We start from the raw sequence: 124170 nt of genomic DNA, 5'->3' as shown, positions 1-124170 counted from the left end.
GGGTTCTGGGATTAAGCCCCATAGGGCTCTCTCCTCAGCAGGGAGCCTGCTTCCCCTTCTCTCTCTCTACCTGCTGCTCTGCCTACTTGTGCTCTCTCTCTCTGTGTCAAATAAATAAATAAAATCTTTTTTTTTTTTAAAGAAAGATATTTGCAATAGAGGGAAATCATGATAAAAGAGTCATTCAAAAAAAAAAAAAAAAGTAACAAAACGGATCCATATTTACCATGCTCGGAATAAGTCTCAAATCATTGAATCTGAATTAATGAAATCTCTAGATATACATAAAATTACACGGGTCTCCTATTTCCTTTTGTTCCCAGTTATATCTTTAAGATTTGTGGTACACAAAAGGCTTACAGCGCTTCCAGCTTTCTTTATGACACCTCTTGCAAGCCTCTCACACATAACTCAAATTAGAGCTGAAGCCCATGGAAGAACTTTGGGAAGAGGAGGAATTCAGGATAATAATAACCAAACATTAACAAAAAGGAAAAGTTATCTTTTAAGATAAAATAGGTTTTTTTTTTTTAATCGAGGAAACAAATTCCATCACAATGTTTTCAAAACCTTAAAAACTGATCTCGAATGGGGGGAGGAATAAGAGAATTACAAGATCTAGGAGAAAACATGACACATCACGTTAAAAAGCGATTTTACATTGAACAAATAACCTCTTATCACCTCTAAGTCTAGGATCTCGAATTGGCCCTTTATCTGACGTAGTAAACACTACAGAGTTGATTTGGGGTTAATTGTTTCTATGGCTGTTGCTGACGGACTGAAGATCCCAAGGTAAAGACTTGGGGGGCTGTCTTTCCAAGGTTGCTTGAAACTCTAGGAAATTGAGGGTTTATCTTTCCATTGTTATTTATGGTTCGATTTGGGGAAGAACTCGAAGAATCCAGCCTGTTAGAACTCTGGGCCTTAACTTCCCCATCTGTAAAATGGAGCAGGCGATCGCAACTTGGAGGAAGAATTACAGGATCACAAGCTGTGGCTCTGCCAACGTGAAGGCAGCCACCCAGTCGGGGCAGGGAGTAGGCGGCGCGCGGAGGAGAGCGAGACCCGGGCAGTTCGCAGGAAGTGCTTCAGGGTTGGGAGGGGAAATAGAGGGCGGAGGCGGGAATGTGAAAGCCGAGCGCTCGCTGCGGAGTTTGTACCGGAGCTCAGGGGAGGCGGGGCGAAGCTGAGGTGAAGGGGTTAGTCAGTGGATAGGCAAGACGGGCCACCTCCCCCGAAAAGACAGGGCTGGGTGCGGGGGAAGCTCTGAGGTGGCGGCAGAGGAACGTGGGGGGAGGGGGAAAGCGAACGCTCTCAGGAAAGGGGCGGGAAGCGCGCGCCACCGTGCGCATGCGCGCGCTCAGCTCCTCCGGCTCACAGGCCTGGGCTTCTGACCGCGCGCGGTGCGCCGACGGTGCGGACGTTAGAGAAGGAGGAGTCATGCGGCACCTCCTCGCCCTGGCGGGACCTAAGCGTCCTGTCGCGCGTACCCGTTGGCGGGTCGTCACTTTTTTCTTCAGTGGGGGTTTAGGTAGCAGGGAAAGGAAACACGTTTCTCTCCCTTGCTCTTTTCGTCCCCCTCCCCCACGAAAAATGGGACGGGAGGTCCTGGGCGTGTCAGGGACAGTCCGCTCCGGGTTTTCCCGCCCACTTTAACTCCGTGAGCGCTTCGACCGCGCCGCGCTTCACTCCACCGGGCGCGCCCGAGCTCTCCGCCGGAACTCGTTCCGCCTCCCCCACACATCTTTCTCTGGCAATGCACAGTGGAAGCTCGGACCTCTTTCTCTGAGCTCCTCAGGCCAGGCTGTCACCCGCTATCATTCCGGGGTTGCGACTCTGACAGCCCCTGGCAGCTAGAATTCCCTAATAATGTTGGTCTGAGGGACTACTTGATGTCTCCGTGCGCTCGGTGGTGCGGCCGCGCTCTGAGCTCTTCCTGGAAACTCCCGCCTCGGGGAGCCAGGAGAGCCCGGCCGGGGGGAGGGGAGCGGAGGGGACGCGCACGCCCCCTGTCCCGGGAGAGGGCTCCGCACCCCCCGCCCTCCTCCCCGCGGGGAGGGGAGGGAAGGCGTGAGAGGGGGAGGGGAGGGAGCGGGGCGCGGAAACGGGGGGGGGGCGCGGCTTCCCGCCCCACCCCCCGCCTCGAGAACAACGGGTTCCCGCTGCTGCCCCCTGCCGCCCACAGCGCCCCGCACCCCGCGCCCCTCCCCGGCCCAGAGAGGGGCGTCGGGGGCGCCTCCGCCGCCGGGGCCGTGGGAACCGGAGCCGAGACTTACAAGAACTGACCGGTTTCCTGTCAGAAAACTTCCAGTTACTTTAGAGAAGTCGGTTGGGCCAACTTGGTCCCAGCCGGAGTTGGCCGCATTTCACTAAAGCCTGGTGACCTCCCTTCTACTTTAAAACAACGGAGAATAATCTTGGGGGAAGCAGTCGGTTGATAAAACCAAGAGCACCACCACGTTGCACCGCTCCGACTCAAAGGAAATTAAACAAAATACTGATTGTGAGGAATTTTTAAAGGGCTACCAAACAGAAGGAACTCGGGTTTTTCAAGTTAAAGCCCCCACCCTTCCCCCGCAACTGTGTGTACACAAAGATTTAAGTCGTGAGCGTTTACTACAGCAGTACATCTGCTTGTAAGCTTACTTGAGTCTGTAGTCTAAAAAACCTTCGTGAACTTTTAAAAAGGCGTTTGTTTCTGAATCCAACAGGAAAAAAACCAATTCGAAAGAGCCTGAAGAAGTTCAATTAGAATAGCAGCCACATTTCAACATTTCCCAGATTTTGCAATATTAAACTGTGAGGGTTTGTGCCAAATTTTAAGGCAAGAATTCTTACTGCCAAATTACAAATTTCTCAAAATGAGGGGTGTTCAACCAAATTGCTGCCAGACCCCATAAACAGGCACTAACAGCACTGCTATAATTACACCTTATTATCTCCCTCTCAGTCTTCCTTGATTCACTGCCGGATAAAATCCTCATCCCGGGCGTCACTAGCTGGCCTTTTTCTGGGGCTGAACAATCGCACACCTCCCATTCCTCGGTTAACCCAATGCCTCTTTAGTTGTATAGTTAGTTGATCTCTATTCCATTCTTCGCAGTCCCATCTCTTCCTAAAATTTAACCCAATGGGATAGGTTATTCTCACCCCAGCTTCCCTAGGGACTGAAAAATGAAGAAGATGAAAACAAATTTATCGGAATTACCAGAAAAATGTATTCTTTGAAGAAAAGGATTTAGGCAAAAAAAACCCAAGTTTGTTGTTTAACTCAAGCCCCCTACAGGGATTTAGCATAGTGGGTTGAATGCAGTTAAACCAGCTTAATCACTTTCTTTGTTCTGGGCTCTTTGCATTTATTTAATGTTGTATTTTAACACGATTTGACACAACCTATACTAATTTCTTCTGTTAGTGTAGAGTGTACATTGTAGACTATACATTAGCAAACTTAAGTTTCTGTGAAACCTTTGGCATTTTGTAGAATTCCTTAGGAAACTGCTATAGGACCAAGACTTAAAAAGAGGGGTGGTTTTGAGAGGGGGTAGGGGGATAGGAAGTCATGTTTTCATTTTTTAAATCCAGAGATTTTTAAAGCACAAAAGATTGGCCATTGTAGACCACTTACTTAATTCTTTTGGTAAGGTCTGTAGTTCCACAGCCCTCACTAAGGAGTCATATTTACTCATTTTTGTCTGAAAGTTTTGTTGTTGCTGTTGTTGTTGTTTCAATAGGAAGAAAAGAAAGATAATGCTGGATCTCATCCCCGATAGATTTTAATTCTTCTAGCCTTTCTCCCTCTTCAATAACAATTCTACCCTGCTTCTCACCAGCCCCAGATTGAGGGGCATTCATTCACAAATGACTCTTGAGCCTCCTTCTGAAAGTCTGCTTCCTTATAAAGCCAAAACCTCAATACTAAGGCTCAGTGAATTAAGGCTTGTAAAGATGCAGGCGGAAAACTTAAATGCCTAGGAGAAATAATCTCCTTTCTGTTTTGGTGTTATCCAACATGAAGGAATATCTGTCCTTCACTATGTGTGAGCCGGACACTGTTCTAAGCTCTTTATACAAATTAACTCCTCACAACAGGCCTAAGAAGTGGGTACAATTGTTGCCACTATTTTACAGATGAGGAAATTGAGACACAGAGAAGTTAAGTAACTAGCACAAGATCGCCCAGGCTGCAATCTGCAGAGTCAAGTTTTGAACCCAGGCTGCATCCATTATGCTTCTCATCATCCGACCTGGTTAGTTATCAGTTTAGCTGTCCATGGAATGAAGAGTAAGCATGCATTCACCACCTTTTGCATTCAGATGACCAAGCTCTGGGTCGTGTTTTTTCCTCTGGAACTCCTGTAAAGCGAAACTCGTTGAGATCTGCTTAGGAAAAGCATTTTCAAATCAAACTACTCTCTTGGCAGCCAGCCTCAGGCTGTTAGCATATGTATTGTAAATGCTAACCAGGATAGACACATCCAAATACACCAGATTCAGAACATGCCTACCTCACATTTGAAAGAAACAAGATGATTAGAAAGCAATTTGGATTCTCTGATTTTGAACTAGGTAGGATCCAGGAGGTGAAGCGGGAAGAGATGAGGTGATAGAAACCAAGAGAAAATAAATGTAACCTACGTGCCCATGCAGAGATCAGTACTATGCTACAAGGAATTGAGGATCAAGGTCATGCAGAAGAAAAGTACGTGCTCGTATTATGACGGAACCAGAAAAGGAACATAAACATCCAAACCAAGCACAAGGCAAGGGAAGGCGATGGGGAGCAGGCTGCGTTTTCCCCCATATGCAGTTCAGATCAATTAAGTGGAATTTTAGACTAGATTGATGGAAATATAGCATCGGGAACAAGGAGGAAGGGAAACTGCCTTATTCTGTTTAGACCACATCTAAGTAATATGATCATTTTTAGAGGAATATAATAAAGACCAGCCACCCGAGATGGTAAGGAGTCTTGAAACCCTGGTTTATGAGGAAGAGTTGAAGAATTCATGAGAGATAGAAGAAATATCTTGAAATAACCAAAGGGATACTACATGAAAAAAGAATTAAACTTGTCCTGGGCCAAGGCGGTGAGGTGGGGCAAGACTAGAACTGATGATTAGGAGCTTTAGAAACACACATTTTAGCTCAGAATATGGAAGAAGTCCTGTAGATATAAAATAGTCTCAAAATGTAACAAGCTCCACATCCTTCACTAGAAGCATACAAATGCACACGGCGGCTGGACTATATAATATTCAAGGTGCCTATCATCTTGCTCTGCCATTCACTTAGACACTGTAAAAAGAGGGAAAATAATCTAACCCACCTCATTATTTTGTTGACAAGCACTTAGCGCAATGGTTAAGTGATAGCACTCACTAAAAGTCAGCTGATTAAAACATCCCTAAAGCTTTAAGATTTACTATTTCTAAATTTATCAGTGGGCAATTATTTAATGCTTGTGTTTATAGATCACTTTTTGGCATTATCAATATTATCCTGAATGGTGGCTTGGGTATCACTTAGCAACTTTAGAATATCCTGATGCAACTAAAACTTATTTAGTAGCACCTAGGGAGCAATATTTTGAATTCTACACCATCAGGATCTTAAAAGTTGAATAGTAGCACTACACTGCATTTCCAGAGGCAAAAAAACATGATAAGATAATGTGGGAAGGGTGGAGAAAATAAACTTAATAAAATCTGGCAGACTGAGAGAATTTAAGCAGCACAGCGTTTTATTTACTGTTGAAAAGCAACAGCCGCTGAGGTCAGTCTTACATTTCACATTCAAGATACAAGTGAAATGGCTCATCTTGAGCAAAAGATGTCACAAAGTCCAACTGGAAAAGCTGTGTACAGAGACGAAGACAGACAAGCTAGCCAGTGATCTGGTTATCTGCTTACCCTGGGCAACAAGTTCTGTAAAGACTTTGCTGTTTCACAGAGAATAAGGTTGATCTCAGCAGCATCTTCAACAAAAAGTAAATGTGTGTGACTGCTAAAAGGGCCAATGAAATCGTCTTAGCAATCAGACTTACTTAAGTTCTTGGTTCCTCCAACCCAGAAGGGAAAATGAAGAGGAGACAGTACAGTTTTGGAGTAGCACAAAGCTGGGACTAGAATCCAGGCTCTGCAGAAGCTAGATGAATGACTATGGAAAATAATTTACCTCTCCAGGCCTCAGTTTTCTCATCTGTGGAATGGAAATAATAGCATACGTAGCATTATTGTGAGGATTATAGCACTTTTGTGAGGATTATAGGATATATTATATGTAAAATATACTTAGGGGGCACCTGCGTGGCTCAGTTAGTTAAGTGATTGACTCTTGATTTCAGCTCAGATTATGATCTCAGGGCTCTGGGATAGAGCCCTGGGTTGGGCTCTATGCTCAGTATGGAGTCTGCTTGCCTCTCCCTCTGCTCCCCCCCCTCAAATTAATAAAATTTTAAGAATATACATATATTTAGGGCAGTATGTGACACATAGTAACTAACACATTATCAGAATAGAGTTTTACTGGAGAAGGGGGAAGAAATTGTGGCCATGTTAGTGTTTGCGATATAGATTCTGCCATCTAGATATCTCTAGATTATACAAGGGGAATGGAGAGCCATGATCACCACCACAACCCTCTCAGGTGGTCACTAAAAGGCCTAACGCTTAGAACTTACATAATTTATAGAAGGCCGGATGAAATAGAATTGCAACTGTCCTTGCTCCAGATGCAAGGTAAATAATTTCCCTTCTCTCTCCTTTGGTTCTGTTTTTCTCTTCATGCTTTAATCATTTTGACACCAAGCTGTACAAAAGTAATTTAAAATTAACATGTCTGACACTTGGTAGCTAGCAGAACCTGATTCTGAACCCTGCCCCCTCTCCAGGGCAGCCAAAAGTCTTCTTTGATTGGCTACCCGTCCTGCAGCAGCTGATGAAGGGCCCAGGAAAACACATCCAACAATTAATTTGCTAATTTAGTTTTCTGTCTAATTCGAAACCAGAAAATCCTCAATCACTCAGGAGCTTGGCTTTCTGGCTCAGGCACTGACTTCTGAAATTTCTTGCTCGGTAGTGGCCAAAGAAACAGAAGGAGAGAAAGCTTACCTCCATAGGGTACATACCACAGCCTCAGTGCCCTTCTCTTTTCAAATGGTTCACAGTTCATAAGACCTTTTACAAGAAGAATTGGGAGCAATGCATTCATATTCAGTGTAAGTAAACTGCTTCCTCAGCTATGGGGAATTTCCAGACCAGTATGTTTTCAGGATAGGTAGAAAAACTACTTTAGGATTATAGACAGACTAGAAGGGTTTCTACAATTAGAAGTAAGCATTGCCTTAAACGGTGAAGCAGCTTTCAGGTCCCCTGGAAACTTTTCTGTTGATTTTAAAAGGAAGAGGTAAAGGCAATTTGTATCAGAGATTGAAAAAAAAATTGTATAAGAGAGTTTAGTGAGAAGACACACACAGGCCCCTCTTGTAGTTTTCCCTTTCTGCGTAGAGTCTCAGAATTAAGAAGAGACAGTAGGACTAGTCATCAAGAGTGCACCAGCATCAGGGCGCCTGGGTGGCTCAGTGGGTTAGAGCCTCTGCCTTCGGCTCAGGTCATGATCCCAGGGTCCTGGGATCAAGTCCTGCATCGGGCTCTCTGCTCAGTGGGGAGCCTGCTTCCCTCTCTCTCCCTCTGCCTGCCTCTCTGCCTACTTGCGATCTCTGTCTTTCAAATAAATAAATAAAATCTTTTAAATTAAAAAAAAAAAAAAAAAAAAAAGAGTGCACCAGCATCCATACCCTTTCTGTCACTTAGAGTGGATTTTGTTCAGTGGGTGGTTTAATTTTACTCCTTATTTTCCCACCTCAGTCAAGTTAAACTCTTCTGACTGACTTCTAAGACCTCCTATAACCTGGCCTAACCTACCTATCAATCCCTATTTCTAACACTTCATCAAAGTATAGATTCTAATTTGGTCAGACTCCCTTTCTAAGAACATGCTGTTGTGTTGCTGCCTCTGAACCGCTCTTCATTTCCCTACTGATTTCCCGCACATGCTCCTCTTTCCTTTACTCAAATCCTATCCAAAACTCAAAATCTTATTTCCTCTACTCAGTCTTCCCACTGACTTCTCTCCTTCTGGTCTTCATATTGGTAACATTTATATAATGTGCCACATGTTCACCACTGTGATGAAACCATGCTCATTTATTTATTTAAAGATTTAATTGATTTATTTGACAGAGAGATATAGAACAAGACAGGGAATACAAACAGGGGAAGTGAGAGAGGGAGAAGCAGGCCCCCCACCAAACATGGAGCCCGACTCAGGGCTCAACCCCAGGACCCTAGAATCATGACCTGAACCAAGGCAAACACTCTGACTGAGCCACCCAGGCACCCCTGCTCAGTTATTTCTTAATTCATTTCTAACTTTCCAGATAAACAACAAAGTTCCTAAATTTGGGGCCCATGTCATATCCTTGGTGTCCCTCACAGGGGTTCTCCAACCTAGCTATCCATGATAATCATCAGATACTTGTTTTAAAACACAGATTGTTGGCTTGTATTCTCCCTGAGATTCTGTTTTGTTAGGTCTAACAGGAATTTGTATTTTTTGCATGCGTTCCAGGTGTAGTCAGTCCCCTGATAGGAGTCGGAGAATCTTTGCTCATAGCACATAGCAGAAGAGTCACTCAGCTTGAGTATGAACATTTGGGTATAAACTACAAAATATGTACTTATTTTTAATCACATGGTGATCTAATCAGTGGGCATTCACCCTGCCAAACTTACACCTCAGGGCCCAAAATGAAAGGCAGATAACTTGTCTTACCTTCTGTGGCACCAGTCTGGTATGCTTGAAATCCAAATCTCCTTTTCCCTTATGATCTCTTTGTAATTGCAATTGCAGAGATCAGGTTGATAGAATTGATACAATTGTAGCTGGTTAGAAATAGGGACTCATTTCCCATCCTTTCCCATTAGTTGCCATCTATACTATTGGTGGAGTGATATTTAGGGGCAAAAGGACTTCGGCGTGTGAAAAAAGCTAGTCAGAGTCTGCTCCTAGGCACAACTGCAAAATTGGTAAAATATTCCTGCCCAGGTCTCACCCTTAAATCCAACTCAAGTGTTAAATGATGAAGGATTAAGCTGTGATCCCCTCCTGGGGTACTATTGTTTCAGAAGGAATCCTCTGGAAGTGATAGGAAAGGATTATCTTAATGACTTCCAACCTTATTTGATAGGCAGAGTGCCAGAGCCCAAGATTTGGGAGAGCATTTTCTTAGAAGATGACCCCCAAACACCTCTCTGCTACTTCCTATGCTCTACCATCTTCAATAAAGTGAACAGTGACCAAAAAAGTTTCTTTTTTTTAAAAAATTTTATTTATTTATTTAACAGACAGAGATCACAAGTAGGCAGAGAAGCAGGCAGAAAGAGAGGAGGAAGCAGGCTCCCTGCTGAGCAGAGAGCCGGATGCGGGGCTCGATTCCACGATTCCAGGACCCTGGGATCATGACCTGAGCCGAAGGCAGAGGCTTTAACCCACTGAGCCACCCAGGTGCCACTGACCAAAAAAGTTTCTAATCATTGTTCTCAGAGCTGAGCAAACAGGACCCTTTCTGTTTAAACGTGAACCTGTAGGGAGGCCTGGTGGCTCAGTAAGTTAAGCATCTGCCCTTGGCTCAGGTCATGATCCCAGGGTCTTGGGATCGAGTCCCGCATTAGTCTTCTTGCTTGGTGGGAAGTCTGCTTCTCTCTCTGCCTGCCACTCTCCTCCTGCTTGTGTGTGTTCTTTCTCTCTCTCTGACAAATAAATAAAACAAATCTTAAAAAAAAAAAAAAAGTGGACATGTTGGTCTGCTGTGGCTAGTGTTAGAAGAAGTAGCTGGCTCACAGAGTCCCATCACTGCTTTGTTGAAATGCTATATTCCAGATTTTCCATATTTTTACACTACCAAATTCAAAGAGGGAACCCATGAAGTGTTTTTTTTTTTTTAATTCATTCAACAGATACTTATCAAGTGCCTATTATGAACTAAGTACTATCCTATATTCTAGAAATACAACAATGAACAGATAAAATTCATGGAGGCTACATTATAGGGGGGGCAGGGTGAGGAAAGGGCAAGATATAAACAAAATAATTATATAATGTGTTAAATGATATGATGTGGGGAGAAAAAGAAGCGTAGAATGGAAATGAGAAGTGTTGGGTAGAAGTTTTAAATTTTAAACTGAATGATCATGGAAGCTCTCACTGAGAAGGTATCATTGAACTGAAGGCCTCTGAAGGAGGTAAAGAAGTAAGCAAGCCATATGGATATCTGGCAGAAGAGAATTCCTGATAACTGGCTTAATACCTCTCAGAGCATAGGTTAAGATTTAGGACTTGCAAATTCTAACCTAACTTGAGAGTCTTTGCTAAATGCACAATAATTTCTCCTTTGAAAGTTACTGAGCCCTGGGGTGACTGGGTGACTCAGTGGGTTAAAGCCTCTGCCTTCAGCTCAGGTCATGATCCCAGGGTCCTGGGATCGAGCCCCGCCTCAGGCTCTCTGCTCAGCGGGGAGCCTGCTTCCCCCTCTCTCTTTGCCTGCCTCTCTGCCTCCTTGTGATCTCTGTCAAATAAATAAATAGAATATTAAAAAGAAAGAAAGAAAGAAAGTTACTGAGCCCTTAGAGCTAAGTATAAAGTCTTCTAAGAGTTAGTTGAAATTTTCACATCAAAAAAGTAAATTTTACTTTTTTCCCTGAAAGTCAAATAGTTCTACTGTAGTCACTTAGGGATATGGAAATCCACCCAAAAAGCAAACAAATAAAACTTCTTAAAATTATCAGCTAAAAGATTTTCATTTATGTTAATTTACTTTAACTAAAAGCATTATTCACAGAAATAATTAGATGTTGGATTTTAAATGGATTATTTGTTTTAAAAAATGAAAACTACTTTCTTTCATTTGGTTCTCAGAACAAATTGTGAAATGTGCAAGATTTGTATTATGCTCAGTTTACACAAGAGAATGCTAAGGTTCAGAGAGATTAAGTGCCTTGCCTTAGATCACACAGCCAATACGTGGTTGAGCCAGTATTAAAACTCAGGCCTTTGACTCTAAATCCAATGTTTCTTCTCTCTATCATATCTGCCATTTCAGTTCCCAAATTAGGAAAATAGCTACACCACAGTATTTACTTACAGAATTTAAGCAACCTCTAGATGCCCTGTGAAACCACATCTGTCACATAAAAAAGAAAAATATCAACAGTATATTGGAAAAGCTAATTGTGAAGTTAAACTTAAAACCAAAAGGACAGACAGCTGGCACCAGTTCCTAAGGCCTCAGATTTAAAGGCTAGAAGTCTAAATCACAGAAGAAATATTATACCTTTCTACCACTGGGCTCTGGTACAAGGAATGCTTTCCACCTTGGTCAGAGTAGATGCTGAGAAGCAACAGTTTGTTCCATTAAGCACTAAAATTTATCAATACCCTAGTTCAGGCAAAAGGAGATATAGATAAAGAAGTGGTTATATTTCTGGAATTTGGTTCTTTCCCCTCATTTCCAAAACTACTATGGTCAGAGTCCTTGTCACTTATTCCTCACATTTCTGTAAAAGCCTGCTATCTGGTTTTCTAGCCCAGTTTCTCTCCTTCCTCTGACCTGTTTCTTAAACCTTTATTGTACATTCTCCAGATTAACCTTTCTGATGGATTGCCCCCCTTTTGCATAAAAACTTTAATGACTCCAAAATGTAAATAATTTCAGGAAAAGAAATTTCAGTTTGGCATTCAAGACCTTATCTAATACAGCTTACTAAAACTGACACAAGATGAAAGAAAAAATGTGAATTGCCCTATATCTATTAAAGAAATTGAACTTGTTTCCATGGCGGTTGTAGCGTTGAGCTGCTATAGCAAATAAACTGGGTATTCTTGAAAAAAATAAATTGAGCTTATCAATAATCTTCCCTAAAGAAAGCTCTAGGCCTGGATGGTTTCACTGGCAAATTCTAGCAAACGTGTAAGGAAGAAGTCACATCAGTTTTATATATATTCTTTCAGAAAATGGAAGAAGAGGGAATATTTCCAACTTGTTAGATCTCTAGCCAGCCAGATCTTTGACTCTCCTGCCCCAACCATAAAAACTGTGTGTTTCTTTTTTTTTTTTTTTTAACATTTTATTTATTTATTTGACAGAGATCACAAGTAGGCAGAGAGGCAGGCAGAGAGAGAGAAGGAAGCAGGCTCCCCGTAGAGCAGAGAGCCCGATGTGGGGCTCCATCCCAGGACCCTGGGATCATGACCTGAGCCAAAGGCAGAGGCTTTAACCCACTGAGCCACCCACGCGCCCAAAACTCTGTGTGTTTCCTAATTATCCCACACACAACATGCAGCATGCTTTTGCTAACACTTTCCCTTTCTTGGAAAGCCCTCCCCACTCCTTTTGCCTATACAAACACTTTGGATGGATAAGAATGATGGTCTTAGATGATCTGAAGCTTAGGTTTATTCTTTTGCCATCTGCCTATAAAGAAGACAAGTATAGCCTTGAAAAGTGAGCATTAAAAAATAGAACAAGTCATTGTTAGTACTATACATAGACATTAAGTCCAGCATAGTGTACAGAAAAGAAGAGCCAAGGGATTTTCTAATTCAACAGTGAGGAGTGTTTCTATTCATCAGTAAAATGGAATATAGAATTGTGCAAAATGTGAAGGAAGTGAGATTAAAAAAAAAAAAAAAAAAAGGAAAAGAATAGCAGCAGAATACCAATAAGAACCTTTTAGGTCACTCAACCTTTCAACAAATATTTATTAAAAGCCTACTATGATCCAAGCATGGAGCCAGACCTTGTGCATATCTTTGGTAGTCCCTGCCTTCATAGAACTTACAGTCTAGTGGAAGAGACAGACGATAAACAGAAAAACAGAATTATAAGTTGTGGGGCGCCTGAGTGGCTCAGTGGGTTAAAGCCTCTGCCTTTGGCTCAGGTCATGATCCCAGAGTCCTGGGATTGAGCCCCCACAACAGGCTCTCTGCTCAGCGGGGAGCCTGCTTCCCCCTCTCCCTCTCTCTCTGCCTACTTGTGATCTCTTTCTCTGTCAAGTAAATAAAATATTTTTTAAAAAGAATTACAAGTTGTGATTCACTTTTCTGAATGAAAGGAATGAACCCTGAATGAAAAGAAAGAATGATAGTGGGAACTTATTTTTAAATCGATGGTCAGGAAAGGCCATACTGAGGAAATGGTTTCTTGCAGGATGAAAAGGCAGCAGCCACTGGGGTGAGGGCCATTCCAAGCAGAGACAAGAAAGTGTGTGAAAGGGGTGCCTGGGTGGCTCAGTGGATTAAGCCTCTGCCTTCGGCTCAGGTCATGATCCCAGGATCCTGGGATCGAGCCCCGCATCGGGCTCTCTGCTCGGCAGGGAACCTGCTTCACCCTCTCTTTCTTTGCCTGCCTCTCTGCCTACTTGTGATCTCTCTCTCTCTCTCTCTCTCTCTCTCTGTCAAATAAATAAAATCTTTAAAAAAAAAAAAAAAAGGGGTGTGATAGGGTTGCCAGGGTGGCTCAGTGGGTTGGACCTCTGCCTTCAGCTTGGGTAATGGTCTCAGGGTCCTGGGATCGAGCCCCACATCAGGCTCTCTGCTCAGCGGGGAGCCTGCTTCCCACACTCTCTCTGCCTGCCTCTCTGCCTACTTGTGATCTCTCTCTCTCTCTCTCTGCCAAATAAATAAATAAATAAATAAATAAAATCTTTAAAAAAAAAAGTGTGTGATAGTTCTGAAACTGGAAAGTTGTCAAGATCTATTAGCAGTCAGACAGAAGGTCAGTGTGGCTGCTGGGTTGGACAGGTAGGTGAATCTAGACCATGCGGTATCTTTTTTTTTTTTTTTTTTTTTTTTTTTAAAAAGATTTTATTTATTTATTTGACAGACAGAGATCACAAGTAGGCAGAGAGGCAGGCAGAGAGAGAGGGGGAGGCAGGCTCCCTGCTGAGCAGAGAGCCCGATGTGGGGCTCGATCCCAGGACCCTGGGATCACGACCTGAGCTGAAGGCAGAGGCTTTAACCCACTGAGCCACCCAGGCGCCCCTTTTTTTTTTTTTTTTTTTTTTTTTTAAGTAGACCAGGCAAGTGTCTTCCTGGATTTGGAAGGAGTTGGATTTTATTCAAAATACAGTGGGAACATCGGGCTCCTTGCTCGGCAGGGAGCCTGCCTCTCCCTCTGACTCTGCCTGCCACTCTGTCTGCCTGTGCTTGCTCTCCCTCTCTCTCTCTCGGACAAATAAATAAATAAAATCTTAAAAAAAAAAAAATACAGTGGGAAGTCATTAGAGGTTGTAAGTTAATGAGGAGAGAATTGCGAAGACATTGGATCCATAGTATTTTAAAAGGAATTATTTGCTCCCAGGATTCAAGTGACATGTATTGAGCATTGCTGTACCAAGTATTATTCTAAGAATTTTCACATCCCATTCAATTCTCACCATAGACCTGTGAGAGAGGTATTACTATTCTCATTATCACTTTCTTACTGATGAAGCAATAGATGCTCAGAGAGGTTCAGTAACTTGCCCAAAATTATAAAACCCAGAAGCCATGGATTTAAGATTTATTTTCACCTGATTCATGGCCTCTGCTCATTCCCTTAGATAATCTAATAGCTGCTCAGGCCCCAACAACCACAAAATTCTTGACTCCTCTCTGTTTCTTATATACCCGTATCATGTCCATTAGCAATTCCTGGCACCTTTACCTCCAAAATCCAACCACTTGTCACCATCTGCAGTGTTGCCATCCTGACCTAAGCACCATTGCTTCTTCCCTACATTCCTACATTTGTCTCCTGTTTTCTTCTTCCTTCTACCCTTGCATTCCTATCTTGTTTTCTACACAGCAGGCAGAATAAAGCTTTTAAAACATAATTCATATCATAAAACATGTCATTCTTCCAGTAGCTTTCCATCTCAGAATAAAAGCCTACAATGACTTACAAGTCCTTACAAAGTCTGCCTCCTCCTCTCCCACTTCCTTGACATATCTCCTACCTCTCTTCCTTAGCTTGCTCTTTTAAGCTATACTAGTCTCCTTCACAAGGAAACTCTTGTCTCAGGGCCCTTAGATTTGCTGTACCTCTGCCTGGAATTCTCTTCCTTGTCATATTTGTATAGCTTTCTCCTTTCCTTCTTTTATGTCTCAGCTCCTGGAGTCCTTTCTGACCATCTTTTCTAAACTAAAAAATTCTGCTCAAACCATAATCTCCATCTCCCTTAACTCCTCTCTGATTCTTCACAATCCTATTACCATTTGATACACTACCTGTTTACTTATTTATTTATTGTTTGCCCCATTCCTAACCCCCACCCTTTAGAACCCAAGTCCCATGAGGACAGGAGCTTTTATTTTCTGTTCTTAGAACATGATTTTCAGCTCCTAGAACACTGCCTGGCACATAGTAGGTACTCAATGGACAGTGGGCAGGTGACTAAAGAACAAAGCCTATTTGTTCAATGACTGAATGAACAGAAAGTCAAAGTCAATCTTCTGAGGATGGGAAAACACTTTGTAAACTAAGAAGTGGTGTGGAAGTTTATTTCTTTCAGTTGGTTCTTTGGCTTCAAAGCCTTAAGAACCACTTCTGAAATCCTTAACTAAACTGGGTGGACCCAAATGATCTTGGTTTATGAAATGCTGCCTTTTGGTAGGCCACCAACTACATAACTGGTATGGCCAGGGAATCCAGTCTTGTCTTCCTTGCCTTCTTCAGTTTACTGGCACAGCGAATGAGAACCCCTTCTCTTTTCTAAGGCACCCTTGCATGCCTTTAGGTTTTTAGAGTTTTTATTCTGGGCAATGGGAGTGATGGTTGATGCTCTCTCTGTGGTTGGGATTCTATACAGGGAAAGTCATTCAATTAAATCAAGCAGTATTGAATTCTTAATTGACACAAATGAGACAGACAGACAGCTGGAGGAGTGGGGGAGGGATAGGGAGCAGGTGCTCTGAATAATGGAGAAAGAAGAGGGACAGAATATAAATTCAAACTGATGTTGGAGAAGCTCACTTGTGAGTCTAGATTTTGTACCATGAGAACGGTTAAGTTTTGCCACAGCTCACTTTACATACAGCGGAATGGATTCAGTGTCATCTCTGCCAAGGTTAAGGCAACAGGTTTCAAATGTTTGTGCCATTTCAGCTGCCCTGATGGACAAATCTGCCTCTTTTCAGGTACTGTCATTTGTGAGAATCACTCTTGGTAAAGCCTGGGTTTTTGTTTTGTTTTGTTTTGTTTTTCAAGACAACTTATCAGATCATGTTTGAATAAAAGAAAACACTTTTAAATTCTGTTTCTCAAATAAAGGGATTCTCAGTCCCTGAGTTAGGAAGGTGAGGGAAAGAATATTTCCAGATCTTCAAATGCCAGATAGAGGAGGGGGCATTCCTGCAGAGAAGGCATGTCCTTGACAACTCTGGAATTTCCTCTGAGAATGTTGGGGGCATTTTTCCTCTCAGCACCCTCTTGATCAGAGCTTTGACTCCCCAGCTTAGACAATTCTTCTCTGTATCCATGGGAATTGCTCCCATAATTAGCAGTGTCTCCTGCCTGGAACACAGACAAGTAAATGTTCAAACCTGGCAGCTGATCCTGGGAAGGAGAGCTGATTAAATCTTCCCTGTTGAGAGGCACCTCTTTGATTCGTATGTGACACCTACATCCTTCACCTCAGGTTTGTCTGGGGGAAACAGTTTCACAGTTCCATGTCGTCATAACCAGAGACCCTAATATTTAAAGATGCATTTGATCTTAAAAGGTGACTACTGGTTTCCTAAGTCAAACGACTTAGGAAAATGCTTAGGTGATTTTTCCTCCCTCCTGGCCCCTTCTCCACTAACCACCACCCTAAATCTGCTGTGATGAAAGCTCCCGCTGCACAGGTATCATCAAATGCCAGGGGCCTTGAGAAATAAAAGGAGTTCAGAACCCAGCTAAGTACACATAAGTATTAACTACAAATGTAAGAGTGAAAAGATTGGGCAAACTATTTCTTCAGAAGTTTTAGGAAGACAGGCTGGTACTGTCAAGCCGCAAAGTGAACGCTCCTGGTGATATTCCATCCCAGGAAAGCTTTCTACGGGAGGAGGTATATTCTTATCTGGTTGGAGCTAGGATTATGTACTACCATTCAAACGCGTTCAGGAGAGACAATATCCATTTTCTTCTGACATCAAGGCAGCCTTTTAAGTTTATCCAGATTTATTTTGGTTGGTGCAATAAAAAAGCCAGGTTGGAGAATTATGTCTAACAAAAATAAAGCCATTGTATGTTTAAAGTTTCCCACTGAAAAGCCTGCTTTTAAAGCAGTTTGCTGCTTCTCAGCCTAGCCATCTCGCAATACTTGCATTCAGGCAGGTTGGCTGTGAACAAAGCAAATTTGCTTCACACACAACAGCCTAAACCTACACTCTCAGGACAAAAGTTTTCCTTAGCAGTGTTTTGTACATGGCTCTGGTTAAGGGCCATTCACTTACCTCCAACCTCTTTCTCCTAGGAGACAAAGGCACCTTTGGGCTGCAGTGACACGGGAGAGCTAGAATCAGATTTGTTATCGACATTGCAGCCTTCAATTTCAGTAAGAGGCTAAATGTGTCTATTCCAGCCACAGGAAGGCAGTCTTTATAACCCCTGGAGCACTTGGCCAATTATGCACCTGCAAATATACCATACAGGACATTTCAGGTTCCTAAGCACTTTGAAAACCGATACTTAAACAGTCTCGAGGGATCCTATCACCCACCTCGAATAATAGCTGCTTTGGAATCTGTTGTTGGCACCAGAAAAAGAAAGACTCCTCTGAAGTCATTCTAAAGCCATTTTTATTGTGCGTTTTCAAACAAAGAACCTCACCAAAAGAACTTCTGTTACAAAATCAGGGTAGAAAGTCAAACTCATCTCATCTAAGAGTCAATTACCCTGGCAATTTTGTGAAGGGATGGGAAATGAGTGCTAGGGGAGAGAATTGTGGGGAGGGGGTGGGATTGGGCTTTTAAAATTCCCTGGGTGAGAAGGGTGTTCCTACTGACTCTAAACTCTAACAATTACAACAGAAGGGCCTCTGTGACTTTCTGGCTATAAACTTTTTTATGATTATTAACTGGGGAAATCTAGAATATGTGGAATTTCAACCTCCATTTCCTTCTTTCTGAGAAATTTGGTTTTGCACAGAGTGTAATAACCTAAGGCTCGGAATTTATATTGGCTACCTTGATATTCCTGGCTGAAAAGCCACCTTCTTACATGTCTTACTTCTAATAAGGAAGCAGATGCCTACATGCTGTTTATCTCAGGAAAGAAATACATGTGGGAAAAGAAGCAATTTTCTTCTCATTGCAATTAAATTAAGTCATGACCACCTGTTGTGGGGTTATTCTGCCATCTGCTGTTCAAAAGAGAAATAACAGCAGACAAATGGGATGGACGAGGTAAGATGTCCCCAAGTTGATGAAGGGTATTGGCACAGCTAAAATCTTCCTTCCTTTAAGAGTATCACTTTCTTTTTATAATTGGGAGGTAGAGAAAATGGGATTCATATAAGGAATGATGATGGAGGGTCCCAGAAATGCGAATATAATCCTTTTTGAAAACAACTGGTAGGGGCGCCTGGGTGGCTCAGTGGGTTAAGCCGCTGCCTTCGGCTCAGGTCATGATCTCAGGGTCCTGGGATCGAGTCCCACATCGGGCTCTCTGCTCAGCAGGGAGCCTGCTTCCTCCTCTCCTCTCTCTGCCTGCCTCTCTGCCTACTTGTGATCTCTCTCTGTCAAATAAATAAATAAATAAAAATCTTTATAAAAAAAAACAACTGGCAATATTTTATCAAGAGTTGTAGAATGTTCTTCACCTTGACTTAATCATTCCACCCCTGCAAACCTGTTCTAGTGGGTGAATTCAAAATTCAGAAGAAGGCATGTGGGTAAAGTTGTTCATCACAATGATCATTTTATATTGAAAAAGATGTTTAAAATATGCAACCCAAATATCTACCAATTAGTAAATAATCAAAACCATCCACTTGCAATATTCTGAAGCTATTAACAATAATTATATTTAAAAATTGTGACTACATGATGAAGTGTTTATATTATAGTGCAATATGAGAAAAAAAGAAAGAAAAAAAAAACCTGATTGAAAGAGCAAATTAAGGGGCGCCTGGGTGGCTCAGTGGGTTAAGCCTCTGCCTTCGGCTCAGGTCATGATCCCAGGGTTCTGGGATCGAGCCCCGCGTCGGGCTCTCTGCTCAACAGGGAGCCTGCTTCCTCCTCTCTCTCTCTGCCTGCCTCTCTGCCTACTTGTGATCTCTCTCTGTCAAATAAATTAAAAAAAAAAAAGAGCAAATTAAAACCTAAGCATAGAAAATATTTTTTGGGGGAAAAAAACCACAGAAAATATTAGCAGTATTTCTTTGTAAAGCTGTAAGGAACTAAACATTTCTTCCTATTTCTTTTAGTCTTTTCCAAATGATCTTTCACAAATATATATTAACTTGTATAATGGAAGAAAAACATCTTCCCCTAAAAGATACCAAGGCTCTAGTTCCACACTTTACCAAAAAACATTTAAAAACCTCACAAGTCCTGCATGACTATGGGCAACCCACTTCAGCTTTCTAGGTCTCAAACCTTTCATCTGTCAATTGCTTTCCCCCCTTTCCGGAGTTGTTCAAGGATCAATCCAATATTGGATGTGAAAGTACTTTGAGGAGTATGATGGTCCATACGATTTTCTTATTAATAATTAATTTTGTCCACAGGATCTCCTCAATCTTCTCCATTATCCTGGTTACCCTATTGACCTGAAATTAATAGGGAAAATATAAAAACTTCTATTTCCCTTCACTCTCTGCAAAATGATAATTTATAATCTTTTTTTTTTAAAGATTTTATTTATTTATTTGACAGACAGAGATCACAAGTAGGCAGAGAGGCAGACAGAGAGAGAGGGGGAAGCAGGCTCTCCACTGAGCAGAGAGCCCTATACGGGGCTTGATCCCAGGACCCTGAGATCATGACCTGAGCTGAAAGCACTGGCTTTAACCCACTGAGCCACCCAGGTGCCCCGATAATTTATAATCTTGATAAAAGACACAACTCTCCATTCAGTAATCCAAGTCTTATGGGTGCCTCCCTTGAGCACCTGATTTGACCACTCTAATTGTCTCCCATCTGATCTCCCTGTCTGGTCTCTCTTCCGCCACAGCACTGCTTACACTAGTGCTAGCCAGGGTGATCATTCTAAAATGCAAGGTCGGGGCCCCTGGCTATTCAGTTGGTAGAGCATGTGACTCTTGATCTTGGGGGTTATGAGTTTGAGCCCTCCCTTGAAGGTGGAGATTACACAAAAAAATAAAATATAAAAACACAATATAAAATAAAATGCAAGGTTGGTCAAACCATTCCCCGGCTCAGAATCCTTCAATGGCTCCCACTGCTTTATGGGATTAAGTTCAAACCCCTAGTCCTGGCATCCAAGGTGTCTGTGTTGAGCTTTCAAATCACCTGATTTGTCAGGCTATTTCACACCTCTTTGAGTTTGCTTGGGCTGTTCCCTCTGCCAGGAATGCCCTTTCTGGCGATCTGTCTGAAAAATCCATCCCCATCTTTGGGGACTCAGTTTAGGCATCAGCTCCTTTTGAAACCTTCCCTGAAACCTTGCTTGATAGAGCTTGCCATACCCTCCTTCCTACCACCTGCTCCCCTTCCCCATCATGCTTTGATAATGCCACTATCATAGAGTCAGATAGTTTTTTATTTTCTTATCTGACTCTTTCACTAGATTAAAAGCTCCTTAAGAGTTTACAAATCTCATAATAAGATATATGTCGCAACACTTAGTACATTGCCTGATTTATAGAAGAAATTTGGTAAATGCTTGTTGAATAAAAATAAACAAAAAAAAAAATCTCATCTAACTCTTTTAAAAAAGATTTTAGTTATTTATTTGAGAGAGAGAGAGAATCTCAAGCAGACTCCATCCTGAGCAAGTTGCCAAATGCAGGGCTCCATCTCATGACCCTGAGATCATGATCTGGAACGAAATCAAGAGACTGATGCTTAACCGATGGCACTACCCAGGTACCCTCTCATCTAACATTTTAACTCTAGAATGGTTTCATTATATTGCTTCATTTGATCCTGGTAAGTGAAAAAGCAAGGAGTTGAGCCCAGCTTTTCTAAAAGGAAGAAAAAAAAATACCCAAACCCTGTAGCAAATATGATTCTTGCTCATTCCAGATCCTCTCAGCTCTCTTACTAGTCCCCCCAAGCCCTCCCTTGGTTGCTATTTGCTTTTGCTTCCAATAACCAGTACCCGAGACCCTTCTGAGGAGCGCAGTCCTCAGGCTACCAGAATGGCTTTGATTCTTCCCTCTTCCCTAGTCTCCAGCAAATGACTAATTGGATGTGAATGTTTGAAAGCCTAGTTTACTTATCTCCAGTAGAATTTACACTTCTGAGTTTCCTGAGGGATTAAGCTGCTCTCTGTGGGACTGCCTGAGATCTCATTTTTACTTATTTTCCCCTCCCCCTCCTCCTTCTCCTTCTTCCCTGCCCTGCTTTCTCTATGCCCTTACTGGCTTCTCAGAACACTTCTTTAATAAATCTCTTACCCAGGAATCTCCATCTCAGGGTCTCCTTCTGAGGTTCCCCAGACATCTGACTAAGCATGTTCCTAGTTCCTACTGTATGCTACAGACCCTCGGATGCTTGTACAAAAGCTAGGTTATTTAGGCCTCATAAACTCTCTATGAATAAGGTATATGTATTTAATTTTTTTATACCTGAATAAACAGGCTTAGAGATGCAGGGTAGTTTATCTAAAGTCACACAGCCATTGGAAGACTCAGAAGTTGAACCCTAGTCACCTTTACTCCAAAGGTGTGTCCTTTCTACTAGGTCTTGATGCCTCTTCAAACTCTCAAATTCAATGTTTTTCTCTTGGTGAAGACTACATAATAGGCTGACTAGGGTAAAATCCTGTGGTGGGAACTCTTTTACTTTTGGTGTTTATCTACGGATCTGGTTGACTCTTTTGCCAGTTTTTACAACTTTTAGTAGTGTCATATTGAGTGGCAAAAGGCGGTAAGAGATGAAAGGACCTTCATCAAAATACGCTCTCCCTTTTTTTTCTCTCCTACTGTAGGATTCCCTAGATGAACCGTAAATCCCTCTGATGACGACATGACCTTTGGCAAGTTTCCTAGCCTCTCTGGGTGTCAATTTTCTTCTCTTTATTTTCTTTGTTTCTTTTCTTTCTTTCTTTCTTCTTCTTCTTTTTTTTTTTTTTTTTCAGTTTTCTTATCTTTGAAGTGGTGAAATAAGATGATAAGAATGCCTACCTTATAGGATAGGTTAATGAAAAACACTTGGAATGGTGCCCACTACAAAGTGTGCACTCAGTAAACGTAGGCTACTACCGCGGTTTTTGTTGCCGCTACTACTCCTTATGTTCAAAAGGTTATTTTCCAAAAGGCTGTTAGTCCTTCTGTCCATACATTCACTATGGCGCTCAACCACAGAGACCCGATGGACAAAACAGTAGCGATGAGTCACTCACCAAAGCCCCGGATGTGACATTCTAAGAAGTAGCTGGTTGCTCAGATATCAATATTGTTATTTCCAAGTGGGTAGATTAAAAAAAAATTCTCACCGTTCACAAGAGTAGTTTTCTATTCCCCCTTGTGGTCACTCTGAGAATTACCGCTGCCACTTACATCCTAGACCTCGCAGGACCAGGTTTGTAAGAGTTCCTAGAGATCCCTGCGAGGAGACCGCATTCAGCTCAGAGATTACCAAGCTGGAGTCCCAAACCCCTACATGTCAGACAAGGTGCTAATGAATATTTTTTAAAAAATTTCACGCATATTAACTCTCAATCCTCATAACAATCCTTTGAGGTAGGTACCATGTTATCATTCCCATTTTACAGTTGAAAAAGATGATTCATAGAATAAATCGTCCAAGTAAAAAATAGCAGAGATGGGTTTGAACCCAGGCAGTCTGGCTCCAGGGACTATGCGCTTATCTACCCTGCCGTGTAATTCAGTTATACTAGCTCTATTTCCCTAGTACCCTCTATGTGCCAGGACTCCAGCTAGGCTCACACCATATGTCCTCAAGACCAATCTGCACTTTGCAGATGAAAAAGCTCAGACTCAAAGGGACACAAGGAAGCTTTTGTGGGTAAAGAATACATTAATTGTGAAGATGGTTTCACAAGTGTATACAAATGTCAGACTCATCAAATTGTTCTTGGTGCAGTTTATTGCATGTCAGTTTTATCTCAATAAAGCTGCCAGCACACGAAATGCAGAGGTCAGTCCTTGGCTCTTCTATCATTTGATATTCCATGTCTACTTAGTGGGGGCACAAGGCAGGGAGAGGTCTGGAGTGAGGAGTACTACCTTGGGTAGGCCCTCTGTGTAGATTTCTCAGGTCCACAAAGACAGGTCCTGGGAAGCTTGGAGGCTGGGGATTGCCAAAAATGAGAATGGACTCTTCGTTGATCCCTTAGGGTAGTATTTGGTGCTATAACAAACCAACCCACAAAACAAGTTTATTTCTTGCTAACATAAAATCTAAAGTGTCCCTGATTGACATGTGACCTTTTTATATTTTATACATTTTTTAAAGATTTTATTTACTTATTTGACAGAGATCACAAGTAGGCAGAGAGGCAGGCAGAGAGAGAGGAGGAAGCAGGCACCCTGCTAAGCAGAGAGCCCGATGCAGGGCTGGATCCCAGGACCCTGAAATCGTGACCTGAGTCGAAGGCAGAGGTTTAACCCACTGTGCCACTCAGGTGCCCCGACATGTGACCTTTTTAGCAGTGATTCCATATCCCAGGCTCCTGCTATCTCATGGCTCTGTCCATCTTCACTAAGTGGCTCCCAAAGTAGCCAAGCTGTCAAACCACAAGAAGAAAGGGCATGGGGAGAAGGATCTGGTGGACGGACTATGTCTGTTCACATCCCATTGGCTAGAGCTCTGTCACATGGCCACACCTAACAGCAAGGGAACTTGGGAAATGTAGTCTGGCTGCCTGCTCAGGAAGAGGAGGAGATAGACTCAGAAGGGACATGGTCAGAAGGGAATTGCCCACAGCTCTTAAAAAATAAAATTGTTACCACTGATTGAACATCTGCTTTGTGCCAGACATGGTGCTGGCACTTCATTTAATTTATGTAATTAACTCAGTCCTCTGAAACACCTCTGCAAAGTAGGTATAATATACAGGGAGGGGATGACAGAGGAAAAACCCAAGGTTTGGAAATGTTGGCTAATTTGCCCAAAGTCACACAGCTAGTGGACGGTGGAGTCAAGGTTTTGAACCTGGATTTATCTGGATTCCAGAACCCAATCTGTTTGTAAGAGTGGGATTCCTTTGTATCTGTGGTTCTTATTTGTATTTATACCTAATCTCCTTTCTATAAGGCCCTCTTTAGTGCCAACAAGTTATTTATGCATCCTCCCAATACCTCCAGTATAGACCTTGCACATAACTGGTGATCAACAATGTTTTCTGACTGAATAGTAATACATATACACAATATTTAGAGGTATACAAAGCCCTTTCATGCCTTTAAAACAATCCTGAGGGGCGCCTGGTTGGCTTAGTCAGTTGAGCATCTGCCTTCAGCTCGGGTCACGCTCCCAGGGTTGTGGGATTGAGCCCTGCTAGGGCCTGCTCATCAGGGAACCTCTTTCTCTCCCTGCTCTCTCTTGCTATCGCTCTCACACTCAAATAAATAAGTAAAATCTTAAAAAATAATAATAAAATAAAAACAAGATTTGTCCACAAGTTGTCAAATGCCAAGTCCAGTGTTGATACCAGCATTACTACTTTCTAACAGGATGACCTCGAGTGTAATTTAACCTCACAAATAATTTAACATCATGCTTCTAAGTAAAATGAGTATAGTCAAAGACTTCACTCCATTGGCAAGTAAGTAAAGGCACTAACACTTATAAAGCATGTGGTACAGTTGGCACTGGGTAAACACACAATAAAAATGAACTATTGATTAAGAGATATAAGTCCTTTTTTAAAAGACCATGGCATAAGGCTTTATTAGTTGTTTATAAGACGCATATTAATTTCAGAGATGTTTAAAAACACATGCATTTTTTTTTAAGAGAGATTTAAGGGGCGCCTGGATGGCTCAGTGGGTTAAAGTCTCTGCCTTCGGCTCAGGTCATGATCCCAGGGTCCTGGGATTGAGCCCCGCATCATGGTCTCTGCTCAGCAGGGAGCCTGCTTTCTCCTCTCTCTTTGCCTGCCTCTCTGCCCACTTGTGATCTCTGTCTGTCAAATGAATAAATAAAATCTTTCAAAAAAAAGAGATTTAAGTTCTTTAATATACCATTTGATTAAGTTCTCTGACATTCCAGTTTTTTGTCATATGTACATGGAAATACTCGTATCTTCTTTGCTGTTTTTTAAAATATTTTATTTTCAAATAATCTCTACATTCAATGTGGGTCTTGAACTTACAACCCCAAGATCAAGAATCACATGCTCTACTGACTGAGCCAGCCAGGTGTCCCTGTTTTCCTTTTTTTAAAAAAAATTATTAAATGAGCAAAAGCCTTTAAAACCCCTAGTAAAGTGCTTAGCATGTGGCAAATGGGAGGAAGGAACCAGAGAGATTGCTTTTTAAGAAACACCAAACCAAAGTCATAATTTTTTCCTTCAAAAAATTAGATGCTGGGTAGATGCCCAGGAAATGTTTGTTGACTGAGAAATGAGCAGATGCCAACATCACTGCAATGCACAGCATAATAAATAAATTTCATTTTTCTTTTTTTAAATTTCATTTTTCTTTTTTTTTTTTTTTTTAAAGATTTTATTTATTTATTTGACAGAGATCACGAGTAGGCAGAGAGGCAGAGAGGAGGAAGCAGGCTCCTGCTGAGCAGACAGCCTGATGCGGGACTCGATCCCAGGACCCCGAGATCATGACCTGAGCCGAAGGCAGCAGCTTAACCCACTGAGCCACCCAGGCGCCCTTAATTTCATTTTTCTAAAACATGCTTTTTGGGCACTTAAAACACTTGCCTGTCCCTACTCAGGCTTTCTAGTTTCTTGGTTGGAGATAGGTAAATCATTTTCTTTTTGCATAGTGTCCCTAGGGATTAGTCAAGGGAACGAAGGTGGCCCTATAGGGCTATGGTCATAGGAACAGTCAGCGACTTCTGGATCTCCCATTCTTTTTTTTTTTTTTTTTTTTTTAAGATTTTATTTATTTATTTGACAGAGAGAGATCACAAGCAGGCAGAGAGAGAGAGAGGAGGAAGCAGGCTCCCCGCTGAGCAGAGAGCCCGATGCGGGACTCGATCCCAGGACCCTGAGATCATGACCTGAGCCGAAGGCAGCGGCTTAATCCACTGAGCCACCCAGGCGCCCCAAAACATCAAATTCTTAAGGATAAAGTCAATAAAAGATATGCAAGACCCGAACACTGACGTCTACAAAATTAAATAAAACCTCAACAGTCGGTGGAGTGTGTGACTCTTGATCTCGGGGATATAAGTTCAAGTTCCCATTGAGTGTAGCGTATTTAAAGTTAAAATCTTAAAATAGATAAAAATAAAACCTCAAGAGAGGAAGATATACCATGTTCATGAAATGGAAGACTCAGTATTGTTAAGATATCAATTCTCGGGGCGCCTGGATGGCTCAGTGGGTTAAAGCCTCTGCCTTCGGCTCAGGTCGTGATCCCAGAGAGTCCTGGGATGGATGGAGCCCCACATCGGGCTCTCTGCTCAGCAGGGAGCCTGCTTCCCTCCCTCTCTCTCTGCCTACTTAAGATCTCTGTCTGTCAAGTAAATATATAAAATATATTTTAAAAAGATATTAATTCTCCTCAAATTAAGCTACAGACCTAATGCAATTCCAATAAAAACCTTATAGCTCTTTAAAATTCCCAGATTATCCATCATTTAGGTTTAAAATTATGGAGGTAGGAAAGCAGTAAAGGTTAGGAGCATAGAATTCCATCTTAGACAGACCTGAATTTAATCTCAACTCTGTCCCCTCTAAGCTCTGGGTCCTTGAGTAAATTATTTAATTTCCCATTGCTTAAGTTTTCTCATCTTTTTAGTGGAGATGATACTTTTGCCTCATGGTGGTCACTCTGATGATTTGGCACAGTGCTTGGTGCCAACGGCTCAGTAGTTGTTAGTATAATTTCCATTACAATTATGGGTTTCCCTTAAAAGAAAATATTTGTGACCGACCATTAGGTAGGAAAAACAAAACAAAACAAAACCTCCTTGGATAGGAAAATATCAAAGTTAGAGTTTGAGAAATAAATTGTATTTTATCAAAATTTAAAAACTTCTGCTCTTTGGGGCACCTGGGTGGCTCAGTGGGTTAAAGCCTCTGCCTTCAGCTCAGGTCATGGTCTCAGGGTCCTGGGATCAAGCTCCACATCGGGCTCTCTGCTCAGCAGGGAGCCTGCTTCCTCCTCTCTCTGCTTGTGATCTCTGCTTCCTCCTCTCTCTCCACCTGCCTCTCTGCCTACTTATGATTTTTCTCTCTGTGTCAAATAATAAAAGTCTTTAAAAACTGCTGCTCTTCAAATAAAATGTCACATCTCAGATTGAAATATTCACAGTACATATATCTGACAAAGGTGTACCAGAATACATAACAAATCTTTTACAATCTATAAGATAAGGTAATTTTTTTAAAGATTGTATTTATTTATTTATTTACTTATTTGACAGACTGAAATCACAAGTAGGACTCCCAGGACTCTGCGATCATGACCTGAGCCGAAGGCAGAGGCTTAACCCACTGAGCCAACCAGGTGCCCCTAAGGTAACTTAATTTTTAAAACAGGGCAAAAGGTTTCAACAGAGTAAAGAATATATAGGAATAACTAGGAAGCACATGAAAAGATACTCAGCATCATCAGTCATGAGAGAAATGCAAATTAAAATCACAAAAGGAAACCTCTTCCCCCTTACTAGAATGACTAAAGCTAAAAAGGCCAATAATACCAAAGATTGGCAAGGGTATGAAGCAACTGGAACTTCTTTGTCTTTTGTTTTGTTTTGTTTTTTAGATTTTATTTATTTATTTGACTGAGAGCAAGTACAAGCAGGCAGAGAGGCAGGCAGAAGAAGGAGTGTTTCTCCCTGTTGAGCAAAGAGCCCGAAGCAAGACTTGATGCTAGCACCTTGAGCTCCTGACCTGAGCCGAAGGCAGAGGCTTAACTGACTGACCCATCCAAGCGCCCCGCAACTGGAACTTTCATACATTGCTGGTCAGAGTGCAAAAAAATTTTTTTAAAGATTTTATTTATTTTTTTATTTGACAGAGACACAGCGAGAGAGGGAACACAAGCAGGGGTAGTGCGAGAGGGAGAAGCAGGTTTCTCACCTGGCAGGGAGCCCTATGTGGGGCTCAATCCCAAGACTCTGGGATCATGACCTGAACCGAAGGCAGACACTTAACAACTGAACCACCCAAGCGCCCCTGTAAAATGTATTTTAGAAAACAGTAATTTTTTTATACAGTTAAACATACATCTAACCTGTAAGGTAGCAATGCCACTTCTATATGTTTACCCAAGACAAATAAAAACATATGCCCAGACAAAGATCCTACATGAATATTTCTATTAGCCAAAAGCTGGGGGAAAAAGAAATGACTATCAGCAGATGAATGGATTCAACAAATTGTGATATATTCACTCAGTGAAATACAACTTGGCAGCAAAAAGGCACAAACCACTGATATAGGCCACCATACAGATGAATCTTCACAGACATCACATTGAACAAAAGAAATCAGACACAGGGGACACCTGGGTGGCTCAGTGGGTTAAAGCCTCTGCCTTCGGTTCAGGTCATGATCCCAGGGTCCTGGGATAGAGCCCCGTATCAGGCTCTCTGCTCAGCAGGGAGCCTGCTTCCTCCTCTCTCTCTGCCTGCCTCTCTGCCTACATGTGATCTCTGTCTGTTAAATAAATAAAATCTTAAAAAAAAAAAAAAAAAAAGAAATCACACAGAAGAGCACATACTGTTACGATTCCATTTATACCAGGTCTAGAACAGGCAACAATAATTTGTGGTGACAAAAATCAGAATTGTGGCTGTCTAACACTGGGGGATATTGAGAAAGGAACACAAGGGAACTCTGGGTTATAATCCATTCTCTCTCGAGAGTGTTATGGGTTTCACCAGTGTGTGCGTTTGTTAGAAGTCATTCAACTGTACAAAGTGCATGCATTTTTACTGTACATAAATCCAACCCCAATATGGTTGATATAAATACACACGTGGCATTCCCTCTTGGTCAGCCAGCCCGAGCTGGAGCTTAGGAAGGGAAACCATCCTCCCTGAATCAGCTCACAAAAGGGCTCCTGGCAGTCAGTGACCTGCCACCTACAGGAAGCTCGGAGAGGTATGCCCATCGCCTAAATCTGGCTCCTTCATGTTGACTCCGGGGCCTGCCTTATGGAATGCTGACCCTGCTTGTCTTGGGGACCACAGGGAACTCTGGCATGCCACAGACCTGAGGGGGCCCCTCTGCTGAGACACACAGGGGCTGGCTTCACAGTCAGAGATGTGGGGTTCCAAACTGAACAGTAGGCTTCCTTCAGAAGTGGGTGACCTTGGCTAAGTGACTTAACCTCTCTGATGCACGGTACTGCAGAAAAGCAAGGAGGATTTCTCTTTGTATCTTCAGTGCCTGGAACATGTATGTCTTCTGAATGAACTAAATGCCTAGTGCTGGGACAGAAAGTCTGTCCTGCACTTATAAAATAAAAGCGCGAGTTATCTGCTCTCCTGGAGACAATAGTTCTTAACATTTTAGGGGATCACAAACCCCTTTCAAAAATCTAAAGAAAACCCTATACCCTCTCCTCCAGGAAAATATATGTATATATATATATACACGCTGTTTTACATTTGCATATAATTTCCATTTTCCTGGTAAGCCTATGGACCCCAAGTTAAGCTCCTCTGATTCTGAAAGGTCTCACGTAGCTCTGAAGGTTCTATCAAGCATCTTGCAATTTAGCTACCTTTTGATCTGCACCTAATCACTGCCAGAGCTTTTGTTTTTAGCCCTTTCAAAAAAAAAAAAAGATTTTATCTGAGAGAGAGAGAGCACAAAGAAGGGGAAGTGGCAGAGGGAGAGGGAGAAGCCTTTCCCCATGGAGCAGGGAGCCCAACGCAGGGCTCTATCCTGGGACCCTGGGATCATGACCAGAGCTGAAGGCAGATGCTTAACTGACTGAGCCACCCACGTGTCCTTGTTCTTATAACCCTTGAGGATGGTTTGCAGATGAAGAAAATGAAGGTCAGAGGCCAATCTACTTGCCCAAGATCACAGAGCAAGTCATGGCTGGTGCTGAGTTTTGATTTCAATCTCCTGCCTTCTGATTCCAACCCCTACTCATTCTTCCAGGCGAGAATTTAGCCCCTTCAGGCGCTCTATGAAGTCCATGCAAAGGGTCTGATAACTAAAGTTCTGTCATGACGGCAGGAATGACTTTGACCAAATCCAGCCCTGGTCAGACGGGTTTGAGATGGCTGAGTGACTCCAGGCCCACCGCAAGTACAGTCCTCACATCCAGTTCAAATACGTGTCATCGGCCCCTCAGTTTCTCAATCTGGCTCACGGCCTGGGCAGTGGGTGTGGAGCAAAAGAAGGGAAGAGGAACAGAGGAAATTATTTATAATAAGAAGTTTCAGACTGAGTCATAAACATGAAGTGTAACTCAGAGTGTGGCTCTGGGGGTAGGAGGGGGAAAGGCAGAGAAGGTCCTTAAGGGAGGGCTCCATCCTCTCCCTGTGGGCCAGAGATGCTCAGATAGATGGGCCTCTCTCCAGGCTTTGGATGTGACACCCTCTACTTCAAAGGGGCTTGGGGAGAGGGAGAGGGAGGGGACTGTGCTCTGGGAGGAGGGAGTGGGTTAAGTTCTTCATATGTGTCAGGCCCTGGGCCATATACTTCTGAAAGCATTACCCCTTTCACCTTCACCAAGGAGCAGACACGACTATTAACAGCCATTTTAAAGAAAGAAAATTAAGGCAGAGAGGTTAAAGGACTTGCCCAACTCTGTGCTGGGCCTGGAGACTGCTTAGGATTCTCTCTCTCCCCTCCCCCTCCCCCTCCAACACCGCCCCCCTCTGCTTGAGTGTGCGTGCACACGTGCGCTCTCTCTCTCTCTCAATGAAAAAAAAAAAAAGTTTTAAATGTCTTGCCCAAAGTCACACAGACAAGTGGTCAAAATTGGATTCTAACCCAGGACTGCTTATATGTGAAGAAAACAGTTAAACAACAAAACCTGGGGAGCCTAACCTCAGAGTCTGCCCTTAACCACAGGTCTACACAGCTTCCTACATCCTGGTTACTGTTTGCTTGTAACTGAAAAGCTCTGTAGACACTTCACACACCCTCTCTTTTAATGTTCGCAATAGCCCTGTTTGACGGTTGAGGGAACATCAGAGCAGTACGATGACTCGCCCAAGGTCACACAGCAGGTCTGGGGGGAGCTGGGGTTGGAGTGTGATCACAGGTCTGACTCAACGTCCAGTAACTGTTCCCACTACTAACCCACTGTTGCCCTCGCAGATGAATTGGGCAGGAGTCGAGACAGAAGGGGACGGATGGGGGCCCCTTGCGTGGGCCTGGGGGCAGGGCCTGGGGGCATGACCACAGGGCCTCCTGCTTGCTTCACAGGGTCTTCCTCTCTTGGCAACATGGGCTTAGCACCAAGCCTTCGCCTGCTGCGGCAGCTGCCTTCCTGGGGTGGGGGCGAGGGGAGAGCTCGTTCAGATATCTCCCTACTACTGTTGACTCACTTCTCTGCTGAGTCCCTTGGAGTTAGTGGGAATCCCCCCAAGAGAGAGAAGCCACTCAGAAGATCTCAGTCAAAGTGGAGGAACTTTCCAACCAGGCGGGGACCACCTTGTGATGTGGCGGAGTCTCCGTCATTGACGGTCTTTGAGCAGAACCAGATAACCTTCTACGGGAGATTCCTGTAGTGGGTAGAGACAGGGGTGAAGACTTTCAGAGCCCTTTTGACTATGAGATTTTTGTGAGTCACTGCGGGATGAAGCCCCACCTGTGTGTCAGGGTGGTATACCGTGAGCTCTGGGGCCAAACAGACCTGGGCTTAAAACACGGCTCAGTCACCAACTCACTGGGGACTGTGGGCAGGTTTTCTCTCTGAGCCTCCGAAGATGGAAATTATAATATCCACCTCATGAGACTGTTTCGAGTACAGGTTTCCTCCACTGTCTGAAAGCATAGTGTTCCTATGAAGACTTCCAGAAGCCGAAATGACATAAAGTGAAGAAGCAATTAATATTAAAAAATGGGAAATTTTTTTAGCTTTCCTGAGACCCCAAAAATAACTCTCTTAGGCTTTTCTGATACCTTAGAACCCATCTTGCTAGCAGATGCACAGAACGAACTGAGATAAAGCACAGATGCTACCAGATACGGTTCAGAGATGTAGTAGCTGGCTTGGTTGGTAGAATATGTGACTCTTGATCTCAGGGTCCTGAGTTCAAGTCCTGATTGGGTATTGAGCTTACTTAAAAAAAAAAAAAAATGAGGGCACCTAGGTGGCTCAGTGGGTTAAGCCTCTGCCTTCGGCTCAGGTCATGATCTCAGGGTCCTGGGATCGAGCCCCGCATCGGGCTCTCTGCTCAGCAGGGAGCCTGCTTCCTCCCCACCCCCTCTCTGCCTGTCTCTCTGCCTACTTGTGATCTCTGTCTGTCAAATAAATAAATAAAATCTTTTTTAAAAAGTCAAAAAAAAGAAAGAAAGAAAGAAAGAGAGAGAGAGAGAAAGAAAGAAAGAAAGAAAGAAAGAAAGAAAGAAAGAAAGAAAGAAAAGAGCGAGCCATGGAGGCTTGACGATGAGTGGGGCTCCTCAGGGAGGAGCTTGGCTGGGTTGCTTGAGGGGAGCTCTGCCTCTGTGAGAGCCGTGGAATGCTCTTTATTTTCACTTTTTGCCTTTTTCACATCAGTGAAAATCCTCTTTGGGTGTCTTTTGGTTAGCAGAAACAGATAGTTAAGTAGGTCCTTTTTTTTTTTTTTTTTAAGATTTTATTTATTTATTTGAGAGAGAGAAAGCATGAGTGGGGGAAGGTCAGAGGGAGAAGCAGACTCCCCGCTGAGCAGGGAGCCCAATGTGGGACTCGATCCCGGGACTCCAGGATCATGACCTGAGCTGAAGGCAGTCACCCAACCAACTGAGCCACCCAGGCACTCCATAAGTTGGTCTTTCATAAATGCGAAATGGCCTATTGTGAACTTGTGAAAACCATAACTGCATTAGGGATGATATGTCCATGTGCTTGGTGTCAAGAAGGAACTCAATAAATCATACCTGCTATTACAGCCATTAAACAAATGGCCCGATCACAGATTGGCAAGTCCTTTGGTGGCCTTTTCTTATAAGATTGGATGAGACAAATCCAAGTGTTAACCAAAGTACCAAATGTTGGGGTATCTAACATATGTAGGAAACCAGCCTTCTTTCTGAGGTTGCCTATCTTAGAAACAATCATGGAGAACATGGTACGTAGTGGGTAAAATGTAAGAAATGCTCGGGGATCTTGATCTCTGTGCCAACAGTTAAGAAACTGAGCCTCTGACTCGGAGGGGGACATGTAAAACCATTTAAACAGCCCCCGGCTGGGGACTAGAATCTCTTCGAAGATCCTGACAAGGCTCATTAGTTCTGTGTGTGTGCAGCCCAGGTGATGGGGAACTCACTACCTTCTGAGACTGTGCATAGGAAACTCCCCGCATTTCCCAGCGTATTCTCTGTTGTTTGCCAGCTGGGAAATGTAACTGTGGAAAACCACATCCTCTAATTGAGATCAGACCCCAGTATTATAGAAGTGTTTATGACCACACCAGACAGATCTCTGGGACATTTAAGTAGATTTGGGGCATTCTCGGAAGGAGAGAGATGGGACAGCACACTTGTTGAGGGAGTTTCAGAATCACACAGACTTCGTTTCGAGTTCTGCTCTGCCACTCACCCGTGTCCTTGGGCAAATCAACCTCAAGCCTCGATTTTCTCATGTATGAAGTGGAATTAATCATCCCTCCTTCACATGAGGGTCAAGTGAAGTAAAACATGAATACACTTGGTGTCCAGCACTCCACATAGTTTTTGTTTATTTATTTATTTTAGAGAGGGATGGGGTAGGAGGGGCAGAGAGACGGAATCTGAGCTCAGAGCCCAATGTGGGGCTCGATCCTATGACTCTTGAGATCACCACCCGAGTCAAAACCAAGGGTTGGATGCCCAACCAAGTGAGCCACACAGGCACCCGGAGAAAGAGAGACTCTTACGCAGGCTTCATACTCACACAACCCTGAGATCATGACCTGAGCCAAAATCAAGAGCTGGACCCTTGGGGTGCTAGGTGGCTCAGTCATTAGTCATCAGCCTTTGGCTCAGGTCATGATCCCAGGGTCCTGGGATTGAGGTCCATGTCAGGCTCCCTGTAGCCTGCTTCTCCCTCTCCCGCTCCCCCTGCTTGTGCTCCCTCTTCACCTGTCTCTCTCTCTGTCAAATAAATAAATAAAATCTTAAAAGAAAAAAAAGAGTTGGACCTTTAACTGACTGAGCCACCCAGATGCCCCTAGTATTCGTTTCATAGACGGGATCACGTATCTTATGGGAAGGGGTGTCCTATAAGGCTGAAGCTTGAGGATTGTCATTGAGCATTACAGGGAAGAGTGACTCTAGAATTTAGGGACATATGTATCAATAATTTGTCCCTCAAGCCAGGATATTTCTATTAGTGGGTTTTACCCAGGGAGTCAGCACTCAGAGAAGGAAGTTCCTAGCGGAGATGCTGGCAGCTGGGCACTTTTCCTGGAGTCCACTTAGCTCCTGGGGAGTTGTCTTGACTTTGTGAAAATTAGAACAAGCTTAATGGTAAAGCTGCTCTTTTGACTTCCTAAACATATTCATATTCACTTGCCCATTGATCTTCAGGTGATGCTGTGAGATGGACATGAATTATTATTATTTTTTAAAGATTTTATTTATTATTTGACAGAGAAAGACACAGTGAGAGAGGGAACACAGGCAGGGGGAGTGGGAGAGGGAGAAGCAGGCTTCCTGCTGAGCTGGAAGCCAGATATGGGGCTCGATCCGAGTACCCTGGGATCATGACCTGAGCTGAAGGCAGATGCTTAACAACTGAGCCACCCAGGGGCCCCGGACATGAATTATGATCCCGCTGAGCAAGTGAGGAAACTGAGGCGCAGAGAGGTGAACTATTTCATGCTTTAGAGTTTAGTTGCTGAGAAAACACCTGTGGGCTCCCACCCCACCCATCAACAATTCCTGGTTCTTGAATCTTCCCTTTGGTGCCTGGGACAAGACACTAACTGTTCTGGGCCTCAGAGCACTAGCTTCTCTTCCTCCTCCCTAGATGCCTTTCCAGGGCCCTGCAGCTTTGAGAACGTAGTTTCTATGCTTCCTCTAGTACCACCCACCATCAAGTTCACTGTTCCTGCTTTCTCTTGTGCTGACCCCTTCAACATACGCTAGCTAAGGACCAAAATATTCTGTGCCAGGCCTGGTGCTAGGTGTTGGGGTACAACATGAATACATACCCTCAAGTTCACAGTCTGGTGTGGGGGAAGAGGGGCATCATTAGCTGTTTGGAAACAGTGTGATGTACAAAGAAATGGATCATGAGGGTATCTGGGGATCCCAAAGGAGGACTGTTTTCAACTTTTTCTAAAAAATGAGTAGGAGCTAATCAGAGCACATAGCAGCAGAATCCAGGGGAGGTAAGAGAATGGCAAGTACAGGTTTCGGGAATAATACGAGGATACGTTACGAGAGCCGATGCCCAGAAAGGATCTGCATCACACAGGACACTGTCAGCCTGAGCTCTGTCTGTGAACTACAAGGAGCCATTCCAGGGCAGATGCTGGGTCCGATCTGTAATTCTAAATGGAAGGTGCTGGGGACATAAAAGACTGGAGGGCATTAGTAGGCTGTGGCAAAGGACAAAAATATGACAGGGAGGATGGAGAGGAGGGGATAAATCCCCCTAATATTTAGGAGACAGAATTGATGGGGCCAGGATGCAGATGGATGTGGGAAGGAGTCAGGGATGGTGCTCAGGAGTCCAGCTGGGGTAAAGAGGTCCAGGGTAGACAATCCTGGGTGGTGGGCAGGATATGTTGGTTTCACTGCACAGGTGGGGAAACTGAGTCTCAAGGGAGTGGAACATACCCAGGTCAGGCGCTCAGCGCTGTGTTTCTCAGTGGGTGTTGAGGAGGGTTGCTTAGCCCTTGGGACTCCAACACTGCCTTCCTGCCTCTTGTGGGGAGGCTGCTAGTTCACAACCCACATGCTTAGGCCAATTCTAGCTCAGCTGCTAGTGCCGGAAACTCCTTCCATCCTAACAGGATCTGTTCACCTCTAAGGCTCTGGCTTTCTAACTTATAAAGCGGGGGGAGGCTGAGAATAACAGGAGCAGAGGCCCTGGTTCATAGAGTTCATTTCCAACCTTGCCAGACTGGCAGGCCCTGCTCACTGGCTGTCCTGCTAGCATGTTCCAGGGCTCAAGGGCAGTCCCCTCTCTTCTCTACTCTCTGTCCCTACAGCAGCACTTCTCCAACTTCAGTGTGAACACAAACCGTATGCAGATTGTGTTCACATGTAGAATCTGACTGAGTTGGTCTAGGGAGGGGCCTGAGTTTCTGTACTTCTAACCAGTTCCCAGATGCTGCTGCTGCCGGTCTGTGGACCACACTTGGAAAAGCCCAGCCTCTTGGTTGTCGGTTCTATAAACTTCCTCCAAGCTAATGACTCCCAGATTGATACTTCTAATCCAGACCTCTTTCTGGAGCTCCAACTTCTAGTTACAACTCTTAGCTGACATCTCTAATTGGGTATTTAAAAGGTCTCTCCTGGGGCTCCTGGGTGGCTCAGTGGGTTAAGCTTCTGGCTTCAGCTTGGGTCATGGTCTCAGGGTCCTGGGATCGAGCCCTGCATCGGGCTCTCTGCTTGGCAGGGAGCCCGCTTCCCCCTCTCTCTGCCTGCCTCTCTGTCTACTTGTGATCTCTCTCTCTCTGTCAAATAAACAAAATCTTAAAAAAAAAAAAAAAAATTCTCTCCCACAGAATTCTCAAACCTGTTCCTCCACATTTCCCTCAGTGTTCTACTGTTCAAGTCAAAAATATGGAAGATACTGTAAGACTCTTCTTCCTCTCTTAGCCTCTTTATCCAAATTGCCAACAAATGCTGTTTTACCTATAAAGCATATACCTGCTCCCTTCGTCCCCATCTCTCCTTCCGTCTTAGTCTAGGCCATTTCATCTCATATCTGAGCCACTGGCACGTTAGTCAGAGCCATCTTTTAAAAATGTAAATCAAGGGGCGCCTGGGTGGCTCAGTGGTTTAAAGCCTCTGCCTGTGGCTCAGGTCATGATCCCCGGATCCTGGGATCAAGCCCCACATCGGGCTCTCTGCTCAGCAGGGAGCCTGCTTCCTCCTCTCTCTCTGCCTGCCTTTCTGCCTACTTGTGATATCCGTCTGTCAAATAAATAAATAAAATCTTTTAAAAAAATGTAAATCAAATCACGTCACTCTTCTGCTTAAATTCTACTAGGAGCTTACATTTTCCTCTGAATCAAATGCAAACCCCTTACCCTGGGCCACAAAGCCTGGCATGAGCAGCCCCACCTTCCTTTCCAGCCTCACCTCATGCAAACCCCTGGCCCTGTCACAGCCCCATCGGCTTCCCTTTGGTCCCACCCTGAGCATGCCCAGGCTGCTTTCCTCCTGAGTCTGCCCTGCCTCCCAGTCTTAGAGAGCCCCTTATCATTTAGTCTCAGCTTCTGGGTCACCTCCCCACACTGGTCTTCCTGATTATGCCATCTTGTACCCCAATTTAATTCTGCATGTGTCTTCCCATAGCTGACCTCAGTTTGTTAATTGTCCATTGCCCCTATTAGGAGGAAAAGCCCGTGAAAACAATGACCTTGTTTTCTCCTTGTTTCCCCAGTATCTGGAGCAGGGCCATGGTGGGTGCTCAGAAAATACTTATTGGGGACAAATGTCATTCTCCTCTCTAAGCCTGTGTTTCCCCATCTATAAACACAGTTAATCATAGACTAGCATTTCTCTCACTGTGTTAAGATTAAATGAGATACACACGTAAGGCCCAGGCACAGTGCCTGGTACTTGGTCACTGGTGGCTAATAATATTATTACTCTTGGGACGCCTGGGTGGCTCAGTTGGTTAAGCAGCTGCCTTCGGCTCAGGTCATGATCCCAGCGTCCTGGGATCGAGTCCCACATCGGGCTCCTTGCTCCGCAGGGAGCCTGCTTCTCCCTCTGACTCTGCCTTCCACTCTGTCTGCCTGTGCTCGCTCTCACTCTCTCTCTCTCTGACAAATAAATAAATAAAATCTTTAAAAAAAAAAAAAATAATAATAATATTATTACTCTTATTAATCTTATTAATACCGTAACGGAATCCCCTGGCAGAGATGTGTAAGAAGGGGCTGGTGGGACTCCCACGTGCTCCCCAAACAACCTGAGCTCCAAGCAGCTGGGCTCATTGGCTCTGGTCCATTTCTTGTTGCTGCCAAAGTCCTTGACACCCAGTAGCAGAGAGGGGAAGTTCAGGGATGAAAAGTGGAGGCAAGTGTGCTTCAACTCAACTGCAAGTTTATTAGAAAGGCCATGGACAGATGAACCCTGAGTAACCAGCTGAGGAAGAAATGAAAAAGAGCCCCTGCGTCTTTCGGCCCGCCCCACAGGCCTCTCGTGAACTCTGTCCGGAGCAGACTCCAACACGAGTCAGCCCAAAAGTGCTTTCTGGGTCCTCCTCCTGGGGCTTCCCAATCTCCCTGCAGGGAACCACCTGGCGGGGCCGGTGTAGATGCTGGTGCCTGAGCTGCGGGTCACAGGGTCCTGGTCCTCTCTTCTAGCAGGAAGAGGTTTAGACCAACCCCGCCGCCCCCCAGCAGAACAGAACGGAAAAGGAGCTGACCGTGAGTAGAGCAAGTTCCACTAAACAGCCGAGGGCTCTAGAAGGTGGTGCTGGACTGCCTTGGAGGTATGTGCAGATGGCTTACGGATGGCCCTTCGTGGGGGGCCCCGGGGTAGATGCCAAAGCTCTAAGGATTCTCTGCCGCAGAGAGCCCTGGTGTGATGCAGTGCCCCTCCTGGGGCCGCACTGACTATTTCCATTCCCGGAAAGGCAAATGGATCTTGTAAAAAAATCCATGGCGTTTGATGCCATTTTTTCCTTAAAAAAAGATGAGTTTGTACAGTGAACGGATTTCAACCAGCAGAGCATGAGCCGAGAAGAGTCCATCCCGGGAAAGGAGAAGGCACTTCTCACACCCTCAGTGGGGGTGACCTGGGCTGGCTGCTTCCTGGGCCCCTCGGGGCTCTGCTCCCTCTGGCCCTGGGACTCAAGTATGCCGCCTCCATCAAGCTAGCACCGCCCTGTGGCCGGAACGACGTGGCTTCTCACAGGGTGGTGGATGGCAGCTTCCTCACCCGCCGCTGGGCCAGGATTGATGATTCGATGGGCTTCAGCTGAGGGGTGGGCTTGGAGCTGTTGAGTGCAGAGTAGGTGGCTGCCATGGCTCCCTGGGAGAGAAGGTGGGAGGTCAGATCACAACAGTTGGGGGTACAGGTGGGAGCGGGAACATGTGCTTCCCGGCTGCTTTGTGTTCCACACCCGCCCAGTCCCCTGCCAAGCCAGCCTTGGTGGTCTGTCATGGTTGGCCTCCTGCCTCCTCCATTAGACTGGAGGCTTCAGAGGTCAGAGCCTATGTCCCCCAGAGGACCAACGACACCCTTGCATATTAGACTGGGGCTTCCTAAGGGCAAATAGATATGGCATGTATAGGCTATGCCACCCGGGTTCTGGCCCACAGAACCCTGGCCTGGGCCACCAGAGGCCCAGCAGCCCGGAGTGGCCATACCTTCACAAGCTGTAGGTCCTGGTGGGACAGTTGGCTCTGCGGGAGCTTGTCTTTCTGGGTGATCCACGGGTGCTGCAGCACCTGCTTAGCTGTGAGGCGCTGGTGGGGGTCCACATGCAGCATCTTGGACACCAGGTCCTGGGGGCACGGTAAACAAGAGGGTTGCTGGGAGGAACACACACCTGGGTTCCTCTGATGAGAAATGGGCAAGTGGCCAACTTCCATCATCTCCCACCATCTTCAGCCTGAACCCTTCCAGCAGCCCCTGTAACCCACTTTCCACATCACTTCAAGGCCTCCCCAAGCACAGGCCCTTCTTTGGGACTTCTTTCTGGAATGTTCTTTCCCTTCTCTTTCACCTTCTAGAAGCCATGCAGGAAGGTGAGGAGAACCTAAAGTTGAGATCAGATAGACTCGGGTTCAAAACTTGAACTCCTCTGCTGATCGACTGAGTATCCTGGGCAAATTGCTTCCATGTTTTGAGCCTTAGTTTCTCCTCTGAGAAAGAGGGAGAATGACACTATCTGCCTCATAAGGCTGATATGAGGTACTATTCATTAATGGCTCAACCTTTTGTCTGGCACAGAGGCTCCCATAGCTGGAAGATTGGTAATACAGAGAGCTCAAAAGTTGCCTCCTATGAGGCCTCTCTGCTTGACGTGGTCAGTAGCACTGCTCCATGCCTCCAATGCCTGCAGCCCTGGAGAAGAACTTGCCTTTCTCTGTGGCCTGGCATTTCTGTTCCTTGTATGCAGGCCTGTATCTCTGGGGAGATACACCAAGTTCCCACAAGGCAAGGGCTGTGATTACGCAGCCTTCTGTCCCCCCTGCACAGGGCTTAGAACATGGGAGGGGCCGTGAATGGTCACCAGGTTGTCCAAACAAGGCAGGAAGGCAGTCTGCCTGGGTAGCTTCCACTTGGAGAAGTACAGCAACAGGGATTTGTGGAACGTTCCGCTTGCGGAAACAAGATTGCAGATTACCTATTCACCAACTGCTGAAAAGCCCCAGGATGGGAAGCTGCCTCCCCACTGCAAATAAGCTGGGCCTCACGGACTCACCTTGGCCGTCTCTGACACGGTGTTCCAATTTCCCCCACTCAGGGTAAACTTCCCACTGCCGATCCGGGTCAGGATTTCCTCTGGTGTGTCACTGGGTCCGTTGGCAAATGGAGTGTATCTGGAGAGAAGTCCAGAAAAGTTTGGCCAGAGCCTCTGGCCCCCATCCTGGGCTCAGGGTGGGGGTAGGGAGCTGTGTTTCTCCCTTCAGACTGGGTATTCCCCAGGGCAGGGCCACATCCCTATCTTCAGACCTTCCTGAGGTGGGGCTTCGTCTCTCCCATCAGCCAAGCACCAGCCCCGCCTGTGCACTGGGGTTGGAGGTAGGGTCAGGGGAGAGGGGACGCTCACCCAGCCAGCATGGTGTACAGCAGAATGCCCAGGCTCCAGATGTCGCAGCCTTCATCGTAGCCCTGGCGTTTCAGCACCTGGCAGCAAGGAAGGCAGGGGAGGGTGGTTAGTCTGGGGTGGTGGCAAGTGGCCCCAGATGCTTGCAGGTTGCTCCCCAGGGTAGGACAAGGATCCCAACCTCCCTGGGCACCGAAGCCAAAACCATACAGACTGGAATCCTGGACCACGTGGGGCCTCCGTCAAAGGGGCACAAGGCCTCCTATGCCAGGCCCCCTTCCTCTCGCAGGTAAGGAGGCTGGCACGACTCACCTCAGGTGCCACAAAGTTGGCAGTGTAGCAAGGTGTCATGAGGAGCCCATTCTCAGCCCGCAGCTGCTTGGCAAAGCCAAAGTCACAGATGCGCAGGCATTCGGGATTCCCAGACTCGTCCACGTACAGGATGTTGCTGGGCTTGAGGTCCCTATGAACAACCTAGGGGCAGAGGGTCTGGTCAGTTCTCAGTGTGGGCAGGCTGCTAGTGACCCAGGTCAACTGCCAGGGATGAGGGAGTGAGGAAGACGGGCTCAGAGAGGAACAGAAGGACCCAGAATCTGAGAGGAAGGGAAGGGGCTGAAATGGGGCCCTTGGTGCTAAGGGTACTGCTGATCTGAATTTCATGGGGATGCCTGTGAGGCAGTCCTAATTTCACCCGTGTCCACACCAGACTCTGCTTTTTCTGCCTTTTTCTCCCCTCAAATGTGCTTATCACAGTTTTTCCCAACGATAACTCCGCCGATGTTTCCCATGGCTTGAGTCAAAATCCTGAGTCCTCCTCAATTCCTCTTTTTTTACTCTGTTTTTTTTTTTTAAATTTTTGAAGATTTTATATATTTCTTTGACAGAGAAAGGGCACAAGCAGGGAGAGCAGCAGGCAGAAGGAGAAGGAGAAGCAGGCCTCCGCAGAGCAGGGAGCCTGACTTGGGGCTCGATCCCAGGAACCTGGGATCATGACATGAGCCGAAGGCAGATAGTTAACCGACTGAGCCACTCAGGTACCCCTTCGATTCCTTTTTTTCCCCTTACATTCCTCAATCAAGGCATCAGCAAGCTCTGCTGTCTCTACCACTGAAATATATCCAGAGCCCAAACCCTTTTCAACCCCTACACCACGTGGGGGGCACGTGTAGGAGGCTGAAAAGTCCCCCACGTGGGGTAGGAGGTGTAGGGGGCAGCACACTGATCCCTACCAGGAACACTATCATTCCTCCCCAGTATTACAGCAACCGCCTTCTAACTGTTCTCCCTGCTTCTCCCCTGCCCCCTACAGTCTGTTCTAAATACAGCAGTCAGGGGCACCTGGGTGGTTCAGTCCATTAAGCATCCGCCTTCTGCTTCGGTCATGATCCCAGGGTTCTAGAATTGAGCCACATGTGGGGCTCCCTGCACGGTGGGGAACCTGCTTCTCCCTCTCCCTCTGCAGCTCCCCTGCTTTTTTGCAAGCTCTCTCTTTCTCTCAAAGAAATAATCAAATAAATAATCATTTAAATACATACATACATACATACATACATACATCAGCCAGAGTGACCCTGTTATATTAAATATAAGTCAGATCATGTCATCCTGGCTGGAACCCCTCCAAGGCTTCCCCTTTTAAGAGTCCTTACGAATGCTACATGGCCCCACCTGATCTTTCCCCTGCCACTCATCCACATCTCTTGCACTCTGTTGTCCTGTAGCACCCTCCTCCTTGCTCACAGCTTCAGCTACACCAGCCTCTTTGCATTTCCTTCAACATGCCAAGCACACTCCTGCCTTAGGACCTTTGCACTCACTGTTCCCACTTTTGGGAACATTCCTGCCTCAGGCATCTGCCTGGCCCATTCTCTTGTTTCTTTCAGGTCCCTGCTCAAATGTTACCTTATCAGTGAGGAATTCTCTGGATCATTCCATATAAAATAGCAAATACCAACCAGTACCCCTTAGTCTCCTCACTCTGCTTTATGTTTACCCATAGCATTTACCTCCATTTGACACAGTATGTACTTAATTGTTTTTCTGAATCCAGCCACTGGAATGTAAGTTTCATGAGTGTTTCATTCACTGCTGTATCTCAACATTTACAATAGTTGAGAGCATGCAGCAGGTATTCGAGGAACCTGTTGCCTGAATGACACTTACCACTGAGGCCAAAGCAAATGATTCCTCTGGTGCCCCCCTGCTCCCCTGAAGTCTGAGGGCTAACCCACTCCTCTTTCTATCCTCCCTGCTCCCTCTGCAGGGTTCTGTGTAGAGCCACTCCTCCGTTACCTAATTATCAACAACCTCAGATCACAGACCCTAGCCCAGAACTTTTCTGAGTCCAGAATCATATAGCTGCTTACCAGATAGCAACCACTGAATGTTCCATAGACCCCCGAACCCAACATATCTCACAACAAACTCGGTCTCACCCTCTTGCTCCTTCTCCCATGAGCTAAAAAGGTGTTCTCAAAAACCTTTGGCGGCTCCCTACTACCTGCAGGATAAAGCCCGAAGTCCCCCACCCGGTGTAGGAGGCTCAGTTATCCACTGTAGCCTCACTGTCTGCGATAACCTCTCACTAGTCCTAAGCTCAGGCCAATGAAAGTTCATCTGACCATAAATAACCATGTCTGTGGAACAGCTGCTCACCCCCAGCACTGAGCAAGGGCGAAGTGAACTGTGTACAATGAATGAACAAACCTGCCTCTGAAACACATGGAGATCTTGCAGGTGAGGTTAGCTCTCACAGATTAGCTGGCTTTATGAGATGGCCCCTTCATAATCCCAGTTGAGCCCCAAGCCCTCTAGCAGGTGCCTGTGGGGTGGGTAGGCTGGAGGGTAGCCTTGGCCCAGGACAGTCCACGTCCAGAGGGAACAGCGAGATAAGGAGGAGAGGTCTACACCGGCAGGGGTGTCGGGATGACACCCATGAGTTGTAGCCAAGCTCTTGGGCAGCCCCTGATTGGGCCGTGCCTGACCAGCTCCTAGGGCTCTGTCCTTCCTAATCCAATCACATGGCCCCAAAGACAGAGCCAGACCCCACAAACGTAGACTCTTCCCTGAGGAAGGCCCAGCCTAGCTTCCCAGGAGTCAGGGACGCTCAGCCGGGCTGAGGACACTGACTACCCAGTATGAGTGATCTTCCTGGTTTCCAAAGAACTCCCCTGCCCAAAAGCTCACGGGGGCGCTGCCGGTTATACCTAGGTCAGCAGACAGGGCAGGGACTGCTGGCCCTGTTCCCCAGAGAAGGAAACCAGGGCTATGAGAAGAGAATGGACTTGGTCATGCAAGTAAAAAACAGAGGTGGAACTTGAACCCGTCTCTGACCTTAATTCCAGTCTTTGCAGTTGGTGTGACACAGATGACACTTTTGGAAAACTGGGATATGAAAGTTTTTTTTTTTTTTTTTTTTTTTTTTTTTTTTTTTAAAAGATTTTATTTATTTACTTGAGAGAGAGACAGTGAGAGAGAGCATGAATGAGGAGAAGGTCAGAGAGAGAAGCAGACTCCCCATGGAGCTGGGAGTCCGATGCGGGACTCGATCCCGGGACTCCAGGATCATGACCTGAGCCGAAGGCAGTCGTCCAACCAACTGAGCCACCCAGGCGTCCCATGGGATATGAAAGTTTTTGATCATTATCCTGCCCCCAAACTCCTCCAGGTGATGGTGGCTCACTACGGCAGGAAGCCCCCCATTCCCGCTGATTCTGATGTCATCCCTCCTGTCACTAGGTGTGTGTGCGGGGGGAGGGGGAGCCAGGCCAACCAGTCAAAAGGGACAGCTGGGACCTGACCCATTCCAGCCCACAATCCCCGCGCAGCACCTCAGGCCCACGTTTCAAAAGGAGCCAAATTACCCAACTCAACCAAACCCAAAGCAAAAAATACCACCCCACGGCCTGCAGGCCAAATAAAATATGGACACAGTCAAATGTAGCCACAGAGGAGCAGTAGGCTGTGGCCTCTAGCAGAGCTGGGATTTCAGTCAGGCAGAGTGCGAATCCTGACTTTAACAGCCTGTGTGATCTTGGGCATGTCACTTACCCTTTCTAGGCCTCGGTTTTCTCACCTGGAAAATGGGGCTGGTGATAGTGCTGAGGGAGGAAGGAGCATATGAGTTATGTACCAGGAATATTTAGCACCGGGCTTGGGAAATGGCCCTGTAACTCCAGCACTCTCGGGGCCGAAGCCACCACCGTGCTGGACATTCAGATACAGTGCGTGCTTGTTAAGAAGCACTTAAAGGGTCGCCTGGGCAGCTCAGGTTAAGTGTCTGCCTTCGGCCCAGGTCATCATCCTGGGGTCCTGGGATCGAGTTCTGCATCATGCTCCTTGCTTAGCATGGAGCCTGCTTCTCCCTCTGCCTGCCATTTCCCCTGCTTATGTGCTCATACTCTCTGAAACAAATAAAAATTTTTTAAAAAGATTTTATTTATTTATTTGGCAGAGAGAGATCACAAGTAGGCAGAGAGAAAGGGGGAAACAGGCTCCCTGCTGAGCAGAGAGCCCAATGCGGGACTTGATCCCAGGACCCTGAGATCATGACCTGAGCCAAAGGCAGCGGCTTAACCCACTGAGCCACCCAGGCGCCCTGAAACAAATAAAATCTTAAAAAAAAAAAAAAAAAAAAATGAAAGAAAGAAAGAAAGAAAAAAGAAGCACTTAAAGATTAAAGGACAATAAGGAGAGACTAGAGGACCGGGAAGCCAGATTAGCGAGGAGACTTTTACTTACTCCCAGAGCCTCAGCTCCCTCACTTATAAAATGGGCATAATGACAGTACCCAACTCCCAACTGTCTGTCGGAACAATTAAGTGAGTTGATAAGTAACGTGCTTAGAACTCAGGGGGCGCCTGGATGGCTCAGTAGTTAAGTGTCTGCCTTCGGCTCAGGTCATGATCCCAGGGTCCTGGGATCGAGCCCCAAATCAGGCTCCCTGCTCAGCGGGAAGCCTGCTTTTCCCTCTCCCACTCCCCCTGCTTGTGTTCCCTCTCTTGCTATCTCTCTTTCTCTCTGTCAAATAAATAAATAAATATATCCTTAAAAATAAAAATAAAAAGAACTTTGTCTAGCCTGTGGGAACTGCTGTGTGGCGCCAGCTACCGTTAGCAGCCACACGTCTGTCGCGGTCCCCATCACTAGAGGATGCGCGTTTAGGCGCCTGGGACCAGCCACACACACACACACACACACACAGAAGTGAAGTTCTTCTATGTAAATCATCGGTCAAACAGAGAAGCCAAAGTGTCACTCTCTACTGACTTTTCAAACAGGCTCCCCCGGGCACAGTGAACCCTTATGGAGGCAGCACAAGGGAAGCTGGGCTTAAAAGGGTTCCATGTGTTCCACAAAGAACTCTCGCAAATAAGATGAAAAAGACAGACAACCCAATTTTTAAAAATAAACATAGGACTTGAACAGGCATTTCATGAAAGAGGCTGTCCAAAGTGGCAATAAACACACAAAGAGGGGCTCAACTTCACTGGTCACCAGGGAAATGCAAATGAAAACCACCACGAGAAAGCCCTCCCCGTCTAGTCTACCGGAAGGGCTGGGATTACAGCCCTGCATAAGCCTGAGCATCGTCAAGGACCCAAACTCCCACATGCTCTGGAGGGGCTGTAAGCGGGCAAAAGAGCTTCGACGAACTGTCTGGCATCACCTACTAGACATGAACACACACACACACACACACACACACTGCAACCCGGAGGGTCTGCTGCTGGTGTGCACACAGTGTCACAACGCACATGAGTGGTCACCGAAAGACAAGCGCTAGAATGTCACAGCAGCATTATTTACTTGTCATAGTCAAACACTGATAACAACCCAAGGTCCATTAACAGCAGAAGGGACCGTGAAGGCATTGTCTGTTCACACAGTGGAAGCTACACCGCAATGAGGATCAGGGAGCTTCGGCCTCACAACCACGTGCAGGACAGTGTGTGATGTGGTGGGAGCCGGATACGACAGAGGGTGTGCACGTGAAATTCAAAGGCAGGCAAAATGAATCGAAGCTGTCAGCAGTCAGCTTAGAATGGTCATCCCTGGGAAGGGGGCAGGAACTGGCAGGGATATTAACACATTTGGGGAAACTGGAAACGCTTTGATTCTTGATCTGGGTGCTGATTATGTAGGTGCGTTCACTTTCGGAAAATTTACTGACTTGTACGTTAGGATTTGTGTTTTTATGTCCTACTTCAATAAAAAGATAACATTAAAACAGATAGAAAATCCCAGGGGACCCTGTTGCTGGTTATCCCCTTTCCATCCCCCTTAGGAGAGTCCCAGCCTCTAGACCACAGATACTGCCAGTTCACAATCAGCTCAAAGAATCTCCCTCCAAATACCTCAGTTTCCCATTTCCTCCCCATCTCCCCTGGTATTTGGAAAGCGCCAGAAACTTCAGAGACCCAGAGACTCACGGCAGTGGGAAAGAGACAATGTCCTCCCATGCCACGCCCCCCACGCAGTTGTCTGTACTTGGGAGTTTATATACCCCTGGTAGAAAAGGCAGCTCTTGCTCTAGAAAGTCCTTCCTTGCTTTGAGCTTGACCCACTGGAAACTCCCTGCTTTGGCTCTATCTTCTAAACCTTCTTGGGGGTGACTTTAACTAGTACTCACTTGAGAACAAAACAGGAAAAGGAAACATTTACTATCTGACCTGACATATTTAAATATTAGTCTATTTGCACTGGCCATTTCAAAAGCCTAACCCACTTCAAACATGACCATTAAAACGGTCGGTACATGTGGTAACCAAAGTGAAGCTCTGATTTTTTTTTTTCTTTTACAAAAGAACCCCCTCCCATAAACTAGACAGAATCAGACACTGCCATTTCTGCAAACCTGGCGCCTTTTCTAGCCGGAAGAGAAGGCAGGCCAGCGCCATCTTTGCTGTGCCCAACACAAACCCCAGCGAAATGACTGATGCAGGCCGAAGATCCTGAGAGGATGAAAATACTGCACGGAAGGTTGGTGGGGGTCTTTACAACACCCCGCCAGGCTCACCCACTGACACTGGGCTCAGAGTGACATGCCATATCAAGTACACACCGCACCTCCCATGAAGTGTTTTCTAACTCCTTGCTTCGGAAAAGAAGTTAAAGCAGGATATGATTAAGACTTTAGAAATAGGGGGTGCCTGCGTGCGGGAATGGCGGATCCAGCCTACCAGTGGCCGGGAGAGGGGTGGGGCATTAATTACAATTAATTACAGCCTGGCAGAAAAAAAAAAAAAGACTTTAGAAATAGAAGAATAGAAGCAATAAAAAAAAAACAATGAAAATGATGCCATAGGGAGCCTGGGTGGCTCAGTTGGTTAAGCGTCTGCCTTTGGCTCAAGTCATGATCCCAGGGTCCTAGGATAGAGTCCTGAGTTGGGCTCCCCATTCAGGGGGGATCCTGCTTCTCCCTTTGCCCCTCCCACTGCTCACACTCTCTTTCTCTCAAAAATAAATAAAATCTTAAAACAAAACAATATTTTTTAAAAATTATGTCATAAGGTAGCAAACAAACACATTCAGAATGTGGGACATTTCCCAGAATTGATCTCTTCAACTAGTCTGTGGCATAAAAAAGGGAGGTTTCGGGGCATTTGGGTGGCTCAGTGGGTTAAAGCCTCTGCTTTCAGCTCAGGTCATGATCCCAGGGTCCTGGGATCGAGCCCTGCATCGGGCTCTCTGCTCAGCAGGGAGCCTGCTTCTTCCTCTCTCTCTGCCTGTCTCTCTACCTACTTGTGATCTCTGTCTGTCAAATAAATAAATAAAACTTTTTTTTTTTAAAAAAAAGGAGGTTTCACTACAGAGGTATATGGATGTATACATTCAACAAGGTCATCAGGTTTGGGGCGCCTGGGTGGCTCAGTCGTTAAGCGTCTGCCTTCGGCTCCGGTCATGATCCCAGGGTCCTGGGATGGAGCCCCACATCGGGCTCTCTGCTGGGCAGGAAGCCTGCTTCTCCCTTTCCCACTGCCCCTGCTTGTATTCCCTCTCTGGCTGTGTCTCTCTATCAAATAAATAAATAAAATCTTAAAAAAAAAAAAAAAAAGTCATCAGGTTTACACTTAAGACCTACTGTATGCAAATTTTATCTCTGTTTTTGAAAAGAGACTTAAGGGGTTTAAAAAGTGAATGAAAAGTGTAAATCTACCAGAGATTATGATTCCAGTATAATAATGGCAAAAATATTTTTTTGAAAGGACAATAGAGAAATGTACCTATTGACTAGGTAGCATGTGAACATGAGTAATTGTTAATTTTGAGAGCTGTTATGAAAGAAAATATCTTTTTTAGAGATAAGATAATATGAGTTCTGAGATATGCTTTAAAATACTTTAATTATAGGGATTTATGGGTCAAATGTCATGATGTCTGTAACTTCCTTTCAAAGGCACCTGTAAAAATACACATTTACATCCAGACAAAAGGATATAGAGCTAGAGACAAAGGCAGAAACAGAGATTCAAAAAATGTGGCAGACTGTTAGGATTTGATGACACTAGAAGGGAAATGGTTTTCACTATAAGATTCTTTTAACTTTTCTACAGATTGGAACGTTTTCCTCAATAAAAGGGTGGGAGAAATTCTTCAGTAACGACAAAAAAAGAGAGGGAAGGAAGAAGGAAGGAAGGAAAAGAGAAGAAAGAAAAAAGAGAGGGAAAAAGAGAGATAAAAATCTCAACAATTCTTTAATCTGGGTGATGGGTATATGGAGGTTCATTATACTTTTCTCATAACTTTGTATATGTTTAAAATTTTTGATAATACATTAATAATTTATCATAAAAAAAAAAAAAGCCATAGCCACGATCTGGCCCTCTTCCTCCCAGTGCAGCATTTCCTGCAGGGCTGCCTGGCCTATGGTGCCTTCCCAGCACAACGAAGTGGCTGCTCTGGCTATCCTGAGCTCGCAGAGGAGGAAACAGCTCAGAGGTGAGAGGCCTTCCCAGCTGTACACACAGTACTTGGACACAGCCAATCCTCAGATTCCAGAACCTGCCTTCTTAACCCCCAAGCTGTCTGGAAGCACCCCGAAACCTTGTCTCATCCAGACAGAAACTCATGCTAACTCTGTTCTCAGCTTCAATTCACACCACAGGAAATTTTCTACCTCCACCCCATGCGATGATGAAGGCCACATCGTATGGTTTGGACAAACACTTCTCGAGCACCTGCTATCTTTCCAGCAGCATCTCTTCCTACATCCAGTTCCTCTGTCCTAGCAGCTGAACCCACAACCAGATTCAGCTTCCGGCTGACCCGGCTGCTTCCTCACAGAAAAACCCACACCCTACCTGCAGTTCCCCAACCTCACTCCTCAGTTGGACACTCCGGCTCTATTCTTCCCTGGCTGTGTGACCTTGGGCAAGTGACCTCACATCTCTGAGCCTTGTTCTTCTTCCCTGCAAAGTGGGGCCAATAACAGCACCCACCTCATAGGGTTGTTGTGGAAAGCAATTGAGATAATGTAAGGAAAGAACTCAGCATGGTGCCTGGCACACAGCAAGTACTGTGTAAACATTCCTTTTCACCATCTGGCCTCATGTCTTCCTCCTTCCATTCCTTACATCCGTCTACTTACCCACCCACCATCCCTCGTCTCCCCTCTGGCTGGCTGCGTGAAGATGGCTACAGCCTGGGCCAGCCCGTGGCTCACGCACTCTACTGACAGTGAGACCCTTGGCAGCCCGCCACCCCCACTGGCTGCCCCCTACCCCAGACTTACCCCCTGGGAGTGCAGATACTCCACAGTTTTGCTAATAGTGTGCAGGACAAAGCTGGCCTCCCGCTCAGAGAAGAATTTCTGCCGCAGGATCTTGTCTAGCAGCTCCCCACCCCGCATCAGCTCTGTCACCAGATACACGTGCTTGCCATCATCGTACACCTGCCAGAGAGCTCAGTGTCAGGGCCCTCCCGTCCATGCCCAGCCTGGGCCCCCTGGTTACCCGTTCACCAGGCCGGGGAAGAAGGACAGGAGCCTTCACACGTGTTCTACTCTGTGCTCTGGGCCCCTGTCCTCCCCAGACAGGAGGATATTGGCACTGGTCCCCCAAGGGGCAGGAAAGCAGTCAGAGAATGCCCGAGTCTGAAGTGGAGGGCCTTGGGGCACAGCCAGACTGGAGGCACAAAGATCCTTCCCTCCCATGAGCAGAGGAAAATCAGAAGTCAAAGGAATGGCAGTCCTGAGACAAATCCCAGAGCTGAGTGCCCCAGCCCCCATCCCGGTCTCAAGGCCCCTCCCCCACTCACGTCTTTCAGAGTGATGATATTGGGGTGCTGTCCGTACCGCAGAAGAATCTCAATCTCTTCCGAGGGATCCCGCTTGCTCTTGTCGATGACCTGAGGAAAGGGGGCACGTGGGCAAAATCAGGGGGACATTCCCCGGAGTCCCTCCCTGCCACGGAGCCCACAATGCAGGGCCTGGGGGGAATCTCAGCCACATACCTTTCACCCACCTGCAGAGCCCAAGGCACCCACCCTCCGCCACCAAAGGGCCACGGCTACACTGGCCTCCCCCAGCCCAGCAGCCTTGGCTAAGACACAATCAAGAGGCCCACCTTGACAGCGTACTCCATATTGGTGGCCTTATGGACACAGCGCTTGCATACGGAGTAGGAGCCCACACCGATCGTCTCCTTTACGATGTAGCCATCACTAAAAACCAGGTTTTTCCCATGGAGTTGCTGCAGGAAACCAACAGGTTGGGTTGACTCTCCGCTCTAGAATGCAGGGCTCGTCCCCCAGCTCCCACGGCCTTGGCTCGGTGGAGGTGGCACCAGGCAAGAGCCAGAGGCCTGGAGCCACATCCTGTAACCTCAAGCAAGAATCTGCCACGCTCAGGGGTGCCTGGGTGGCTCAGTGGGTTAAAGCCTCTGTCTTCGTCTCAGGTCGTGATCCCAGTGTCCTGGGATCGAGCCCTGCGTCAGGCTCTCTGCTCAGCAGGGAGCCTGCTTCCTCCTTTCTCTCTCTGCCTGCCTCTCTGCCTACCTGTGATCTCTGTCTGTCAAATAAATAAAATCTTTAAAAAAAAGAAAAAGAATCTGCCCTGCACTGGGCCTCCGTTTTCTACTCTATATGGGCACATGCCGTGGCTCTGGGCGTGGTCAGGCCGGGGTGACGGGGATAGGCAACACAGCCGCCCCACACAGGTCAAGAGGCCTGTGGCTCTGAGAAAGCTGGGCAGGTCTGAGGGACATAGGAGCCCTGAGCTAGGTCCCTGGCTCTGCCACTTCCTGTGAACTTGGGTGAGCTGCCTCCCCCTTCTGGGGTGTCAGAGCCCACGTCATGAGGCATCCTAAGGTTCTGAACCACTAACAATAGCAAATGCCTCTATAGCACTTGGTCACGGGGCTGGCACTATTCTCAGCACCCTCCAGCAGGGACCACAAGCCCCGACAGTCCTGGTTCACGCCTGTCGTCCTTGTATCCTGTCTAGTTTAGTGTTTGTCTTGGACAAAGATGTCCCAGCTGTATAATAAATTAGAGTCACCTTAACTCTACACACACAACAACCTATGGAGAAAGGTTCTCTCATCAGCCCCATTTATAGCTGAGGAAACGGAGGCCCTGGGAAGGTAAAAGTCTCCCTCAAAGTCCCTTACCTTGGAAGCTTTGAACCCAGGCCATGAGCTCTAGCGTCTACACTCGGGATTCCCAATTCTAAATTTCCCACAGAGCTGGGAAAGTGCACTCATGTAGGACAAACGTGAGAAAACATGAGGCCTCTGCCCCCCTTTCCTGCCAGGCACCCCACAGCGCCACCACCCTAGGCACCCTCTTACATTAATTTTTCTAGGCTCTACAACGTTCCGGGCCTGTGCTGGGAAATTTCAATCCATGTTGCCATCCAAGCAGAGAAACTGGGGCCCAAGGAGGTTGGGGGGCCCAACGGACTCGTGGTGACAGTCAGGGTTTGAACTCCAGGGCCCGTGCTCTTAGCCATTCTGCCCCGGTGGCTTCCAGGTAGAAAAGACAATAGAGCAGCAATCTCCTGCTCCCTCACCTGTACCACTGAGTGCAGAGGTGCCTGCGTGGCCCGAGGCTTGCCATCGTCTTCCATCAGGCCAGTGGCCACGAAGCTGAAGCCACGGAATAGCTGATGGGCACCAGCGCTTGGGGGGATGCCCGGGGAGTCTGTGGGGGTGAGAGGTGGTGTGTAACCCTGAAAAGGCACCCTTGACCCGGAAGCAGCTCAGCAGAGGGAGACCACGGGGCTTCCAGGCCTGCCTCAATAGCTGGCTATGAGGGGGCTTGGGCAGGCCACTCATGCCAGGCCTCAGTTCATGTGTGTTCAGACCAGCCCAGCCCTGAAACACAAGAAACAGAAAAAAAAAACCCTCTACACTGGGCGTCTGGCCCAAGCCAAGATACTCCATCCCTTTCTGGAGGCCTCCTCCCTCGGGCCCTCTTCCTTCAGGTCCATCTTCTGTGCAGCACCAGGACGGACAGTCCCAACTACAAATCCGCCCCTCGCCTGAACCCTTCAAATGCTCCCCTCTGCCCTCGGAAGAAAGCCCAACTCCTCGGCCTTGTGATCCGTCCCTGCTCTGCAGCTCAGCCTCACCGGACTCCCCAGGTCCTCAAAGGAGACCCTGAGACCCCGCACGTGCTATTCCCTCAAACCGGGTACTCCAAGGCTTCTAAGTCCTTCAACGCTCGGCTGTCACGCTCCCCTCTGAGAAACTCTGCCTGAGGCTGCTCCTCCAGCTCCCCACCCCCGTGCAGCTGTAGTTGTCACACTGCCCCGCAGTCTTCATATCTCCCCCCCCCAACTACAGTCGGACCCATGGGAAGGCAGGGCCAGTCCCCCGTGGCTGACCACTGGCACACACAGCAGGAACCAGGTACAGATGGGTCAGACACGTCGTGCAATCGAGATGGCACAAACTGTTGGAGAAGTGCTGAGCTCCCTGACATCAGAGATGTGCAAGCCACAGTGAAAAGACCACCCCTTCTGCTAAAACTCATCCATCTGCGAATCCTTCCAGAACGAACACTCCCCCCTCAGGATCTGGCCAATATATTGGGATTTATCTAACTCCATCTCAGAAGCCCCCTCTTTGGCTTCTCGCAGTAACCCCAGGAACCGAGTGGGTCTGTGGTTGAGCCCATGTTGTAGATGAGTACACTGAGGTCCAGCGATCAGAACAGCCAAAGGCAATTCCCACACTTGCCCTGACCTGTGGGTGCTGTCACCTCTGCTCTGCCAGACTCTCTCCACCTCATGTTTTTGCTGGGTCAGATTCTTTAGCCCTGACGTGAATGTGAGCCTCCTGTGTTCGGTCTTCCCAGTGGGCTGGAGGACGCCCGGGGCAGGGAGCCTGACTTTTCCACTGTGGCCTTAACCACCCACCCCTCTACCCCCTCACCCAGATACAAAGAGCCTACAGAGCCCTGGAGTGGGAGGGTCAGACCGAATAAGATAGGGACAAAGAGCCAGAGACCTACTCTCTGGTCTGCCCACACGCCTAGGCCTGCCTGAGTCTCTGGCCACCCCTCCATCCCAAGAGGCCCCCGACTCCCTCTTCCCTCCTGCACCAGCCCAAGACAAACCGGACCACAGACGCACCCTTGGGTGTGCGGGACGTGAACTCAGTGTCAAAGTAGAAGGTATCATCAGGTTGTGCCACAGCTGGCTTGAAGGGCGGCTTGATCTCACGACGGTATAGCTTCTACAAGGGGAGGCGGGCACCCCAGTCAGCACGGCACCCCCAACAGCCCACCAAGAGCCTCAGGTGGGAGAAGTAACTGGCTTGGAGCACAGGCTGTCTAGACAGGGAAGGGTACAACTGCTGGCCCCTGGGAGGGCAGCCCTGCCTCCAAGGCCATGCTGTCACCCTCTGCTCCACCTCTGGGGCCCTGATTGGTAGAAGCCCCCCCCGCCCCGGCCAACCACAGGCGAAGCCCTGATTGGGGCTCTGGGGTGAACAGACACACTCACATTCCAGTCAATGGTAGAGTAGAAGGCATGCCGCTTGATTTCCTCTGCCCCGTCAGGGCCGGAGCCTGAAAGAGCCCAGGTGAAGGGTCTGCCCCTGGACTATCCAAGCCCCCAGATACCCATCCTGTTTGCTGTGTGACCCAGACCTGCGTGGTCTGGGACCAGTGGTTGCAGCTGCCTACTGGGAGCATGGGGGACAATGGGCTCCCCCTGCCCCAAATCCACCCAGCCATCACCCCAAAGGCCTACTGCCCACTTGGCATTTTCCACTTTCTGGAGACCCTTATGATCAAGCTGCAGGGTACTAACACAAGAAGAAAGAACCAGCAAGTCAGACAACTTGCCCTAGGCCATACAGAACAGAAACTGGCCTTGTTCTGAGATCTGCAAAAGCCCCCCATCTCCCTTCCAGCCAGGCCTCCTCTCTGTTGCTCTTATCCTATGTCCTTGAATGCCACTGGGCAAACTCTCAGTCCATCCAACCCCAGGGACCCAGACTGGACCTTACAAAGCTGGTCATGGTCCAGAGGAACCCAGGAGCCAAGGAGCCAAGACATACCGAACATCTACTACGCACCAGGCACGTTCATGCAACCTCACTTAGTCAGCAGGGCTTGAGAGCATCATCTCCAGTGGAGATGAGGACCCGGAACTCTGGGAGTTGAAGCCAACTTCCTTGGGTCACTTAGCTCATAAATGGCCCTCATTCAACAAATATTTATGGAGGGACTGCTGTGTGCGGGGCGGTGAGGACCTGACACGGGGCCAGGATTGGGACCTGAGCCTTCTGCCTCTTGAGCTCACACTTTCTCTTGTGCCAGCAGCCTTGGTGAAGGAGCTGGGCGGGGGGGGGGATGCGGGGGGGGGGGGGCTCTCTCCTTGTCCCCAGGGAGAGTGGGGATGACTCAGTTCCTGCCTTCCCCCTACACACAGGTCACCCCCCGCAACAAACACCACACATGGAGCCCGAAAGCAGGGTGGCCCGCGGCATTGTCTGCCCACACAAAGGACAACAGCCCCTTTCAGCCCAGATGTGGCTCTGTGGCCTAGGCTGCAGCTGTGGCCCGCTCCCCTCCCAAGCTGGGGCTGCTTACCAAGCCGGTTGGCAGGATTCCGCTTGAACAGGGCCCGCAGGAGGCTCTGGGCTTCCGTGCTCAGAAACTGGGGCATGCCTAGCTTCGCCCTAAAATAGCCCCCAGGTCTCATCAGGGCTGAGTCCGTGCCCAGAGGCCCTGTCTCCCCTCCCCATTCTGTCTAGGTTGAATTTCCAGCTCAATCCAGACAAACCATCAACTAACTCAGGGATTCCCCTCCCAAGCCCGGGAAAGCATAAGGCTTATCCCAGGGGAGGGTCTCAATGGGGAAACCTGGGGCAGGCACAGGGTATTGTTCTGGCCCCCAGGCTAGGGCCGGCATCAGGGGAGCCCTGGAAGTGTCAGGGCATGGCTGGTGCTTACTTCAGAATCAACGTCATGGTCTCCTTCCGGTCCTTCCCCTGGAAGGGCAGGGAGCCGGTCAGCATCTCAAACTGCAAAGGACAAGGGTCTGTGAGGCTCTGGTCTCCATCTCCCATGTCCCCCACCTCCTCCCACCTGGGCCACTCAGCTCCTTTCCCCGGGTTCTTGCTGGACTGTGGCAGGGCCCCCCGGATCAGGAATTGTGACCAGTTCTCTTTCTCCTTCCAATCAGAACACCGAAAGCAGTGCTAGGGGGCTGAGGCTGGGGGATTCCTTCCTCCCAAGGAAGGAACCTGTGCCTGTGGGAAGGGTGAGGCAGCTTGGCGGGGAGAAGACAGAAGGAAGTCGTAGACACTATGAACCCCCTCACTGTACAGATGGGAAAACTGAGGCCTGCAACATGGGCTGAACGCTTCAGCCCTGCCTGGGCACTCACCATCAACACCCCATAGGACCACCAGTCCGCACTGTGGGTGTGGCCCTGGCGGTTGACAACCTCGGGGGCCATGTACTCCACCGTCCCGCAGAAGGAATAGGCTTTTTTCTCATGGTCAATGGCCTCCTTGCTCAGGCCAAAGTCTGTGGCAAGGAGGGCAAGAGGACACATCTTTAGGAACCTCCTGCCTTCCTTGCTGCCAACCCCTGCACACCCAACCCCCCTGCCCACAGGCCTGAGGCATCACCCCCGTGACACTCGGGAGGAGGCTAATGCCCTGAGACGTTAGGTGACTTGCTCAAGGCTACCTAGTGGGGAGCCAGGGTTCACACCCAGGCCATCCAAGTCCAGGGCCTCGGCTTCTAACCACTTCCAAGGGCGTGGCACAGCCTCTGAGGAAGGATCTCCTGGTTCTCAGCCCAGGCCTCTCAAGAGCCCATCCCGCCCTCCCCTGGGACCTGAGGAGGGGGAGCAGGGGCCCTCCACTCACCAGTGAGTTTGATGTGGCCCTCCTCGTCCAAAAGGATGCTGTAATGGAGAGATACGGGGTCAGGCCCTTCAGCTGTGGCCCTTGGGATCTGTGACACCAGGGGGGCTATGGAGGGTGGGCCTAGCCCAGAGAAGGTGACCCACCCAGATCGATCTGAGGAGAGGCAGATGGCGCAGATGGAGCAGAGGTGTTGCCTGCCTTCTTTGCTAATCCTTGGAACAACGGGCTGATGTAGGTACTATTAGGGCCCTACTGCAACAATTGGGGAAACTAAAGCTCAGGGAAGTTAAGTAACCCTACACAGTCACAGAGCTAACAGGTGGTAGAGATAAGACTCGAATTCAGGTCTGCCTAATGCTAAAACCAGGTGTCATTCCAGCCGAGCACCTGTCTCTGGCTCCTCCAAGTTTACCATTTGAGGACTAATATTAAGGAAAATTCTAGAGAGGATCATAACAAGGAATGACCTTCCGTGATGGCATCTCAGACATCACACTGGATTAGCAAAAAATGTAGGCAATCACCAGCACAGAAGAGCCCCGGCCTTGTCAACAGCAGCCCCCCGAGGTGGGCCTGCTGCCACCGCCAGCCCACTCAACCCATCTGTTCACGGGGCACCCAGAGAGAGAGACTTTGTTGGGGAGAGCCCCGCCCACCCATCGGGCAACACCCCAGGGCTGGCCTCTGCACTCCCTAGGGCAGCTGGTGTGGAGGCCAGGCTTTACTCACTTTTCAGGCTTGAGGTCCCTGTAAATGATGCCCAGGCTGTGCAGGTGGTCCAGGCCCAAAGCCAGCTCAGCCAGGTAAAACTTCACGTCCTCCTCCGTGAACATCACCTACAACGGGCGGGCAGGGGCGTCAGCTGGGGGCGTCTCTCCCTCAGGAGCTAGGGCGCTGGGCACTCAGCAGCCTTCTGGTCCTCAGGGCCGCCCCTGGGGAGGACCTTCAGACACCCCAGGGCCACACACTCTTCTCTTTATAAAGGGAGTTGAGTGTGAAATGACTCAAATACAAGTCACTCGTTGTGGCATTGTTCTGAAACAGCAGATGGGTTGCAAAGGGCCCAGGGATGGAGCAGGAGACTGGACTGAACTGTCTGTCCCACGCATGCGGCCATAACCGCACGGGGAGTCTCTCTAGGTTCTGATATGGATCGATCTCTAAGATACGCTGTCTCGAGCAAGGCAAGATTCAGAACGGTGTATACAGGGCAGTACTTTTTGTGTAAGAAACTGGGGGTTGGAATTCAGAACGTGTAGCAGAATGGTTGGTATTACTAAAGAAACATGGGGTGCTTAAACAAGAAATCAATAAAAACATTTACCTATGGGGGGGTAGAGGGACTGGGGTGGGAGGAAGACTTCTCAATGATATTTTTCTTTTCAATCATGTAAACGTTTTACCTATTCAAACATTAAAATAACATTTAAAAAAATCTTTTAGAGTTTGCTTCTCTTCTAAAGTCTGACTCGTGTTAATGGTCCTGCTTTTATATCTGCCTCAAGTTATTTTAGGTCCGCTAAAATCCTTTCGGTTAGGGGCGCCTGGGTGGCTCAGTTGGTTGGGTGTATGCCCTTGGCTCGGGTTATAGTCTTGGGGTCCTGGGACGGAGCCCCACGTCGGGCTCCCTGCTTGGTGAAAAATCTGCTTCTCCCTCTTTCCTCCACCTCTGTCCCTCCCACTGATACTTGCTCACTTGCTCGCTCTCTCAAATAAATAAAATCTTAAAAAAAAAAAAAATACCCACATAGGACATAATGTTAAAATATCTAGATTTCGGGGAGAATTTGGGCTTTTTCCCATCCTCACAGCCCTGCCTGGGGCAGACTCAGAAGAACGGAGGTGGCGGACTGAAAGACCCCTTAGCTCTCGGGAACCAAGGATGGCATCAGACACAGGGCCTGAGCCTCCTCACCCACCCTGGGAGAAATTCTGTGGCTTGGCCAGGGTGTACGCTCTGTCCCAGGGTAGGTTCCTAGGTCAGGGTCTGCTGGGCAGGCCTAGATGGTCCCAGGTCCAAGCCACACTGGCCACGTTCTTCACAGAGCTCTGGGATGAGAGGTCTCGTCCCTCCAGCTCCATCCCGGGGCCCTATGGTGGTGGGGTGTCAGCTCACCTCCTTAGAGAGCCGCGTGAAGAGGTCCCCGCCACGCAGGAAGTCCAGAATAAGATAGAGCTTTCCCTCAGTCTGGAAGGCTGGGGAGAGGGGAAAAGGCAATGGCGCAGCCAGTCCGGCCTTGGGCCCTGCCCCTCTGCCCTAAGCTCCCTTGGCCTGCTGGGGATGGGGACAACATCCAGGAAAGGCAGCAGCCCACAGGCAGGGCAAGGGCTGGCAGGCAGGCTGGGAACTCAGGTAGGGTCTGCGGTCTCACCATAGTGCAGCTTCACCACAAACGGGTGATTTACATCGGCTAAGATGTCTCTCTCCATCTTGGTCCGAACGCGGTCACGCACTGGCCAGAAGAGAAAGGCAGTCATGGAGAATCTGGCCCCCAGAAACAATCATCCCTAAGCTCTGGCTAAGCAGGGATCTCTTTTCCACGAGTTCCTCACACCTTATGGGAGTGCCCCAACCCTGTCCCATTCAATCCAGCCAGTCTGAGCAATCTGTTCTGTCCTCTGTGTGCTCTTAACCTTTGCCCCCAAGGCTCCCCATAGCAGGATGCTTTTACCAGCCCCTTCCCCACCTGGCACAAAAAAATCCCTAATGTTGCTCTGGGGCGGATGGGGATATAGTCACCTGGGAGCTAATTAGGCAGATTCCTTTCCTTGGGCCTAAAATTCAGATTCATGGGCCTAAGCAGGCACCCTCACATATTTTTTCTTTTTCTTTTTCTTTCTTTCTTTTTTTTTTTTTTTTTAAGAATTAAAGTCCTGAGGCACCTGGGTGGCTCAGTGGGTTGAGCCTCTGCCTTTGGCTCAGGTCCTGATCTCAGGGTCCTGGGATCGAGCCCCACATTGGGCTCTCTGCTCAGCAGGGAGCCTGCTTACCCCCTCTCTCTGCCTGCCTCTCTCCCTACTTGTGATCTCTCTCTCTGTCAAATAAATAAATGAAATATTTAATAAAAAGAAAAAAGAATGAAAGTCCTTAGGGTGCCTGGGTGGCTCAGATGGTTAACCGTCTGCCTTCGGCTCAGGTCATGATCCCAGCAAGTTCCCTCCACAAGCTCCCTGCTCAGTGGGGAGCCTGCTTCTCCCTCTCCCATTCCCCCTGCTCATGCTCTCTCTCTCTCTCTGTCAACTAAATAAAATCCTTTATTACAAAAAAAAAAACCAAAAAACCAAGAATAAAAGTCCCTAGGCATTCTGATCACCAGCAGCTTCTTCTTTGACTCAGCTCAGGCCTCACCTCCTCCAGGAAGTCTTCCTTCAACTGCGAAACTGAATGAGCGCCCTCTCTCCTGCAGTGCTTGTGCTTGCCCCTTCAGAGCACTTTTCACCCTCTCCTTTAATTTCCTCGTTTCCTTCACCAGACGTGGCACGGGCCATGCTGGAGCCGGACTATTCCAACCACTGTTTCCCAAATACGCCTTATGTTTTTACACTTTTGCTCAGGCAAACACCTTCTCCTTTCTGGAGTACATTTTCTCTATCATTTTTAGTCTGGAGAAATCCTAACTCATCCTTCAAGGCACAGCTCAGGTGGCCCCTCCTTATGTGAGCCTACCCTTTGTGAGGCCAAAACCCTCCAGCCCCTGGGCTCCCCACTCACAGCCCCAACTGCCCCACACTGTAGGCTTGACTTGGCTACTCACACCCTGGCCTGGGAGGCCTTCAGAGCAGTGACCAAGTCCTCCGCCCTCCCTGCCATGGCTCCCATCATCCCTCCTGGGGAATGACTTCTACCCCTACCAAGCTGGCATGAGGGTATCAAAGCTACAGCACCCCACAAACAACCCTTCACGGTCCACAGGACCCCTAAAGTCTACAAGGTCAACACTTCTGATCCTCCCCCACCTCACCCCAGTCAGGGCCCACTGCCCCTACCACCCGCTGGTCAGTGTGGCTGCCCTGGTTCCCAGACTGCTCTAAGGGTCACTGCCCAGCCCAAAATCCACCACCACCCACCATCATGCCCTTTCTGAGCCTTGGAATTCCAGATCTGGCCTTGGGCTCCCCTCTGAACCTCCCTGCTCTCCGTCTCTGTGGCTCTGCCTCAACTTCCCCTCTCCTACCCTCCCCCACTGTCTCCCAGACTCCCTGCCTCTTCCTTCATACCCTTCTCCACCCTGAGAGGTTTCCCTCAGCCTTCCAAGCATGGAATAGCTCTCCCAATCCATGTCAATGCCAGGCACGTGAGGACCCCTGCCACAAACACACGTACTCACCCCCTGCCTCCTTTCCAGATCCTTATCTTCGGCTATGGCAATGGGTGCTTGGCTCGGGGGAATAACGGAGGGATGAGGCTAATCCCCCAGAAGTCTTTTCTTTGAAACAGATGCTGTCTTTGCCATGAGGTGGGAGGGGGGTAAGGGGAGGCTGAGGACAGACCTGTTTCTCTACCTTCAGACCAGGTGCTCCTGGAAATAGAGCCATCTCCTCCATCAGACCCAACACTCTGGAGAACAGGACTGTCTCCCTCAATCCTGTGCCCAGCCTGGGCTCTGCATGGGGAGGTGACCTTCACTCACCTTTCAGTGTTGCCTTCTTTAGTACCTTCATGGCATACAGGTGCCCACTGTCAGGTCGGGTGACCTTCCGCACCAGGAAGACCTGAGAATGCAATGGGGAAAAGGCAGAGGAGAAGCTGGAGAGACCTGTGAGCTCCCATCCCCCAGGCCCCAGGCTGACCTCTAACTTCCCTGAGCCCCAGGTTGACCTTTTGCCCTCCCTGGGTACCAAGGTGACCTCCTGTCCTCCCCTGAGACCCATCAACACTTACCCTCTGATCCTGAACCCCAAGGGGACCCCTCGCCCCCACCTCTGACACGACCAGTGCGGCCCCCCCCAGTTGCGGGCCCAGGACTCACTTTGCCAAAGGATCCCTGGCCCAGAACCTTGAGCAGCTCAAAATGGGACGGGTCGGCCTTCTCAGAGCCAGCCTTGACGTGGTGCGTGATGGAGATCTCCTTGAGGACGCCCTCATCCTAATGGGAGGGATAGAGCTGGTGAGCACAGGGGGGCCCATCCAAGCCCCCTCCCCCTGGAGACAGGGCTCTGCTGGCCACACCAGACAGCTGTACCGACAGGGCCGGCCTCCTCTTGGTCAATGCCCCAAGGGTCTCAAGGGCCAGGGAGGGTCAAACCACCAAGTGCTGGTCAGGTGAGGCCCAGCTCCCACCGCTCCTGCTGCCCTGGCCCGGGGAGGCCCAGGGAGATGCCTGTGCATGGCACGGGTTGTACCTGTGGGACTCCCTTCCCCCTGCTGCAAAGGTTTTGCTTTTGCTACAGTAGGAAGTAGAGCTTGTTCTCATACCGGGGAGGCAGAGCTGGGCTTTTATTCCTGTCAGAGTGGATGATAGGATCCTTCTGGCCAAAAGGATAGCCCAGAGTCACAGGGACTCAAAGTCCACCAGAGACTACCCACACTAACCCAGTTAGTGCCAGTCTGGGGTGGCTAGGAGCTGAGGCCAAAGACTCGATGAGCTCCTCCGCCCACCCTTTGAGACTTCCATCACAGGAGTCTACTAAAAACCCCTTGCCAGGTCCTAGCTCTTCCGGGACCCTCCTGCCCTCCCTCCAATAAGCCACTGGTACCCTGGAGCCTGAAGCACCTCCTCACGTCCCCAGGAAGCAAGTCTGGGCAGGGGCCAGTTGTCCAGCCAGGCCAGGCCGGGGCCAGGAAAGCCGGAAGCCAACTGAAGCCAAACTCGCTGTCCAGGCACCTGCTCCAAGGGCCCCAGCCAGGCTGGGACCAGACATCTGGGCACACTCACCGAGTCCCGCCTGGGGCCAGAGCCAGGGCCAGGGGCAGGCAGAGAGGTCTGGCTGGTCTGGGGCCGCTGCTTCCTGGGCAGCCAGGGGAGCAGGGCCCAGAGCCGCAGGCGGGGCGGCTTGGGAGCCTGCTCCATCCGCCCGGCAGGGCCGAGGCACCATGGCAGGAGCAGGCAGTGTCGGGGGCCGCCTCGGAGGTGGCCAGGCCCAAGGCGGATGTGCAGGGTGAGGGCGGGGGCTGGGCCCAGCTCAGGGCCGCCAATCACCCGGGGCCTGTGGTTTCCCAGCTCCAGGCCTACAATCTTACCACGGTCCCTTCCTCTCTTGCCCCCCCTCCCCACCGCCTGCGGGCCGCCCTCTGGCCCTGTCCCCCTCATCATGCCGGTGGGCCTGCAAAGGGAAAGCCCCATGCCAACACAGCTGCTGGGGGCTAGATGGGTACCTGACGGGCAGAGACAGGCGTCTAACATGTAAAGGCGGATGAGGGGGGACGCCCAACAGGCAGAGGCGGGCATCCACAGGTAAAGACGGGTGAAGGTGGGCAGCTGTCAGGCAGCAGTGGGTGGGGACACGGGCCCACAAGGCACGGACGGAGGGGGACACACACCCAGCCAGCAGAGGTAGGAAGAGCACACACACAACAAGCAGAGACAGATGGGGACACGTACCCAACAAAGCTGAGGCAGGAGGAGACCCATACTTAACAGGCAGAGGGGCCCAGGGCATACATCCAACAGGCAGAGACAGAAGGGGACGTGAACTCAACAGGCAGAGACAGATGGGGACCCAACAGGCAGAGACAGATGGGGGCTGGCATCCAACAGGTGGAGACAGATGGGGACACGTACTCAACAGGCAGAGACAGAAGGGGACACAACCCAACAGGCACCCAACACATGACATGTACCCAACAGGTGAAGACAGGCACTCATCAGGTGGAGACAGAGATGGGGACCTGGTAAGAGAGGCGGGTGGGCCACAGAAAGAGAAAGCCAGTCAGCGAGGCCCAGGGAGACCAACAGACATGCAGGCCAGACACACAGAAAGCCAGCTCCGGGACTCAAGGGCAGATCTCCGGGTTCTTGCTGGTCTGCCAGGGGGCCAGTGGGGGGAGGTGAGAGGACATCACCCCGCATCTGGGGCAGCAGTCCCGGCTTTGTGGCAGACACCCCTCTGAGTTTCATCCCTGCAGGGCCTGCGGAGGGCCCAGGACCGATACAGTGGGTGAGAGGGCCACCTCCTGAGTGCAAGCTGATAGCTTTGTCTCTGATCCAAATTCCCCAAATCTGTTATCCCCACTGCAGATACAGGCAGCTGAGGCCCAGAGGCCAGTGACTCACGCAGGCTGAAAGCAGACCAGCGGCACAGCCGGCTGACACTCAAATCCTTCCCCTAGTTACTGCCTGGCTTGGGGTCAGCGGGCCTTCAGTGTCAGGACGGGGTGAGCAGGGAAGTCAGCCAGAGCCCTGCCCTGCCCATCCGATCCCACCCCCTCCCTCAACACTGGGGTCAGTCCAGGGACGTCCCATTCTAGGTCTGGGACCTGACAGACGCAGCCCCATCTTTAGGCGACCTTGAACAGCCACAAAAGCTGCAGCCACAAGAAGCTGCAGGCTCTGCAGGCGCCTGAGGAGAAGCCTGGGCAGGACAGGCAGAAAGCCTGACTCAGAGAGGGGCTGAGGTGAGCCGAGACCACACAGCAGCCCCTGCCCACCCCGCCCTGAGGTTTGAGCCTCCGCTCGCCTGCCTCTGAGGACACTCCCTGGGGACAGAAGCAGTCACCCGGAAACCCCAGGGGACAGAGCCACTCCCAAACCCATTCCTTGCCCAGGGTCATGGGGACAGAGACTGGGCAGACCAACCCTCTGCTCACCTTTCTGGGACAGGGGAGTGAGTCTCTCTCACCCCTGGGGAAATCTGCCGGGGTCTGCATGGTGGGACTCAAGCGGTGGCCAAAGGGCCCCGGTACTCCTCTACTTCTGCTTTTTCAGCCTTCCCGGCCCAGAAGGCAGGGTCCCTGACCCCCTCCTTCTCACTTCCCCCTCTGTAAGGAGGAGGGACAGAAGACGGGTCAGGCTCCCCAGCTGAGAAGGGGACACTGGAGACCCCAAGCCCATGACTCCGGGGTGGGGGTGGTCCAGGGATACAGCCCTCATCATCTCCTCTGATCCTAAGGAGGGGAGACTAGAACACAGACAAAAGTCACAAGATAATGAGGTGGTGACACACTGGACATCCCAGCACCTGCAAACAGCCCCTTGAGAGAATGTGGGGCAGAACTCAGCAAAGCCAAGGTCTCTGAGTGCCCCAGGCCAGAGTGCAGAAGATCCTTCCCCAGCAGTGACCTTCCTACGGCTGGGCCCACCCAAAATGGCAGCCCCCAGAGCAGGCACCGCCACACCCAGCCCCGCCTGGCAGAAGCCTGCCAGGCCAGGGCGCTGGGATGGGCAAGGGGGCCAGAGGGCCTCACTGAAGTCTGAGAGGAGGAGAAGGTAGCAGTGAGGCAGGGGCTGACCAGGCCCAGCCCCCTTCCGCATGGCCTGGCCGCATCAGTCCCACCAGTACCCCCACAGGAACTGGCACACCCACAAATACACACAGGCCGATGATCGGAAACCATTTCCACAGACATGTGGAAACACACGCCCCCACGTACACACGGACTTCCCCTTCCAGTCCTCAAAGGGCCTCCAACGACAGTTTGCTGCTGATGGCCTGCTGGCGGTTGGGAAACAGGCCTCCTCAGACAGGCTGCTCACTGCACCCAGCTCCGACAGGGCTGTAGAGACCGGGACAGCCCCGGAAGCCCCAAAGCTCTCTGGGCTGGAGCCAGCTGGGCCCCCACCCCCCAACCAATCCTCAAATCCCTGAGAAGCAAAGGAAGACTTTGTGGCTAGCAGAGTACAGGAAGGGGCTACAGGAAGGAAACAGTCTCAGAACTGCCTTCGCTGGAGGGTCTGTGCTGGGACTGTGAGGCCTCTGGTGGCAGGAGTGGGGGAGGACAGGCACCAGACCACATCCCTTGGTCCCTGCCCCATTCTCCCCTACAGACACTTCCTCTTACTTACTTCCTCCTACAAGGCAGCTGGGAGAGAAGCCCAGAGCCCCTCGGCCTGATCCCTGGTCCCTAGGGTCCCAGCCACGGGCCTCCCTCCACCACCAGCTGCAGCCTAAACCCAGCTGCCAATCCCAGCAGTAACGGACACCCACAGTGCCTTCCCCAGGTGGCAGTGAACACAGGGCCTCCCAGGCCTACCCCCTCCGGTGGGTGGGACAGATGGCTCCTGTTCTGTCTCCTGGTTCCTTGGGGCAGGGGAGGAGAGGCGGGCAGTTCCCAGGCATGCCTGCTGCACTCCGCCAGGACCGGCATGAGTGACAACAAGAACTTGCCCCTTCTCAACGAAGCATGTACTGCACGAGGCCTTTCTTTCCTTCAGCCTCTACCGGTGTGGCTTCTGCCAGGCCCTGTGTTTTAGCTTTGACAGAGATCCTGTCATCCCATTTCAGAGCCACGAAAACCAGACTTGGAGAGAAAATGACTTGTCCGAGACCACATGGCTAGAAAGGGGGACAGCTAAGGGCAAAATCAAAGAGTGTTTGCTTCTGAAGTCTACATTCAAGACCTCAGTGCGAGCCTGGTTCCCCTTTGGACAACCTCAAAGCTACGCCACCCTGACCCACCCCCTCCGGCCCGTCCCCAAGCTACGAGCCTGACGCTAGGAGGCGCACATGTTAAGACTCGGGCCTTGTTCTCTGGCAACTCCTGAAAATCCATGGTAACAAAACACAAGTGGCTACAATCCTACAATCCAGTATTACGGGTGCCCAGGGGCAGTAACAATCTGCCAGAGGTGAGGTCCCAAAAGACTTTCCAGAGAGGGTGCAGCCCAGCTAAACCCCGAGGACGAACAGGAGCTGTCCAGGCAGAAAGGAGGGGAGAAAAGACCCTCTTTGCCGAGAGAGAGACCCGCATGAAGAGGCTGAGGCCGGGAGTGCAGGGTACGAAGGTAAGACCTGCGCACTCACTAGCTGAGCGCTCCCAGGCAAATTTCCCTCCCTGTGTGAGCCTCAGTTTCCCCTTCTGTAGAACAGAGGTTAAAACTAAAGACTCCAGCCCGGGAAGGTTGTTGCTACAAGTACAGTGGGCCAGAGACGAACGGATGCTGCAAGCAGGACTTCTCCCTGGATTGGGCGGGCAATCTCACTGCTGCAGTCTCCTCCCGGCAGGCTGCGGGGACACAGCCCAGCCACACGGTCCCAGGGTCCACGGGAGGGTGGGTGGCCTACCCCAGCCAGTCTGAGGGAAGTTCCCCCCAACACCTGAGGCCCCCAAGGCTCCCCAAAGTCCACAGTCACATCCTGCTTGTGCTCCGGCCAGAGGAGCAGGAGGGATCCGGGATGGATCAGGGTTTCATAAACAGGAAGAGAGGATGGGAGGGGGGAGACGCTCAGCTCTCAAAATAGACCTGCCGGTGCTTCAAAGGGGTCCAGCTCCGGAGATGGGGGGGCTGGGGGGCTGGGGGTGCCTGGTCCACCGTCATGGAGAGAGAGAGGGTGAGTGGAGCCCCAGTCTGCCTGAGGACCCCAGGAGTGCCGGGGGTGCCGAAGGGATCCGGGGAGCTCTTGCCCTGGACTGCTGTCCATACCATGGCAGCTAAAACCCAAATCCCCCTTTCGGCCTAAAATGAATAAAACAATCAAGCATTAAACACCAAGCTTTGAAGAGGCCTGGCTAGCTCAGTCAGTGGAGCAGGCGACTCTCGGTCTCAGGTTATGAGTTCAAGCTCCACACTGGATGTAGAAATTACTTAAAAATACAAACTTTTAAAAAAGAACAAAACAAACCCAACACACCAAACTTTGTGGGACTGTTTAATTTATACATATCACACCCCCTCCCCCAGGGGGGCCTGAGGACAGACCCTGTTCGTCCTCCGATTCTGAAAAAGCATCAGAACCTCAGAGGAGCACGGCACCTGCCCAGGGTTCCACAGCAAATGAGAAAGGGGCAGGATTCTGAACTCAGAATGCTGGACTCCCAAGGGCCCCTCCCTGACTCATTTCCACCTGGAAGGCCCAATGCTCTCTGGGCCTGCCGAATCTGGCCGCTGGAGGCCCAGCCAAATGCCAGTTCTGCAGGGAAGGGGGCCGGGAGCCCTAGAGCCCACCATGACACTTCCTCCCCTGCCACTCGGAACAGCAACCATCCATCTGGTCCATGCTGGCCCTGAGCACAGGTGCCCCTCGCTGGTTCCCCAGGACTGCTCCTCTTACCATGTCACTGGGAGAAACATGGGCACGTGGAAAGGGGTATATTTCTTGGCCTGATATGGGGCCTGGCACAGAATGGAGATTCTCTGTGCCCACGGTCATGTTCTCTACCAACCCAGCATCCACTACCACACGGCTTGTCTGTCTCCACCCTCTCCTCAAGCCTGAGAGCTACCTGAGGCTGGGCTGCTGACTCATTTTAGAGCCCTCCGGTGTCACAGCACAGTGTCCCTAAAGTCTGATGAAGCAAAGGAGAAAATGGCCTGCTCCCAGCTCATTGCACTGCACAGTGATGAGGTCCCGACCACAGGCTGAGCGCCCCCTGGTGTGCCGAGCCCAGAAGCAGGCACCGGGGATAATGTGAGGTTCTGGGGGCAACAGAAGAGATAAGCAGGTGTTTAAAAATGGTGAAACTGGGGGTCACAGGGACCCAATACTCCCCCCCACTTCAGCACGCAATGTTCTCTGGGCTGGGAAAAGTATGGGCTCTGTAGGCAAGCAAGACCTGACTCCATTGTGCACCAGCTATGTGACCTCAGGCCTTGATTTTCTCATCTGTAAAGTGGGGATAGTAACAATCTCTACATCAGGGGTGTTGTGAAAACTACACGCAAAGCTCCTGGAGTGGTATGGGTTAAGCTCTTTCTCTTCTTTAACGTGGCCTTCAAGGCTCTCTGTGCCCATCCATCCCCAGCCTTAACTACCTTCCTATCCCAGGGTCTTCTGCTTGAAAACAGGCATCATAGGCTTGAGACCCAATGTAGGTTACCTGCCTGCGTAAGTTCCTGCCCTCTCCCAACAGGCCTCTCTAGCTCCTGGGGTAGCTTACCACCTATCCCCCCAAAGCTGCGAGCTTCTCTGCAACCCCCAAAACTTGAACCCTAAGATCTGAACATCCTGGTTCTTCCTTGAATCCTTTGGTTTTGTTACGAAGCAACTAGAAGCAGGTACTCCGGAAGGAGATTCTCCAGACCAGGGGCCCAGACAAACCGAGGGACCCAGTCTCTACCACTTGGTCTGGCTGCTGCTGGCTAAGGTGGCCAAAGTGACCATCAGAAGAGAGGTACAGCCTGCTTATCTCACCTTGCCATACCTCGGGCAGCTCAGCTCCCTTATCTCAGGAGGCTGAGACAAGGCAAACCTCGGGACCAGCTCTAGGTCTATTTCAAAGGTCAAGCTCATGGCAAGTCTGGTGCCCAGGCTGATCCAGGTCTAGAGGGTGTGGCCCCTGGAAGGGGGCAATACTGTCATACCCATGCTCCTGGTGCTGAAGTCACCGTGCGTGCACGTGGGGCAGTTATAATCTAATCTGTCCCTCCCCCTACTCCCTTAAGCCCGACGCCATCATCCCCAATTTACAGATGAGGAAACTGAGACTTGGAAGGGAGCACACCTCTGGCCAAATAGTGAGCGTGGAGCCAGGAATTAAACGCAGGTCTGCCCTAATGTCAAAACCCAGGCTCCATCCTCTCTAGGCAGCTTCCCAAGCACACGCACTGCCTGCCGCTCTCCCCCAGCCCCCCAATGGCCGGCAGCTCTGTGGCCTCACAGCTCCTGAAAACCGGCTGTGCTCTTTCCCAACAGAGAAATGAGAAAGCCCAGGCCCAGAAGGAATAAAGGACCCACCCAAGGTCACACAACTGTGGACACACAAAACCAGCAACAGGGACTGAAGGGCTAAAGGGAGGCGCCCAAGGGAAGCAAAGACAGTATGGGAGGGAACCAGCCCTGGGCTGGGAAATGGGAACCCAGAGAAACGGCCAGGTGCCATGTGCCAGGCACTGGGCCCTGGTTAGACCTGGGGGGCCACCCTGTGCCCTCCCTTCATGTACCAGCACCGCATACCCAGAAGATTCTAGGCCCTCATCATGCCCAGCTGACCTCAACCTCTCCCATCACCCCTTCAGCTCTTTCCTTATAGCCAGCCCAGCTGCCATGAGGAAATAAACCAAGGAAGTGGCCTGGGTGAGGAGGAGCCAGAGTTCTAGCCGAATTCTGCTCCTAACCCAGGCTCAGCCGTGGTCCCCTTGCCTAAGAAATAGGAAGGTTGAGGGGCTCCTGGCTGGCTCAGTGGGTAGAGTGGGCGACTCTTGATTTCAGGGATGTAAGTTCAAGCTTCACACTGGGTGTGAGATTACTTAATAAAATCTCTAGGGATGGCTGGGTGGCTCAGTTGGTTAGGTGACTGACTCTGGCTCTGGTTGTGATCTCAGGGTCCTGCGATCGAGCCCCACATGGGTGTGCACATCTCTCTTTCTTTCTAATTGAAGAAATAAAATATTTTAAAAATAAATAAATAAAACAAAATCTTAAAAATAAAGGAAGGAAGGAAAAGAAAGGAAAGAAAGAAAAGAAAGGAGGAAAGAAAGAGAGAGAGGAAAGTTGGAGCAAGCTATCTCTGTGCACAGGGTCACCTCGAGGACTCAGTGGGCCCAGACAGGAAGGCTGAGCTGGGTGGGCCTCCCTCCTCCTTTACAACCATGCAAACGGTCCCTTGCTCAGGGTGCTTGCCGTGGTCCTCACCTTGGATGGCTGCAGTCCAGCTTCTTCCCCTGAGGCCTGTCCATTCTAGAAAAGAGAAGGGAAGGAAGAATGGGGAATATTACCAGAACTTCCCAGGGTGGGAGGGAGCAAAAACAGACTCAGCCAGAACCCCTCCTCCCCCACCCCGGTGGGCTGCCCCGGCTAGCCAGGGAGGCCATGTAGGTGAGGGCCATCTGCCCCCACCTTCAACGCAGGGGGACAGGTATCAGGCTCTCCTGCAGCAGCCCCTCACCCGCATTTCTCCCCTCCCTCCTTCATGCTCTCTGCCTGGCAAAGCCCTCATCTCTGAAGACTGAGCTCAAATGTCATCTCCTCCCAGGGAGAAGGAAAGGGCACGTGTGGCTCCCAGCTCCGCTGGAGACAAACTGAGTCTGTGCTAACGAATCGACTGCCAAGAGGCCTCAGTCTCCGGATCTGTAAGCTGGGGAGAGTTACCCCCACCTCCCAGAACTGCTGCAGGGACGTAAGGAGACCAAGTCTGCACCAGTGACCAGCCTGGAGCTGCTGGCTGCCCTGTCCTTGCCCCATTCTCAGACTCCTCCCCTGCCCCTGCCGGGCAGAATCACGGCCGCCACACAGTGCCCCTGCATTCCTCCCCTGGGCCACTGGCGACGCGGCAGGGACTATATACACAGAGGCTTGCCCTTCCTCATAGAGGGGAGGACGGAGATTAGGCCTTAGTGCTAACAGCTGCGCTCTTCCGTGCCCCCGCTGCATGCCAGGCACTGGGCTTGGTGCCTCCTGCTTGTGGCATCATTAAATCCTCCTGACCTGGGAGGGAGGCCCTGTCCCCACTTGGCGGACGAAGAAACTGAGGCTCAGAGAAGCATGGCGATGGCACCTAAGGTCACAGGACTGGGAAGCGGAGATGCAAAATCCAGACTCTGACACCCAGGAGGTGATCAAGGAAAGGTCTGTTGAAGAGGAGCCCAGCCTCAGCAGGGCGAACCACCTGCAAAGAGGCGGCCACTGGGGCCCATTTCTAGGCAGTCCTGCTTCTTCCAGCCCCTAGACTTTGCCCTCAGGGGTATACCAAACCCAGCCCATCCTTTTCCTGTGTGATAGGAGGTGAGTAACCAGGCCTTTGGAAGTAAGGAAGGAGCAGTCCCCATCCCACCTGGCACAGCCAGTGTGTGGGGAGGCAGACGGCGGCTCCTCCTGTTAGCAAGACCCAGCCTCGGGCAGGTCAGGACTTTGGAGCCAGGGGCTGGGTCCACAGGGCAGCTGTGGCTTTGCCTGGCAGAAGCAGGCACAGCTGTGCTCTGCCCATTACATAATCTCCCGGCCCCTGGAGCGGCTCCTCCCTGCAGCTCGCAGAACATCCTGCCCCCTGAGCCCCTTTAATGCCCCAACCCACCCCAGGGCCCGCTGCTCTGCAGGTCCCTCCACACATCCATACACATACATGCTGTCATCTCTCAGCAGCCTGAGGGGAGGGCTGGGTGGCTAAGGGCCAGGGAGTAGGGAGTAGGGGCCATGATGTCTTTATATGTTGAGTTTACCTGGCATTCTAGACTCCTGCAATAATTCCCACAGTAGGTCACAACAGCCTACCTGCAGACCAGCTCCCCCTGCCCTGCCCCTGCACTCCTCATTCCAAACCCCTGTCCTTCCTCAAACTCAACTGTGAGCCTCGCATTGAGCAATCAACTCTCGCTCACACACTCTCCTTACTGAGAACCTTCTATGGACCCAGCCCAAAATCCTTCCATGGCTTCCCACTGCCCACAGAATAAAGTCCCAGCTCCTTGGCATGGCATTCAAGACCATCATCCCCAACTGCCCAATACAGGCAATTAAGCATGTGGGTTCTAGAACCTGGCCTTTTGGGTTCACATCCTGGCTTCTACCACTGCACGACCCTGAGGTTACTTCATTTCTCAGGGCTTCGGTTTCCTCATCTGTGAAACGGACATGAAAGCAATGTATCTCATTGGGAGGCAACAAGAAGCAAACAAAATCTACCCAGTCCACAAACAACAGCCATCATCATTACTGGGTCCTGTTCTTGAGCGTAACCGAATGACCTGGGACCCTGGGCAGACTAGCTTGTTTCATATCCCTAGCATCTGCACTGTGGCTCCTTCTACCAAGAAAACCCTTCCTGCCTTGTCACTTTGGCAAACACCTGGCCTTCTTCCCTTCTTCCAGCAATGTCCTCTCCTCTGTTCACAAGGTTTCAAGTCCCTTCCTCCCTCTTCTGGACCCCAGTGGCACTGAGCAAACCCCAGGTGAACTCAGGAAGAAGCCAAGGCTTGTCCATCATCATTTCCCAGCACCCAGCTCAGGGCCCGGCACGCCGTCGATCACAGCAAAGCGCTGCTCAGCAGAGAGAGCAAGAAGCCCAGACCAACTTCAAGTACTCCTCTTTTTCAGATGAGGCTCAGAGTTAAGGGACTTACCTGAGGTCCCTCACCTAGCAGGTGATGGACATGGCGCCGTAACCTGAAGTCACAAGGCTGCAAGCCTAAATCCCCAGTGAGGGAGGGGAGGAGGCCTCGGATGCCCCCAGAGGTGTGGGCTTACTGAGCAATATCTGGGTGGTTCAGGGGACCCCAGACAGAGGCCCTGCCTGGCTGTCTCCGGTCCCGGGGTCTCTGGCCTGGGTGCCACCCTCATGAAACCCCATGCCTGTAAGAGCTGATGCACGATGTTTCTAGAAAGGGATGGGCAGCCCTGGAGAAAGGACTGAGAGTGAAGAAACCATAGGAGAGCCTCCTCCTCAAAGCCAAGGTCCTGGGAAGACAGGGTCCATGTGCCCCTCTGGCCTGACTGTTGCACAGGCAGGTGGGAAGAACACAGCTCCCCAGCCACAAAGACAGCTGCTAATCCGGCTCTGCCGGCCGCTTGCTCTGACCTTGGGTCTGTCACGTCACTTCTCTGACCCTCGGTTTTCTCATCTGTGTCAAGGCCAGGTCTGTCTTGTTCATAACTGCACTGTTGCTTGGCACAGTACTTGTCACATGATGAGTACTCAATAAATATTTGCTGAATGAATGAATAAATGAATGAATGAAAGGGGACAGTGACGCTGACCTTGCAGTATCCCGAGTCAAAGACCTTGTCTAAAAAGTCTGGCAAAAGAAGGGCCCTTGGGCCTCACCCACTCTTCTTGCTGTTCCTCAGGGAGCACTGTTCCTAGGGCAGCTGCCCTAGACCACCGTGCCCCCTCCCCAGAGGTCAGAGATGGATTCCAAAAGGCATTCGTCCTTCTCGCCCAGGCAGCTCTGTCTTGAGAAGTGGGGCTCAGGGAAGCATCTGGAGAAGCCAGGCAGCAGATGGACAAAGACAGCACGTGCCCCACGGGCAGGAAGCAGCCCCAGGAGCTGGGTTCAGAGCCCAGCCCTGGCAGCCCTGCACGCTGCTGGAGGCTGGGGGCCAGGTGCCAGGATTGGCTGGCACCACCAGCCCTCTGAAAAGGCTGGACAGAGGCCCTGTGGAACAAAGAGAGTCTGCCAACATCCGGAGCCTCTCCTGTAGTCCCTTCCACCTGGGCCAGTTTGATCCCAGCCCTTCCCCATCCTTGAGCCCTGACCCCACAACTTGTTAGAAGACAGTGAGAGAGCTCTGGACTCTGATCCTGTCTCAAACATGAATTCATAGGCCAGTTCTCCCAAGTTCAGCTGTCCCATCCAAAAATGGGGGTAATCCCCTTTTTTTAAAAAAAAGAAAAGAGGTTCCCCCCTAACATGGGGCTTGAACTTACAACATTGAGATCAAGAGCCACACGCTTTACTGAGTCAGCCAGGCACCCCAATGATCCCTACTTTGAGATGATGTTTAGAGAATTATTTTAACAAGGTAACAGAGGCAAAGCAGGGACGGTGGCACACAGTGAAGCTCTGTACAGGGCAGGGCTGGACCCCTGGAGAACGTTCCTGCTTTCAGCAGGGCCAGGGAAGGCCCAGGGCGGAATCTGCACCCACATGGCCACCTGGGCCAGGCCCTGCCTCCCAGCAGCCCATTTTCGGCAGCGTCATGAGGAGGGCAGGGCCGTCCAGACCTCAGGCCTCTGCCAAATGCCCCCAGCAGCCCCTTGCCCGCCTCTTTCCCAGCCAGGAGGCGGTGGCAGCGCCTGTACCTGTGGGTCAGGCTGCTGTATCACTTACATGTCACCTGGGCTAAGAACAGCAAGGCCCTGTTCTCCAGTGAGAGCGGCCCAACCAGCGCCCCGGCTGCCCCGTGGCTCCTGTTACCCAAACAATAACACTCAGACGCCTGGCACTTCCATGCAGTGGGGGAGGGGGAGAACAGGCAGCAGCGCCCAGGGCTCTGCACCTCTCAGTCCCAGGAAGCATGAAGCTACGACCCAGCACTGGCCGCTGGAGGAACAGAGGGGCAGAGAGGCTAAGGACCGGCTGAGGGTCACACAGTGTTTCCAAGGTGAAGCTCAGAAATCACGATGCCCCCAGTCCTAGGAAATACACTAGTCTTCTCCTCTCACAGAACTCAGATGCAGTTGTACTCAAAACTGAGTCGAGTTTCCTGTTTAAACCTGGTCCCCTGCCCCAGGATTCCCCAAAGGGAAGCAGGAAGTAGTGCCCTGCACTGGGAATTGAGCTCCTGGGTGTCTGCCCTTCCTGTGAGCATAACCCAAGGTAAGTCCCTAGGTTAAGTACTTCCCCGCCTCCCTTCCTCTAGGGAGGCCCAAGTCACAGGGGCATGCCAGGGCAAAGGCATCCATCTCTGAGCGCCCCCCCAACCAAGCCCTGATGCCCCAGGCCTTGTGTGGGGGGGGGGGTACTGCAGAGGGCAGTGTTCCTCACCTCAGAGGGTGAGTCAGCGAGAGAACCTCCTAGAGCCGTGCAGGGCCTGTAAAAACCCCATGGCAGGGATCCCAGAGCAATTTACTCCAAATTGCACCTTCAGGTTGGTTACCTAATCCTGCCGCGCCCACCATCCAATAGCCAGTGTCAGCTACGACCATCCCTTTAAAGGGGTAGCACACCCTGGGTGCTGGGGACCTGGGGTCTTCACTCTAAGCACAACCTGTGGCCCTGGGAGGCAGGGTACTTGGTGGTTGCCCCAGGTAAGAGGAGGCAGAGGAGGGGAGCTAGGCTAGGGACCAAAGCCAAGAGAAAATCACCTTGGCTCCCCTGCTCACTGAGGTCTTCACACCCTCCCAGTATACCCCCACATCCCCTCTGGAAATGGAGTTTCATCTGCTTCCTTCCCAGCATGAGGCTGAGAGGAAAGTTTTCTTAATCTGCTGGTTCAGGGCCTTGACCTTGACCCTGGGGGTCAAAGGGCACAGGAAGAGCTGCCCTTCTGCATCCTAGGGCTTGGCACCACAGAATCCTCGGAGGAGAGCAGAAGCTGCTTCTGGGAGAGGCTAGGTGACAGAGGCCAAAAACCCCAGGGGCCCAGCCCTTCCTATGGGAGGGCTCACAAGGAAAAAGGCAGGCACCAAGGTCCTCCATGTCTCCTGGAATAATCCTCACAAGGTCTAAGGGTTTTTCCCCACTGTCTTCTCCACAGCTTGGGGTAGGGGACACATGTGTCCTCTGGCCCTAACCCAGGGGCAAAAAAACCCGAGAGTTTCAGCCCTAGACAGGTGGTGTCACCCCATATCCCACAACTGCCAAGGGTCAAGAGGGGAAACCCTGCTAGGGTAGCAGCAGAGAAGCGGGGCGCTCTCGGGGTAGGGCGCTGTGAGACATGAAAGAGACGTGGGGTTCTCATGACCCTCATCTCTTGTAGAATCCTAGACATCTGGCACCTTAGCCCTGCCCTTCTGCGCTGATAGAGGAAGCTCCGACAGCTCCCGTACAGGTCCTAGGTGTGTGGGGTGACGGAGGGCCAGATCTCAGGGCCTCGCGGGATCCCCTCCCCGTGCTAAGGGGGTTCTGGACGCTTGGCGGAACTGTCCCCCGCGCGCGCGCGCGCGCACACACACACACACACACACACACACACACGGGGCATAGGGGTGTGGAGCCGAAGAAGGGCACAAGAGATCGGAGTGCACTCACGCCCTCGAGAGCGCCAGCCAGCCTGCAAGCGGCGCCGCGAGCCGCCCCGCCCCCGTGGGGACCCAGGCTCGCCTGCCGCCGGCGCCCGTCCCCCGCCCCGCTCACTCACCTCCGGGTCCAGCGGCACCAGCTCCATGAGCGGCCAGGGCTCCTTGAGCTGGGCGAGCGGCATCGCGCCGCCGCCAGGCCGCCCGCGCTCCTCTGGCGGCCCGGGCCGCGCCGCCTCCCGGGTCCCGGGGTCCCCGGCTCTGCTCCCCTGCGCCCCCGCGCCCCACAAGAGACCCCAGCGCTGGGGCTGGGCCGTCCGCCGCCGCTACCGCCGCGGCACTCGCACTTCGGCTCCCTCCGTCACCCGGAGCCTCCGCGCCCATTGGCTACCTGCGCGAGGGGCGGGGCAGCCGAAGCCCCGCCCCAGACCCCGCGGCGCGGCTTTCCCGGAGCGGACCCCAGCCCCCGGCGCGCGGGAGGGCTCCGCCCCGCCTCCGCCGCGAGCTCCTGACCCGTGCTCTCCTCCGCTTATGAGAGGCCTTCCCGGCTCCTCCCTACCAAAACGCTGTCCTCCCCGTGCGGACCACGCCGGGGTCATCGCTTTCCCCTCATCTGCTCGCGCGGAGTCACGCCCCAGATATTCCTTCTCCATCCTGGGGGAGGGATGCCCCTTGTTCCCTCAGCTCCCATCCGCCCGCCTCTCCCCTTCCCGCTCCAGGCAAGCGCTCACACCGAAGGACCCAGGCCAGGGCTTGAAAGGAACCTGGGCCCCATGCCCCTCAGGCCTTCAGCTCACGAGGCCCTAGAGATCCCCGGGGATCTTAGCGCCCCAGCTCGGGGTAGGTTCCTATTATGTTGCCACCATCAGCACCCATAGCGCCACCAGATTTTTTGGGTAATCTGTCCTTGAGGGGACCCCTTTCAAGCCAGATCTCCCCAGAATCTCTCCAACTTCAGGCCCAGCCCCAGGGCTGATTTATGTTTGTTGCCCCCTCTGAGGAGGGCTCGGACCAAACTCCCAGGGTTGAGGGACACTTGGGCTGCACGTGGAGTAAAAGGCCAGGGAAAAGGGTTCCTCTTGGAGAGATTCAACCAACATCTAAAGAGGTGTTAGGGGTCCAGGTGCGGAGAGGTTTATTCACAGGTGGGGCAGTGGAGGGATGGGCTTGTAGGTTCATGGGTGGGGAAGAATAGCTAGTTATTTGCAAAGCTTTTGGAAGGCAGGGGAATGGTTGGGGCACCCTGGTGGCGCAGGGAGTTAAGCATGGGACTCTCCTGGTTTTGGCTTAGGTTATGATCTCAGGATTGTGAGACTGAGCCCTGCCTTGAGTAAGACTCTCTCCCTCTCTCCCTCTGCCCCTACCCCCACTCTCTAAATTAAATAAGTAAATTTTAAGGCAGGGTGATGGGGAGGATTGTTTATCAAAAACCTTCTGTGAACCAGCTCCAACAACCTGTGATTTCTTTGAATTCCCACCACCACCTAGTTTACAAATCATAAAACAGCCTCACAAGGATGAGATGATTTACCCAAGGTCACACACCAGGTCAAGAACAGATTAGGAGGGCGCCTGGGTGGCTCAGTGGGTTAAAGCCTCTGCCTTTGGCTCAGGTCATGATCTCAGGGTCCTGGGATCGAGTCCCACATCGGGCTCTCTGCCCGGCAGGGAGCCTGCTTCCTCCTCTCTCTCTGCCTGTCTCTCTGCCTACTTGTGATCTCCGTCTGTCAAATAAATAAATAAAATCTTAAAAAAAAAAAAAAAAAGAACAGATTAGGACTTTAAGAAATCAAAGTTTATGAATATTTCTCCTAAATCCAGATACTTCCCTTATTCCACGACTTTCCTACGGTAGCAAGTGAATTGGGATTTCAGTGAAAAAGACTGAAACCCAACAAATTTTTTTAAAAGATTTATTTATTTTGGGGTGCCTGGGTGGCTCAGTCCTTGAGTGTCTGCCTTCTGCTAGGGTCATGATCCCAGGGCCCTGGGATTGAGCCCCACATCCAGCTCCCTGCTCAGAGGGAAGCCTGCTTTTTCCTCTCCCACCCCCTCTGCTTGTGTTTCCTCTCTCACTGTCTCTCTCTCTCTCTGTTAAATAAATAAATAAAATCTTAAAAAAAAGATTTATTAATTTTTTATGGGGGGGTGACCAAAGGGAGAGAGACTCTAGCAGACTCCTCTTAGCTCAGAGCCCTACTTGGGGCTCAATCCCACAACCTTGAGATCATGACCTGAGCCAGATCAAGATTAACCAATTAAGCCAAATTAACCCACTGAGACACCCAGGAACCCCCCCCCCCAACAAATTTCTTTTGAAGCAGGCTCTATGTGCAGCATGGGGCTCAAACTCACAACCCCCAAATCAAGACTTGCATGTTCTATGGACCGAGCCAGCCAGATGCTCCAGAACCCAACAAATCTTGATTTGAATCTTAACTCTTTTACCTCCTTAACATGGGAAAACTAATTTATATCGCTTAGCCACAATTTCCCTATCTGTGAAAGAATTATAACCCAAGTCTTTCAGGTAGGTACTGAGCACAACAGTTACTTTATTTTATTTTTTGTTTTTTCTTAAGATTTTATTTATTTATTTGACAGAGAGAGACACAGGGAGAGAGGAAACACAAGCACGGGGAGTGGAAGAGGGAGAAGCAGGCTTCCCACTGAGCAGGGAGCCCAACGCGGGACTTGATCCCAGGACCCTGGGATCATGACCTAAGCCAAAAGTAGATACTTAACAACTGAGCCACCCACGAGCCCCTATTTTATTTTTTTTAATATTTATTTATTTATTTGACAGAGAGTATGTGAGCTGGGGGAAGGGGCAGAGGGAGAGGGCGAGAATCTCCAAGCAGACTCCCTGCCAAGCGTGGACCCCAACTCAGTGTTCAATCTCAGGACCTGGAGGACCACGACCAGAGCCGAAATCGAGAATCAGCTGTCCAACCAACTGAGCCACCTGGGTGTGCCTACATTTGTGTTAATCAGTAAACATTTATGCCTACATACGACATGCCAGGCCCTCTTCCAAAGCATGTATAGTATCCCAGGACTGCTTCTAGATGCTGAGGATAGAACGATGACAAAACCAAGCCCCAGCTCTCCCAGAGTTGACGTTCAGTCTGGTGTGATTACAGAAATAATTACAGCCAACACACACCCAGCACTTACTCTGGACCAGGCACTGTTCTAAGCACTTCACCTGTATAAACTCATTTAATCCTCACAGCATTATGAGGTGAGAGCTGTTACTCTCTCCAGTGAACAGAGGAGGAAACTGAGGACAGAGGAATTAGGCATCCCATTCTTTGGGTCTCTCCGAGGTTACACAGCTTGAAAAAAATGGTAGAACTGAGACCACTCTGGCAGTGTGGGCCCAGATTTTGGTGTCTTGTTCACTCACTCTCCACGTCCCTGATGGGAAAGGGTGGGGGCTTGGACCAGAGGCAGTGGCCATTATTAACCTCGGCGTTAGTGTCGGCCAGTTCAGCTGCCTGGAACCATTTGCAATGTCCCAACCCCTGCTGCTCGGGGCTAGCCTTGTAATATGTAGACGGACTTACCCTAAAAAAAACTGTTGCTAGGGGCGCCTGGGTGGCTCAGTGGGTTAAGCCGCTGCCTTCGGCTCAGGTCATGATCTCAGGGTCCTGGGATCGAGTCCCGCATTGGGCTCTCTGCTCAGCAGAGAGCCTGCCTCCCTCTCTCTCTCTCTGCCTGCCTCTCCATCTACTTGTGATTTCTCTCTGTCAAATAAATAAATAAAATCTTTAAAAAAAAAAAAAAAACTGTTGCTGTCTCTCTGAAATTCAAATTTAACTGGGCATCCTGTATTTTGATTTGCTGAATCTAGTGATCCTACTTGGGGTACAGAAGAGATGGCACACAGGGGCCAAACATCTGATGGCAAGCCGGACGGAAGTGAGACAGGAAGAGGTCCCAGAGCATCAGGGCAAAAGACCGGGCGAGGAAGATGGGATAGACGGGCAGGAGTAGAGGAAGTGAGGGGAAAGCAGGAGCGATTTTGTCTTCAGTCTGCCCCTTTCCTGGGGCCCCTGGCCCTCTTCCTTTCGCTTCTTACAGGAAACGATTCCCTATCAAGTGCATCGTTTCCGCTTAAGGACTGAGTGGTGACTATGCTTTCCCACGAACAAGTTTCACTTCATATGTCCCCTCTCCCAAAGGTACTGGAAAAGCCATGGTGGGTCATGCTGGAAAAAGAAAGCCTAGAGAACAGCCAGGCCTGGTCTGGGCAGTTTGGGCAGGTCAGCTTGCCTACCTATGTTGTAGTGACAGCAGTCACTCCACAGAGAGACATGGAGACCAAACCATCGCCTACAGGGCAGTGATTCTGCTATAGCCTCAGCTCACAATTTCCCCTGTTTCCCTCTAGACTCCAGCCCCAACTCCTTCAGTTGCCCTGCCACAGGGCCTTTGAACACGCTGCTCCTTGTACTTGAAACTATCTTCTCTCTTCCTCAAACCAGCGTATCTCCACAATCACTTCCTCCAGGACATATTCCTTTGCCTCCCTGTTATACACACTCGTAGCAATGGATACTTCTCACAGTTGTCCCTTTCCATGTGTTTATGTGATTATTTGATTAACACCTGGCTCTTCAATTAGACAGTAAGCTCTGAGAGGGCAGGGGTCACATCTTAGTTCTTCATGGTCTTCCTGGCACCTGACACACTGCCTGGCACATAGTAGGTGCTCAAAGAGGCTAAGTGATATTCCAGCATCATCTGTGTATGCAATGGTAGTAAATCCAGGACTCAGACCCAGGCAATCTAACCCCACACTCTGAGTAGTGGATACATGCTAGCTATTATTATTAATAATAATAATAACGGTGTTAGAACAGGCTGTTCTGGGCGGTCACTTGAGGTGTTTGTTAAATGAATGACTCATAAAAGGGCTTTGCTGGACACAAATGAGGTTATTATTTTGTATCCTGTTGGAGAGATTTTTCTGGCATGGAGCAGGGGTACTGAACTGAGAGGGGCCGAAGGCTGGGTTTTGGGTCTCTCTAAAGAGAGCCTGGCCTTGTGCTTGCTATAATAAAGAGCAGAAGGCATTGCCTCAGGGAGACGGTCTGTCATTATACTTTCCTAGCCTTTCCGTAGAGGAGGGTGTTGGCACACGTGTCTCCTGGCAGCAGGTGGAACACAATGAGAAGGATAATCATAAAGGCAGTCACAGTCCTCTTTGACAAGTGATTACAAGAGGCCCGAGCTTGGCTAAGTATTTAAATAATAATAACCAACTAGAAGGGCTTATTGGGAGAGTACAATAGGGCCTGCTTGGCGCTGTTTAAAGAAAGAGCTCATCCAATTGTCCCAACACCACTATGAGATTGAAATCATTGTCCCCATTTTTCAGATGAGAAAACTGAGGCACATAAAGGGACAGAATTGTCCATGGTCAGACAGCTGGTAAGTATTGCAGCTGGACTGAGAACCTAATTCTCTCAGACTCAAAGACTCACTTCATTACACGGTCAGCCCAGAACAGGAGCTCAGGGGTACCCAGGGTACAGACAGCGGGTAGCAGTGAACAGGGAAGGGGGTAGAGTCTCTCGTCTGCTCCATCCAGGTCTAGGGAGCTGGAGGTGCCATCACTCCCCTGCTTGAAACCCTCATGTGGCTCCACCATCATATTTCAAACAAAATCCACAGATTTTGCTGGGCCTGCAAAGCCCCACAGGACCCGGCTCCCTGCTGCCTGGAGCATCTCCTCTCCTTCAGCTTGCTCAGTGCCTTCCTGCCACCAGGCTTCCTTCCTGCTCATTGACATGCAAGGCAGCTCCCACCTCAGGCTTTCTCTCCTGCTGTCCCCTTCATGTGGAAGGTTCTCTCCCTTCATTCATACCTCTGCTCAAATGTCACCTCTTCAGAGAGAACTAGCCCCTTCTAAACCAGCTCCCCAGCAACGACATCACCTACGTTATCTTGTTTTCACTGCACGCCTCTCCACCAGCAGCAGTCGCACTGCCCATTTACCTGTTTGCTATTGTTCGTTGCGCCCAGTAGAATAAAGTTCCACGAGGCAGGGCCTATCTGTTTTGTTTACCGTTGTATCCCAGGATACATCTGGCATATGGCAAGCCCTCAAACATACTTATGAATGGAGCCACACCAACCTGGGCTCTCATCCAGGCTCTGCCCCCTCCTAGCTCTGTGACTCGGAACATTTAGTTAAACTTGGTTTCTGCATCTCTAAGCCAGGGGTGTCTGAATTAAGTTAGATCGGGCAATAAAATATCTGTGTGGTGCCTGGCACATGGTAGGTGCTCAAGAGAAACCATACAAACAACCATAGCCTTTCTCCCCTCCTCCCTAATTCTTCCCCCTGGAAAGGAAGGGAACGCAGGAGGCTCGGACTTGGAGAGTTCACTGGATGTGTTCTCCACCGGTGTGAGATGAAGATGTGAGAAGAGGCTTCGGTTTAAAGGCACTCCCGTGACCGTGGTCACCAGGCAGGGAAAGAATGAGGCCAGAGACGTAGTCGTCAGAAAGGAAGAGGAGGAACAGGAGTGTGCAGGCCGGACGGTCTCCTGGAGAACTGGCTGGGGGCTCTCCTGCTGCCCTGGAGCCTGGGGATGAGGCAGAAGCTTGCTGCTATTAGTTGGAAAGGATGGAAAAGGAATTAGAGTTCGAGGGACAAAAGAGGAAGCAGTGGGTCATCTGTAGATACTCACCAGAAACCAGCTCTGTGCCCGGCACCGCTGTGGCCACTGGGGATACAGCAGAGGAGGAGAGGGAGAGGGTTCTCTGCCCTCTAGGATAGGATAGGGATGGGTAAAATTACGGCCCACGGGCCAAACCTGACCTACTATTTTTGCACACCTGTGCTCTAAGAATGGTCTTTACCTTTTTAACTGATTGAAAAAAATCAAAAGGGGCGCCTGGGTGGCTCAGCTGGTTAAAGCCTTGCTTTTGGCTCAGATCATGATCCCAGCATCCTGGGATCGAGTCCCGCATCGCATGGCATCGGGATTTCTGCTCAGCAGGGAGCCTGCTTCCTCTTCCTCTCTCTCTCTCTCTGCCTGCCTCTCTGCCTACTTGTGATCTCTGTCTGTCAAATAAATAAAATAAAATCTTTTAAAAAGAAAAAAATCAAAAAGAAGACTATTTCCTGACCCGTGAAATTTATATGAAATTCCAATTTCTGAATCCACAAATAAAGTTTTATTGGCACACAGCCAGGCTGCGTTTATGTGTGGTCTAGAGCTGCTTGGCACTACAACAACAGAGTCGAGTAGTTGCAACACAGACCATATGGCCTGGAAAGCCTGAAATGGCTTTTTTGCGCTTTTTGGGGAGGGGGGGGTAGTTTGTCAACCTCTGTTTTGGGACCTTCCATTCTCTCTGGAGAGACAGTTAAGGAAACAGTAAGTGGGTTTCAGGGGGCATCTGGTAAGGGAGCCAGTTCCTGCCTCAGCCACCTACCCCTGGAAGGGAAGTACTCCGTCCAGCTGGACTACATTACAGCTCAGAGGCGCTGGGGTCATTGTCATCAGCTCTCCGCCTCTGGGCCAAGAGGAGTGAGCCTTTTCCTGAAAAAAAAAAAGAAACATACTCAGTGATCTGCAAACTCCAGCACTACTGGATCCCCTTCTTTCCTAGATCCTCAATGCAAGAACAGCACCTCAAAGGAATGTCCCCTTTGTCACCAAGGCCTGCCACCTACGAGTCTCCTCCCACACTACCTCATGGAACCCTGACAAGGATTAGGCATGGGTTGGGATTATTGTTCCCATTTCACAGACAAGGAAACTGAGATTTAAAGAAATTACCAGAGTTACCCAGGGCCACACAGCTTGAAACAGCTTGCAGATCCAGAATTAAAAAGGAGTGGAGTGTCAGCTTTGAAAGGGCCTTCAGGATTGTCTTAGTGAGCCGTGGAAAACTGGTGGCCTGGGGCTGAGGTGAATCAGGTAAGGGTGGTGGCAGGTCCTTCATGTGCAAGACATAAGGCTTGCATTGTCTGTGGAGAACTTAAAAACATGAATGAAACTGGGTAGGTCTGCTTTTTATTATCACCCTGCCCTGGTACCTCCAGACAATGTCGGGCATAAAAATGCTCCCTCCTGAAGAGATCTTTCTGTTAGTCTAAGTTCTAAATCACTGCTGTAATTATTAAGAGTTTTAAGAATATAATATATATGGAGGCTTCATATTAGTACATTTATGTTACCTAACCTTTGATAAATAATATATGCTACAATGGGAGCTAATTTGGAAAGCTATCCCCCCTACACAGTTGACCCTCAGCATGTGCCTTCAATTTGAGACTTCCTAGCAGCTCAGAAGTACTGGAGTCGCTTCGAGAATGTTTAGGTCCCCCTGTCTCTGTGTATAAGCAGATTTGAAATCAACAATGATGATACAGTGACTGTAAAAAATGAAGGAACAGAACTTGAGCTACTGCAATTCTTTCATTCTCTGTGCTGCTCATTCTTTGAACCCTGCCCTGTTGCCCCTTTTGGGGGCCCTTTTTCTTGTGTATATGTACATGTCCTTTCTATTAAAAATAATAATAATAATAGTAATGTAACTAAAAAAATATTGGTCCATTACTTTTTTCTCTTTCATTTTGTAATTTTTTTTTTAAATTTTGGTTGTCTGGGTGTGTATATGAAGTCAATAAAAGGAAATATTTTTTTAAAGATTTTATTTATTTATTTGACAGAGATCACAAGTAGGCAGAGAGGCAGGCAGAGAGGGGGAAGCAGGCTCCCTGCCGAGCAGAGAGCCCAATGAGGGGCTCGATCCCAAGACTCCAAGATCATGACCTGAGCTGAAGGCAAAGGCTTTAACCCACTGAGCCACCCAGGCGCCCAATAAAAGGAAATTTTTACCGTGTTTCTTTTCTGGCCATTATTATTTGTTTTGTTTCACAATTATTATTGGAGAAAATTCTGTCAGGTTGTGGTTAAAAAAATGATCCAATCTGGGAGTCAGATACACACTAGGTTTACCGTCGACCTGAAAACAGAAGAAGACCCACAGACAATGGCGTTGTCTTTTCAATTATGATCATCATTATTATTTTACTGAGTACCTACTTGGTACCAGGCCCTGTTCTAAGGTTTGACATCATCTCTCTCTCTCTTTCTCTTTCTTTTGGGGGGGGATATTCAGCAAATATTTATTAATATCCTACCCTGTGTGAGCACCATTGTAGGTGCTGGAAATATGGCAGTGAACAAGGTGAAGTGCTTTTTCTCTATTACCCTTGAACCACTGGACCCGGAAGTGTTTCCTTGTGTGTCATCTCACTTTAAAAGTGAAGACAGACTCCCACAGGGCTGGGATTAGGGTAAAGTGAGTAAGGCCAAGTCATGCAGTGCAAGTTCAGATCCTGTCTTTATTTAAAATATTGATAGTTTGTTCATCGTAAATATTTATTGGATTCTTTTTGACTTTTTTTTAATTAACATATAATGTATTATTAGCCCCAGGGGTACAGGTCTGTGAATCGCCAGGTTTACACACTTCACAGCACTCACCATAGCACATACTCTCCCCAATGTATTTTTGACTTTTTTAAAGCATTTATTTATTTGAGAGAGAGAAAGAGAGTGGGGGGAGGGGCAGAGGGAGAGAATCCCCAAGTAGACTCCCCACTGAATAGAGTCTGACTTAGAGCTGTCCTATGACCCATGAGATCACAACCTGAGCTGAAACCAAGAGTTGGACATCGAATCAACTGAACCACCCAGGCATCCCTACTTTTGACTTTTTTTTTATTTTTTAAATTTTTATTTTTATTTTTTTAAATATTTTATTTGTTTGAGAGAGAGAGAGAGGGAACACAGGTGGGTCAGGGGGAGGGGCAGAGGGAGAGAGACAAGCAGACTCCCCTCTGAGTGTGGAGCCCAACATGGGACTTGATCCCAGGACCCTGCGATTATGACCTGAGCTGAAGTCAGATCCATAACCCACTGATCCACCCAGGTGTCCCTACTTTTTAAAATATTACATTAATACATTAGTTATCTTGACTGTTGAGTTTTCAGGTGCCCCCTTAAATCTTACACCCAAGATGATTCCTCATTAACCTCACCCTAGTCTCATCTTTGCTCATCTAACCCTTGCAGCAATCTTGTGAAGGAAGTGCAGTAATTATCCCCATTTTACAGAAAAGAAAGTGAGGCACAGAGTGGCTAAATGATTTGTACAAGGACACACAGTCATTAAGTAGTAGAACTGGCACGTGAACATCTCTTACCTTAGAGCCCACACTCTTAATACTACTTTACATTTGTTTGGCCCACACAGGTTGCTGAATAACCCAAATAACTTGCCATTGCTTTAATTTAAGATAAAAAATTAAATTAAAAATATAAAAATAGGGGCGTCTGGGTGGCTCAGTGGATTAAGCCTCTGCCTTCGGCTCAGGTCATGATCCCAGGGTGCTGGGATCAAGCCCCGAATCAGGCTCTCTGCTCGGCGGGGAGCCTGCTTCCCTTCCTCTCTCTCTCTGCCTGCCTCTCTGCCTACTTGTGATCTCTGTCAAATAAATAAATAAAATCTTAAAAAAAAAAAAGAGTAGGATGCCTAACCAACTTAGCCACTCAGGAGCCCCTCCAGCTTCTTTATAAGTCTGTCAACCTGGGCTCACATTCCTGTTTTGGAAGTATCAGCAGGATGAGTAGTAGCCCTTCTTAAATCAGGCAAGGTTGGGGCGGCTGGGTGGTTCAGTGGGTTAAGCCTCTGTCTTTGACTCAGTTCATGATCTCAGGGTCCTGGGATGGAGTCCTGCATATGCGCTCTGCTCAGCAGGGAGCCTGCTTCCTCCTCTCTCTCTGCCTGCCTCTCTGCCTACTTGTGATCTCTCTCTCTGTCAAAAAAGTAAATAAAATCTTAAAAAAAAAAAAAAAAAACAACCTCAGGCAAGTTCATCAGGCAGCCACACTCCCACCCCCACCCCCACCACCCACTATTGTCTCAACAGTTTCACTGTCTTGTTGCCTGCCTGCTCCTGGGGGCATCTGGATTTGAATCCTTAATCTAATCCCTAATCCCTAATCCCATTTCACAAATGGAGAAATCCAGGCTCCATCCAGAAAAGAAGAGGCTTACCCAATGCACCTAGCACTTCTAAGACAAAGCTGGGCTCCAAGCCAGGTCCCACACAGTCCCTCAGTCACAGGAGACAATTGTGAGTGACTTCACTTTTAAAGGAAGCTTAGAGAGGGAGCTCCTAGACTCGGAACGAGCTAACACTCATTCCATGAGCACCTCCCAATGGCTGGCGCTGAGACCCGCATGCCTATATCCAAACAGCTCCCAGTAACTCTGACAGGTCGATCTTGACAACCTCCATCTTACAGGTGAGAAGATATGGCTTGGGAGGTCAAGTGACATTCCTGGGATCTCACTGCAAGTTTGCGGCCAATCTGCCTAACTTTCTAGTTCACTAGCTCTTGACATAAGACCGGAGGAAGCTACCTCCAGCTTCCTTCCTGCAACTCCCACTCTCACTCTTGCTGGGATTTTCTGGGGCTGAGGCTATAGTCACCCCAGACTGAATTTACTCTCTTCCAGGAGGATATTGCCACCGAGCAGCCTGAGAAGCAAGACTGAGTTGTCAAAAATACCTGCTAGGACACCTGGATAACACAGTCAGTTAAGTGTCCGACTCTTGGTTCCAGCTCACGTGATTTCAGGGTCCTGAGACAAAACCTAGGTGGGGCTCCACGCTCAGCAGGGGTCTGCTTGAGATTCTCTCCCTCCGCTCCTGCCACTCAGGCTCATTCTCTCTCTCTCTCATACTCTCAAATAAATAAATAAATATTGGGGCGTCTGGGTGGCTCAGTGGGTTAAGCATCTGCCTTCAGCTCAGGTCGTGATCTCCAGGTCCTGGGATCGGGGCCCCCATTGGGTGTGCTTAGCCAGAGTCTGCTTGTCCCTCTCCTTCCCCCAAAACTCCTCTCCTGCACTCCCACTCTCCCTCTCAAATAAATAAATAAAGTCTTTTTAAAAATAATAAACAAACAAATAAATAAATCTATCTTAAGGAGAAGTAGACCCTGCTTTATGGGGAAGCCTGGCTGGCTCAGTGGGTAGAGCGTGCAACTCTTGATCTAGGGGTCATGGCTTCAAGCCTCACCTTGGGCATAGGATGTACTTAAAAAACATTTAAAAATAAAATCTTTATAAACAAAATACCTTCTTTATGACAGGCGTGTGTTAGATGCTTTTCACAAGGCTTATATTCCCTTCTTTGTGTTTACCTGGATCCTCTACATTTTCCATAATGAATATGTTTTACTTCCAGTACAAGGAATTGCCTGATCACAGCCTGGAAATGAGTCTACTAACGATTTGGGGAAGTTGGGGATCAGTATCCACAACTGGCAATCGAGGAAGCTGAGACTCAGAGGATTGCCCAAGGTCACGCAGATGATAAGTGACGGAGTCAGGATGCTGCCTGAGTCCAAGGCCTGTGCTCCTTCCACTCCACGCCTCTGCCTGCCTTTTTTTCACATCTTGTTGCACAAAGGAGTTCAGGCAAATTCTAAACATATATAAGAGAAAGCAAGCATTTATCCTACTATATTTCAGGAAGATCAAATAATGAATGAGGAATAGTTCTTTATGTAAGAATTTCAACTAATGAATGCAAGAAAGAATGAAGAATTAGAAAATTACCTTTTGGGCTGCCTGAGTCAGTCGATAGAGCATGTGACTCTAGATCTCTTGGTCATGAGTTCAAGTCCCATGTTGGGTATAGAGATTACTTAAAAATAAATAAAAATTTGGGGTGCCTGGGTGGCTCAGTGGGTTAAGCCTCTGCCTTTGGCTCAGGTCATGATCTCAGGGTCCTGGGATCAAGCCCCACATCCGGCTCTCTGCTCAGCGGGGAGCCTGCTTCCCCTACCCCTCTCTCTGCCTGCCTCTCTGCCTACTTTTGATCTCTCTGTCAAATAAATAAATAAAAATCTTTAAAATAAATAAACAAAATAGATAGCTAGATAAAAACTTGGGGTGCCTGGGTGGTACAGTCAGTTGGGTGTCTCATTCTTTGTTTGGGCTTTGGTTGTGATCTCCATAAATGAGATTCACCCCACACCCCACATGGGCAGTGGGGAGTCTGCTTAAGATTCTCTCTCCCTCTCCTTTTGCCCCTCTACCCATCTCTCTCAAGTGAATAAATAAATCTTTTAAAATAAATACATAAAATATTTTGTAAAAAGAAAAATTTTTTGTAACATCTTTTTTTTAAAAGATTTTATTTATTTATTTGACAGACAGAGATCACAAGTAGGCAGAGAGTCAGGCAGTGAGAGAGAGAGGAGGAAGCAGGATCCCTGCTGAGCAGAGAGCCCGATGTGGGGCTTGATCCCAGGACCCCAGGATCATGACCGGAGCCAAAGGCAGAGGCTTTAACCCACTGAGCCACCCAGGCACCCTAATTTTTGATAACATCTAATGAAATGATGGTTCATAGGTGGATGTTAAAATGAATAGATAAAACATTGATGGGGATTTCAATGAAGAGAGCAGGCCAAGAGCCCTGACCAGCAGATCCATCAATAAAAATGTTTCAACTAAATATCATGTGCCTCCAGATATGACCTAATAATAAGTATACAGCACCACTGCCAAGAAGTTACTCTTGCCAAAATCGTTAAACCCAAACGAATCAAGCCACTAGATCTAACTTTCAGTTTACTGAAATATAAATAACAGAAGAACAAGTTAAACTACACCATTAGGAAGCAATCAGCCAAAACTTCTGCGACTTGGGAAACTTCTCAGGACAATGCTCTGTTTTCTCTTACAAATAAATAGCATGAAAAAAAAGAAAAAAAGAGAAAGGTGAAACTATTACACATTAAAAGTTACTTAAGAGGGGCACCTGGGTAGCTCAGTGGGTTAAGCCTCTGCCTTCAGCTCAGGTCATGATCTCAGGGTCCTGGGATTGAGCCCCATGTCAGGCTCTCTGCTCAGCAGGGAGGCTGCTTCCACGTCCCCCACCTCTGCCTGCCTCTCTGCCTACTTGTGATCTCTGTCTGTCAAAAAAAAAGATAAAAAAAAAAAAGTTACTTAAGAGACATAGCAACAAATGACATGTGTGAACCTTATCTGAATCCTGATTGGAACAAGCCAACTATTAAAGAAATTTGAAATGAACTAGGCATTCAGTGATTTTAGGGAATTTTTAAAAAAGATTTTATTTATTTATTTGACAGGGAGAGAGGAAGCAAGAGAGCACAAGAGGGGAGAACAGCAGAGGGAGAGGGAAAAGCAGGCTCTCCACCAAGCAGGAATCCCTATGTGGGGCTTGAGCCCAGGACCTCAGAATAGTGACTTGAGCTGAAGGCAGATATTTAACTGACTGAGCCAACCAGGCACCCCAGATTTTAAGGAATGTTTATTAATTTTGTTAGGTATGATAGTTATGTTTGAAACAGCCTTATCTGTTAAAGATATATGCTGAAATAATTTGGGTGAAATGATATGATGCCTGGGATTGCATTACAGGACTCCAGCGAGAGGCAAAAGTGGAGAGGTAATTAAAGAAGATTATTATCAAATTATGAAAACATTGATAATTATTAAAAATAGGTGATAGGTACATGATAGGTACAGTTTATTATATTGTCTCTACTTTTATGCATGTTTGAAGTGTTCCATAATAGAGAGATTTTGGATTTTTTTTTTTTAAGATTTTATTTATTTATTTGACAGAGACCACAAGTAGGCAGAGAAGCAGGCAGAGAGAGAGGAGGAAGCAGGCTCCCTGCTGAGCAGAAAGCCCGATGTGGGGCTTGATCCCAGGACCCTGAGACCATGAGACCTGAGACCTGAGCTGAAGGCAGAGGCTTTAACCCACTGAGCCACCCAGGCGCCCTGGTTTTGGGGTTTTTAAAAAAGATCTTATTTATTTATTTGAGAGACGGGGGAGCACAAGTCGGGGAGGGGTAAGAGCAGAGGGAGGGAGAGAAGCAGACTCCCTGATGAGCAGGGAGCCCAATGTGGGGCTTGATCCCAGAACCCTGAGATAATAACCTGAGCCTGAGGCAGATGCTTAACGGACTGAACCACCCAGGTGCCCCAATAGAGAGTTTTTTTTTTAAAGGATTAAAGTAAATAATTAAGAGAATTAGGACAAGGAGAAAATACAGATGAAGAAATAGAAATGTTCTGAGCCTCTTAGCAGCCAAAGCAAAAAGGGAAATAAGAGTCATGGTAGCCAAATGTTATGAAAGACAATCTTATGCTTGTAGTCTTGTGATCCCCACTCAGCTGCATAAGAATGTGTCCCAGGCCTGGGACACTTCCTAACCAAGAGACAAAGAGCCCACACAGCTTGCGCTGGGTTTTCACCTTGTGTGGTATTATCTTCCCTTGTCTCAAGTGCAATGTGTATGCTTTTGTTTCTTCTTAGAGCATGTATATCATATGGCATCTGGCCAACCCCACTGCTCTATCTGTTCTCTGGAAGGGGACGAGGTCCTTCCACCACAGAATGAGAAGAGTGAGCATATAGGCAAATTGCCCCACGTCCACCACTGGGGGAGGTCCACTGGCCATGGGGACCAAGGCCCAAGATTGAAGGTGATCTCACTCCTTCTCTTCTCTATGTGAGTGATGCTTGACTGCATGTGTTTTCTTTGGCGACTCAAATACCAAGACAAGATGGGTTAGAAGGGTTTAGAGTTCTCCCCTGGGGATTTGTAACAGGTGCACAGTACTCTGCTCTCTTGGGATTGATAACTGATGCACAGTATTTCATTTGACACCAAGTGATATAGAAAACCACCAAACCCACATAGTCTCTTATGTATTTTATTTAAATTTTGTTAGTTAACATACTGTTCACATAAACCAACCAAAAAACTGGTTTCTGGAGTAGAATTCAGTGATTAATTACTTACATACAAAACCCCGTGCTCATCATAACAAGTGCCCTTCTTTTTTTTTTTAATGTTCTTTTTTTTTTTAACTTTATTTATTTATTTGACAGACAGAGATAACATGTAGGCAGAGAGGCAGGCAGGGAGAGAGGGGGAAGCAGGGTCCCCGCTGAGCAGAGAGCCTGATGCAGGGCTCGATCCCAAGACCACGGGATCATGACCTGAGCCGAAGGCAGAGGCTTTAACCCACTGAGCCAGCCACCCAGGTGCCCAACAAGTGCCCTTCTTAATATCCAACATCAATCTAGCTCATCTCCTACCCACCTCTCCCCATCAACCCTTAGTTTGTTCTTTATTGTTAAGAGTCTCTTATGGTGGGGCGCCTGGGTGGCTCAGGGGGTTAAAGCCTCTGCCTTCAGCCCAGGTCATGATCCCAGCATCCTGGGATTGAGTTCCACATCAGCCTCTCTGCTTGGCGGGGAGCCTGCTTCCCTATCTCTTTGCCTGCCTCTCTGCCTACCTATGATCTCTCTGTCAAATAAATAAAATCTTAAAAAAAAAAAAAAAGATTATTTACTTACTTATTTGCCAGAGAGAGAGAAGCAAGAGAGTACAATCAGGGGGAGCAGCAGAGGGAGAGGGAGAAGCAGACACCCCACTGACCAGGGAACCCGGTGTGGGGCTTGATTCCAGGACCCCAGGATCATGACCTGAGCTGAAGGCTCTTTAACCAGCTGAACCATCCAGGCACTCCCCAAAGCCCTTTTTTCAGAAAAGATTTTATTTATTTATTTGAGAGAGAGAGCACGCTTGTGCAAGAGAGCTGGGGGAGGGGCAGAGAAAGAGAGAGAGAGAGAGGGAATCTCAGGCAGACTCCCCAGTGAGTGGGGAGCCTGAAGTGGGGCTCAATCCCAAGACCCTGAGACCATGACCTGGCCTGAACCATGAGTCACCTGCTTAACCAACTGAGCCCCAGACAGGTGCCCCAGAAAACAAAAGTCTTTACCAAAGTTCTGTGGAGGACACTGCACACCTCAAAATCTCCAAAATTTTTCTTCCTCAAAGTTCCGTGCTATCAGAGTAGCTCCCCAAACCTCTTCTTTCTTTTTGTTTTTTTCCAAATTCCTGGCCACCCAAATTCTGCCGGCTCACTCCCCTCCGTCTCTCCATAGCAGCTTTTCCTGAGTGGGACTGGGAGCAAATTTCTCAGGTCACTCCTCTCCTTGCTCAGGTCTGTTTCTCTCTCTCTCTGCCCTCCTTACAAAGACCCCTTAGAACTTAGTCTGGGAAGGAGGAAAAGCCATGAATATTTACATGTGAGTATTTTTGTCCTGTTGCATAGAAAAAAAGATCAGAAGGAAATACATCTGAATGTTAACAGTACGAGACCAGCAGAGCTTCGGAATCAGGTAAAGTTGGGCGCAGGTCCAGGCTCTGGCACTTTCTAGTTGTGTAACCTTGGGCAAGCCTCAAGGGAGATATTTCTCTAACACTCAGATTGATGTTCCATGAATTACTTAGCATGTACCTGGCATACAGTAATTTTTCTGTCAGGCGCAGCTTACAAAATAAAGGAGTTATCTCAACCTGGTAGGAATATGAACTTCATTTTGTCTTTATCACTATTTTTTGCTTTTATCGGTATTTTATTTGAAATTTTTTACATTGAAGCCTGCCAGGGAGTTTAGGTTGGTGGAGCCGGCAGATTCTTAGTTTCAGTTCAGGTCAAGATCTTGGGGTCCAGAGATCAAGCCCTACCTCCAGCTCTCCCACTCAGCAGGGAGTCTGCTTGGGATTCTCTCTCCCTCTTCCTCTGCTTACTCACAGTCATGCTCTGTCTCTCCAAAATAAATAAATAAAATATTTTTTAAAAATTTAAAAAAATTACAACGATCACACATTTGCATTTTTTAAAAAGATTTTATTTATTGATTTGACAGAGAGAGATCACAAGTAGACAGAGAGGCAGGCAGAGAGGGAGGGAGGGAAGCAGGCTCTGCGCTGAGCAGGGAGCCCGATGCGGGCCTTGATCCCAGGACTCTGAGATCATGACCTGAGCCGAAGGCAGCGGCTTAACCCACTGAGCCACCCAGGTGCCCCACATTTGCAATTTAAAGTAAAATACCATAAGGATTATTATAAACATAGGCATAAACTGTTTATCAGTAGAGCGCTACATGAATTATGGGGCATTCATATTCTGAAATACTACAAACTCGTTAAAAATGTCAGTATAATGACATGGAACAAATGTCCACGGAATAGCAAGTTGCAAAACGGTATGTGTAGCATGACGCCTTTATGTATATTTTTACACACGTTAAGGATGTAAATACACAGAAAAGGTGTAAGGCCACTCAACACCATAGCTATCTCAGCAGTGAAGATGAGGGTTTTCCTTTTTTTAAAATCTATGTTTTTGTAAGGTTTAATTTTTTAATAAAACTCATGAATTACTTTTATATAAAAGAAAACATTTAAGGTGGGGGAGTGGTGGACAGGGCTTCGCCTGGTGTTTCTCAGGCCCAACAACAGAGCATGGCAGAAAGCCAAGAACTCCAAGAGGATCAGCTCCGCAATCTTGTCACTGTGCAGTCCGCTCCAGCCAGCTCCTCGGTGGGGAGGGAGGGGTTAACAGCCGCACCCCCATCTTCAGCCCTCAAAGTCCACCCCAGCCAAAGTCCTCTTTTGCAAAGGCTGCAACAGAAAGAAGCTAGTTGAGGTTGCTCTCTCCTGGACCCCCCCACCGGGGGCCCAAAGGCAGGGGGAAGAAAAGGCCCTGGGGGCTGGAGGTCTTTTGAGATGTGGCTTATGGCCCCCGAAGACTTCCGTCCTCCCCCAAGAAGAGGAAGGACCCTGGAGGGACTGCAGGGCCTCCCCAGGTTCTCAGGGTAGGGTCCGCCCCTCAAAGGTGTGCAGGGAGGGAGCCGCTAAGTCCTCGAACACTTGGGGGACAAGCCTGAGCAGTTCCTGGAATGCAGGGGAAATAAGTGTGATGACACACCGGAGGGCCCCTATCAGCGGTCTCTATAAAACCGTCGCCTCCAGATCTAGCCCCTAGATTGAGTCCCAGGATATCCTGGCTGGTTCCGAGAACCCGGTCCGGAAGGTGGGCGGGGTTCCTGCCCCCTCCACGCCCCGCTCCGGCCCTTCTGGCCTGTGGGTTCCAAATCCCAGGCCAGCCCCGCGGCAGCCCATTCAGCTCCCAGGTTTACTCTTCCCCGAGCTCCCTCAAATCCTCCGCCCCACCCCCACCCCGTGCCCGCCCGGCCCTGGGCGGACCTCTGCCCCGCCCCCCAATCCTGCGCCCTCCCCTCAACCCCGCGCCTCATTTCCGCATAGTTCCCGCTCCCGGCACCCCGCGCGCGCCTCGCGGACTCCGTGGCCCGCGGGAACCTGAGCCCGCGGACCCCGCCCCGGACCCCGCCTCCTCCGAGGCCCCGCCCCTGCACGTGCCCGCGCGTGGTCCGTCCGGTTCTCTGGGCCTGCAAGGGTGTCTCTGTCCCAGTGAGTCCCCGGGGCCCCGTTCGGAGGGTTGACAAGAAGGGCGTTCTGAGAAGCTCGGAGAAGATGCAGGCCCGGAGGCGGAAGCAGAGGATGGGAAGGTCCGGGGTCGGGGCAGTGAGGGCCGCAGAGCTCGAGTCCACGCCCACCTCCTTTCCTCCAGCCGGCGCAGTTAGGTCTCGCGGGCTCGGAGCCCGAGTTTGAGCCACGGTTGGCTCGGTACCCGCCAGGTGCGCTGCGCGGGATGGTAGCGAGGCGGGGCGGCCCGCGGAGCCCTGGTCCGTCTGGAGGGCGAGTCACGTGAGCTGGGGATGTCCGACCCAGGATCTGGAATAATCCAGGGGCCAACGGGAGGTATTGCGGTGAGCTCAGGCTCAGGGACCCCCTCACCATGGATGCCGTGACCTGTGCTGGCAGCGGTGGGGAGCCGGGCCCTGGAGGCCCAACTGATGGGGCGCAGCCTCTCCAACGCCGCCCACATTTGAGGAGCTCGGCTCTGCGTCGCCACCATGCGGCCGCAGGGAGCAGCGCCTACCTAGCACCCGGGGACCCCTCAGGGTTGGGGAAACTGATCTTAGCGACCAAGGCGAGGGCCGCGGTCGGGGAGATCGGCTTTCGAGATCCCGCTCCTCCCGAACCGGGTTCTGGAAATGGGGTCGAGGTTGCCCTGGCAGTCGTTCTTTCACTGGCCACTATGAATCCTGCTCAGGACTGCGTAGGGTTTGGGTGCGGACGCTGTGCATCCGCCCCCATGGTGCTCACCTACTAGCTCCTGTGGATGAGAACGATCCCTCCCAAAGGCATCAATGCCACCAACAACCAACCAGCTTGTCCTAAGCGCCTGCTATGTGAAAAGACACAAAAATGAATAATTAAAATAAGGAGAGAACGCGTTTCAATTCGTGGCTCCCCATTTTCATAAAAACAACAAGTAACGTTTAAGGAAGGCTTACTGTATGCTATGCACTTACTAAGTACTTTTATCTGCATGAAGATATTAAATCAGCGCAGCCCTCTAAGGGCAGGCTATTTTACAGAGGTTCCTATTTAACAGATGAGGAATTTGAGGTTCAGAGAGGTCAAGTAACTTGTCCAAAGTCACACAGCTAGCTAAGGATTGAATTTCTGAGCTTTTCACTTTTTTTTTAAAAGAACGGTTTTTAGTTCACAGAAAACTGAGCAAAAGGTGCAGAGTGTCTGTATAACCACCCCACACACATTCCTTCCCACTATCAGTGGGGTATTTGTTAAAATTAATGAATCCACACTGACACATTATTATCACCCAAAGGCCAGACTTTACTTTTGATAAACCTTGGCTTTTAACAACTGTGCTGGTCTCCTGCCCTAATTGAAGACCACTTTGCTGAGGGGGCAATTCAACTGGGAGTTTGGATTATCTGTAGAATTTCTAAAGCAGGGGTAGGAAGGGTAGGAGAGCTGTATATATAAAAATGGGGAGGGATTTTCATGGTGCTTGGCGAGTTTGGCTTGAGCAGGAGGTCCCAAATTTTATTTTATTTTATTTTTAAAGATTTATTTATTTAAGAGAAAAAGAGAGAAGGGCAAGGGTGAGCAGAGGAAGGGCAGAGGGAGAGAGAATGCTCAAACCAACTCCTCACCAGTAAGAGCCAGAGAGTGGAGCTGGAGCCAGGTCTCCATCCCCGGATCCTGAGATCATGACCCTACCTGAAATCAAGAGTAGGCGGCTTTACAGACTGAGCCACCTGGGCGCCTGACAAGTTCCTAAAATTTAGTCAACGGAGTATCGACCTCATGAAGTTAGTCCTAAGCAATAATGGCCATGGAGCCATGGGTTTAAAATGCAGGCTTTATTTTTTTGAATGCCAGCTGAAATAAATATGTCAGGCTAAAGAAAACTTTTTTTTAAGTGATCTCTACACTCAACATGGGCTCAAACTCAACCCCAAGAGTCCCATGCTCTATGCACTGAGCCAGTCAGGCGCCTCTAAAAATATAACTATTTAAGAAATATTTGATTGGGGCGCCTGGGTGGCTCAGTGTGTTAAAGCCTCTGCCTTCAGCTCAGGTCGTGATCCCAGGGTCCTGGGATCAAGCCCCACATCGGGCTCTCTGCTCAGCAGGGAGCCTGCTTCCCCCCATCTCTCTCTGCCTGCCTCTCTGCCTTACTTGTGATCTCTGTCTGTCAAATAAATTTAAAAAAAAAAAAAAAAATATATATATATATATATATATTTGATCATGAGGAGGCTGGTGGTTCCCACAAGTGTAGAGGGCCAAGGGACTCACCTGCAGGACTGAGGTGCATGTGATCACTTACAGCTTGTCGCCCTCTGAGGACGCAGCTAATGGCGTTCTTTCAGCCAGGGCCTCCCCACTGCACTGCTCCTCTTGTGGGCCTGCATTCTTCACGTTGCGCCATTGACAGGCAGAGTCAGAGGGGGAAGCAGGCTTCCTGCTGAACAGAGAGCCCGATGCGGGGCTCGGTCCCAGGACCCTGCAGACCATGACCCAAGCTGAAGGCAGAGGCTTGACCTACTCAGGAGCCCCCATTTGTAGCATTTTATCTGGTCTTCACGTGGGGGATCCAGGAGTTTGAGAAATCCAACAGGCAGAATCCAGCTGCCTATGAAAATGATAAATGAGCCGCCCTCATCTGGATAATGGTTTCCTGTATATGAAAGACCATTTTCTGGGAGAAAAGTCTACCTGGTGGTATCTTTTTCTTTTTCTTTTTTTTTAAGCTTTTATTTATTTGAAAGAGAGAGAGCACAGGAGGTGGGGTGAGGGGCAGAGGCAGACGCAGGCAGGAAGCCTGATGAAGGGCTCCATCCCAGGACTCTGGGATCATAACCTGAGCTAAAGGCAGACACTTAACTTACTGAACCACCCAGGCACCCCTGCATTATAGTAACTTGAAGTCATCATAAACTTCTTATGGACCAAAAAAATTTTTTGCTCACACATCATTAAAGTATTCCCTAGAACACTTAGTGCTAGTCACACCCGGTTCTGTAAAACTACCGTAAGAAATTACTGGAGAAACCCTGGGGAGGTAGGATGATGTCACTTTTTGTCAAGCAAGGGTCAACATGTCCCAAGAGGCTTGCTGCTTTTCATAATTCTGAATCTCAGACCTACCAGCATATCTGATATTATCTTTCTTAGTTGGCTTCTCATTCTCTTCTGCATAAGGAATAAATGCCTGGAAGTTCCTGGGTGGTTCAGTCAGTTGAGCATCTGACTCTTGATTTCTGCTCGGGTCATGATCTCAGAGTCATGAGATCGAGCCCGAAGCTAGGCTCCATGCTCAGCAGGCAGTCTGCTTGAGATTCTCCCGATCCTTCTGCCCCTGCCCTTGCATGGCCTCTCTCTCTAAAGTAAATATATATATATACAATTTTTTTTTTAAAGCAAATGGCTTAATAGGCCTAAAAGGTCCTTTGGGATCCTGGTATCATCCCACCGTGGCCCCATTAGGCTGATGAGAGAGGAATGCAGGAGATGGGGAAGATCTGGAGGAAATGACACTTGAGCTGAAATCTAACCAATTTGTGGGAGCGAACTAGGTGGTGGTGGTGAAGAGCTTTTCAGGTAGGAGGAACAGCATGTGCAAAGTTCTTGAGGCTGAAGGGACTCCTGTGCATGTGAGCAACTGAACGACTCTTGAGGAAGAGTCAGGGAGAGGAGTCTGTAGGTGCCAGATCCTGCCTGTCATTCCTGGAGGCATCACAAGCACTGTGATTTTTTTTTTAAAGGTTTTTAAAATTTATTTGCTACAGAGAACATGAGCAGGAGGAGGGGCAGAGGGAGAAGCAGACTCCCTGCTGAGTGCAGAGCCCAACATGGGCCTCCATGTGGGGCTCAATCCCAGGACCTCAAGATCATGATCTGAGCCAAAGACAGATGCCCAACTGACTGAGGCACCCAGGTGTCCCAACAAGCTCTGTGATCTCAATGCTGTGCCCTCCGGGGAGCCATTTTGAGTTTCAAGGAGGGGGAAGACTTCTATCTAATCATTAAATAACAAATATTTTTTGAGCTCGGGGTTTTATTTTATTTTATTTTATTTTTTTAAGATTTTATTTATTTATTTGACAGAGATCACAAGTAGGCAGAGAGAGAGAGAGGAGGAAGCAGAAGAGAGCCCGATGCGGGGCTCAATCCCAGGACCCTGGGATCATGACCTGAGCCGAAGGCAGAGGCCTTAACCCACTGAGCCACCCAGGTGCCCCTGAGCTCGGGATTTTATAGTAACAAGATTCTTATGGTCCCATACCATCTGGAAACTTATATTCTTTTTTATTTTATTTCTTTAAAATGCATTTTTAGGGACGCCTGGGTGGCTCAGTTGGTTAAGTGGCTGCCTTGGGCTCAGGTCATGATCCCAGTGTCCTGGAATCGAGTCCCACATCAGGCTCCTTGCTCGGCAGGAAGCCTGCTTCTCCCTCTGCCTCTAGCCTTCCACTCTGTCTGCCTGTGCTTGCGCTCTCTCTCTCTCTCTAGCAAATAAATAAAATATTTTAAAAAAATAATAAAATAAAACAAAATGCATTTTTAAAGTTTATTTACGTAATCTCTATACTCAATGTGGGGCTCGAACTCACAATCCTGAGATCAAGAGTTGCACAATCAACAGACCGAACCAGAAAGGTGCCCCTAAGATTCTTTCTTTCTTTCTTTTTACAGAATGGGCAGCTTCTTTTTATTTTTATTTGTTTTTTAAGATTTTATTTCTCTACGTCAGACGGAGAGATTGAGAGAGCAAGCACAGGAGCAGTGGGGAGGGGCAGGGGGAGAAACAGATTCCCTACTGAGCAGGGAGCCCAACTTAATCCCAGGACTCTGGGATCATGACCAGAGCCCAAGGCAGACACTTAACCAACTGAGCTATTCAAATGCCCCCAAGATTTTTTTTAAGTGAAAGTTATACATACACATGGTTTAAAGAACTAACAAGTATTACAGGGTTTTCTATGGAAGCAGAAGGCAGTCCCTCACCCTTTCCCCACATTTCCACTTTCCCAGAGGCACCTATTTTCAATTCTTTCAGCTGACTGTTTTTTGCATTTATCTCTGTCATCTCTAAGTAGCCTGCTTGTTTGGCCATTTCTTGATGTTTCAGTTTGAAGCACCATCTCTTGACATTCTTTTTTTTTTTTCAAAGATTTTATTTATTTATCAGAGAGAGAGAGGAGGAGAGAGCGAGCACAGACAGACAGAATGGCAGGCAGAGGCAGAGGGAGAAGCAGGCTCCCTGCTGAGCAAGGAGCCTGATGTGGGACTCGATCCCAGGACGCTGGGATCATGACCTGAGCCGAAGGCAGCTGCTTAACCAACTGAGCCACCCAGGCGTCCCCATCTCTTGACATTCTACTGAGAAAGATAAAGTTTTAACTCTTTCCCCATCACCGGCCCCACTGTACACATAATCTTGCTTCCCCCAACCACCAGCACAATTTTGGTTGATTCAGTAGTCATTGCTCACATTATTACATGTAAACTATGTTTCCTTTCTCTCTCTCTCTCTCTCTTTTTTTTTTTTTTTTAGATTCATTTATTTATTTGAGGGAGGGTATAAGTGGGAGGGGGAAGGGCAGAGGAAAAGGGAGAGGGAGGGAAAGAAGCAGTCTCCCTGCTGAAGACAGAGCCAGAAGGAGGCTGGGAGGCTCAACCCTACAGCCCTGAGATCATGATCTGGGTCAAAACCAAGAATCAGATGCCTCACCCACTGAGCCACCCAGGGGCCCCTATTTTTCCTTGCACAGCTGTCTGTTTCCCCCCAGACTTAATAATTGTCCTGTTTTGTCACTTGCTTAGTTTTTGTGAATTTCACCTTTTTTTTTTTTTTTTTTTTTAAGGTAACTCCAGCAGTTATCTAAATGTCTTCCCAGAATGTTCACACCCATCAGCTGGGTGAGGAAGTGGGTGGAAGCAGGATTGGGCAGAGGGAAAGGAACTTCGATGAGGGATTCTCGTGCATGTGCAAAGCAGGGAGCTTTGGAGCAAGGATTGCCCATCAGAATGTCCCAAGCCCAGCGGAAATCTCAGGCCCTTAGACCCTGCCTGGCTCAGTCACAGTGTGGGGGCTGCCCCAGGGAACGATGCTCTCTTGCACAGTAGCTCTCCATCTGGAGCCAACACAGAAGGAGCAGGAGTTTACACCTGGTGAATGGTTAGCATTCTGGGTGGGAAAGATCTGGATTTTGTAGGGTTTCAAGTTTTAAAGTTTATACAGTCTGGAGACCCTTAAAAAAAAAAGAATACAAAGTTAGGTATAATTTATAGATTGATAAGATAAACCAGTAAATTCCTGGAGCTTCGAATCCCGGGAAGACTCAGCACCTTTTCTTCTGAGATCTCATCAGGCAGTCTAGCAGAAGTGCTTTCTGATTACAACTTGGCTTCTCCTGCCCACCTAGAGCCCTCTATAGCTCCCAGCGCTCACAGGGTCCCATGGCCATGCAGGACCCTGGAGCTTAGGCTGTAGGAACTTCTTGGGAAGTTTGCCACTGATCCCAGGATCTTCTTCAGTCTTCCTAGGGATTCCTCTGTGATCACATTTTTCTTGATTTACTCCATCCTTTCTGTGGAGCCCCTATTTCAAAAATTTCTTGGGGAAAAGGGTGTGGGAAGTGACATTTTGAGACCTTGCATGTCTGCAAATATCTTCATTCTACTTTCACCCTTAATAATTTGGCTGGGTACAGAATATATTTTAAAAACTTCTAGAATAGTGCCTGGCATAGAGGGGCACCTGGGTGGTTCAGTTGGGTAAACCTCTGCCTTTGGCTTAGGTCATGGTCCTGGGGTCCTGGGATCTAGCCCTGCATGAGGCTTCTTATTCAGCGGGGAGCCTGCTTTTCCCTCTTCCTCTTCTGCTCCCCCTGCTTGTGCGCGCTCTCTCTCTCTCTGTCATATGAATAAAATAAACAAATAAATAAAAATTAAAAAGAACAGGGGTGACTGGGTGGCTCAGTGGGTTAAAGCCTCTGCCTTCGGCCCAGGTCATGATCCCAGGGTCCTGGGATCGAGCCCCACGTCCAGCTCTCTGCTCAGCCGTGGGCCTGCTTCCTCCTCTCTCTCTGTCTGCCTCTCTGCCTGCTTGTGATCTCTATCTGTCAAATTAATAAATAAAAAATCTAAAAAAAAAAATTAAAAAGAACAGTGCCTGGCATATTTTAAATACCATTGGAGTTTTGGTATTACTATCATAAAAAATTCTAGTTGGAAATTCTTTTCTTTTTTTTTTTAACTTTCTATTTTTTCTTTTCTTTTTTCTTTTTTTTTTTATTATGTTCAGTTAGACAGCATATAAGTACATCATAAGATTTTTTATTAACATATAATGTATTATTTGTTTCAGGGGTATGGGTCTATGAATCATCAATCTTAACACAGTTCACACCACTCACCATAGCACATTCCCTCCCCAGTGTCCATCACCCAGCCCCAACATCCTTCCCACCTCATTCCCCCTAGCAACCCTCAGTTTGTTTCCTGAGATTAAGAGTTTCTTATGGTTTGTCTCCCTCTCTGGTTTCACCTTGTGTCATTTTTCCCTTCCTTCCCTGATGATCCTCTGCCTTGTTTCTCAAATTCCTCCTATCAGTGAGATCTTATGATCATTGTCTATCTCTGATTGACTTATTTTGCTTAACATAATACCCTCTAGTTGCAAATGGTAAGGTTTCAGTTTTTGATGGCTGCAAAGTATTCCATTGTATGTAAATACCACATCTTTAAGAATCTATTTATTTATTTATTTGACAAAGAGAAAGACAGGGAGAGAGAGAGACAGAGAGACAAAGAGACAGAGACAGAGCACACAAGCAGGGGGAGTAGCAGAGGGAGAAGCAGGCTTCCTACCAACCAGGGAGCCTGACTGGGGCTCTATCCCAGGACCCAGGGATCATGACCCCAGCTGAAGGCAGTTGCTTAACAGCTAAGCCACCCAGGCACCTCTATACCACATCTTTATCCATCCATCTGTTAATGGATATCTAGGCTCTTTCCATAGTTTGGCTATTGTGAACTTGGAGATTATTTTCTTTTAGTGCTGTTACTGAGAAGTCCAAAGGCCTCATGATTCCTGGTGCTTTGTATGAGATGTCTTTTCCACTCTGGAAGGTGGAGAATCTTCTCTTTTTCTCTGGGGTTCTGACATTTCACAACTGCATCCTGATACTGGTCCATTTTCATCCACGCACTGAGCACTTTGGAGATACCTTTCAATATGGAAGCGTCCATCCTTCAGACCTGGGAATTGTCTTCAATCTTTGATTGATATCTCCTCTCTTTTTGTGTTTTCTCTTTCTGTAACTTCTGTTGTCCACGTGTTGAGTGTCCCGGACCAGTCCTCTAGTTTTCTTTTTTTTACTTTCCTCCTTTCCATGTCTTTCTGTTTTAGTTTCTGGAAGGTTTCCTCAAATTTATTCCAACCCTTCCATTGAATTTTTTTTTTTAAAGATTTTATTTATTTATTTGACAGATCACAAGCAGGCAGAGAGGCAGGCAGATAGAGGGGGAAGCATACTCCCCACTGAGCAGAGAGCCCGATGCGGGGCTTGATCCCAGGACCCTGAGATCATGACCTGAGCTGAAGGCAGAGGCTTTAACCCACTGAGCCACCCAGGCGCCCCTCCATTGAATTTTTGATGCGCAGGGCCTCGTTGTTGATGTTTGTCGCTCTTCTTCTTCTTTGGTGTTTGTTCTTTTTATTTTTATTTTAAAAATAAAAATTGTACTTTAAAGATTGCATTTATTTATTTGACGGAGAGAGGGAACACAAGCAGGGGCAGTGGGAGAGGGAAAAGCAAGCTTCCTGGAAACAGGAAGCCGATGCAGGGCTTGATCCCACCACCCCGGGATCATGACCTGAGCTGAAGGTAGACGCTTAATGACTGAGCCATCCAGGCGCCCCAGATGTTTGTTCTTTTTTAAAATAACATCCTGGGGGTGCCTGTGTGGCTCAGTCGTTAAGCGGCTGAGAAAACTTTTCTGATCCCCTGCCTGGAGCACAAAGCCCCAGCTGCCACCTTCCTGGGGGGCCAGCTGGGAAACAGGAGCATTTGGGGGGGTCTCAGCATTCCCAGCATGTATGTTCCCGCCACTGCCTGATTTGGGGAGGTTGCTCCTGCCGTCCCCTGCACTTGCAGTTTTCCTGTTCCCCTGAACTCGGTTATCCTTTCCAGAGAACAGACCTCCATCCAGTCTTCTGCTGGAATCGAGGAAGAAACCCTGATGTCGGGTTCCCAGGGAACCTGACAATTCTGATTTGAAACAGCTTCCAAACTCCTCTCATTTCAGATGCCCCCATGTTTAAACGGGTACCTGGACCTTTTGGGGGAGTCTGTGACCCTGTGACCCTTCTTCCCTACATGCAGCTTAGCCTAGGTTTTCTTTTTCTTTCTTTCTTTTTTTTTTTTTTAAAGATTTTATTTATGTATTTGACAGGCAGAGATCCCAAGTAGGCAGAGAGGCAAGCAGAGAAAGAGAGGGGGAAGCAGGTTCCCTGCCGAGTAGATAGCCCGATTCGAGGCTCGATCCCAGGACCCTGGGATCATGACCTGAGCTGAAAGCAGAGGCTTTAACCCACTGAGCCACCCAGGTACCCCTAGGTTTTCTTGTACTTACCTAGGTCTTGTACAGCCTAGGTTTTCGTGTCCTTACCACCCAACCGTCTGTGTTCGAGCTTCCCGACGCTATGCTCTGATGTCTGCCTCATTCTCGTCTCAGTGGGTTTGATGAAGTCCCAGAACCTAAGTCAGGTTCGGTGGGGTGAGGAGGTTCGGAGCCGACGACTAAAGAAAGAATTCTTAAGACGTCATTGGTGCAAAATGGTGGTTTATTAAAGCACGGGGACAGGACCCGTGGGCAGGCGGAGATGAGGCTGCCCCAGGTTGTTAGGAGTGGTTGGTTATATACGCAGGAGTTGGGTAGGTGAGGACAAAGGGGTATTCAGAAGGGCTATTGGGGCAAAGAATACTATCAGGATATTGAAGGCTTAGTTACTATTAAGTAAAGACAATTGAGAGTCTCCTGGTGGAATGTTACATTCCTGCTATCAAGCATCCTTGTTAATGAGATTTAGGTTTAGAAGAAATTTAACTTTATTTACTTTTCCTTCTACCTCCGCCTCCTTCGGTTTTTATGGAGGGGAGGGTGACATTAGGCTTGAGAAACTGAGTTCTGTGTCTTTGGAATTTGGGCTATTGATAAGGTAACTTCTTTGTTTGTAAATCTCAAGGACATTTGCAAACCAAGGGAGACTCCTGTCTTGTAGGATTGTGATCTTAGCAAGTTAACTATTTATCATTTTATGGCAGTCAGGGGTGCCTGAGGAATGCTACACCTATGGAGGGGAGCGGATGGAGGGGGGGGTGCAAGGCGCCAGCTCTTGCTTTGTCCTCAGCCAGCCTCCTGCTCCCTCATCAGGTTTGTGCCTTAAACAAAATCTCTTTACTGTAGTTTTCTCGGGGTTGTAGGAGAAATGCGGAGTTAGAAAGGTATGTTCAATCTGTCACAATTTTCAGAACTTCCATTCTTCCGAAATCAGTAAGCAGGTGAGTAATTAATTATAGGCTGTGAGAGTTATGGAGGAAAACAAACCTGGGACCAAGATGAGCATAGCAGGCAGGACAGCTCAGACCTAAGAAACTCAGATTTTGTCTTTTTCTTTTTTTATGATTTATTTATTTTTTGAGAGAGAGAGAGTCTGCACGTACCAGTGTGAGTAGGGGGAGGGGCAGGGAAAAAAATCCCAAGCAGACTACCTTGCTGAGCCCAGAGCCTGAGGTGGGGCTCGATCCCACCACCCCGAGATCATGACCTAGGCGGAAGCCAAGAATTGGAAACTCAATTGACTGAGCCCCCCCAGGCGCTCTATCAGATTTCTGTTCTGTCTTTATTTTTTTTATTTTTTTTTTAAGATTTTTTATTTATTTTATTTGACAGAGAGAGAGATCACAAGTAGGCAGAGAGTCAGGCAGAGACAGAGTGGGAAACAGGCTCCCTGCTGAGCAGAGAGCCTGATGTGGGGCTCGATCCCAGGACACTGAGATCATGACCTGAGCCGAAGGCAGCGGCTTAATCCACTGAGCCACCCAGGCGCCCCGATTTCTGTCTTTAAATGACACCCCTCACTGCTGGGAAGAGAAGAGACCATCCAGGACCAGGTGTGGAGTCAGAGCTGGTGGGGAAGCCACCAGGAAGATCAAGGTGAAGGGGTGGGGGTCGGTTTGCAAAGGTGAAGGGCTCGAGAGCTGGAAGGAGCGGTTTAGGACAGGGACCATGAAGGCAGGAACCTCCCAGAGGGCATTGCACGCACCACGTCTGTTTTGTCCCCTGCTGGGCTTACCAATGTCCCTCGCTACCAGAGACACTTTATAAAATGTTTGTGAAGGGACACAGTGAGGGTGGGGCGTGAGAAAGGGGGGAGGTGAAGACCATCTAGAGGCTTCTCCTGCTAGGGTGGACTTTGGAGGCCAACTAAGGGCTGTGCAGTGAGCAACCAAAGGGAGCCACAGAAGGTGTGGGAGTTGGGGACTGACCCCTGCACACAGGCCCAGCGTCACCGTGTCCTTCCCCTTCCAACCTGTCTTCTGTCACACCCTTTCCCCTCTGGCCATTCCTGCTGCAGCCTGACTCCTGCCTCTGCCTGATGCCTCCTCTTCCTCCCGGCCTCACCTTTCTGCCCCACGACTCCTCACTCCTGTCCTGGCCCCAGAAAGCCACAGTCTGATTCTTCAACCATGTTCTTATTCTGCTGACACTGACCTCAATCTGCGATTGGATTCTGTGTTTAACGTCAGATTCCCCCACAGAGGTGAGTTCCCAAGAGAGGGAGTCAGCCTGTTTCACTTGCCATTGAGTCCCTAGCAGCTAGGACTGGGCCAGGTGTGCCAAAGTGGGCTCAGTTAAAAAAAAATTATGATTGGTGCACCTGGGTGGCTCAGTGGGTTAAAGCCTCTGCCTTCGGCTCAGGTCATGATCTCAGGGTCCTGGGATCGAGCCCCACATCAGGCTCTCTGCTTCCTCCTCTCTCTCTTCCTGCCTCCCTGTCTACTTGTGATTTCTCTCTCTCTCTCTCTCTGTCAAATAAATAAATAAAATCTTAAAAATAAATAAATAAATAAAAGCTGAGGGAAACACAGCCAGGAAGGGGGGATTCCTGATTCCAAGGCCTCCAAGGTTCTGAGCCTGGGTGAGTGGTTGACTAGATGGGCCGCAGGCAGAGGCAGGGGATGTGGGTTTCGGAAACACCGACCAGTCCGGGACCTTAGAGGATGTGCAAGGACCTATGAGGGGTCAAGGTAAGAGGCGGGGCAGGGCACGCACCTCAGGCTCACCCCACCCTCTGCATGGCCTGGCTTTCTTCCTGGGTTTGACCTCACCCAGCCCTACTGCACCCCCCCCATCCCTGCTGCGTACCCCAGCGTAGGTTCTAGGCCACTGACACTGGGTTGTGATGGCCCCATTCCCCACCTCATCCCCAGCCTCTCCCCAGTTGGCCCGCCCTTCTCTTCCATCCACGAGCCTCTTCCTCTCCTTTCAGCTCCCCTGGAAGTCATCTAGGGAGTTTTGTGCTGGGAACTTTGGGAGATCTCTCTTTCACCCCCTTGCATTTGGTCAGATTTTAAAGCTAGGAAAACTGGGACACCTGGCTGGCTCAGTCAGGAGAGCATGCAACTCTTGATCTCGGGGTTGTGTGTTCAAGCCCCATTTGGGCCTTCAAGCCCCCAGTGAGGATCAGTAGAACAGATCAGGGAGTTAAATTTGGGTCTGCTGACTCTGCTGCTTACTCTCCTCACAGCGCTCCAAAGGCCAGGCAGACAAGAACCTGGGGAGCAAGGCTATTTCTCACAGCCAAAGCTCTGGGTGCCCTGGGGGTGGGGGGTTCCTATTGTACTAAACAGGAGAGGTTGAATCTTGAGGGACAATGCAGTATTTAGAAGCCCAGACCTGGGACGCCTGGGTGACTCAGTTGGTTAAGCAGCTGCCTTCAGCTCAGGTCTTGATCCCAGCGTCCTGGTATCGAGTCCCACATCAGGCTCCTTGCTCAGTGGGGAGCCTGCTTCTCCCTCTGCCTCTGCCTGCCATTCTGTCTGCCTGTGCTCGCTCTCTCTCCCCTCTCTCTCTCTGATAAATAAATAAAATCTTAAAAAAAAAAAAGAAGCATAGACCTAAAGGCCTTAAGGACCGGAGTGCTCAAGCCAGCTCTGCTGCCTCCTATACCTCAATTTTCCCTTCTGCAAAATGGGATGAAAATAGTACTTGCCTTACTATGGGTATTGTAGGGATGAAATGAGGTGCATAGAAAACACTGTATGTCATTATCTTCTTTCCTGGAGCTCCTCTGCCCAGTCAGGAGCTCCTGTTCCTCCTATTCTGGCCAGTGATGTGCACCAGGGAGTGCAGGGTTCTTCCCTGCTCTGGCCTGGGGCCCAAAGACAGGAGGAGGTACCATTTCTTTCTTTCTTTCTTTCTTTCTTTCTTTCTTTCTTTCTTTCTTTAAGATTTTGTTTATTTATTTGACAGACAGAGATCACAAGTAGGCAGAGAGGCAGGCAGAGAGAGGAAGGGAACCAGGCTCTCTGCTGAGCAGAGAGCACCCCCATGTGGGGCTTGATCCCAGGACCCTGAGATCATGACCTGAGCCGAAGGCAGAGGCTTAACTCACTGAGTCACCCAGGCACCCCGGAGGTACCGTTTCCTATCTCCATTTTATTAATGAGGAAGCCAGGTCTCTGAGAGGAGAGATCACTTGCTAAAGGTCACGTTCGGGGACAGAGCCAGGATGAGAAATCCCATGTCTGGGATCTGGCCGCTGCGCCGCCTGCTCCCCCCGCATGGTGTTGGTTCTCTGTGGGCAGGATGGGAAGACCCAGAATCCCCTCTTTCTAGGCCTAAGTTAGGCAGAAAACCCGTTATCTTCGGGAATGAGTCTCATCCCCTCCCCCATTGCCTGTCCTGGGCCAGACCCTAGCCCCACACTGTCGTTCAGGAGCCGCCCTCTCCCACACCACTGAACCGTGGGGATGTCCACAGGCGGGCAGTCGGGGCGCAGAAGGCAGGCCGACACTGGTAAGGAGAGTGGACCGTGGGTTCTGGAACCCAGTGGCCCTGGGTTCTTCAACCATGGCCAGCTGTGTCACTAGTTTACTAGATCACTCCGTCTCCCTGAGCTGCATGTCATCCAGCCGTAAAATGACAGATGGAATAAAACGTCTCATTAGGACTCTTGTGAGGTGGGTATTTTGAGGGTGGTGCCAGTCGGCAGCTGGTAACTGGCTGTCGAGGGGCCACCCGACTAACCAGCTGGAGAGAATAGGTTGGTTAGCCTGGGGCCTGGCGGGGCGCTGGCAGCATCTGGGGCACAGTTTCTTGGGGCCGGGCCCCACCGCTGACCAGATCTGACCTGCAGCCTCCTCCCCAGCCCTTCTGTGCTCTCTTGCCTGGACCCTCAGGCTGCCACCCCGAAAGCTGCTGCACTCCCCGGCCCTGTTTGTGGGCAGCCAAGCCCACCCCCAGCTTCTGAACCCTCACTGTCCCAGCTCTGGCCCTGCTTATGACCTCAGACCTAAGGCTTGTCTCTCGTCAACATCTCATATTTGCCTGCAACCTCAGTTCACCTGATCTCAGAACAGGTACTGTTTGGTTCCTGCATAGGTCGTACACGATGGTGGCGCCTGCGGGTGGGCTCAGAGTGCTTGAGTTCGAATCCCAACTTGACCACTTACTTGCTCTGTGACTTTGGGGAAATTATCTAACTCTCCTCTCCCTCAGTTTCCTCATCTATAAAATGGGGTCATAATATTATCTACCTGATAAAGTAGAAAAAGATTGCAACCTAGAATGGACGTTTGGTAAGAGTAGGATTCTGGTCTGTTTTGTTGGGCGTGGTATCACTGGTGCCTGACACACAGAAGGTATTCAACAAATATTTGTTAAACACGTCTGTGCCCTAGTGAGGTAATACATAGAAAATGACGAAGAGCCACTAATAGAAATACAACACGAGCTACATACAATTTTAACATTTGTAGAAGCCATGTTTAGAAAAAGTAAAAAGAGGGCGCCTGGGTGGCTCAGTGGGTTAAGCCGCTGCCTTCGGCTCAGGTCGTGATCTCAGGGTCCTGGGATGGAGTCCCGCATCGGGCTCTCTGCTCGGCAGGGAGCCTGCTTCCCTCCCTCTCTCTCTCTGCCTGCCTCTCCATCTACTTGTGATTTCTCTCTGTCAAATAAATAAATAAAATCTAAAAAAAAAAAAAAAAGTAAAAAGAGAAAGGTAAGATTAGTTTTAATAATATATGTTTTAGGGACGCCTGGGTGGCTCAGTTGGTTCAGCAGCTGCCTTCGGCTCAGGTCATGATCCCAGCGTCCTGGGATCGAGTCCCACATCGGGCTCCTTGCTCCGCAGGGAGCCTGCTTCTCCCTCTGACTCTTCCTTCCACTCTGTCTGCCTGTGCTCGCTCTCACTCACTCTCTCTCTGACAAATAAATAAATAAAATCTTTTAAAAAAAATATGTTTTAACATAATGGATCATTGCAACATGATATCAATATAAGAATTAATACTGAGGATTTGGATTTTTTTTTATCTCTATGCCCAACATGGGGCTCAAACTCACAACCCTGAGATCAAGAGTCTCATGCTCTACCGACTGAGCCAGCCCAACTACCCTGAGATATTTTCTGTCCTTTTTTTCCTACTAAATCTTTGAAATCTGGTATGTATTTTACCCCATGACATCTTTCAGCTCTACAACAATACTGTAAGCGAAGTCCTGCCAAAAAATAAAGCATATTTAACAAATATTTTTGTTTCAAAATTTAAAGTAATTAAAATTAAATTAAATTAAAAATGTGGTCCTTTCTGGCATCAGCCACATCTCAATGGCTCTGGATCCTCATGTGGCTCGCGGTCACCAGGCTGGGACGGCACAGGTACAAAGTACCCAGGGCCTGAGTTCGGTTCCCCGGGGAAGTTCAGCTGTGATTATTAGTGATCTGGAAGATGTCTGTGCTTTCAGTTGAGTGGAACAAGAAAACCACTGAGCACTGTGCACAACATGATTTCACTTGTGCAAACAAAGAAAAACTGCACCCCCACACTATTTCTGTTTGTTAAATATGTAACCCAGATGTAAACAGAAGCCTCCTCGCCTTGTAAGAGCTCCAGGCCCATTCCATGAGAGCAGCAAGAGAACATGAAATGTGCCACAGATGTCTGCTCAGGAGAGTGGGCCCAGAACAATGGAGGGCCTTTGTGTTAGCGCCAAGAGGGGTTGACAGAGGCGCTGGGGGACTGAATTACTTGGGTTAGGAAGGGAGGAGAGTGTGAATTTCCTGAGGGTCAAGGTGGTAGAATGAATGGGGCAAAGAGCCAGGGAGCACCCCTTCCTGGGAATGGGGAGGCTTGAGAGGGCATGAACCCATCACAGAGATGATACAATGGTTTGCCATGTGGGGTACAATGTGAACACTTCTGGGACCCCCGAGCCCTCTGGGAAGTCTGTTCGACTGACCAATGTCTGTGTGCGTGAGTTTTAGGGTAGAGTCCAGAAAGAAGCTGTCCTTTCGTCTGGGTCAGAGAAAGGAGATGGCCAGGGCAGAAGCAAGAGCCAGAGACTGAGGAGACCGGACACATAAGGGTCCCTTTCTTTCTCCCAACACCATTCTTGGGACTCAAAGGGGTGACTGTCAACCTCTCATGATTCACGGGGGTGGAGGTAAGAGCCCCTCTCAGCATGTCCCCTAGATCTCAGAGGCAAAGGGGGCCTCAGAACACATCTGGACTCGTCCGTGTTTGTAAATAAATGCCCAGGAAAAACCCAGAAGGGTCCGTATCCACATGACAGGGGCTGCCTCTGGGAGGAAAGTGGGTTTGCAAAGGTGACGATTTTCATGTTTGCCTTCGGTATGTCTTTACTGAGGTGTTTCAAAAAAATGTTTTTATACTGAGCCAGCAATACTGTTATGTTCAGAAGGAAAAGAACACTGCCCAGCTCCTTCCTCCGGGCCCACCCAAGGAGTACATGGCCAGTGTGGAAAACTCAGGATGTATGGGTAGGTAAGTAGGAGGAAGAAGCACGAGTCATTATGACTCACTGCCTGGCAGGTACCACTCTCCCAAATGCTGCTGAAACTCTGGGGAAATGTCTGGCCTCTAGGCTGGCCCTCTGTAGTGCAGGCCTGAATAGGCCTTGCCGTTTTGCCCCAGCCTCAGACAAGCCAAAGGTCAGAGTAGCCAAAAATGTTGCCTTAGGGCCCAGGGCCGTGAGGGGTCTCGGGCTATGTCCTGTGCCTGGAGTGCCTTGGTGGAAAATGGGGCCTTTGCTTTGGCATGGGGACTGCTGCAGCCTTGGGCATGTCTCTGTTCAATTTGGGAACCATGCAGGGAACCCGGGAGCCCTCATGTGGCACTGAGGATACCGCCTTCTCATGACCTAGAGGTCAGGAGTTTGGTCAACTTACTGGGAGCAAGTTACTTAGCCATTCCAGGCTTCTGTGTTCTTCTTTGTAAAATGTCGTGAGGGTTAAATGAGATAATGCCTGCCATACGATCGGCATAAAGTAACCTTAGGAAGAATAAGGATATTCTAAGAACAGTCTTTGCTCAGCTAAGCCTTCTAGCCTTCATGAAGGAGGTGAGAGGGGAAGAATTTTTTTCTCCTAGGGAGTGAGAGATGGAGTGCGAGGGCCAGTGTTCTGTCTGGTTGGAGCGGGATTAGTTGTGACTCCCTGTCTTGGGCAGCGGCACCAGCAAGGAAGCTGGACATTTCCAAAGTTTCAGTGGTAGAAAATGGTGGGTAGTGGGGTGGCGGTTGGCTGCTTTAAAGGGTGGTGTCGAGGGGCGCCTGGGTGGCTCAGTGGGTTAAGCTGCTGCCTTTGGCTCAGGTCATGGTCTCAGGGTCCTGGGATCGAGTCCCGCATTGGGCTCTCTGCTCAGCGGGGAGCCTGCTTCCCTCTCTCTCTCTGCCTGCCTCTCTGTCTACTTGTGATCTCTCTCTGTCAAATAAATAAATAAAATATTTAAAAAAAATAAATAAAGGGTGGTGCCGATCTGGGGCCCAGACTACTGTGGAGGCAGGTGTGGATTCTAGTCTTCACTCGGCCATTAGTGTGGCCCAGAACGTGCCACTGGGCCTCAGAATAGTGTGGAGGTTTCTTATTTTTTTCTAAAGTTTTATTTATTTTGGGGGCGCCCGGGTGGCTCAGATGGTTAAGTGTGGAACTTCGGCTCAGGTCCTGGGTCCTGGGATCAAGTCCCGCATCGGGCTCTGGGCTCAGAGGGGAGCCTGCTTCTCCCTCTCCCTCTGCTGCTCCCCCTGCTTGTGCTCTTCCTCTCTGTCAAATAAATAAATAAAAATCTTTAAATTAAAAAACTGTTTATTTTAGAGAGAGAGAGAGCACATATGAGTGGAGGTGGGGCGCGGAGGGAAAGAATCCTAGCAGACTCCCTGCAGAGCCCGACAGGGGTCTGGATCTCACCTCCCTGAGATCATCTGACCTGAGCCGAAATGAAGAGTCAGATGCTCAACTGACAGAGCCACTCAGGCGCCCTGCGTGGAAGCTTCTAGAGCAGCCTTCCTTCAGGCTCATTGCATCCAAGTCAGATCAGGTTTAGTCCCTCACCAGCTATGCAATTTGGAGCAAGTTACTTAACACTCCTAGGGCTTCAGTTGTCCCATCTGTAAAATGGGAAGCATGATGTTACGAGCTTGTTGTGAGAATTAAATGTGGTAAGTCCGGCACGTTCTGCAGAGGCTGGCAGGTTTCCGGCGAGGGCTCGCTAACCATGCGGACTCGTTGGCGTTGGCTGGCTGCAGCAGGACGTGGCAAGTGATCCTTGGGGTTCTTTCTGGAAAGTCACCACCTTTCATGTCTGACCCAGCTTCTCTGAGGGCAAGTTAAGAGCCGTCCCCTCCGATTCCATCTTACGTGCAGCCTGGAAGAATGACAAAGCTCTCAGATAACTGGGAAAACCTTCTCTGCCCCCTGCGTTGCTGTGGGAGGAGGAAGGGAATGTTTCTGCTCTGGCCAATGTTAATGCCCCAACTTCTCGGTCCAGAGCCCAGTCCAGGCTCTGATCATTTACGTTCCCATCTTCAAAGCCAGCTCACTCATTCCCATCGCAAATGCCCTCTGAGCATCTGCAGAACTGAGTCAAGGGTCACAGAGTGGGTCCTGGAGCCAGATGGGCCTGGACTGGACTCAAGACTGGATCCCACTGGGTCTCCCAGACCCTGTTTCCTCACATGTAAAATGGAGAAATTGTTTCCCATTTCTCACGTGAATGTGAGGATAAGATCAAACAACCTCTTGAATCCTTTGGGGCTGTTTTTAGCTGCAAGCGATGGGTTATCTGACAAAACGAATCAAGGCATTTCATTCTCTCCCAGAAGGATCTAGATTTGGTAGCTCTGAAGCTGGCTGGGCAGCTGTCTCAGGCTTGCTCTTTTTGCTCTGCTATCCTTAAGGTCTTGAACTTATGATCCCAAAGTGGTTGCTGAAACCCCACACTCCATATCCTCATTCAACATACTCAAGCAAAAGGGCGCCTGGATGGCTTGGCTGGTAAAGCATCTGCTTTTGGCTCAGGTCACGATCCCAGGGCTCTGGGATCGAGCTCTGGTCAGCAAGGAGGATGCTTTGCCCTTTCCTTCGGCGGCTCCCTGTGCTTGTGCTCTCCTGCTCTCTCTCTCAGATAAATAAAATCTTAAAAAAAAAAAAAAGAAAAGAAAAAGAAACCACACTCAAGCAGGAAGCCAGCAGGAGTAGGAGAGAGCAACAGCCCTTCTCCTCTAGAAACTCCTTTCTTTCCTTGAACAATCTTTCTCTAACTTTAGCAGGTACAAGACTCAGCTGAGCAGCTTGTCGAATCCCGGAGTCCCAGGCTCCTTCACCAGAGATCCAGACTCCAGGGGTCTGAGGCAGGACTCAATAACTGTGTGCTGAGGGCACCTGGGTGGCTCAGTGGGTTAAAGCCTCTGCCTTCGGCTCAGGTCAGGATCCCGGGGTCCTGGAATCGAGTCCCGCATCCGGCTCTCTGCTCAGCAGGGAGCCTGCTTCCCCCTCTCTCTCTGTCTGCCTCTCTGCCTACTTGTGATCTCTGTCTGTGAAGTAAATAAATAAAATATTAAAAAAAAAAAAAAAGAACAACAACAACAAAAAAGAACTGTGTGCTAAGTTCCCAGGGATGCAGAGGCCCCAGAGTTCACCACGGTTCACACTGGGGAATGTGTCTCCCCCTAGTGCTAACTTTGGTCCTTAAGAAGGAAGAGGCTGGGGCATCTGGGTGGCTCAGTAGGTTGAGTGTCTGGCTCTTGATTTCAGTTCAGGTCATGATCTCAGGGTCCTGGGATTGAGCCTCATGTCTGGCTACCTTCTCAGCAGGGAGTCTGCTTCTCCCTCTCCCCCTTCCCCCTGCTCATGCTCTCTCTCAAATAAACAAAATCTTGAAGGAAGGAAGGAAGGAAGAAAGGAAGGAGAGAAAGAAAGAAAGAGAAAAAAATAAAAGAAAGAGAAAGAAAGAAAGAAAGAAGGAAAGAAAGAAAGAGGCTGAAAAATGGGTCCAAGCGCTGGTCCTTTATCGGGAAGGTGCAGGCCCAGGGAGCGCGGGGTGGGGTGGGGGGGCGGGGGAGGAAGAGACGAAGCAGTGAGCCGTCCAGGCTACTGCTTCCCAGCAAGCGCAGCGAGGCACGGCTGAGCACTGAGCAAATGTAATAATGAGCACAGACCCTGAAGGGAGGAATTTTGGAGAAAAGGAGGCAGTTAACCCAGTTCCCTCCCTTTCCACCTACCATTTCCTCCTTTTCGATATTTGCCGCCGGGGAGCTAATGTCTCCACAGTTCTGGACTGAATCACCTAGGCATTGGCGGCCTCTGAGGAAGTCAGATCTCATGGGCCCTTGGAGTGGTTTTTCATCCAGAATCGAAAACGGAGGGGGGACTTGGTGCAGGGTGGGATCCAACAGGGAGCACTAATGAAGCAGCTGAGAAATCTGTGGGAAGTCACAGGCTTCGTGTCCACTGCAGGCGGGATCGTGCAGACCGTGGCATCTAGTTGGGTCCAAAGCAGATTTAAGAAAATTGAGCCAACAGTGGGTTAAAGCCTCTGCCTTCGGCTCAGGTCGTGATCCCAGGGGATCGTTCCTCCTCTCTCTCTCTGCCTGCTTCTCTGCCTACTTGTGATCTCTGTCTGTCAAATAAATAAATACAATCTTAAAAAAAAAAAGAAAGAAAGAAAATTGAGCCAATAGGATTTACTGATGGATTGATAATGGAGTGTGGGGGAGAGGGGGAAGTTAAGGTTTGGGGGATGATGGTGCTGTTTACTTAGATGGGGAAAGCTTGGATGGGGTGTGGGGGGGAGTTACTTTGTGAGGAAAATGAATTTTCTGCCTGTGTTCAATGCGTGAAGTCTACTAAGTGATCTAAGCCTGGCCCTGAGCCGGGGAGGTTCTATCTGAGGATCAGAGTTTGCATCCCTGTCACATCCATGGTATCTGAAGTCAGACTACTGGTCGTGGTCACTTAAGAAAAGAGGTTGTTTGAACAGAGGAGGGAGAGACGAGGCGGAAACACACAATGGCCTGTTTAACGGGTGGTGGGAGCAAAGGCCTCCTCATCTGAGTGGGCTGAGGAGAGAATGGAGGGTTGGGACTGGTGATGGGGAGCTTTGGGGAGCTCTGCCATAAAGGGGAGCAGAGAAATGGGGCAGGGGCTCAAGAGGGCCACGGTAGGATGCTTTGGGTGTCTGCGGGTGGGAATGAGCCAGCAGGGAGAAGACGGATAATGCAAGAGGAAGAGGGGACGGCTGCCTGGATTGAGTCTCGGAGCTAAGAGGGATGGAACCAGACCACCACAAGTCGTAGAGAAGAGAGGGGATCCCCCCACAGTGGGGGATGAGGGGTGTGGGCCCACTGCTCTGCAGGCAGGGAGCAGAGGAAGGGGACGATGAAGTCCCTCAGCTCTGACTCCATCTTCTGTGACTGAAGTTTGAGTCACTGAAGTCATTGAAGAGGGTGTTGGAGACGGGAGAGGAGACCAGGGTGAGAAGCAGGCTTTCCGCGTGAGAAAAGGTGACTATTTCAGGGAACTGTGGCAGGAGAGCTTGGCAGTGTCAGGGCCCACTTGAAGTGCGGACCTAACTATGAGGGGCATCGGGTCAGCGTGGTTGGGTCGGGTCAGCTGCTTGGGTGGAGGTAGCGGCCGGGCTGTGAGGGAGAGCCGGGCCGGAGTGGATGGGGTGTGCTTAGAGCTGGGCAGTGAAATCTGAGCCCAGGAAGGAAAGTGGAGACAGGAGAGAAGAGGTGACTGGTGCAGAAAAGGTGCAGAGAGGTCGGCTCAGTGGGCTGGAAATCTCAGTGAGGCTGGAAGAGGGGAAGGTTCTTCTAAAAGGCAATAATAAAAAGTTAACCACAGGACAAAAACACACCTTTCAGAATACCAAAAACAAACAGCTAAAAGAAAAATGAAAAGAGGGGGCTCCTGGGTGGCTCCTTTGGTTAAGTGTCTGCCTTTGGCTCAGGTCATGATCCCAGGGTCCTGGGATCGAGCCCCACGTACGGATCCCTGCTCAGTGTGGAGTCTGCTTCTCTCTCTCCCCTAACCCACTCCCCTGCTTGTGCTCTTGCTCTCTCCCCACAAAAAAAAAAAAAAAAAAAAAAAAAAAGTTTAAAAAAAGAAAAGTGAAAGGAGGAAAAAATTGACAACAGAAGGACTATATATAAAAGACTTGGGATACATGTAAATATAACAGAAAACACTATGATGGATCGAGGCCAAACATATTTACCATTTTATGCTGCTGTAGAACTGAGGAGCTTCTACAATGGATTTCTACAATATATTGGCTTTTGTTTTTTTCTAAGATTTTATCTGAGGTAAGGAGAGAGCATGTGCAAACTGGGGGTGGGGCAGAGGGACAGCAGGTCAAGCAGACTGTTGTGGGGCTCAGCCTCACACCCCCAAGACAGTGACCTGAGTCGAAATCGAGAGTCAGATGCTTAACTGACTGAGCCACCCAGGTGCCCCCAGGATATACTGTTAAGTGACATGCAAGACAGAGAAATGTATTGTATGCTTTTTTTTTTTTTATTTATTTGAAGATTTATTTGAGAGAGAGGGTGAGTGAGTGTGGGGTGGTGGTGGGGCAGAGGGGAGGAGCAGAGGGAGGGAGAGTCTTAAGTAGACTCCACCGGCGAGCCCCATGGGGAGCTTGGTCCCACCTCCCTCAGATCACAGGGTGGAATCCAAGAGTTGGATGCCCAATTGACCACACCCCCAGGCACCCCTAGATGCTCACTTTATGTAAGAAAGGGGAACAATAACATATTCATCTGTTTAAATTTTTAAAAAGATTGGAATAATTAAATCAAATTAAAGAGGTCACTAAATGGGGGCGCCTGGGTGGCTCAGTGGGTTAAGCCGCTGCCTTCAGCTCAGGTCATGATCTCAGGGTCCTGGAATCGAGTCCCACATCGGGCTCTCTGCTCAGCCGGGAGCCTGCTTCCTCCTCTCTCTCTCTGCCTGCCTCTCTGCCTACTTGTAATCTCTCTCTGTCAAATAAATAAATAAATAAAATCTTTAAAAAAAAAAAAGTCACTAAATGGGAAGGGAGGGAATAAGGTGGAGGACATAGGAACAGAAATTAGACTTGAAGAGATCTTGTTTTGTAGATTAAGACTTGGAACTCTATTTAATGTATTAAACTAGGAGAATTTTTTTTTTTAATTCTATAAGGAAATACAAGTTGACATTTTCTCATGTCCGAGACACGTAGAAAGGATGGATCTGCATGTACATTTCCAGGTGTAACTCCACTTTGCTCACATGTCATAGATGGCTTTACAAGAATATTTTTATCGTGACATTTCATCATTTCCTTATTCAATACCGCACATCGTGCTTTGGTTCATCATTCCCTCTGTGGTAACCCACTGAGCGCCGCATGGGGCCCCTCCCACATCTGCGTGGCATCCTCCCATGGCGCCTGTGTTAATCTTCTCTGGGTTGTTCCAATTCTAGTTTGTGTGCTGTGAGGGCAGACCGAGAAATTCTTTTTTTTTTTTTTTTTTTTTATTTATCCATTTGAAAGAGAGAGAGAATTAGAGAGAGAGCATGACAGGGGAGGTCAGAGGGAGAAGCAGACTTCCTGTGGAGCTGGGAGCCTGATGCAGGACTCGATCCAGGGACTCGGGGATCATGACCTGAGCCGAAGGCAGTGGCTTAACCAACTGAGCCATCCAGGTGCCCCAACCCGAGAAATTCTTAAAAAAATGGAAAAATACATAAAACAGGTTAATGTAAATGCGCATTCAGTGAGTAGCAAGCCACACAGAGGAACCACAATAAACTGGAAACACCGTGAACCAACTAGCTGTGTCTCAGGAAATATTACCAAAACAAAGAACTACAAACAAAACCTTAAACTCCCTTTCGTTATTCTGATACTGTTGTGTGATATGGAATTTAACAACTGAGTAACTGTGATTATCTATTTCATAACTCAGGGTACAGATGAGAATCGGGATTCTTATGTTGGGGGAAAATATACAGATGGAAGATACAAGAGTTAAGAAAAGTCTCTTAAGGGGAGCCTGGGTGGCTCAGTGGGTTAAAGCCTCGGTTCAGGTCATGATCTTATGGTCCTGGGATCGAGCCCCGCATCCGGCGCTCTGCTCAGTGGAGAGCCTGCTTCCCCCTCTCTCTCTCTGTCTGCCTCTCTGCCTACTTGTGATCTCTGTCTGTCAAATAAATGAATAAAATCTTAAAAAAAAAAGTCTCTTAAGTCTTGAACTTGAATGCAAAGTACAGATGTGTTTTATCTTAAGAAGAAACCATGTCAAAAAAAAAAAAAAAGAAAAGAAAAGAAAAGAAAAGAAATCGTGTCCTAGCTTCGTCTACCAAAGGCCCTAAATAATGACCCATAAAGCAGTAGACCTTCTAGAACCTTGATTTTGGTGTTGCAATGCCATTCACCACTAAACGGAACTAGGATTTCGTTTTTTTTTTTTTTCCTGGAAATAGATCACCCCAGGTCTGGAGCAGGAAATGTACAACCTAAATGTGGAATAGCCTATCATAGTAGTTAGGAGGGGAGTTACCACACGCTACCATCAAAAGGGTTGTTATCAAAAGGACTCGGCAGGCACTTGAGGCCCCCCCACTGGGCAGAAAGAACAGTTTGAGCATCATTAAGTGTAATTAAACTACAATGAATTGAAACATGTAAAATGTTTAATTCAATGACCATGAAACTAACAACATTAATAAACCACTCACTGGTCACTTTCGAATGGAGGATGCTAGTAAACCCAGCTCGTTATTTTGGAAACTGGCCAAAGATTTGGGCATTTATCCTTTTTCTGATACGAACTCTAATTCCAGCTAACCGAAGAGCAGATGAGTCAAGAAGTTTCTCTTCACACTGGTATTTTGGGCATTATGTGAGGAAGGGATGGTAGAATTAGAGGGTCCTCATTTTGCAACCCTTGATGAATTAATCAATCTAGGAACTGAGCTTCAAGGGCCGCAGTATCTAGAGACAACCAGGTGTGATGCGTCTCCAGCACACGCCGCTGTGCGGTTTTCTTACCACTAAATCTGAATCCAATCACACATCCAGATCTACTCCTATTTAGCAGGAAATACAAAGGATAAAGAAACCTTTGAAATGACACCATGGAGGCAGAAGAGCAAAATCCAGACTGGGAGAGAGATGGAGGGAATTTACAGGTGCCAAGAGACAAGAAATATGCCAACCATTTGCAATACAGAGATGCTCATTCAAACAAATACATTACTAAGAAAAAAAGCAAAAAGACACCCAGTTAGAAATTTGAGAGTTTGAAGACTTCATAATACTAAGGAATTAATGTTATTTGGGTATGCTAATGGTATTATGTTTTCTACGAAGTCCCTATTTGTGGGTGGAATGGTGTGTTCCATTATGGTAAGGGAGAGGAGCCAGTGGTATAAATTAAGCGAACTTAGCTACGAGTTGATAATTGCTGAAACTATGTGATAGGTACGTGGGGTCTTGCTCAGTCTACTTTTGCACATATTTGAGGGTTGGATTTTTTCTTTTTTTTTCTTGGAAGATTTATTTTAAAGAGAGCTAGAGTACACGTGGTGGGAATGGCAGAGGGAGAGAAGCAGACTCCCCATTGAGTGAGGGGCCTGACGCAGGGCTCCATCTCACCACCCTGAGATCATGACCTGAGCTGAAGAGTCAGATGCTTAACTGATTGAGTCGCCCACACGCCCCTAACTGAAATTTTCCATGACATGAAAAACAAGAATTTCCAAAGTCAAGTCCTCGTGATTTAGGCGGTCCCTGGAAACTTGTGATGATGGGGAGGAACGAAGGTATCTGGGCTATCTTTCAGGTCTCTTGCTTGAGGAACAGAACAGGTGCTGGTTTACTAAGCTCAGGAAAAGTAGGGAGGTGGGGTTGTGAAGCACACGAGGAGTCCCACCCCGTCACGCTGACTTGGGGTGCCTGCGGCCCATCAGGGTGGGACCACACAGGAGCGTGGTGGAAATACTGAACTCGAGAGAGATGTGGGCAGGGGTGAAAAACTGTGTGTCACTGGATGACGTCACAGGGAGAAACTGCAGAGAAGGGACTCGAGACGAGGTCAAACAGACAAATAGTATCTTAGGAACTGGCAGGCCCCAGAGAGGTCTAGAACAGTTTTTAAAAAGAGGGGAATACTTGAGCCTTATCTCACACTGTATATAAAAATTAACTTAAAATGTTTTAAAGACCTCAAATTAAGAGTTAAAATTATTCAGAACTCTTAGGAGACACCAGTATAAACCTTTATGACCCTGGACTGGGCAATGGATTTAGACAGGACACATAAAAAATAAGCAATAAAAAATTGAGTAAACTGGACTTCACCAAAACTAAAAACTGTTGTGTAACAAGTAAATGAAGAAAACCCAGAGAATGGGAGAAAACATCTGCCAATCTTAAATCTGATAAGAATCTAATACCCAGAATATATAAAGTACTCCCACACTGTACCAATAACAAGATAAATAGCCCAATTAAAACATAAGCAAGAGGGGTGCCTGACTAGCTCAGTCTCCGGTTTTCTCCAGGCTCTGTGGGCCTCTTGATCTTGGGGTTGGGAGTTCAAGACCCATGTTAGGCGTAGAGTTTACTTATCAAAAAAATAGGCAAAGGATTTGAATACTTAAAAAAAAAATAAAGATATACAAAGGTTCATTAAACATGGAAAGATGCTCAACTAGGCGTCCTAGGACGAGGAAAACACAAATCCGCACTGAAAGATCATTGCCTACCCACCCAGATGCCTGTAATAAAAAAAGAAATGGGAAAATGTGTGCTGATGAGATGTGGAGAAATTGAAAC

General features: G+C 48.7%; 1 protein-coding gene and 1 long non-coding RNA gene across 4 annotated transcripts; both read right to left on the bottom strand.

Moving 5' to 3' along the window:
- Positions 1-38735: 38735 nt before the first annotated feature.
- On the bottom strand, positions 38736-77748 carry RPS6KA1 (ribosomal protein S6 kinase A1). 3 transcript variants are annotated; one of them, XM_059135617.1, is made up of 22 exons: positions 77534-77748; positions 71432-71476; positions 62734-62850; positions 62395-62476; positions 60136-60216; positions 59880-59959; positions 58493-58599; positions 57764-57801; positions 57274-57416; positions 56838-56908; positions 56475-56563; positions 55381-55445; positions 55009-55111; positions 53443-53573; positions 51998-52123; positions 51690-51779; positions 51166-51324; positions 41745-41906; positions 41436-41512; positions 41088-41205; positions 40027-40164; positions 38736-39688 (listed from the first exon to the last, which is right to left on the bottom strand). In XM_059135617.1, exons 1-22 carry the CDS (start codon positions 77594-77596, stop codon positions 39566-39568), a joined length of 2208 nt encoding a protein of 735 aa, XP_058991600.1. In that variant the 5' UTR covers positions 77597-77748; the 3' UTR covers positions 38736-39565. The 3 variants fall into 3 exon arrangements, with proteins under 3 accessions (XP_058991600.1, XP_058991601.1, XP_058991599.1); XM_059135618.1 differs by lacking the exons at positions 71432-71476; positions 77534-77748 and adding an exon at positions 65511-65665; XM_059135616.1 differs by lacking the exons at positions 71432-71476; positions 77534-77748 and adding an exon at positions 63640-63840.
- On the bottom strand, positions 47215-51153 carry LOC131809075 (uncharacterized). Its single transcript, XR_009345048.1, has 2 exons — positions 48354-51153; positions 47215-48288 (listed from the first exon to the last, which is right to left on the bottom strand). It is a non-coding gene; the product is annotated as an uncharacterized LOC131809075 (long non-coding RNA).
- Positions 77749-124170: the final 46422 nt, after the last annotated feature.

Source organism: Mustela lutreola, chromosome 10, assembly GCF_030435805.1.
Source record: "Mustela lutreola isolate mMusLut2 chromosome 10, mMusLut2.pri, whole genome shotgun sequence".
NCBI lineage: Eukaryota > Metazoa > Chordata > Mammalia > Carnivora > Mustelidae > Mustela > Mustela lutreola.
The sequence above is the reverse complement of the archived record's forward strand: the minus strand, read 5'-3'. Positions and strand labels throughout refer to the sequence as shown.

Coding starts and splice junctions, on each gene's coding strand:
- RPS6KA1 (XM_059135616.1), bottom strand. CDS start 63,774: ATGGAGCAGGCTCCCAAGCCGCCCCGCCTGCGGCTCTGGGCCCTGCTC. Junction 57,417..57,763: donor GGGCCACATCAAACTCACTG/GTGAGTGGAGGG, acceptor TCCTTGCCACAG/ACTTTGGCCTGAGCAAGGAG. Junction 56,909..57,273: donor GGTCCTATGGGGTGTTGATG/GTGAGTGCCCAG, acceptor TGTCCTTTGCAG/TTTGAGATGCTGACCGGCTC.